The sequence below is a fragment of the Mustela putorius genome, unplaced genomic scaffold (genome assembly GCF_011764305.1).
Source record: "Mustela putorius furo isolate JIRA1106 unplaced genomic scaffold, ASM1176430v1.1 tig00000447_pilon_pilon_pilon, whole genome shotgun sequence".
Lineage (NCBI taxonomy): Eukaryota > Metazoa > Chordata > Mammalia > Carnivora > Mustelidae > Mustela > Mustela putorius.
The window spans coordinates 1-116,846 of record NW_025421384.1 but is presented as its reverse complement, the minus strand read 5'-3'; the positions used below and the strand labels follow the sequence as shown (position 1 = coordinate 116,846).

At 39.7% G+C, this 116,846-nt stretch overlaps 2 protein-coding genes across 8 annotated transcripts; one reads left to right on the top strand and one right to left on the bottom strand.

Annotated features, from left to right (window-relative positions):
- Positions 1-38,458: 38,458 nt before the first annotated feature.
- On the bottom strand, positions 38,459-40,428 carry LOC123386985 (MANSC domain-containing protein 4-like; the record flags this gene model as incomplete). Its single annotated transcript, XM_045079947.1, has 1 exon — positions 38,459-40,428. A coding segment is annotated over one exon (675 nt), but the record flags the coding sequence as incomplete, so codon positions are not given.
- Positions 40,429-42,258: 1,830 nt separating this feature from the next.
- Positions 42,259-110,062, top strand: LOC123392096 (liprin-beta-1-like). 7 transcript variants are annotated; one of them, XM_045079949.1, is made up of 13 exons: positions 42,259-43,025; positions 71,556-71,653; positions 75,391-75,599; positions 83,928-84,013; positions 84,961-85,075; positions 86,000-86,131; positions 90,683-90,775; positions 91,098-91,190; positions 92,767-92,881; positions 94,705-94,737; positions 96,081-96,142; positions 99,289-99,364; positions 109,740-110,062. In XM_045079949.1, the coding sequence occupies exons 1-13, from the start codon at positions 42,265-42,267 to the stop codon at positions 110,045-110,047; spliced, it is 2,181 nt and encodes a 726-aa protein (XP_044935884.1). In that variant the 5' UTR covers positions 42,259-42,264; the 3' UTR covers positions 110,048-110,062. The 7 variants fall into 7 exon arrangements, with proteins under 7 accessions (XP_044935884.1, XP_044935883.1, XP_044935888.1 ...); XM_045079948.1 differs by having other exon boundaries at positions 99,289-99,373; XM_045079953.1 differs by lacking the exon at positions 109,740-110,062 and adding an exon at positions 99,069-99,103 and having other exon boundaries at positions 99,289-99,365.
- Positions 110,063-116,846: the final 6,784 nt, after the last annotated feature.

Sequence of the window (116,846 nt, the reverse complement as noted above, 5' to 3'; positions counted from 1 at the left end):
GTAAGTGATTGTTTCAGTATATGAACTTAACAATAACTTTGAACATAAAAATTTCATTTCTAATGATAAAGGGTCAGTTCATCAAGAGAAGATATAACATTTGTTTATGCACCTAAATTCATATCTTAGTTTATGCACCTAAAGATAGGAATACCTAAGTATATAAAGCAATAGTAACACAAACTGAAGGGAGAAACAGATGGGCATATAAGCAATAGGAGACGTCAATATACCATTACCAAACAATAAATGGATCAGTTCAGAAAATCAGTAAGGAAACCACTGAATATAAACTAATAGTTATGGTTCCTCAGACCATGGATGGGTTGAATACAACATGTCATGATCCTGGAACAGAATCAATGTAATACTCAAAAAGAAGGCAGATCATTCAGATCTTCTCAAGATAGCATAGGAAACATGGCTCGCAGAACAGATCATGAATGTTAGAGCCAAAAGACCAATTCTCACAAATTTTAAAATACTGAAAGTCATATATCACTATTCAGAAGTCACGGGCTTCTACATCAAAACCTTGATGCACCAAAAGCGTATACTTTGGCCCCCGTAAACGGAGAGAACAGCATATTGACAAGAAAAAAACGCCAGAAACGTCTTCCAAACCAAACATATTAGCTTAATTTCATATCAAGTGGCAGTACATTAAAAGGATCATTGTGAGATCAAAGTGGTATTTAGTTTCAGGAATCAAGTATGGTCAACATATCAAAATCAGTCAGAATGATATATCCACATTAACAAACACAAAATTAGAAGAAAATAACATAGGCAGTTAAGCCTTTGACGGAGTCAGTTTTGGCAATGATTTTTGGATTCGTTTGGATACCAATAGCAAAGGCAACAAAAGCAAAAAAAAACAGGTGGGACTATACCAAAACTATAAACGCTATAGCACAGCAAAGAAAAACCATGACAAAAGGAAAGGGCAGTCTACAGAATGGAGAGAAATATTGCAAACTTCGGGTCGTAGGTTGGTTTAATATCAAAAATATATATAAAGAATTCATACAACTCAATAATAAAAAAAATCCCAGACAACTTCATTTAAAAAATCAATAGAGGATGTTGGAAGAATTAATATTGTTAAATGTGTTCATACTACCCAAACAAGAACAAAGTATGCAGATTGAAAATAATCCCCTATAAAATATCAAACAGCATTTTTCACAGAACTAGAAAGAAGCATCCAAAAAATTTGTATGGACCCACAAAAGTCCCTGAATTAACCAAGAGTCTTGAGCAAGACCAAAGGTGAAGATATCACAGTCTGTCAGATTTCAGGATATACAATAAGCTACAGTAATCAAAACAGTATGATATCAGGACAAAAGTAGACCTATAGATCATGGACAAATGGAACGGGATAGAGAGTCCAGAAATAAGCACATGCTTCTATGGGTAAAACTTCAGCTGGTGACAAAGGAGGCAAGAATATGCAATGGGGAAAAGACAGTCTCTAATAAATGATGCTGGGGAAAATGGGACAGCTGTATGCAAAAGAATGAAACTGGACCAGTGGTTACTTAAGTCACACACAAAAATAACTCAGAAATGGATTTAAAGTCATAAATGTGGACCTGAAATCATAAAACTGCTTAAGGAAAACATGGGCATTTCTTCGACATTGATCTTAGCACTATTTTTCTTGATATGTCTCTTTGGAAAGGGAAATAAAAGCAGAAATAAACTTTTGAGACCACCAAAATAAAAAGCTTTTTGCGCAATGAAGAAACCATCAACAAAATGAAAAGGCAACCTACTGAATGGGAGAAGGTATTTGCAAGTGATATATCTAATAAGGGTTATATAAAATATATAAAAAACTTACACAACTCAACACCAAAATATCCCAAATAATTTGATTAAAAAATGGGCAGAGAACCTGAATAGATGTCTTTCCAAGGAAGACATACAAATCATCAGTGGAGAAGTGAAAAGATGCTCAGTATAACTAATTGTGGAAAGATTAGTGCAAATCGAAGCCACAAGGAGCTGTTGCCTCTCACCTGCTAGAAATAGTTACCACCCAGAAGGCAAGGGATACCAAATGTTGGTGAAGGTGTGGAAAAAAGGGAAACCCTATTGTACTAATGGCTAGGGATGTAAATTGATATAGCCAGTATGGAATATAGTATGTAGGTTCCTTAAAAAATTAGAACTCCCATGTGATCCAGCAATCACACTTCTGGATATATATATGTATGTGTGTGTGTATGTGTATATGTGTGTGTGTATATATATTTTTTTTTTCAAAAGAAAAGAAAACATGGTATTGAGATATCTGTACTCTTCTGTTCACTGCAGCATTATTTACCACAACCAAAAAATGGAAACAACCTAAGTGGGGAGTGCCTGGGTAGCTCAGTCATTAAGCGTCTGCCTTCAGCTCAGGTTATGGTCTTAGGGTCTTGGGACTGAGCACTGCATTGGGCTCCTTGCTCAGTGGGAAGCCTGCTTCTCCCTCCCCCACTTCCTCTGCTTGTGTTCCCTCTCTCAGTCTCTCTTTCTGTCAAATAAATAAATTAAAACCTTAAAAAAAAAAAGTGGGGTGTGTGTTTTTGATATTATTTAGTTATGAGAAGGAAGGACCATCCTGCCATCTGTCACAACATAGATGGCCTTGAGGGCATTGTACTAAATGAAATAAGACAGAGAAAAAACAATTGGATTATTATTTCACTTACATGTGAAATTTGAGAAGGCTGAACTCAGAAGAGTAGGGGGCTACGTGGGGGAGGGAGATGTTGGTCAAAGAATACAAACTTCCAGTTTTATGATAAGTTCTGGGAATCTAACATACAGAATAGTGATTATAGTTATTAATACTGTGTTCTCTACCTGGAATTTGCTGAGAGCAGATCATAAATATTCTTAACACAAGAAGAAATGGTAATTACGTGACACTGTGTTAGTGTTGTGAATGTAATCATGTTGCAATATATATTAAGTGCATCTAGTCAATATACCGTGTACCTTAAACTTACACAATGTTTTATGTCAACTATATCTCAATAAAAACGGAAGAACGAAACCTCATTTTTATTGTATTAAATTGTCTTATATTCATTGCTAGTTTCTCCTTTTTTTTTTAGAAAAATTTTCAAGTTTTCAGTGAATTGTTAAGATGTCAAATCAGCAAGTTCCTTTTTTTTTTTTTTTTTTTTTTTTGCAGACTACTCTGCAAGTAGCTATGAATAATAAATAGAACCGGAAATTGTAGTCCTTGTTCAGGTAGACTAGGGACTTAATTGTTGCATTATAGATAGCACATACATAAAGTGATGGAAGAAAATATTGCAGAGTGTTGCCTATAGATAGAAGTCAGTATAATCCAAACTGAAGATAATGTAGAAAGATGCCAAGTCAATAGTTAGTAGAGTCAGTAATGGGATACTTTGCAGAGAGTTATCTTGAAAAAATTGTTTAAAATAAGAACTTCATAGTGATACATAGATGTGGTAACATCAAGTAGCAGAAAAACTGATGATGAAAAGCAGTAGTCTTTTATTTCTCCTTTCCCCTCAGCCCCTCATTTTAGAAGTGTTCTCTTTTAGTCATTGTTTAGGTCTGATAATTACTTGCTGAGACTATATTTGCTTATTTTTTCCACATAGTCTCATATTTATGTGTGTATGTATGTATGTATGTATTTGACAGAGAGATCATAGGCAGAGAGGCAGGCAAAGAGAGAGGAGAAAGCAGGCTCCCCGCTGAGCAGAGAGCCGATAGGGGGCTCGATCCCAGGACCCTGAGATCGTGACCCCAGCTGAAGGCAGAGGCTTAACCCACTGAGCCACCCAGGTGCCCCATATAGTCTCTTTCTATACAGTATTTATTATATATTCTTTCTCTGTATATTTTATATAAGTATAGTTATGTTAGTATATATTTTTCATTATACATACGTAAAATGGAAGTAATCACCAGACCATGATTATATTGCCAGTTCTAAATTTATTGAATTTGAACAATATTTATTGATTCCTAGATATTGGCAGAGAGAGCATGCAGAGGGGAGGGAGAGAGGAAGAGGGAAAGAGAATCTGAAGCAGAGGGTCACCTGGGTGGCTCAGTAGGTTAAAGCCTCTGCCTTTGGCTCAGGTCATGATCCCAGGGTCCTGGGATTGAGCCCCACATCGGGCTCTCTGCTCAGCAGGGAGCCTGCTTCCTCCTCTCTGCCTGCTTCTCTGCCTACTTGTGATCTCTGTCTGTCAAATAAATAAATAAATAAATAAATAATCTTAAAAAAAAAAAAAGAATGTGAAGCAGACTCCTTGCTGAGTACAGAGCCTCACAGGGGACTCAGTCTCATGATTTTGAGATCGTGACCTGAACCAAACCAAGAGTCGGCTTAACTGACTGCACCACCCCGATAGCCCTCACTCACTTATTCTTTTTCCTTCCCACATGCACGGAGGTAAAGGCAAAGAATTTTTTTTTCATAGTTTTATGCATGTTTTCATATATACATAGACTCAATTTCTCATCTCATTTGCATTGGACTACATACAGAAGGACATTGGAATTGATTTAGGTTCACAGTTGTTAGTGATTGGTTGTGTAGTTTAATTCAAGAGTTAGTACCTTTGAATGAATTCTTCATGCTAATTAAAAAGGAGATATATAAATGCTCAGTACACTTGTTAAGGCTGTTCAGAAAAGAAATGAAATGTAAAAGGAGATATATAAATGCTCAGTACACTTGTTAAGGCTTTTCAGAAAAGAAATGAAATGTAAAAGCTCTTCACAGGCTGGAAGGAGAAATAGTATAGTGATCATGATTATGATAAAATTTGAGCTTTTGGAAGGGCCTTTTATTTTATTTATTTTTTTTTTTAAGATTTTTATTTATTTATTTGACAGAGAGAAATCACAAGTACACTGAGAGGCAGGCAGAGAGAGAGAGAAGGAAGCAGGCTCCCTGCTGAGTAGAGAGCCCGATGTGGGACTTGATCCCAGGACCCTGAGATCATGACCTGAGCCGAAGGCAGCGGCTTAACCCACTGAGCCACCCAGGCGCCCTGGAAGGGCCTTTTATTGAGAAATGTAAGGAAGAAATAAAGAAGTCAAAAAGTAGGAAGAATGACTTTACTCTTACATGAAGGAAGAACAGTTTCTCCTATCTTCTTTCATGTATGTGGTCTTTTTGGGATAGTAGAATGCATTTCTATCGTTTTAGTATGTTTCTGTTTATATTGGTGCCTAGTGATAGACTGTCACTGATCATTATTCCAGATTTGTTCCTTGTTTGGCACAAACCATGTAGCACTTTTTGATCCTTTGTGAAGCCAGTTAAGGAATGTTCTGCACTGTGATAAATCTCATTTTTTTCCTTTTTAAACATTATTTTGGAATGTGCATTTATAATCTAGAAATGGGTTTTTAAATGAGGTACTTCTAAAATACTTCATAATTCTTAAATGAATGGTTTTCATATAGCACATTCAGAAAAGTTGCATTATATTTTAAGTGTTTAATCTTTCTTTGATTTTGTCTTTACACTTTTGCCAGCTTCTAGATTTAGCTTGTATCTTCCAAATAACTCAAAAGCTTTTAAAATATTTCTTCTCAATTTTCTTTTAAAGTAGGTCAGTTCAGATTTTATATCTAACTTGCAAGTGGAAACTCTGAAGCACAGGAAAGTTAGGTAATTTACCCAAACTTTAATAATCAGTGGTAGAAGTTAAGTAAAAACCAAGGTCTTTCGAAGTCTAGTCTATTGCTCTACCTATCAGATGAATAGGGGTCTATTATGTACTTTCCAGTTGGCTGTATTTTTTAGACATATAATCCGGTAATTTAAAAGTTGTAATTATCATCTGGTTATTGAAATGACTTATTCAAAGTTATAAAAATAAAAGAGTCAGTACAAACCCAAGAACTCATAAAATTCTCCAAACTAGTCTCTTATAAAGTGCTTGGCAGTGTGGCATCTTAGAGTGCAGGATATTGGAATTGTTCCATGATGGGAATAAAATTTAACTTCAGTAATCATGCTCTTTCCATTTTATTTAAATGTCAGAATTGTGAGCTTTCCCCTCAAGTGTGTGAGTATTGCTCTCTTAAGCAGGGTGTTCAGGGAATGGTGTGAGCTATACTTAATTTGTTACCATATATTTAGTTATAAATCTTGGAGAGTCTTTGTGGCATTTTGCTGACTGGTATTAAAGCCTATAAAGGGAGCTAGATATAGTACCTACTATAAGAAAATTGTTAACTGCCTTCGGCTCAGATCATGATCCACGGTTCTGGGATCGAGCCCCACGTGGGGCTCTCTGCTCAGCAGGGAGCCTGCTTCCTCCTCTCTCTCTGCTTACTTGTGATCTCTGTCTGTCAAGTGGATAAATAAAATCTTTAAAAAAAAAAAAAAAGAATGTACTTGGCGAAACTATACTTGAGATTATTTTTCTTAATTCTCAGATTTCTGCACTGAGTGGCCAGCTGCTCTGGACAGTGATGAAAAATGTGAGAAGCATTTTCCCATTGAAGTGGACACAACTGATTATGTTTCAGCAGGACCATCTATCCGAAACCCCCAAAGCACGAGTAGTAACCTTAAGGGTAAGGAATATTTTTCTAAAAATAAGAATTATTATAATACATTAATTCAAAATAACATTTTGTATATAGAAAACTGATACTGTAGAAAATTTGGAAAACAGTGAAAATTTTAAAGTATTAAATAGAATTGCCTCTAATTCTACTACTTATAAATAACCTTGACTACTGGAATTCATTTTAGTATATATATAGTCAACCTTTGTGTATGTTAATAGGATGATACTATATTTGATTAGTTATTTGCTCTTTTTTATTTAACAATGTGAATTAAAATTTTTCCAAGGTTATTAAACATTCTTTAATTTTTTTTATTGAAGTATAGTTGACATACATTATTATATTAATACCAGGTGTACAAGCTAGTGATGATTATATACATTACAAAAATACTCACTATGATAAGTGCAGTTACCATCTGTTAGCATACAAAGTTATCACTCTTTAATATTATTTTTAAGTTATCTCCATACCCAAGGTGGGGCTTGAACTCAAAACCCCAAGATCAAGAGTCACATCCTCTACTGACTGAGCCAGCCAAATGCCCCTCTTTAATATATTATTCATGGCTACATAGAATAACGTAAATCAGGGTCTTTTCTATGCTAAGAGAGTGTTTGAGGCTGAACACTGATACATAATAAGAGACCAAAATCTGAATATTTGGGCTTTTTGTTTACTCTTTCAGAGATTTCTTAGGAAATAGTGATAAATAAGAGTGGTTTTAATTCTCCCTTTTTAAATATCTATGCCTTGTTTTTATCTTTTCTTTTTGTCTTTTTCATTAGGTGAAACTTCTAAAATAATGTTTATGTAGTCCTTTATGCTGTTCTATACAATGGATGTGCCTCTGGCTTTTAGCTTCTAAGTATACACTGGTAGTCAGTTTGAGATAATAGCCTCTATTATGTTAACGATGTGTCCTAGTCCTATAGCATTTTTGAAATGGTCTCCTTTGAATTAATGTAGTAATGAATTATATTGTTGTATTTACACTTACTGAAGTGTTCTGAACCCTGATTATTTCATAGTACATCATTCTTTTGCCTTACTGTGGATCTGCTCTGTTAGCATTTTATTTAGGATCGTTTGTTGCTTGGAGAAACATTAAATCCCTGCTCCTACCCATCAGAGCATGTCACATACTATTGCAGTTCCAAGTGTCTTGCTGTAGTAACTTCCAAGTTAGTATTTGAAACCACTGTTTTCTCTGGTAAGAGTCTTGATCCACATGGCATAGCTTTCTCACACAGCAGTCACAGAGCAGTTACCTGATGGGTTTTGGTTTTTGTTTTTTTTTGGGTTTTTTTTTTTTTTTTTTGTTTTTTTGTTTTGTTTTGTTTTAAAGATTTTATTTATTTATTTGTCAGAGACAGAGTGAGCGAGAGCGAGCATAGGCAGACAGAATGGCAGGCAGAGTCAGAGGGAGAAGCAGGCTCCCTGCGGAGGGCAAGGAGCCCGATGTGGGACTCGATCCCAGGACCCTGGGATCATGACCTGAGCCGAAGGCAGCTGCTTAACCAACTGAGCCACCCAGGCGTCCCTGTTTTTTTTGTTTTTAACTAAAAAAAATTTAGATTTATGGAAAACTTTCAAGGATAGTTCACAGAATCCTCCTATATTTCACACCAAATTTCTTATGTTGTTAACACTTTTACTATTGTGGTACATTTATTACAACGAGCCAATATTGATACATTATTAATTAAAGTTCATACTTTATTCAGATTTTCTTTTTAAAGATTTTATTTCTTTATTTGAGAAATAGCACTCATGAGACAGAACATGAGTTGGAGGGCATGGGAGAGGGAGAGGCAGGCTTGCCGCTGAGCAGGAAGCCCTGTTGACACCAGGCTCTGTCTCAGGACCCTGGGATCATGCTCTGAGCCAAAGGCAGATGCTTAACAGACTGAGCCACCCAGGTGCCCCTATTCAGATTTTCTTTAGGTACCTCTTGACTGTGGTGGTTTCTCAGAATTTACTTGTTTTTAGTGACCTTGACAGTTTTGAGAAGTACTAGTTATGTATTTTGTGGAATGTACTTCATTTTAGATTTGTTTGATTTTCTTCTCATGCTTAGACTGGTATGTATTTTGGGGAGGAAAACCTCACCAGTAAAGTGCCATTTCATCATATCATAGCAAAGGTAGAGACTCCTTTTTTTTTTTTCTTTACACTCAAAAAATTAGATTTTGTACTCCATGTAGTTTTTTATTTTAAATCAGAACAGTCCATGTTTGGGGTGCCTAAGGTGGCTCAGACAGTTAAGCGGCTACCTTTGGCCAGGGTCATGATCACAGGGTTCTGGGATCAAGACCTACTTTGGGCTCCTTGCTCAGCTGGGAGCCTGCTTCTCCCTCTACCCCTCCCCCTGCTCATGTGTGCTCTCTCTCTCCCTCCCTCCCCTTCTCTCTTTGTCTCTTTGTCAAATAAATAAAATCTTTTTAAAAAATGAAAAAGAAAGGGCTCCTGGGTGGCTCAGTGGGTTAAAGCCTCTGCCTTTGGCTCAGGTCATGATGCCAGGGTCCTGGGTTCGAGCCCCATATCGGGCTCTGCTCAGCGGGGAGCCTGCTTCCCCCTCTCTCTCTGCCTGCTTCTCTGCCTACTTGTGATCTCTATCTGTCAAATAAAGTCTTAAAAAAAAAAATGAAAAAGAACATTCCATGTGGACTGCAAAGATATGTTGACAGTCTCGCAACCATTTTTACACTATAAGGTAACAAGTAGATAAACTTTAATTTCTAGAAATATTATTAGAGGTACATCCATGTTTGATTTGTAATTTTCTTTCTTTGAAAGGTTTTGGTATCAGGATTGTGCCTTCTTTATGAAATAAATTTACAAAGCTCGTCAGCCTTTTTTTCCCCCCCTAGAATAGTTAAAATATCATAGCATTATATTTATATGTTTGGAGAAATTGAAAATATTAAAATCACAAAAGAAAATACATGTTTACTGTATAAATTTTAGAAAATCTAGATAAAGGGGGGGAAACCTTAAAATTATGCTTGGCCAACATTCCACAGGTTAATATAAATTACCTAGGGAGTAAGGCGCCTGGCTGGTTCAGTCAGAGGAGCATGTGACTCTGGATCTCAGGGATGTGAGTTTGAGAGCCCCATGTTGGGTATAGAGATTACCTAAAAATGTTTTTAAAAATTTTTTTAAAAAGTACCTAGGGGTAATTAATACCTGATATATTTTTAATAATTTAGTAAATGTTGCCTCTTTTTAATAATAATGATGATAATAACAACCAGCTGTTGTCAAGCTCCATGTTAAGTGATTTAAAAAATCTCTGAACTCAGAATCAGGAAATCTAGAATTTTGCCTTACTTTTTGTGGGCCTTAATCTTCAGTACCAGAATAGACATCCGGTTCCCTACTTGTTCTGTTTGTTTATTTTATTTTACATAAAAATAATCCGACTGCATTATTTGAAGTATTCCACAAGATACCACTTACCTATCAGGCCGCCATCCACTTTTGTCTCCTTTTTTAAAAAATTTTTTTTTGAAGATTTTATTTATTTATTTTTATTTGACAGAGAGATAGAGAGAGAGATCACAAGTAGGCAGAGAGGCAGGCAGAGAGAAAAGGGGAAGCAGGCTCCCCGCTGAGTGGAGAGCCCAAAGTGGGGCTTGATCCCAGGACCCTGAGATCATGACCTGAGCCAAAAGCAGAGGCCCAAACCCACTGAGCCACCCAGGGGCCTCCTGTCTCCTTTTTGTCTTATACCACCATGTGAAACCTTCATCACTTCTTTGTGTTCTTTTCCTAACTCACATCTGCCCTTCTCGGACTCTTTTCACTCTACCCACTGACAGTTGAAGCTCAGTGGTGGTGTCCTGAATGGTATCATGTAGTTCAAGGGTAAAAGTAGGTAAAACAGTGGGACTAAAGCATGTGCATTCCTGTGTGACTTATTTTTTTTATTTTATTTATTTTTTTTGGGGGGAGAACATGAGAGAGAACCTGAGTTCTCTTCGGGGGTATAGGGAGGGAGGGAGAGAGAATCCCATGCAGTCTTCTTGCCCAGTGCAGAGCCCAGTGTGGGGCTTGATCTCACAACCCCAAGATCATGACCAAAATCAAGAGTCAGATATTTAACCAGGTGTCGCCTGGCATGATTTAAAGTAATATTGTCAAGCCAGTCAAATAGTATAAAGAACTATATTAAGAGATACTCGGGGCCACTGGGTGGCTCAGTGGTTAAAGCCTTTGCCTTCGGCTTAGGTCATGATCTCAGGGTCCTGGGATCGGGTCCCGCATCGGGCTCTCTGCTCAGTGGGGAGCTTGCTTCCCCCTCTCCCTCTGCCTGCTTCTCTGCCTACTTGTGATCGCTCTCACTGTGTCAAATAAATAAATAAAATCTTTAAAAAAAAAAAGATACTCAAATTTTTAAATTCAGAGAAAGAAAGATGGTATCATATTTTTCTTGACAGTCATAAAGGTAGTGCTGAATTAAAAACAATATTTGTGTAGGACTTTTCTTTATAAATGGCTTTCTTCTATGTATTCTCATTTATTCCTGACAAAAATCCTGTGAGTACTTTGTTTTGTAAATGAGGAAACAGTAAGATCAAGTGATTTAAGGTCACTTAGCAAATAAAGTTGCAAATCTAGAAATCAAACCCAGGTCTTGTCTTTTGTATATAACTATAGTTCTTTAACTGACGTACTGTGCTTCTAAATAGAGAAGGTACTTCACACAATTAGGTTTATTTCTCAATTTATGTAACTCCTAAATATGGGCATTTGAAAGTATATACATAAAACCATGATCTCCTATGATTTGAAATGTCAGTGTTGTTTTGGGGGATAATGTTAATACAGTATTGATGCTTTAAAATGTAGCAAAAGAAAAGTCCAAGCATTCTTTGGAATTTTGGAAAAAGAATGGTAATTATTGCTGCTCAAATTCAGAGTCAGACTGTTCATCTAGTTTAATGACTACAATTTTGCAGTGCCTTTGAGTGTTAGCAGGTGGCGTGAGTGTACCACATGGCTCTAAAATATTTTGAGTTTCTGGTATAAACGCTGTATAATTTTTAAACATTCAAAGTGTTAATGTGAATGTTAGTTTTAAAGCAGTTACAATAATCAGCATTGGTGCCATTTTTTTTTTTTTACTACTTCTTACATAAAAAGCTAGAACACTTAAATTTTTTAAATTGTAAATTTTTTAATTTATTGTTGAAAATGATTACATTGAAGGGAGTTTTAAAAGGAAAAAAATCATTCCATTCTCTTATTCTAACGTAAAAACTATTCTTTTGTACTGTATGTGCAGGCATAAGTACAAGTATGTTAATAATTAGGGGTACATTCATTTCACTATTTCCTTTTAAGTAATTCTTATCGTTAATAATCAGAATTATATTTCTTATACCTCAAGCTGATAACCTGGTTGTTGATACGTATTCTTTCCAGGGAACTGTGGTAATTTGCACTGCCTGCTCATAGGACCATTCTGTTAGGTTGATATTTAATAGTCAATGTTTTTCCTGCATTTATTCTTTAAAAGTATATTTTTATTTATTTATTTCCTATATATTAGTTCAAATAAAAAATTCACAGTGCTTAAAAAAAAACATGTATCCTTTCTTTTTTTCATTTATGTGTTCATTCAACAAATACATGTCATATGTTCTTTAAGTGCTAGGCCATCACCAAAAATGGGACTGATACCGTTCTTACCCTGGAGAGTTTGCAGGCTAGTGGGAAAAATGGAAAAATAAATAAGCTCTCCTGCTATAATGTCTTGAGGGAAGTGCAGGGTTATAGAAGCTAACGAGAAGTAGATGTGATTGTAAAATCTTATTGAGCCTTTTTTTTCTCTTCATATAGTTATGGATTTTTCTTATTCTTAATGCCGTCCATGGAAAAACAGTGTGTGGCTTACCTTACTTAACTGTATTCTAGTATCTAACCTATTTTTCTATTTCAAGTCTAGTTTTCTTTTAGATACCTTCAATCCATGCCATAATTCTCTCCAAATTAAAAAAAACTGTTCATGTAGTCCAGTGTTTCCCAAAATATGTTTTAAGGAAGACTAATTCCATGAACTGTCCCTTGAAAAATAGAATATGAGGTCAGATAAATCTGGAAATTGTTACATAAGAACCCTGCGTCTTGAAATTTCAGAATGCTCATTAGCATATTACCACTTCTAAGAAGTCCTTCTATAAAGAACCCAGTTTAACTCTGTATTATCTGAATATATTCAACAAAAATAGCCGTTTTAGAGAAATAATTCTTTTTTTTTTAATATTTTATTTATTTATTTAACAGCCAGAGAACACAAGTAGGCAGAGAGGCAGGCAGAGAGAGAGGAGGAAGCAGGCTCCCTGCTGAGCAGAGAGCCCGATGTGGGGCTCGAGCCCAGGACCCTGGGATCATGACCTGAGCGGAAGGCAGAGGCTTTAACCCACTGAGCCACCCAGGCGCCCCGAGAAATAATTCTACTTAACAGCCTCTGGGACTAGTATTAACATTTTGAGAAATGTTGAGCTGAATTTCAAATGTCTTGATCCTTCATGAATGCTCTATACCATCTTCCATGAGATACCTGGACCTTTTAAAATAAATACCCCTAAGCAAGTTGCAATGATAAAAGTCTCATAATTGCATGGTGGAAATATCTTAAAGCATTTTTGTTTTATCCCAGTATTCTTATATTCCAGCTTTACTAAGACTAATTGAGTTTAATTCTTAGTGCTACTCATAAGCTGTAATATCATTTATTTAAGAGACTTATTGGTTTTAACAGGAAAGGTGCTAATGCCCAGAACTTTCAACTCAAAACAGTTTCCTCCTCCTCCTTTTTTTTTTCCCCATGAGTAAGATCAGGCTTCATAATGCATGCCGTTTGCTAACTCTACATAGACAACGGTACAGGTTGCAAAAGTTTCTTTTTGGTTAGTTTAACATTAAATGATATTGTTACTGGGTTTGGGGGTTTTTTTTCACACTAAACAAAGTATCTGAAATAATTCTTTTCAAATAACTTTTTCTTGTATTTTTAAGGTTAAACTTTCCAGTTTGAATTTAGATGATCATGCAAAGAAGAAACTCATTAAACTTGTGGGAGAGCGATACTGCAAGACTACAGATGTACTTACCATCAAAACAGACAGGTAAAGAAAAGTTCAGCCAATTGGTCATTGTGTTGTTTTTATTGGTCATTGTGTTGTTTTATTATCTTCCAGTCTTCTGGCAGTCCTTTCCTTAAGAAATGACATTGAAAATTGGGGTATACATAAACAATGAATTCTGGTACACTGAAAAGAAATTAAAACAATAAAAAAAATCGGGGTAGCCTTATACATCAACATAAACTAACGTATTAGGTCAGTGAAGCTGTCCCATTCATGTGTTTATTTATTTTATTTTTTTCTTAAAGATTTTATTTATTTGACAGAGAGAGACACAGTGAGAGAGGGAACACAAGCAGGGGGAGTGGAAGAAGGAGAAGCAGGCTTCCCACCAAGTAGGGAGCCCGATGCAGGGCTCCATCCTAGGACCCTGGGATCATCACTTGAGCCAAAGGCAAACATTTAACAACTGAGCCACCCAGCCACCTACATTTCATGTGTTTAATATCTTCACACTAGTCTACTGTTGCTGTCCTCTTTATGGACATGGAGAGGCTTGCCTAACTGCCTAGTTAAATTATTATTGTTATTTTTCAGTCTGGATTCTAATATATCCATGTGAATAAGACTCAGGGAAGATGTTAGAAGAGAACAAAAGTGTGATTTGCTAGTGATTAAGGTTTAAACTGATTTTTACAAAGTCAAAGATCTTTCAGTTCAAAATGTAAATGATGATAGTCTTATTGCTAGTCAAAAATACATCTAGCTTTATACTAAATTGGTTCTGGAAAGCCACATAACAAACTTCTGAGTCAGGTAATTTCAGACTCAGAGTTCATTTTTTTTTTTTTTAAGATTTTATTTATTTATTTGACAGAGAAAGATCACAAACAGGCAGAGAGACAAGCAGAGAGAGAGAGGAGGAAGCAGGCTTCCCACTGAGCAGAGAGCCCAATGTGGGGCTCGACCCCAGGACCCTGGGATCATGACCTGAGCCGAAGGCAGAGGCTTTAACCCACTGAGCCACCCAGGTGCCCCTCAGAGTTCATTTTTGAAGAGTTCATTTTTGAAGTAAAGAGTTCATGTTAAAGTAAGAAGTTCAGGGGCAGTGGGGTGGCTCAGTTGGTTAAGCATCTCTTTTCAGCTCAGGTCATGATCCCAGGGTCCTGGGATTGAGCCCCATGTTAGGCTCCCTGCTCTGTGGGGATCCTGCTTCTCCCTTTCACTCTATCTCAAATAATAAAATCTTTAAAAAAAAAGTTCATTTTTAAAGCAGACCTTATCGCAGATATATCTGATAATGAAGAGTCCTTTTGCAGCTCCATCATCACCATTTAATGTTTGGTCTGTGAGTTCCTTATGATGTGTGGAATACATGGAATGCACATATATTTCCAGGTGATAGTAAAGAACTCTTGAATGATGTTTGTAATGTTGTGTACTCTTTCCTGCATTCAGCAGTAATTTTGTCTTGTGTACCAAGTACAGTGCTAGGTATTGCTCAGACTATGAAAGTGAAAGAGCTCTGCCTTTAGGTACCTTTATTTCTGGAGAGAACCAGGAAGTTATAACGTAGTCTGTTTCACTCAGTAATGGAGGTAGGAACACGGTGCTGTGAGAGCCACCGATGAGTATTAATTCTCCCTGGAAGCTTCACAAGAACTGGTGACTGGTTCTGGAAGATAAATAGGAAGATGCAGTAGAGCAGTGGGTGAAGGACTCTGGCCTTGTGGATGTAGAGAGCTGGCGGAAGTTGGGTGTGGCCGGGGTGTAAGGCTGATAGGGCAGAGGTAAGGAGTTGAGACCAGGAAAACAAGTCAGAGCCAGGTTGTGAACAGGTTGTATGGCTTATTTACAGAGTGTAAAATTGTATCCAGAGGGCAAAATTGAGCCGAGGTAGCATTTTACTAGTTGTTTAAGAAGGTACCCCTTTCACTTTTTTAATGTTTATGAAATAGTAAACCATCCGTATAGCAAATGTCAGGTGTGCTTTCATTAAAATGAACTGTTTATTGATTGATGGGGTAAAAGTTTACTGGTTGCCTATTACTTGCTTGGTGTTGTTGCATATGGGGTTTAATATATAAGGAGGAAGACTTTGTCTTTTCCATTGAGGAACACTAGTAGAAACAAGGTTTTGTAGTAAATATTACAAAAGTGTTGTTGTATAGTTTACAATGTTGTATAGTTTACTATTTAATTTTTAATTTTTTCTACTTATTGTATATCCTTCAACACTTCAGTTGATACCTGCTTTGAGCCTATTTTTTATGATATAATTGATGTATAATATTATATTTGTTTCAGGTGGTAAAGTGTAATGCTTCCATAACATATGTTATGAAATGATCACATTATGTCTAGTTAACATTCATCCACTCATCACTGCATATAGTTACAAATGTTTTTTTCTTGTGATGAGAACTTTTGAAATTTACTCTTAGTAACTTTCAAATATGCAGTACAGTATTATTAACTGTAGTCACCATAGTGTACATGACATCCCCATGATTTGCTTTCTAACTGGAAGTTTGTACCTATTAACCATCTTCACTCACTTTGCTCAACCCTAGCCTCTAGCAGCCACCAATTTGTTCTGTTGCTATACGTTGAGGTTTTTTAGATTCCACACATAAATGAGATCATATGTTATATATCTTTCTCTGACTTTTTTTCACTTAGCTTAATGCCTTCAAGAGCCATTCATGTTGTCACAGATGGTAGGAGTTCCTTTTTTTGGCTGAATAATAGTCCATAGTGTATATGTACGTATGCTTGCATACATACACACTTAACTCTTTATCGGTTTATCCATCATTGTACACAGAGATTGTTTCCATGTCTTGGCTATTGTAAATAATGTTGCAGTGAACGTGAGGGTGCAGGTATTTTTTCAAGTTAATGTTCCTTTTCTTTGGATGTATACCCAGAAGTGGAGTTGCTTGATCTTGTGATAGTTATATTTTTAATTTCTTGAGGAACTTCTGTACTGTTTTCCACAGTGGCTGTACCAATTTACATTCCCACCAGCAGTGCACAGAGTTCTGTTTTCTCTGTATCCTTATCAATACTTGTTATTTCTTGTCTTTTTGAGAATAACCATTGTAACAGGTGTGAAGTGTTCTTTCATTGTCTTTCATTGTCCTTTTGATTTGCATTTCACTGGTGACTGATGTGGAACATCTTTTCATGTGTCTTTTAGGCCATCTGTATGTCTTTGGAAAAGTGGGTATTTAGATCTTCTCATTCTCAAATTGTTTTTCTGCTTGAGTTGTTATGAGTTCTTCATATATTTTGGATATTAATTCAACAGATGAATTTGAGCCTTTTATTCTTTGCGTAACTCCTATCTCACATAAATAGCAAGTTATACTGTCTCATCTATATTGGTTAATAGGGCCCTTGACCACAGGCAGTTGTGCCATGTATGACTGGAAACAGTTGACTGTTTCCCATGTGTGTTTTTTGTTATTCCATATATGTTTTGTCTTTCTGACTGATCATAAGGTCCTCATTAGCATATATCCAACCTTACTGTATTTTGTTCTTCATAGTATCTAGGTCAGTGCTATATAAGAACACCGAATGTTTAATAATAGTTGTCCATTCTTTTAGATTTCCATAGACCTTTTTTTTTTTTTTTTAAGATTTTATTTATTTATTTGACAGGCAGAGATCACAAGTAGGCAGAGAGGCAGGCAGAGAGAGAGAGGAGGAAGCAGGCTCCCTGCGGAGCAGAGAACCCAATGCAGGGCTTGATCCCAGGACCCTGGGATCATGACCTGAGCCGAAGGCAGAGGCTTTAACCCCACTGAGCCATCCAGGTGTCCGATTTCCATAGCCTTTTGAAGTAGAAGTCTTCAAAAGTAAGGTGACAAAGTATCAAACTCCCTTTTTAGTAAAAACGTAGCATACTTGTTAGATGTTAGCAATGATTAGCTTACTGTTCTAGCTTAATGATCTATTGATAAAATTGTTAATAATCAGCAATCATAATTGTGCCCAGTTTATAAAAAATATCTTTGCAACAGTTTGAGATACTTAATTTTCATGGATGTATGATTTATGTGTAGATTAGGTTTGCTTTTCATTTGATTATGTTTTCTCAAATATTTACAAAGTATTCTTAATTCCTTATTGTTTTGGAAGTTTCCCACAAACATTTGCTTCTATGAGTTTATTTCCTGATGCTAATTTATATTTGACTATGTTAGTATCCTCTGTATTATAGAAAAATAATGGCTGCTGTAACAGGGTACATCTTTTCAATGTGAAATGTATTTATGCATAAACTTCTGAGTAATCTAATTATGCATAAACTAATATTACAGTGTTTATTAAAGAAAAAAATAACTAAATACATTAATTGGATTCCCATGATGAGTCTGAGCATTTGTAGTAGAGCAGTAACAATAAAGAGTGCTTACTTGCTACCTTTTCCTTGATTCCAGGCAAATAGCACATCTGGCCTTTATTTAATTTATTTTTATTTTTATTATTGTTATTGTTATTTTTAGAGAGGGAGCAGAGAGGAGAGAAAGAATCTTTTTTTTTTCTTTTTCTTTTTTATAAACATAGAATGTATTTTTATCCCCAGGGGTACAGGTCTGTGAATCGCCAGGTTTACACACTTCACAGCACTCACCATAGCACATACCCTCCCCAATGTCCATAACCCCACCCCCTTTTCCGAAACCCCCTCCCCCCAGCAACCTTCAGTTTGTTTTGCGAGATTAAGAGTCACTTATGGTTTGTCTCCCTCCCAATCCCATCTTGTTTCATTCATTCTAGGAAAGAAAGAATCTTAAGCAGGCTCCAAATCTAGCACCCAGCCAGATGTGGGGCTTGGTATCACAGTCCTGAGATCATGACCTGAGCCAAAATCAAGAGTTCGACACTTAACTGACTGAGCCACCTAGGCTCCCCTTGGCTTTCGTTTTAAAAGAAATTTTTAGTCTTGCTCCAGGAGTCACCTGTGTCTCTTTCTTTTTTACCTTTGCTTTCCAAATGATCACCCTGGATAAAAATAAAAAGGAAACCAAAAAGGGGATGAGGAGTGAGAGAGGAGCTCCATTTTTTTTTTTTTTTTAAGATTTTATTTATTTATTTGACAGAGAGAAATAGTGAGAGATGAGCATGAAGAGCAGGGGATACAGGGAGAAGCAGTTTCCCGCTGAGCAGGGAGCCGCATGCCGGTCTCCATACGAGGATCCTGGGATCTTGACTTGAGCTGAAGGCAGACGCTTATCTGATTGAGCTGCCCAGGTGCTCTGAGGAACTCCATTTTTAAAAAGTGCTTTAAAATGGTGTCTTTTTTCTGAACACAATAGTGTTTAGTGTGTCCATCCATTTTAAATTAGTACTGACTTTGAAGATCGGGAATCAGATTTATCTGTTACAACCTCTTCATGATATAAATTGAGAAATCAAGATTTAGAGAGATACATAGTTTTTCTCAAGTTTACAGAGTTTGTTGGCTGAGGGACTCGAGACTTGAACTGCAGCTTCAAAGTTCATATTCTTCCCATGGTATCATATTTAGTGTTATTCAACTTTGACTTCCATTAAAACAGATTATTAAATAAGAGATGAAATCAAATCTGCACTTTAGCTGCTAGCTTACTATGTTCTCAAACTGAACAATTGACAGTTGAAAATTTATTTCCAGGGCACCTGGGTGGCTCAGTTGGTTAAGCTTCTGGCTTCAGCTCAGGTCATGATCCCAGTGTCCTGGGATGGAAAGCCCTCTATTAGACGCCCTGCTCAGGGGGGAGCCTACTTTTCCCTCTTCCTTGGCCTCTCCCCCTGCTTGTGCTCTTTCTCTCAAATAAATAAAATCTTTTTAAAAAAAAGAAAAAAGAAAGAAAATTTATCCCCCTAACCTGTTTTCAGGTACGGGTTGCATTACACTCACCTGGGAAGCTTTTTTTTTAATTACGGATCCATGAACTCTACATAATTAACATCTCTAGTGGTGAAACTCAGGAAGGTTTCATTTTAAAGTCTCCACAGAGGAGTCTGATATAAGTTCTGATTGTGAATAATTTCCCCAATCTTTGAGTCTTCTTAATAAAGAAACTACACAGAAGGCTGGTATATCTCTTTTAAGATGGTTTTTGTATATGTGTCTAGTATCAGTTAGTTGAGTGACTGCCTTCAGCTCAGGTCATGATCCTGGAGTCCCAGCTCCACAGGGAGTCCGCTTCTCCCTCTGACCATCTACCCTACCATCTACCCTCTCATGCTCTCTCTTACTTGCTCTCTCTCTCAAATAAATAAATAAGATCATTAAAAAAAAAAAAGAAGAAGGGCAAAAAAATTTGTCCATGATACAGACTTTTTTGACTTGATGTGTTAGGCAATAGGCAGCTGTTCTGTATTCTTGGATGATGGCACAATTAAGGTGACACTTCTCTTTGCTGTCAGGGAAAACATCATATTACATCCTTTAAAAATATTTTCTCTTCCTGTTGCCTACTGCTACCACCCTGAGTCTTCATCATCTTTTAATTATAATAGCCTTATTGATTTTCCCATCCCGTCTATCTTCTGGATTTCTGTTAAAGTAATTGTTTCTAAAAAGCAAATCTATTGTGTCATATTGCTTTATAAAGTCCTTCCGTGAGTGGTTCCCTATTACCCAGGATAAAATCTAACCTACATAGCCTGTCTGTTCACAACAGTTTGCCACCTCATTACCAGTTCTCAGGAAATATAAGCTATGTATTCTGTATCTCAGCCGTAATGAACATAATGTGTTCTTTTATAACTTTACATATGCTGTTCTTTCTGCTTATGATCCCTTTTTCAAATTGATCAGCCTTGCCGATTCATATGAACCTTTTAATACACTTCAGATGTAGCCCGTCCTAGAAGTTATCAGTGTATCCTTTCCTCCTCCTCCTGTTAGCATTCTTCTTATTGCTTCTATGGTAATTGTCTGACTGACCCTGTTAGACTGTGAGATTACTGAGGAGAAGGACGTATCTTTCATTTATTGCTGCATTCCCAACCCCGAGTACAATGTCTGACAAAATAGCATTCAGTAAATTTTTAAAAAACCAATCTGGGGGCACCTGGGTGGCTCAGTGGATTAAGCCGCTGCCTTCAGCTCAGGTCATGATCTCAGGGTCCTGGGATCGAGTCCCGCATCGGGCTCTCTGCTCAGCAGGGAGCCTGCTTCCCTCTCTCTCTCTCTCTGCCTGCCTCTCCAACTACTTGTGATTTCTCTCTGTCAAATAAATAAATAAAATCTTTAAAAAAAAAAAAAACAATCTGAATTAAATTGAGTTCCTTGACATACTCAGTTAAACATTTGGCCATGGTAACTGAAAGAATTGGCAGTAGTCTTTCTTTTTTTAAAAAATCCACTATGGATATTTACCTCTTCTTATTTTTTATGATTTTCAAATAACTTGAATTTTCTTCTAATGCTTAAACTGTTTTTTCCTCATGTAGAACAATGCCTTACTTATAATCATGAGAAGTGGAATATTACTGTGATTCATGTTCTAGGCAAAGGGAGCTGTAAATAAGATGGTAAAAGGTGACAACTTTGTGTGTTCAGTGGAACAGCTATTTCTTTGCCTTCTGTTACATCAGAATACACTGACCAATGCATGGAATGCAGTGTTTTTCTTTGTATTGAATTTATGCTTACAAGAGGACAAAAAGGTGATAGATGCAATTAAATTATTCTTTTGTTCTTTATATTCTTTTTTACAGTGTATCTGTGTTCCTTGGAATATGTTGTTCTGCCACTAAAAAGCAGTATGATTTAGCAAATTATTTAATGGGTCTGGGCTTCAGTGTTTTGGTCTATAAAGCAGATAGTAATAGTACTACCTCATAGGGTTGTTGTGGAAGTTAAGTGAATTATTGTATGTATGGTGCTGACATACGTAGTAAGTATTCTAAAGTAGTATTCTAATAGCTTTATTCATCCCATGCTGCTTTCCTCACCTTGGCCTCCATTCAGTTCCGTGATTATACTGAGGTCTTTGCTATCTCCAGGTCTTTCTGGATGCTCTTTTCTCTGCTGGGATTGCAGTCTTCCATTTGATTGGCTCCTACTCAACTCCAGGTTTCCTACTAGACTGGCAATTGCAGGACAGCACAGTGTGTGCCTGGCAGGGTAGTTGTGCAATAAAGATTTATTGAGCAAATGAATAATTGAGGCTTTGTAGAAAGGAGAACAGATCGTGTAGAATGAAAGGTTGCTTCCTCTAGGGTTGTAGTCAGAGCCGGTTCTCTCGTTGTAGGCAGGGAAGAAAAAAGAGAGCCCAGATATGTGTATATGTATTATATACACACTCATACAAATTAAATGCTAAAATTATAAATGTTTAGTGGTTGAAGTATTAAAATAGGAGTCTATAGGTTAATCAAACTCTGCCTAAATGGTGAACAATTTAAGCTTAGTGATATTTTTAATTGCCACCCAGTAATTTGAAGATGATATTATTTATATTTTAAAATTAATATATTGCAGCTACACTTCAAAAGAAGAAACTCTTGGGGGCGCCTGGGTGGCTCAGTGGGTTAAGCCGCTGCCTTCGGCTCAGGTCATGATCTCAGGGTCCTGGGATCGAGTCCCGCATCGGGCTCTCTGCTCAGCAGGGAGTCTGCTTCCTCCTCTTCTCTCTCTCTGCCTGCCTCTCTGCCTACTTGTGATCTCTCTCTGTCAAATAAATAAATAAAATCTTTAAAAAAAAAAAGAAAAGAAAAGAAAAAGAAACTCTTGGGGTGCCTGGGTGGCTCAGTTGGTTAAGCATCTCCCTTCAGCTCAGGTCATGATCCCGGAGTCCTGGGATCAAGCCCTGCATTGGGTTCCCTGCTCAGCCAGGAGTCTGCTTCTCTCCCTGCCCCTTACCCCACTCATGCTCTCTATCTCTTTTGCTCTTTCTCTTGCTGTCTTTCAAATAAATAAACAAAATCTTTGGGGGTGCGGTGGAGAGAGACTGGTTGATGAGTACGTGAGAGTTTATATAGTGCTATCTCTTTTGTATGTGTTTGAAATTTTCTGTAATAGACTCCTTTAAATCACAAAAACAAAATGTATTTAGCCTCATAGAAAATGATTAACTTAGAGGTGCCTGGGTGGTTCAGTCAATTGAGTGTTGGACTCTTGATTTTTGGCTCAGGTCATGATTTCAGGGTCATAGGATCAAGCCCCCAGTTGGGCTCCGTGCACAGCACTAAGTTGGCTTGTCCCTCTTCCTCTGCTCCTCCCCCTGCTAGCATGTGCCCTTTCTCTCTAAAAAAAGAAAGAAAGAATTAGGAAAAAAAGAAAAGAAAAGAATTAGCTTATAAATTGGATTTTGGGGGCGCCTGGCTGGCTCAGTGGGTTAAAACCTCTGCCTTCGGCTTAGGTCATGATCTCAGGGTCCTGGGATCAAGCCCTGCAACAGGCTCCTTGCTCGGCGGGGACCTGCTTCTCTCTCTGCCTGCCTCTGCCTACCTGTGATCTCTGTCTGTCAAATAAATAAATAAAATCTTTTTTAAAAAATTGGATTTTGTTCCACTACATTATTATTGTATTTGAATAATGAGGATTTTTTTTTTCTGTTTTTTATTTCATCAGCAGATGCCTAATACGAACAAGCATAGGTACCCTTTTTCTAAAATACTTGGATATGAAAACATTCATTTTTAGCCAGGGTACCTAGAGACATCCTGCTTCTCCCCGTACTGCCTAGCACATGGTGGGTTCTCAGGAAATGTTTTGTGAAAGAGTATGCAGGAGCAGTCACAGACCGAAAGGGAGTTTTGTCTGTTGAGCTCTTTCCTTGCAATTTATTTGTTGAAGAAATCTTGGGCTCTTGTTTGCTGTGGGCTTTCCCATCATTTGAATTCTGCTGATTGTATCACCATACTATAATTTTTTAAGTTGATAGTTATATCTAGAGCTTCATCAGATTCTATTTTGACTTTTTAAAAACTACTGTGTAATTAGTATTGTGCTCTTCCATCAGGAAGTCTATGGTATCGGATTATTTTTGTGAAATTTAACACTATTAGTTCTTTAAGTTTGAAGTTATGGAAAAATTATGTTTTAGATGGTGAAAATTATAGGCTTTTAAATAAACTTATTTGGGGCACCTGGGTGGCTCAGTGGGTTTAAAGCCTCTGCCTTCGGCTCAGGTCATGATCCCAGAGTCCTGGGATTGAGCCCCGCATCGGGCTCTCTGCCTAGCGGGGAGCCTGCTTCCTCCTCTCTCTCTGTCTGCCTCTCTGCCTGCTTGTGATCTGTCAAATAAATAAATAAAATCTTTTAAAAAATAATAAATAAATAAATAAACTTATTTAAGAAAATTGATCCAGACTAAATTTCCCAAAATTTGTTATTGCAAACTTAAAAAATAAGTTTTGATTTTTATTTGTAGAAGACATTGTCTTATTCCATTTAGGTTGCTATAACACAGTACCACAGACTGGTCTGTTTATAAACAAAAGAAATTTGTTTCTTGTTTTTTTGAAGTTTGAGATATCTAAGATCAAAGCATTGGCAGGTCGGGTGTCTAGTGAGGGCTCACTTCCTGTTTCATAAACAGCTGTCGTTTTGCTGTCTGCTCACATGGCAGAAGGGGCAAGGGTTTTCTCTGGAAGCTCTTTCACAAGGGTGTTAATCTCATTCATGAGGGCTCCACCTCATGACCTATGCATCTCCCAAAGACTCCACCTCCAATGCCACCATTTGGGAGTTCCATTCCAACAAGAATTGAGGGTGGGCATGGGGGGGCGGAGACCCAAGCATTCAGTCTATAAGAAATATGTTAAGAGTTATCCTCCAAAGATTTGTTGGAACTTGTTAAGTAGAATCATTGGGAATCTTGGAGTTATATCATAAAATATAAAAAGATTTCAGAATCTCATAGTTATAATACCATAGTACAGATCTGATATGTATAGCAATGTAGTTTTGTGTTGGTCTGTTTTGGCATTCATTAATTCTGACTTCTGCTCTATCTAGACTGTTATTAATCCCATCCAGCTCTTCCTTAGGCATAGCCATCAAGGCTTTTGATTGGGAACTTGGTTAATCAACTTCTATATCTGCTGTAGAGTCATTTGTACTTTTCAGAAGTTTTGAGCTTAGCTTGGTAACCTCTGACCTTGAAACAGAATCTGGTAGATGTTTTAAAAGGGTGATTGGGGTAGGGGGTGCCTGGGTGGCTCAGAGGGTTAAGCCTCTGCCTTCAGCTCAGGTCATGATCTCAGGGTCCTGTGATCAAGTCCCACATCGGGCTGTCTGCTTGGCAGGGAGTCTGTTTCCCCTTCTCTCTCTCTGCCTGCCTCTCTGCCTACTTGTGATCTCTGTCAAATAAATAAATAAAATCTTAAAAAAAAAAGGGGGGGTGATTGGTTGTGCATTTAAAACACACTTCTTTCTTCTAGTGCGACTTTGTCTCCTAAACATTCTGAGATTATGGGGGATTTTACTTTGCTTTTTAGAGGTGTGATTATGATTTCCTAACTTCTCCATAAGTAACCCCAGAACTAAAACCAGTCATGTTTGGGATTCTTCAGTTCCAGTCTGTTTTATAGAGCCCTGTGTAACAGCTCAAATTTCACGTATTCCTCTATACCCAAGAAGAATCCTGCATTTGCCAAGTGCCAGTCTTGTACAGAATTGGAAAATGCCCTCAGGAAAGAAAAATGTTTAAGGATTTTCAGAAGGATCCTTCTCACATCCTTGCAGCCTGGAGTTCACATTCGTCTAGTCATCACTGATTCTGTAACTCTGATATCTTTTTTTTTTTTTTTAAGATTTTAAAATTTATTTTAGAGAAAGAGTGAGAGTGGGGGAGGGGCAGAAAGAGAGGGATTCCCAAGTAGACTCCCTGCTGAGGAGGAAGCCCTACTGGGGGCTCCATCTCAGGACCCTAAGATCATCACCTGAGTTGAAATCAAGAGTTGGGTGTTTAACTGACTGAGTCACCCAGGTGCCCCAAGGATTTTATATTTATACCTCTTAGAAATGAAAAATATTCTAACGTGACAAGTAGTATGGACAGTATTACTGCCTTTATATCATTGACAAAGATTAAGATGTTTTAGAATAGCTTCCTAATATATCATTTATAGAACAGCATCTCTTTTAGTTAGTTCTGTTCTCTCTTCACTGACAAGCTCTATTTGGTTGTTACTCGTCTGTGAAAGCTTATACATTAATGAGTAGTAAAGATTTCCCTCAAAAAGTAAATATATTGATAATAATTAGCTTTTACTTTTCCTGCTTGAAAAACAGAGACATTCTAAAGATGCTGTAAAGATATTTTCTTCCATTTAACTCAGGACTTCAAAAAAGTAAATTTCTTTTTCTTGACAAGAATGCTATTTTGTGTGCGTGTGTGTGTGTCTGTGTTTTCTAATCTACATCTGATTAGACATAAAATGCCTATATCCAAAGGAGACTGCAGGAAAACTGGAGATAACTTAGTAAGAATAGGCAATTAATTGGGAAAATTTAATCAGTGATAGCATTTATCAAGAAGACATGAAGTTACAAGAATCACGAAAAACATTACCTTTATATCAGGGATAAGAAATAAAGACCTCTTGTTTCTTTAACTATTTTATCTAAACATTATAAAAATAATGATACAATTTTGTGAGTGGGAATAATTGCAGAACATTCGAACAATTTGGTTTGTGTTTATATTTACACTGAAAGTTTCTATTTATTGTTTGATGGGGGGGTAATGATGCCCTTGACATAGAAACACATTTTGTAGGTAGGCTAACAAGGATTTGAATCCCACTCTCTTTCATTCATCTTCATAAGCTATGTTTTATTCGTAGCAAGCATTTATTTAGTGTTTACTCTGAGCTGGTTGCTCTAAGTGCATGGATATTCCTTACCTATTTTATTTTATTTTTATTCCTTACCTCTTTTAATTCACAGAACAGCCCTTGGAATCACTTCTTCTGTAACACAAGTCTGTCACAGTAGTAAGTGATGAAGCTAGGATGTAAACTGAGTTCCGTAAAACACCAAAGCCCATATTAAATATTGTGTCATACCACCTCCCTGTGCGATCCTGAGCAAATCACACACACACACACCCTAACTCTGTAACCCCCAAAGCTTTGGAAATTGCTAGTTTTTTCATAACTTATTTGGTGGCAAAATGAGACTTGAATGGATGAAAAACATTTATAGCCTTTGTTTAGTGTGACTGCATACACGTTGCTGCAAAAATGGTGATGTATTTGATTTAGGGTGTCCTGTGGTTGATCTTCTCTGGAAATGTTAACAAAATATATGGTTTATGCACTGTATTAATTTTCTAAAATGTAAAAAATTCTGAAATCAGAAACATTCCCAGGTGGCTATGGCCCCTATTTAACTTCCATATTACTTTATTTTCTTTCTGTAGAGATGTTAACATCAAACCCAGTAGGTTTTAATAAGAATTAGATGAAATAATGTATGTATGTAAGCATTTAAGGTCCGTGGCATATAAGTATTTAATTTATTGGTATTGTTACTATCATTATCTTGGAATTTATATTCAACTGTGCAGAGTTTGGATCCTAAAGTTATTAGAATTGTTGAAAACATGAGTTTTGTTTAGCTTGCAGCTGAAGCCCAACACTGCTTTGTGTCTGTGTAGGATTAGTAGGAAACTACTACTTACCACTGGCTATTTAACACAGTATGATTTTCTCCTGTAAGTGTTTGTTATCCCTTAGTGCAGTATTTCCTAACCTTTTTTGTGTCGCTGCACACAGAGAAAAAGTCTTTCCTGAGATCAGTGAAGGAAGAGGGTGCTTGTGCACCGCTGCTCCAGGGTCTCCTGGCCACCTGAGGGCCGAGGGAATCAATAGCATGGCACACTGTAACACTTTGACAAAGCAGCCTAGAATTGTGTACACCAAACATAAGCGGAAGATAAATGAAATGATGAAGATTACAGTGAATTTACTTTTGTTACCTCTTTAAGTATCTATTTCAGAATAGGTGAAAAAATCCACATAAAACTAGGTGAAAGTTATAATTTTTTAAGTTGTTCATCTCTTAATTGTCTTCTAGCAGTCAAGAATGAAGTAGATTAGAATTTTTTTTAAAAAGTAAGAGGTAGATTGACTGTTTTACATAGTGCTTTATATAATGTATTTGTTGAAATCTTAAGGATACTCATTTGTAAGTTAGAATTATGAAGAAACTATGACACTGTTTCATCATTTAAAGCACTTCTAAGAGTAGATAGGACCAAAGAAACATTTAATTTAGGGCATTTGTTGTTTTTTTTTTTTTTTAAGATTTTATTTATTTATTTGACAGAGAGAAATCACAAGTAGACAGAGAGGCAGGCAGAGAGAGAGAGGAGGAAGCAGGCTCCCTGCTGAGCAGAGAGCCTGATGCGGGACTTGATCCCAGGACCCTGAGATCATGACCTGAGCCGAAGGCAGCGGCTTAACCCACTGAGCCACCCAGGTGCCCCGAGGGCATTTGTTTTTTTTAAGGGTCTGACATTTTTTTTTTCCCCAAATATTACAGTAAAACGTAGGTAGGGTAGGATGATTTTGTCAGTTTTCTTTTTAATGTAAAATTCAGAGTTTGGCTGTTAGAAGTTATTTGCAACAGGCTTGTATGCACAGGATACAAGAAGTTGTTTCACATTATTCACCCACCCCGCCCCTTTGCCAAGCCTATGGGGTGAATCACAGCCAGATTAAAAAAGGAGTGTAGAGTTAATTCTCAACCAGATAATATGTTTCTAGAATGTTAGTTGAGATGTTTTCCTCAGCTATAAATTCAGGATAGGGAGGTGGGGCAAACAGTATATAGGGAGTTGTGAGTATAGCCCCTTTGGCTAAGGAATTTGAGGGTCAGGGAGACACTCCACATCCTATTGGTTTATCTTGAAGGAAAGGAAAGGTATTTAGTTTGAAGGATATAAACAGGATTTCTTTTTCTTGTGGTTCTTTGTGGAGGAGACTCTTTCCTTGCCTTCAGTTAACCCAAATGGGGTTAGCTGAGTCCATGGCATATCCAGGGGCCTATTTGCAGTTGGTGGGGCTCCTCTTTACCTTTTGAGGGATGCATTTCCTGTGCTTTTTCTCTTTTCCTTTTTTGTTTCTTAAGATTTTTTAAAACTTTTATTTATTTGATAGACAGAGATCACAAGTAGGCAGAGAGGCAAACAGAGAGAGAGGAGGAAGCAGGCTCCCTGCTGAGCAGAGAGCCTAATGCCCCAGGACCCTGGGATCATGACCTGAGCGGAAGGCAGAGGCTTTAACCCACTGAGCCACCCAGGCACCCCTCTTGTGCTTTTTCTTTTTTCATGGACTCGAATAGTGAGGTTGGGGACAGGAGGGAGGCAGAAGTGGAAACCGACTCCTTGGTACTCACTTAATTCTGAACAGACTTGGAGCTCTGTCTGCTCAAGTTGGGGTCTTTTTCAAGAGGAGTTTTCAGAGATAAAATAATTTTGACAGCCTTACAAATCTTTCTTTTAATACTTCAGAAATGTTCTAATTTGCGGGGTTTACCACCTTCAAAAGCTTTAAGAATATTGGATGATTCTATAATAGTATATAGCTCAGAATATGTTATTTTGGAAATAAATATTGTTAATATGTTATATTATGTTAGAATATGTTAGTTTGAAAAGAATACTACTGTGTAGTATTGGCTGGCATTCAGCACTTCATTGAACCAGGGCTTATTATTTATCAGCTGCGTTCCTTGATTTTTCACAGAATGTTACATCTTCATCTAAATCACGAATCTGAATTATATTACTATAAAACCTAACAGTGTTCCCTAAGATAGCATAGTAGTAACTTTTGTAAGAAAAAACATGTTAGTGGGGAGCCTGGGTGGTTCAGTTGTTAAGCCTCTGCCTTCAGCTCAGGTCATGATCCCAGAGTCCTGGGATTGAACCCTGTATCGGGCTCCCTGCTCCAAGGGAAGCCTGCTTTTCCCTCACCCGCTCCCCCCTGCTTCCCCTCTCTCACTGTGTCTCTCTCTGTCAAATAAATAAATAAAATCTTTAAAAAAAAAAAAAAAGAAAGAAAGAGAGAAAACAAGTAGTAACAAAAATTGTTTCCCTTAGAGGAATAGAAAATAAAGATAATAACAAAATAAAATTCCAGAATATATGAAGTCATTAGGACTAAAAATCATGTATTACACATGTATTTTATATTTTTTATTTTATTGTAATGATTGGTATTCCTTGTCATCCCCACAGGCATGTTACAAAGATAAATACAGTCTTTTCTCAACTCTTTATTATTAACCTCAGAAATGTGAAGTGTTGATGTGTTAAGAGTTTAGGGATTAGAAAGCTGCAAAAAATGAGTTTTCTGTCTCTTTTGGGAAATAGTGTTGCTTTGTGAGTGGAATTTGCAAGCCCGATAAATTCTGTAGTTAGTGAGTGGTAATGTAGTAGTCACATCATAGAGTGTGGGGTCCTGAAACAGTTGGCGCAGGTGGATAGCAGTGCTGTAAGGGAGGGAAGTCAAAGTTCACATACAAAGTATCCATAGGGACTCCACATTTTGCAGATTCTCTTTCCCTAAAACAAAAACAAAACTTTGTTTTTGGATCGTATTTCTCAGATTTCAGAACTCATTTTTTTCCTTTCAGAAAACTGAAGAATGGGAGAAAGATAAGACTGAAGCAGACATGGAAGAGTATGTATGGAACAATAGCTCCTCTGAAAAAAATATTCTGGAAACACTTCTCCAAATCAAAGCTGCTGAGAAAAATCTGGATGTAAATAAAGAAGAGCTCCTTGCTACGAAAGAAGTTGAAGAGTACAAAAAGTCTGTTGTTAGTCTTAAGAATGAAGGGGACAATGAAAATACCCTTTCTCAGTACAAAGAATCAGTGAAGAAACTATTAAATCTAATGTGATTTATTTAGAAAAATCTCCTTGATTTAATTTTTATTTTATGATTTTTAAAAATCTCCTTGATTTAAAATCTCCATGATATAATTTTATAATTATCTCACTTTATATAAATTTGAAAATGCTAAAAAAAAAAACCCGTTTTTACACATTTCAGATTTTTTTTATTAGTTTCAGAGGCTTAGTGATTATTATTAGTTTAGTGATTCATCAGTTGCATATAACATACCCAGTGCTCATTCCATCAGTTTCCCTTTTTAATACCCATCCCCCAGTTACCTCATCACCCCACCCACCTCCCCTACAGCAACCCTCAGTGTGTTTCCTAGAGTTCAATGTCTCTTACATTTTGCCTTCCTGTCAATTTTCATCTTATTTTATTTTTCCTTACCTTCTCCTGTGTTCATCTCTTTTATTTCTTAAATTCCACATATGAATGAAATCATAAGGTATTTGTCTTTCTCTGACTTACTTATTTTGCTTAGCATAATACTCTAATTCTATCCACATTGTTGAAAATGATAAGATTTAATTCTTTCTGAATAAAAATACTACTGTGTATATATACCTCATCTTTATCCATTCATCTGTCAGTGGACATCTGGACGCTTTCCATATTTTGGCTGTGGTGGACGTTGCTACTCTAAACATTGGGGTGAGATGCCCCTTTGGATCACTGCATTTGTATCTTTGGGGTAAATACCCAGTAATGCAGTTGCTGGTTCATAGGGTAGCTCTGTTTTCAACTTTCTGAGGAACCTCCAAACTGTTTTCCAGAGTGGCTCACCAGTTTGCATTCCTACTAACAGTGTAAGAGGGTTCCCCTTTCTCCACATCTTCACCAACATCTGTTGTTCCTGACTTGTTAATTTTAGCCATTTTGACTGGTGTGAGATGGTATCTCATTATGGTTTTGATTTGTATTTCCCTCATGCTGTGTCTGCAAGCCATTTGTATGTTTTCTTTGGGGTAAAGTCTGTTGGCGTCTTCTGCCCATTTCTTGACTGGATTTTTTGATTTTTGGGTGTTGACTTTAATAAGTTTCTTTATAGATTTTGGATACTGGCCCTTTTTTTTTTTTTAATTTTATTTACTTGACAGACAGAGATCACAAGTAGGCAGAGAGGCAGGCAGAGAGAAAGGGGAAAGCAGGCTCCCCGCTGAGCAGAGAGCCCGATGCAGGGCTCGATCCCAGGACCCTGAGATCATGACCTGAGCCGAAGGCAGAGGCTTTAACCCACCGAGCCACCCAGGCGCCCCGGATACTGGCCCTTTATCTGATAAGCCATTTGCAAATATATTCTCCCATTCCATAGGTTGCCTTTTAATTTTGTCAGCTATTTGCTGTGCAAAAGCTTTTTATCTTGATGAAGTCTCAATAGTATATTTTTGCTTTTGTTTCCCTTGTCTTTGGATACATATCTAGCAAGAAGTTGCAGCTGAGGTAAGGTTGCTGCCTATATTTTCTTCTAGGATTTTGACAGATTCCTATCTCACGTTTAGGTCTTTCATCCATTTTGAGTCTGTTTTTGTGATGGTGTAAGGAAATGGTCCGGTTTCATTCTTCTGCATGTGCCTGTCTAATTTTTTCAGCACCATTTGTTGAAGACACTGTCTTCTTTCCATTGGACATTCTTTCCTGCTTTGTTGAAGATTAGTTGACCATAGAGTTGAGGGTCCATATCTGCTCTCTGTTCTGTTCCATTGATCTATGTGTCTGTTTTTGTGCCAGTACCATTCTGTGTTGCTGATTACAGCTTTGTAGTAGATTTTGCCTTTATTTGCTGCTCTTTTCCCAGCTCCTTTAGGTCTAAGGTTAGGTTGTGTATTTGGGACTTCTCTTGTTTCTTTCTTTCTTTCTTTCTTTCTTTCTTTCTTTTTTTTTTTTTTAAAGATTTTATTTATTTATTTGACAGAGAGAGAGAGAGAGATCACAAGAAGGCAGAGAGGCAGGCAGAGAGAGGGGGAAGCGGACTCCCCACTGAGCAGAGAACCTGATGTGGGGCTCGATCCCAGGACCCTGTAATCATGACCCAAGCCGAAGACAGAGGGTTTAACCCACTGAGCCACCCAGGCACCCTACTTCTCTTCTTTCTTGAGAAAGGCTTATGTTACTATATACTTCCCTCTTAGGACCACCTTTGCTGTATCCCAAAGGTTCAGAACTATCCTGTTTTCACATTTGTTTCCGTGTATATTTTGAGTTCTTCTCTAATTTCCTGATTGATTCTTTAATAAGGTGCTCTTTAACCAACATGTATTTGTGTTCCTTCCAATTTTTCTCTTGTGATTGAGTTCAGGTTTTAAAGCATGGTGGTCTAAAAATTTGCATGGTATGATCTCAGTCTTTCTGTACCAGTTGAGGCCTGATTTTTGATGCAGTATGTGATCTGTTCAGGGGAATGTTCCATGTACACTCAAGAAGAATGTGTATTCTGTTGCTTTAAGATGAAGTGCTCTAATTATATCTCTTAAGTCCATCTGGTCTGGTGTGTCATTCAAAGCCCTTGTTTCCTTTTTCATCTGCTTAGATGATCTGTCCATTGCAGTGAGTGGGGTGTTGAAGTCTCCATCTATGATTGTATTATTATCAGTGTGTTTCTTTAATTTTATTAATTGGTTTGTATAATTGGCTGCTCCCAAGTTAGGGGCATAAATATTTACAGTTTTTAGATCTTCTTGTTGGGTAGACCCTTTTATTATGATACTGTGGCCTTTTTCATCTCCTATTATAGTCTTTGGTTTAAAAAGTCTAGTTTGATGTAAGGATGGCTACTCCAGCTTTCTTTTGATATTCATTAACATGATAAATGGTTCTCCACCCCCTCATGCTCAATTTGGAGGTATCTTTGGGTCTAAAATGAGTCTCTTATAGACAGCATATCAATGGGTCTTGTTTTTTATCCACTCTGATATCATGTGTCTTTTGATTGGAACATTTAGTCCATTTACATTCAAAGTAATTACGTACGAAGTTATACCGTTGTATTTTCAGTAAAGTCACTGTTTCTGTAGATTGTCACTGTTCCTTTCTGCTGTTTGTTACTTTTGGGTTCTCTTCCCTCAAAGGATCCCCTTTAATATTTCTTACAGGGCTAGTGTAGTGGTCAAAAATTCCTTTAGTTTTTGTCTAACCTGGAAACTCTTTATCTCTCCTTCTATTCTGAATGACAACCTTGCTGGATAAAAGTATTCTTGGTTGCATATTTTTCTCATTTGGTACCCTGAATATATCATGCCAGTCCTTACTGGCCTTCCAGGTCTCTGGGCAAGTCCGCTGTCAGTTTTATGTTTCTACCATTGTAGGTTATGGACCTCTTGTCCTAAGCTGCTTTCAGGTTTTTCTCTTTATCTGAAATTTGCAAGCTTCTTTATTGTATGTCCAAACACAACTCCAAACTGAGAGTAAGGGGTTAGAGAACCATTTATCATTACCTCAATCTTTTTATTGATTTTGAGGGGATGTCTCTGTCCCTCCTGGATTAAATGCCTATTTCCTTCCCTAGATTAGGGAAGTTCCCAGCTGTAATTTGTTCAAATAAACATTCTGCCCTCCCTCCTTCCCCTTCATCTTCTGGGACCCCTATTATCTGGATATTATTTTGCTTTATGGAATCACCGATTTCTGGAAGCTTTCCTTCGTGATTAAGTAGTTGTGTCTCTTCGGCTTACTTATTTTCCATTATTTTGTCTTCTATATTACTGACTCTCCTGTGCCTTATTTATTGTCACTTTCAGAGCCTCCATTTTTTACCGCATCTCAGTAATAGCATTTTTAATTTTGGCATGACTGTATTTTAGTTCTTTTATTTCTACAGTAAGGGATTGTTTAGTATCTTGAATGCTTTTTTCAAGCCCAACTTGTATCTTTATAATCATTGTTTTAAGTTCTGGTTCAGACATCTTACTTATATCCATATTAACTCCTGTTCTTCTTTCTTTTGTTATTAAGTTTCTCCATCTTGTTATTATGTCCAGAAAAGAAAAGAAGAAAGAGAGAGTAAAGACGACAATATTTCTAAGAAGTGGCCACTTTTCTCTTTGTAGCATTGCAGCATTTCTTTTATCAGATCTCTGGTTGAAAATGCAAGTGTTCAGAATGATTTGATAACTATCTAGCTGAATTCCAGGGATAAGACTAACATAGGATCCTTACTACTCCACCATGTTAACTCTAGAAGCCACATCACATTTAAAATATTTTCTCATACTAATGCATCATGGCAATGATTATTCAGCAGTTTTCTTATTTGTATGGTGTGGCAGTAGAACTGATTAGACGACCTGTGTGATTCCTTCTGGTTTGAAAGTATTTTAATTTTATTTCTGCCATCACTTTAATATTCATGTATATACATATGTTGTTATTTTATCTCCTATTTCTTTTTATACAAATTAGCACCTATTGGTTGCTGGTTGTTTAAAGATTTTTATTTATTTATTTGACAGACAGAAATCACAAGTAGGCAGAGAAGCAGGCAGAGAGAGAGAAGGGGAAACAGGCTCCTGCTGAGCAGAGAGCCCTATGTGGGGCTCGATCCCAGGATCCTGAGACCATGACCTGAGCCGAAGGCAGAGACTTAATCCACTGAGCCACCCAGGCACCCCTATTGGTTGCTTTTAAATCCAGATCTTCCTCAACTTAGGATGGGGTTATTTCCCAATAAATCCATCTTAAGATGAAAATATCATAAGTTGAAAATATATTTAATACACCTAACCTACTAAACATCATAGCTTAGTTCAACCTACCTTAAACGTGCTCAGAACACTTAACATTAGCTTACAGTTGGCCAGAATCATCTATCACAGAGCCTATTTTATAATTAAGTGTTAAATATCTCATGAAGTTTATTGAATACTGTACTGAAAGTTAAAGAATGGTTTTATGGGTACAAAGTGGTTGTCATTATACAGGTTGTTTACCCTTAGGATCACATGGCTGGATAGGAGCTTTGGCTGCTGCTGCCCAGTATCATGAAAATGTATCATCATATATCACTAGTCTGGGAAAAGATCAAAATCCAAAATCTGAAGTATGGTTTCCTCAGTATGTTACTGCTTTCACACCATTATAAATTCAAAAAATCGTGAGTCAAAATAAGTCAGGACCAGCTGTAATGACTTTGGTTATTTAGGAGGCTAAGTCCAGAATCTACTTCCCTGTATATAGTTCAGTGCTTTTTTTTTTACATAACTACTGTCCACCCAATGCCTTTTCTACAGATGCCAATTCTGATTAGAAATAGGTTCTTGGAAGTATTTTTCTAATCTGAAAAGTTGCTCCATTCCTCTCTTTTGGGCTCACTTTATGTTAATTCAACTCTGCTTAGCATCCTTCTTTCTGTTTTCTGGGGCTCACTTCTCCAAGCCAATGCTTGCAAAAAAGTGGAAATGGAGGTTAACTGGTATTCATCTCTTTAGATTCCCCAGTTAGAGTTTCTGCAGCTCAGAAAAGAGATGAGGTGTAAGACCTTGAAATTAATTGGAGTAAATGACAAAGTAAGACTTGTCCTATGAAACATTCCATTCAATTTAACTGTCAATTCAGTATTTTTATCTATTATGTCTACCACTTCCAAAGTTGTAAGTGATTAAGTTAATTAAAATAGAATTTTATTTTCTATTGAGTTTAATTACTTGGAATTAATGAGTTTGTTACTTGTCCAAAACTTACTTTGCCTAACAGAATTAGAGAACATAAATGAAAGCCAAAAAAGAATTTGAAAAACAGTTACCCAAAGGATTTATATGAAATGAAGGTATGATTTAGTATTAGCAAGTTCAAGAATCTGTATGTTATTAAGTATGATAAGATGACCTTGACTGCAAAAAGAGAGATACATTGTAACCCACTGCATAGAAATAGTAAATTAGGGTGCTTGGGTGGCTCAGTGGGTTAAGCCGCTGCCTTTGGCTCAGGTCATGATCTCAGGGTCCTGGGATTGAGTCCTGAATTGGGCTCTCCGCTTGGCAGGGAGCCTGCTCCCCCAACCCCCGACCCCCCCGCCTGTATCTCTGCCTGCCTGTGATCTCTCTCTGTCAAATAAATAAATAAAACCTTTTTAAAAAAAATAAAAATAAATAAATAATAAAAGTAAAAATTTTTTTATTAAAAAAATAAAAATTAAAAAAATAAATTAAAATTAAAATTAAAAATTAAAAGCATACTTTAAGTGTATTGAAATGTTATATTTCTTAGAGATTCATGGAGTTTAAGGAATTTCAGATGCAGAAACAGTATTGAAGAAGGGAACATTTTGAAAATAGAGGTTGAGGAGAAATCCTTTGGGAACATGTAAAGAGATGGTAGGTTAGGGTCATCCATCTTTTGAAATAATACTATAATAATCGATAAAACAGAGGAGGTAATGCTGTGTAATAAAAAATCTGACCTGGCCCAAAGAGAGGTCTGGCCTTAGCTTGCAGCTTCTAGGAGGTAATCTATATCATACCTCATAGCAATATCTTTGTTTAGGGTGAGAGCCAGTCACAATGGATTTTAGGGTGGGGCTGGCCACACCTGACAGTCTTAGCCATGCCGGCAAAACCACATGATTTAGAGGAAGGGGCATTAAATCACCTGGGATCAGTCCACTTGGCAGCTGAGATCAACCACCCAGGTCATCACTAGGTCATACCCATGCAATAGAGCCTCTATAAAATCTTTGAACTGCTAAAGTTTGGGCAGGTTTCCCTGGCTGGCAGTACTCTGGGCATATTACCATACACTGGTGCAGGAAAAGTAACATATCTTGCCTCTAGGGGCAGACACCAGAAACTATAACTTTGGAACCCTCTGTGACTTCATTCTATGTGCTTCTTTCCTTGGCTGACTTTAATCCATATCCTTTCTCTGTGATAAACCATAACCATGAGTATAACAGCTTTCCTTGAGTTCTGTGCATTATTCTAGTGAATTACCAAACCTGAGGGTGGTTTTTCAGACAGACCTCCCCGCTCCAAATTTATACTTGGTGTCTCACAGAGCACTGTACCCTCTAGCCTTTGCAGTTTGGGTATCTCCAGGCAACTGATCTGAAGATAGGCTGTAGCACTGACACCTAATGGCAAAATCTTAGAGCTGTGAGATTAATACAGAACTGCCTCAGATAGAAAGCAGTTACGATCATTATAATTTTAGCAATAATTAAACTACTGTTTTTCATTAATCGGATCTTTACCCATCCTTTAAGATATTAATTGAGCCAATATATACAAGGAACATCATATTTATCCTTTAACCAAGTCTAAGGGATATTTGCTACATTGATAACACATTGACTGCTGACATCAAACTTAAAATTATATAACTCAGAAGTTGCTTAAACACATAGGCAACTAAGAAGTAGGATAATCTTGGCCTTGGTTGTTGACTGGTTGTTGGCCTTGAGAATCTTTTATTGTTTCTTAAGAAAGTTTTAAATTCTATTCAGAAGTTCTCTTTTGGTCCTTGTGGCTTCCAGGAAGGACATGGTTTCTAGGCTCGGCGATTTTTGCTTCCTGGCTGACACTGGCCTGGTTGCATCTGCAGTCTAATAAATGTCTTCAGTTTATCTGATGGTCACAGATAGTGGCTGAAGAAGAGGAGTATGAGTTTGGTTTCTTACAAATGTAAATATGTTTTCTCAAATTATGGTCATTTTTATAAAACTACCAATTTTAGGAAATGAGCAAATTCTAAGAAACCCCAAGGAAGAAAAATGTTTTTCTAGCACCCCTGGTTTTTTGGAAACCTTTAAAAGCTTGTATATAAAAAATAAAATAAGGTAAATTAAAAACTTGCATATATTTTAAAGAAAAATAATCTTTTAAAAGATTGTATCAATAATTTTTAAAGACTGCTTCCTGAGTTATTTATTGAAATATAATTTTAGGGTAATTTAAGTCTTTATATCCTCCCTATGTAATATGAATAATTTTTTTCCTAATGAATTGGTAAAGAAATTGATAAAATTTAATATTTAATATCATGACTAGTAAATAAGGGTAAGTTGATGACATTTTTAAAATCAGATTTTTATTTGTAGCTAATATTCCACTGATAGAGATTTTTTATATTTCTTCCTTATATTAAAAAAAGAAACAGGCATTTTTCCCCCACATAGTATCAACACTAGGGAAAGAAACAGAAACACCTCTTAAGCCACTGGACAGTTTGTTTTAACATAAGAGAGAACAATACTTTTTATTAATCCTGTAATAGGGCTTTCTTTTATCTATTCTTGCTTATTGGCTGTCTTTTAGTATCTCTCCTCACATTTAAAAAGAGTTTCAAGGGTTAGATTAAGGGTCTAAAGCTTAAAATCATTGGAGACTTGATTGAATTAAAGTGTCTGCACTTCAGGGTGGGGGTGGGGGTAGATCTGGTGTAAGATTTGGACAGAGCTCAAATACCTACAGCTAATGTTTGCACCTGGGAAAACACTACATACACGTGAGGGCTGTAAACTAAAACTCCCAAACTTTATTCCACAGAGATCAACACAATTCCAGTACCAGAGTTAAAGGCATGTCAACTTTAAAAAATGAAGATGGTTTAGGATTAAGAAGAATTAATCAATCGAACATCAAAACTAAATTTTTTTAAAAGGCAGCATTTGCACATGTGTTAGTAACTGTAATAATAGCACTTTTCTATCCAATCCACTAAAAGATTTTATTAACATACATGACAATTATTTGACCTTGACAGGAAACATGATATTATGGTGTTTTCCTCTCTGTATTTTTTTTTCCATGTTTTTGGAGGCTTTTAATCTAACAGTGATTTCCAGCATGAACTTTTGAACCAGATATCTATTAAATCCTGCCCTCCCTAATATTAAGCTATGTGACTTTAGGGAAGATAGCCTCTCTCTTCTCATTTTCCTCATCTGTAAAATGTGATAATAATACTATAGTCATTTTAAAAAGTATATCTAATTCATAAAATTATATCCATGGGGGAATACATGTATCGCACTTAGAAGCATATCTCTCACACTGTGCTAAACAAGTGCAGGGGTCAGAATTTTGGAACTTTGGCAAAGGGTAGACTATTCACAAAATAGAAATGATCAAAGCAGTTAAGTTTATGAAGATTATGGCCTTGCAATCCTGTGCAATATTTATTTTTTTTAAACAAACAGCCCTTGTCTTACAAAAAACTAAAAACGATACCCTTGAAAGCTTATAATCTTGTAACTTTTACTATTAAGAGTTCTTCTTTAGAGTGTTAACTTTTTGACATGCCTGGATCCTGCCTTTCTCTGCCCTGGCTTATACTGGCCCTGCTGCTTTCTCCAGCATCCAGATGCTAAGATGATCATACAACAGCAAAGAAAGATGACAGAGGTACAGAGGGCCACTGGAGCCAGCCACATCTTTGAAGTCACAGATGCCCCATCAGGTGTCATGTCTTCATTCTCAGCTGTGTGGTTTCTGCTGTTGGACCCCTTGGTTTTATTTAGTAATTGCTTGCTACTCTTGAGTCGGGATGGAATAGGCCTATGAAAAGCTTTTGTGTCTATGGGAACAAAGAAAGGAGAAATAGTCTTGTTATCTGGATAATTGATGAAATCAGTGCTGTGTGACACCATATTTACCTCTGTGGTAATGGAGTTATTCAGGGAAATGAGTTTTGCCCAAGAATCTGTGGTTAACTCCTTGGAATACCTAGTACTGTTTGTGTTGACAACCAAATCTTGATGTGTGGTTGATGACAGCATCTCTGTTGATGGTAGCATTTGGTTTATCACTGTGGTTTGTTGTTCATCTAAATGCGTAGCTTTTAAAATCCTTAGTCTGTCCCGTGTGTTAGATGAGGAACGAGTATTTAGATATGTGGGACGTGATTGTTCAAAAACCAGCAAATCTGGATCTATACCTGAAAGATAAATAAGGCATCATTCATTTTATTTTTTATTTCAAGGAGAGAATATCAAAGCACAGCTTGGAGAAGTCTTGGGTTTGCCACCAAGTTAGTGAACTGAGCTTCAGTTCAAGTTCTACTATTGCATATTTCTGGAAGGCTTAGAAACGTACTGGCCACATTTGAATTTATCTTAACTTTCAAGAACACTTTCTGTTACAAACAGCTGGCTCCATCATGGAGGATTCTTTGTGTCTGCCAGGGCTTCTGGGTAACAATAGCCAATGTTAGTGCAAGAATTGCAAAAAAAAAAAAAAACAGTAACCATTTGAGATATGTAGCATCTTAAAGTTTTAAAAAAATAAATAATACAGAAGTATAACTGTATTCAAAATCATGAGCAAAGCCCTCTGTCTCCTCCCTTCCCAGTTCCTGAAGGTAATGACTTTGTCTTCAGTATTTTCTCTCTTGTAAAGGAACTCCTTTCCCTCTGAGCTTTTTACTCATCTCTTTGCAACGTCCAGTGAGAGAAGACCGGGAAGTTGCCCCTCCTTCATAGTCCTCATGGGCTGGGGAACATAGGGTGGCAAGAAAAGCCACTCGGTAGGCCAGTATGACTAAAGGCGGCCAGATCTTCTGCTCAGACCATCTGTCATGGCTAGCCCAACCAAATTGAAATAGGAAAAGCAATAACTTTTCGACGAGGTTTTAAAAGAAGTCACGTGTCCTCACTTAAATTGTCTTTCTTTTAATAGTATAAAAAGACTTAACGGGCCCCAGCAGCAAATACAAGCTCCTCTGCTTCCCGACCCGTTTCATCTGCTGTACTGTGCACCCCAGCGAGCCCTGCAGAACCTGCTGCCATCTGCCTGGACCTTCTTTCTGCAAGATGGCTCCTACACGATGACCCTGGCGAAGAATCAGCTCTAGGTGTCACCTGCGTGTGTAGGGACGGCCTATGTGCCTCAGGCCCCGGGACACTATGCCGGATTGGGCTAGATGGGCGATCCCAGATGTGATGTCATTTTGACTCCCAGGACCCCCGACTCCCATCATCCCGGTCCCCCCACGCCTGTTTCTTCTTCTCTTCTCTGTCTCCCCGCTCGTAAAGCAGCGCGGAAGAAACAGCGGACTGGCTTCACCTCGCCTCCAGTCCCCCTCCCAACCCGCGCGTCGCTGCGGAGCCCGCAGGCCGCAGAGCCGCTGCGCCGGGCGTGCGGGGGAGGCTGCGGGGACGGGGCCGCAGCCGGAGCGCCGGGGGCCGCAGCCGCAGCGCCGGGGCCCGCAGCCCTCCCCGAAAGCCGGATCGGCTCGCAGGTCTGGCGGGCGGCAGGGGTCCTGCGGGCGGAAGTGAGAAGCGAGGCGTGGCAGGAGGCTGCAGGCTGGGGGCTGGGATCCCCTCGGCGGCGGACGCGGCCCGGACAACCCGGACGAGGACGGCGGCCGCCTCCCGACGCCCGGCGCGCGGCCACCCGGCCTTTTCTGGCGTTGAGGCAGAGCAGACCGGCAGGGCGGCCGCTCCGGGGGAGCGAGGCTGAGCCGCCGCCCCCGGGACCAGGAGGAGGGGCTGCCTCGGGGGCGCCGCCGCGACCCAGAGAGGCCGGGCGGACGCGGGAGCGGGCGGCGGCCCGTCGCCTCCCTCCTCCTCCGCGGCGCCATCCCTCGGCGCGCCCAACCCGGAACCCGGCGAGCGCGTGGGGGCGGGGAGGCGAGCGCGCAGAGCTGGCGGGCACCCCCGCGGCCCCCGGCCCCCCAGCCGTGTCGGCCGAGGAGATGGTGCAGATCCGCCTGGAGGAGCGCTGCTACCCGGTGAGCAAGAGGAAGCTTATCGAGCAGAGCGACTATTTCCGCGCCCTCTACCGCCGGCATGCGCGAGGCCCTGAGCCAGGAGGCCGGCGGCCCCGAGGTGCAGCAGCTGCGCGGCCTCAGCGCCCCGGGCCTGCGCCTGGTGCTGGACTTCATCAACGCCGGCGGGGCCCGCGAAGGCTGGCTCCTGGGCCCGCAGGCGGAGAAGGGCGGCGGGGTGGAGGAGGAAGAGGAGATGGACGAGGTGAGCCTGCTGGCGGAGCTGGTGGAAGCGGCCTCCTTCCTTCAGGTCACGTCTCTGCTGCAGCTGCTGCTGTCCCAGGTGCGGCTCACCAACTGCCTGGAGCTGTACCGCCTGGCGCAGGTGTACGGGCTGCCCGACCTGCAGGAGGCCTGCCTGCGCTTCATGGTCGTCCACTTCCACGAGGTGCTGTGCAAGCCCCAGTTCCACCTCCTGGGGGCTCCTCCTCAGGCCCCCGGGGATGTCAGCCTGAAGCAGAGGCTGAGAGAGGCCCGGCTGACCGGGACTCCGGTTCTTGTAGCCCTGGGGGATTTCCTGGGGGGCCCCCTGGCCCCACACCCCTACCAAGGGGAGCCCCCGTCCATGCTCAGGTATGAGGAGATGACCGAACGTTGGTTCCCGCTGGCCAACAACCTTCCTCCCGACCTGGTGAACGTCAGGGGTTACGGGTCTGCCATCCTGGACAACTACCTCTTCATAGTGGGCGGGTATAGGATCACTAGCCAGGAAATCTCGGCTGCGCACTCCTACAACCCCAGCACCAATGAGTGGCTCCAGGTGGCCTCCATGAACCAGAAGAGGTAAGCGCCCAGCGGGGCTGCTTCTGCTTCTTTTCCCGTTCCATTCATTCACTTGCTCACGAGTTCGTTCATTCCCTTGATGTTTGCTGGGCAATCGCAGGAGATTTTGCTGAAGTGGGAATGACATCTTCAGGAGTGTCGCTGGCCTCGACTCTGGCAGAGTTCCCAAGGAACTGAGAACTTGCGAGGAAGAAGTGGCCCCCGCCAGGTCAACTAACCGAGTACTTTCCTTGCAGGTCTCGCTCTTTCAGGCAAACTGCCTTTTTGCCTCTTTCCCAGTTGGGGGGCGTGGGGGTGGGGGATGTCTGTGGTTTCCCGGAAGGATACTGTAAAGGAAAACTTTTTTTAAGTTTGCTTTCATTTTTATCTTTTTTTTTTTTTTTAATTTTTTAGGCTCTAATCCTGATTACAGTGACAGACCGGGCAGTGACCTGTAATGCGGTCTTGGGAGGATTTTTGTTGTTGTTATTGACTTTGAAGCTTTCCACACTGGGGCCCCAATCTGTAATCAGATTACCATTAGAATTGTACCTTGGATTGTCTTTTTTATTTTGTATCCTCTCTTTTGCATCTCCCTTCCTTCCCAGACAGTTTCGTCTTTGTTCTAAAATTTGAGCCTGGCAGTGGTCACCTACAAAATCAGAATGTTTCAGTGCACCCATCCTTCCCCCTCCCATCCTCAAATCCCTCCCAACATGCCCTTGGGTGACATGAAGACAGGTAAAGGAGGAGGGGAGGCGAGGGAGAGTAGGGAATCGAGGTGGGAAAGGAGAAGGAAGAAGAAGGAAAAAAAAAAGAGCAGAGCAGATACAGGAAGAGATGGTAGGAAAGAAAGATGGAAGGACTCAAGATGGCCCAGAGCCATTCACACTTAAGTGGGGAGAAGAATCAGTATGATCCACGAAAGGACAGGAATACCCTTTTTTCTGCTACACTTGTATCCATCTCAACCCCCACATGGGCCCTACCCTGAAGTGTGGAACACGTAGTTGGGGGACTCACCACCCGGCAAAGAAAGTTGTAACTGGAATGGGAAGACCATTATACATACATACTTGACTTAAGGGTACCCCAGCCTAGGGGGGTGGGGGGAACAGTGGCTTTATTTCTACTCTAACATGAAATTCCTTTTGGAAAGTGTTCTTTTTTTTCTGGTGATAAAAATAATACATACTTATTTTAGAAAAGTGGAAAATGGAAAAGAATCAAGAAACAGAAAGACTATCACTCCTGCTCCCTCCCTCACAGAGGCAATACTGTGTAGAGATTGGCATGTTTTCTTCCAAGCCCTTTTAATGTATTATTTATACCACTGAGATGATACTGTATTTAAGGTTTGGTATCAGAAGTGTTATTTTTAGGCAAATTCTACAAGCTTTAATTGAGGTAACAAAGGGACATTCAGTGGTTACGAATGGTGCTCAGATTTGGGGTGGAAGGCCCAGCCGGTTGTCTGTCACCTCTACACACGTGTGTCCAGCTGTATCAACTGCTGCTCAACAGAACCCCTCCACCGCCAATCCAGCTTGAGCTCTAACATAACACCTCACAGAATTCTTATTTTTTTAGAGAAGCGGGGAAGGCCACAGGGGGAGAGAGAATCCTAAGCAGGCTCCGTGTCCAGCACAGAGTCTGACGTAGGGTTTGATCTCATGATGCTGTCATCATGACCTGAGCCAAAATCAAGTCAGATCCTTAACTGAGTCACTCCAGTGCCCCCTTTTCTATCTTTACAAATCCTTGATAGTCGTTTTTCTTTTTTCTTTTTCTTTTTAGGAATATTCTTTATGTCCTCCAGGGGAAAAAAAAAAGGTATTCAAGTAATTCGTAAATACATGCTTAGAAAAATTACAGATGACACGAGAAACCACAGAGTGGAAGATATGTGTATCTACTGATATATATTTATATATTATACATTTGTAAATATATGTTATAAATGTACATTTATATAAACATAAGTATGGTAATAATTGTTAGGGGAAAATGTTTGTATGTGTGTACATGTAGGGGTGTGTGTTCATCTTATATATATTTTTACCATAGGTTGATTAGGCTGTGCTGATTATTATGACAATTCCACTTGGAGAGTTTCTGTACCAACAAATATCAATATACATAGAGCTGTCTCACTCATTAAGAGCTGTATTCTAGCCTTTGGCTGTATGGTAATGTAATCAGCCCATCCCAGTGAGCATTTAAGTTGCTTGTATTTGCCATTATAAACAATGCTATAATGGGATGCCTGGGTGGCTCAGTCGGTTAAGCATCTGCCTTTGGCTCAGGTCATGATCCCAGGGCCCTGGAATGGGTCCCATGTTAGGCTCCCTGCTCCTCAGGGAGTCTGCTTCTCCCTCTCCCTCTGCCCCTCCCCACACTTGTGCTCTCTCACTCGCTCACTCTCTCTTTCGAATACATAAGATCTTTTTAAAAAATGCTATGTTGAACATCTTGGCATAGATGTGCCTCTCTTAGCAGGCATTTTTCAGTAGTCCTAAATAACAAATTCCTGGAATCCCTGGATAGGTGGGCCAAAGTATATATAAGTTTTAAATTTTGGTAGCCCCTGCCAAATTGCCCATCAGAACATTGTTCAGATCTCCTCTCCTATCAACAGTGTCTGAGCTTGCCAGTTCCTGTACTCCTGCCAAGACAGGATATTATCATCATTTTATATTTTTACCAATCCAGTTGGCAAACACTGATGTGAATCTTTCTGCTTGGGAGAGAAATTTTTCCTCTCAGATGTTTATTGGCACTTTGTATATATTTTATAAGTGGCCTTTGCCAATGAAAAATAAAATTGGTTTATCTTTTTCCTATTCAGTTTAGAAATTCTGTTTACATACGTAGAATCAATCTCTTGTCTCTTAGGTAATGTTGGACTGTTTTCCCCCTGCCTTTATTTTACTGGAAGGCCTCAAAAATAAAAATCCACAAAGTGACTAGGCTGGTGAAGTCAATGAGTAGAGGGGTGGGTTGGAGTGATGATGAATCGGAGAGCTGTCACCCCACCGCAAGAGGGCCCCACCCCTGTCACCCACAGCTTGTTGCTATCTCCAAGTATAGGAAGCATTGCCAGATAGCCAGATGCCCTGATTTTTAAAGACTGGCAACTTACTGCATTGAAAAAACCAACATCAACAATAGCAGAAACCTTGCAGACCAAACAAACTGTAGGACAACACTGGCATTGTGAGCCTCCAATTTTGGACATCAGGTTTATCATGTATTCTTTTTTTTTTTTTTAATTTTAAATCTTTAATATGTAATACCTAATCTTCATTATAATCTTAAAAAGATCTCTTTATACAAATGTATCACGTATTCTTACATGAGGAAATTTAAATTTTGGGGGAGTCAAATTTGTCCTATATACTATTAGCTTTTAATCTTGCACAGGAAAGGTGTCTACAAGTTAAGAATATACAAATATTCATCTGTCTTATAATCTATTTTATGGTTTTGCCTTTTTACATTTATATTTGAATGTGTTTGGGATTTATTTATTTATTTATTTATTTATTTTAATTTTTTATTTTTTATAAACATATATTTTTATCCCCAGGGGTACAGGTCTGTGAATCACCAGGTTTACACACTTCACAGCACTCACCAAATCACATACCCTCCCCAATGTCCATAATCCCACCCCCTTCTCCCAAACCCCCTCCCCCCGGCAACCCTCAGTTTGTTTTGTGAGATTAAGAGTCACTTATAGGGATTTATTTTTATGTAAAGTATAATGTAAGGTTATAGCATGTTTCCTAAATGTCTCAGTGGCCTCAGTCCTCACTGTGATTTGCACAACCAGTTATCAGATGATAATTTTCCTGTTTCCATATTGACATATTGGCTTTTCCTTTACCAATAGCATACTTTTATTTATATTTATTTATTTATTTATTTATTTTTTCCAATAGCATACTTTTAAATTATTGCAGCTTGGTAAACTATTCTGTTGTCTCGTGGAATAGAGACCCATTTTTTTCTGTTTTTTTTTTTTTTTTCTAAGATTTTATTTATTTATTTGACAGAGAGAGAGACACACATCACAAGTAGGCAGATCAGCAGGCAGAGAGGGGGGGAAGCAGGCTCCCTGCTGAGCAGAGAGCCCAATGCTGGACTCGATCCCAGGACCCTGAGATCATGACCTGAGCCAAAGGCAGAGGATTAACCCACTGAGCCACCCAGGCACCCCTTTTTGGTTTTATTTTTATTCTCTTAGCTATTCTTTGTACATTTTCCCCTTCAGAGAAACTTTAGAATCCAATTGTCAAGTTCTGTTGGAGTTTTGATTGATATTTATCAGTTAAGTTGGAGGAGGATTAATAGTTTCATAATACTTTGCAGATAGAAAAATTGTTTTTCCATGTATTTAGGTCTTTTGGTCTTTCAGGAAAGGTTTATGATCTTTGTATAGTCTGTATATTTTTTGCAGTTATTCTCAGGAATTTTCTAGTTTTTTTTTTTTAAACTTTTGTTTATTTATTTCTTTTTTAAGTAAGTTCTGGGCGAAGGTGGGGCTTGAACTCAAAACCCTGAGATTAAGAGTTGCGTGCTCCACTGACTGAGCGAGCCAGGCAACCCCGAGCTACTGTTTTTTTTCTACACAGATACTTTTTTCTTTTCTTTTCTTTTTTTTTTTTTTTTTAGATTTTATTTATTTATTTGACAGACAGAGATCACAAGTAGGCAGAGAGGCAGACAGAAAGAGAGATGGGGGAAGCAGACTCACCGCTGAGCAGAGAGCCCGATGTGGGGCTCGATCCCAGAACCTGGGCATCATGACCTGAGCCGAAGGCAGAGGCTTTAACCCACTGAGCCACCCAGGTGCCCCGACACAGATACTTTTTTCCACCAAATTTTAAAATTGGGTGCCATGTTGGAATTTGTAACCTTCTTTATCTCTCTCATACTTTGACTCAGATTTGAGGGTCAGCTCAATTGGATGTCCCTTTCTGAACTCTGAGTTAGGCTAAATATTCAAATTCTTTGTTTCTCTAGAATACTTTCCACCTCGAATTGAAGTTTTCTGCTTATGTTTGCTTCTCTCCCTTCCAGTCAGGTCCAGTTCATTGCTTCTGTGTGCCCCTACTGCTAATGTGGTATCCAATAATTCATAGATGCTCAAAATGCACCATTGTTTTTGAATTATGAACTATATCATATATTATTGTAATAAAAGTGACTATATTATTTTATTTTTTTAAATGTAATATTGTGAATATTTTTATCTTGTAACAGTCACTATCGTTATTTAGAATAGCGGAAAAATAATATTAGGTAACATTTAACTGAACATTTACTCTGTGCTAGGTACTGTTCTTACTGCTTTGCATGTATTATCTCACTTATTCTTCACAAAGACTGTATCAGGCAGGTTCCCATTTTACAGAGTCAGAAACCAAGGCATAGAAAGTCAAGTAATTTGCTAAGGTGTGTAGTAAGTAGAGTAACCAAAATGTAAATATCCATTGAATAGATATAACCATTTAGAGTATTTACAGTTTGGCTTATAGACTGGCAGTGACCATCTTCATGTGCATTTTTTAATTTTCTTAAAAATTATTTTCTTCAGATGGGCGCCTGGGTGGCTCAGTGGGTTAAGCCGCTGCCTTCGGCTCAGGTCATGATCTCAGAGTCCTTGGATAGAGTCCCGCATCGGGCTCTCTGCTCAGCAGGGAGCCTGCTTCCCTCTCTCTCTCTCTGCCTGCCTCTCCATCTACTTGTGATTTCTGTCTGTCAAATAAATAAATAAAATCTTAAAAAAAAAATTATTTTCTTCAGAGAAGTGGAGCACAGATGCTTTGTGCTGCTTTTAAAAATTTCATTACATGTGTTTGAGCTTCACCACAGCCTTCATTCATTTCTAGCATCTTTCTAGTCACTATTGGGCAAACAACAAAGACAACATGGTTCCTGTCCTCAAGGGATTTAGATGATGAAACAAGTAAAAATGAAACTTAGAATGGGATTGTTTCTGGATAATGTATCTAATACAGTTTCTGGAAACACCAGAGGAAACTTAGAACCTTGAGGAAAAGCAGATTTCAGCCCCTGTGATTACACAGCATTTCACATCTGGCTTGATTCACTGCCTCTGTGATGTACCTTTACATCACAGTACCTTTACTGTTTTACTTTGACAAAGTGGTCAAATGCAAAGCAGCCCACGTTCCTCAGCAACTGAATAGGGTGGTGATCTCAGAATCTTACATAGTATGGCACAGGCAGGAACCCTAGCTTGAGAGATTCTGTAAAGCCCTTTGCACCCTGGATAAAATGGTGCATGTGACCAGTAGTGTTCCCCATCCCCACCCCCCCGCCCAAAAAGGAAGAAAGAGATGTTAGTGTTGTGCCGGCACACTTGAAAATGGCAGTGTGAGTACACAGCAGAGCAGAGAGGCTGCTTTGAAGTCCAGGGATGCCCCACTGCCCAGTGGTCGGCATGTGGGTTTGATCTCAGGAGTTGTCAGGACATCTGTGCGAAAGTCTGTGTACCCACAACATTGCTTGCCCTCCCTCCTTGCTTCCATTGGTGATAACTTGCAGGAACTGGCCACTGTTGCAGCAATCCTGGTCGTTCATTTCTCCGTCTCTACCGTCTCTAGTCTCTCTGATTGCCCTGTACTTTTGCTCTGCAGTTGTTCTGTGTGTGAATACAAAGCCGGGAGAGAGTTAAACAAGTTTCCTGGCTGAGACGGAATTACTGTCATCAGCCTTAGCTATTCCCTTTTTCTCTGGGCCAAAGTTTAGTATTTGAGGGCATTTCTGGTCTCCTTTCTGGTTAAGGTTGCAGCCCGAGAATAGTGGGAAGGAAAGAAAACTATGTGTCTGTTCATCCCCCACTCATTGTGATTTTGTCCAGTAGTTGCTTCGTGTGCTCCAGTCTCTCAGACACCTAGTAGGTAGCGACCTGCTGGTCCCCAGGGGAGGTTAATCCATAGGGAAGTGGCAGAAGGTAGGCAAGAGGAGGAGGAGGAGGGGGCACAAGGACCTGAGTGCTCCACAAACTATATGTCTTTTCTGTGTGGTTGAGAAAAGATCTTGCCATTTCTCTCTGATGTTTACTCCAATGGCAACAAACTTTTCTATGGAGCAAACCTTGACAATGGTTCCTATTTCTTGAGCTCTTAACTCTGGGCTACATGTTGTAGACACTGTTTTAGATGTCACTTCCTATTTCACACTCACAGCATCTCTTTGGAGTAGTCTCTTTTTAGATCTTTTTAATCTCTTTTTAGTAGTATTGGCTCCGTCTTCCCAAGGGGAAATTGAGGATGAGTTTCAAAAGTTTGCATGGTTACAGGGCCAGCACTCGAAGCCGCTCCCACCTCTGTGTCACCGGCCGCCCTACAGCTGTATACAGCTACTGTTGATCTGTGTAGCAGGGTTCAGCATGTTTCATGTCACTTAGTTTTTAAGGATTTGCTGAGCTCTTTATTTCCTTGAGGTGAAGTAGTAATTAAATCAGCATTTTTTCCCCTTTATTTCTATTTCTAAGTCAGTCAAGGATGTAGCTACAACACATCATTATTTGGTTTAAAAATTATTCTTTTTACCCCCTGAAGGTAGTATGTCAGGGATCAATATTAAGAAAACACTAGAGATGAATTTTTTTTTTTTAAAGCCGTAGCTTGGATTCATACTTTCACCCTTCCAGTAGGTGAAGAGTGAAAGAGTTACTTTCAAAGAGTAGGAAATGAGGTGCTTCATGGTGAGAATTTATGGATGAGAGAGCACTTTGTATGTAATTCCAGAATACATTCCAGCCGGTGACTGTTGCAGTTAACAAATGACAAAGAGATCCTCTCGGAATTAAGAAATTTAGTCTTATGACACCCAGAAAAAGCATTCCCTCTTGTGACCCCTTTCTGCAGGTGTTCCCCTTTTCAACTCTCCCTGTGTGATATATGTTCCTTTCTCCACTTCACAGGTGGGGAAACTGAGGATGAGATGAACTGAAATTTAGTGACTTATCTAAGGTCACACAGCCATTGAGTGGTGGAGCTAAGATGTCCCCGTGTGAGCCTGGGCTCACAATCCTCAGCAGGACGCGTGTTCACTAAGTGGTCCGCGTTGGGGTGGCAGTTTCATCTTCAACTCAATATTGAAAAGCGTCTTCTCTTCAAGTGAATTTGAGCATGCTGGGTCTGGAGAGATGGAATTGTTTACTTTTAACTGCTTACTCATTCAGCCCTTACATGTTTACGTAGGACAAATGCTTATGCTGGATGAATATTAAAAACCGTTTTGATCTTAGAAAATTTACTATCTGTGTACCTTTGGGGAGCAAAAACAAAAATGCAGACTGGTAAAATTTAGTCCTTATTTGCAAGCTTTATTTCCTTTGGTTCCCCAAATTTGCACACACAGAGAGGGCATCATGGTCAGATTTTAAGGACCATTGGCAGCAGGAAAAGTAAGCAACATGAAGTAGAGACCCCCCCGGTGGCTGCCACCCCAGTGAAGTCGGTTGGCATAAAATGTGACTGGCTGGCTAGGTGTAATGGACAATGTGGGGTTCTTGCTGAAGAGTACTCTGTTCACTTTGTCATTTGAAAAACAAAACAAAGACTCATTTAAACGGACACGTTGCAGGCACCTTTGAAAACATCTTACTGTTTTAGTAGGTGTAGGTGGCTATTACCCACAGGTCCTATGTCATGGTACATCAGTGTTGATTAGACTCCTGCTAGGAGATCACACGTGGGCAACTTGTTCCCTGTTTCTTCCTCATCTACCCTCTTACCTGCATTTTTCAAATGTGGGTCTCCCCATTCTTTCTTAGGATATTGTTAATTTTGAAGACATTGTTGTATTAGTGGTAGATGTGGTCTCTAAATTTACATGGTCTACTTTATTGCAAACACTAGAAAACTAAGAAATTATAATGGTAGTATCTTATCTCAGTGTGGTACTTCCTGAGAGACTGTTGCCTGTACTGTCTTGACCATCCTGTGATGAGTATTATCCCCATACCAGCCATAGTGAATTGGCGTGTTTGGACTAGGGTCAGAGAGCTGCTTCAGGTCTCTCTGTTGCATTGTGCTCTGCTCACACTCCTGTAAACTTGAGACCAAGCACCAATCTGGGAGACTGACCCAAATGTGTATCCCATCTGGCCTTCCAGGAGTCATTAATTTCCGTGCGCTACACTGGAACAAATTAGTTTTTTCTTTTCAATTCAGAAGTTAAAAGGTACAAGACTTTTATGTAGCATCTGAAGCTGATGAGCAGTATTTGATTGTATTACTGAATATGGGGCTTAAAACCGGTGTCTTCTCCTTTTAAAAATATTTTTTTTTATTTGAGAGAGACAGAGATAGTGAGAGAGAGCATGAGCAGGAAGGAAGGAGAGGGAGAAGCAGACTCCCAGAACCCTGGAATCATGACCTGAGCCAAAGGCTGACGCTCAACCAGCTGAGCCACCCGGGTGCCCCTAAAATTATTCTCTATTATGATAAATGAGCATTTGTTGATTTAAGTATTTGTTAACATACGGAAGCCCCCCGTAAGGGTGCTGTATCAAAATATGTTTAGTTTGGTGCTTATGTAGCCCTTTGTATTGTGTTGTGAAACAGTATATAAGATGCCCTCGGATGGAGCGGTGGGATGGGGGGGCGAGAGATCTGCCAGGAGCACTTGTGGTAAAGGGGTCTTTGAACCACCCTCTAGCACCCACCCTTAGCATATGCACCATAGAAGGTGCTAGTGTGTACCTAACATGGAGCCTCCTCAATGGGGAGGAAGAATTGGAAACATGCTGAGTAGAGAGACAAGGGAGGTTATGCGTTCCTCCCTTAACACTTGCTCCCGCTGTTGAAGGAAATATTAAAATATTAAATATTAATATAAATTATTATTTAATGTTAATATTAATAAATTAATATTAATATTAAAATATCTTTGGTTCTTGGCACAAGGCTAAGCAAGACTACTCTTGGTTATATTGAGTTGCTTATCTCTCATTGCTAAGATTTGAAAAATGCTTCATTCTTGTGAATTCTGAGATAGGAGTGAAATTTGAGGTGTCATTTGGCCATTCCTCTGTCCCCAGGCAGAATGGCACCCAGCTTGGGGAGCTAATTTTCTTTAGATCTCCAGCACATTCCTCAGTCTGCTTTAGCAGTTCATGCCATTGCCTTCTTAATGGTTAAGAAAACTGACTCTCTGGGCCTTTGTATCTCTCTTTCAGGTCTAACTTCAAACTTGTGGCTGTTAATTCAAAACTCTATGCCATTGGTGGGCAGGCCGTTTCTAATGTTGAGTGTTACAATCCCGAGCAGGATGCCTGGAATTTTGTGGCACCCTTACCAAACCCTCTGGCCGAGTTCTCTGCGTGTGAGTGTAAGGGGAAAATTTATGTCATTGGAGGATACACGACCGGAGGTAAGTGAAGGGGCCAAGTAAGTGATCCTCTTCCACGTGAGCTTGGGCAGCCTGGGGAAATGCTCTGATGTACATATTGTAATTTCATACATTATATACTGGACATTTGTATATCTGGGAGGAAGAGAGTTGAGTATTACAAGGGTACTTTGGACAGAAGGGACCTTTGATCCCTTTGTGTGAGCATGAAAATTGAATGGGGTAGAGGATGTGATGAAGAGAATACGTATTTTCTTTCTGCTCTGGAAGCCCAGCCTTGTGAGCAGCTGTCTTGTGACTGGACTGGGTAAGTGCCATCCTTCTTCCAAACACATTTAACACTATGGAATTTAGGGCCAGAACATCCTTGTGGATCTGTGTTTTCACTTTCTTCGTTCTTGAGCACAAACCTATCAGACAGTTTCCAGAAGCTCAGCTCAAGGCTGTTGTTCACATAGTGTAAGAGGATTACAAAAGACAACAATATAAGAGAACTTTTTCCTGACCAGAGGTGGGAGGTGGTTGTGCTTTTTATTAAGCTGTACTGTTTTTGGTGGGCATTTGGCATTGATAATTTGGAAATAAGTTTTCCCAATAGGTTTTTTACTGCTGTTCTTGGTAGATAGCATCTCACATGATAATGACAAACTTGGTTGTGTTAGGAGGCGGTGGGGGCCCACCAGATAGAAGTGTGTCTTGCCTTTTATCTCTCTCCCCCACTTGTGTCCGAGTTACCTCTTGGCCAAATAAATTTATTTATTTTTTATTTTTTAAAAAAGATTTGATTTATTTATTTGACAGGAATAGAAAGCGCATATCTTTTAGGGAGCCACTGTTGAACTCAGTACAGGTGCTGTGTTTATGCATCTAAGGAGAGAGAGGCAGTGACCAAGAGAAATGCATGGGACGCAGTGAACTTTTTTGTTTTTTAATGCCCTCAATTTTTATCCCCGTGGAGCTAGTCCCAGTGCCTCTCCCTCATGACTTTCCAGTAAAGATAAGATAATTGCCAGCTTTTTGGGGTAATAAATAATTGAAAAAAAGAGAGAGAGACCTAGCAACCATTTCTTTTACCTTCTACATTGGTGGTTGGGTACGGTGGTCAACTTCATGTGTTTAATGAAACCAAATGTTCTTACAAAGAACATTTGTTGTAAAGGCCTGTAAAATACATTGTTTGAATTTTAGAGATAAACCTCATACCTGTCAAGCAGGTTTATATAACACTGAAAAGTAAGCACAAATATGTAAGCAAGTCTGAAGAAAATGATTTTGTTTTGCTGGTACGGCACACATACTTTTTTCTCTCATTGGGATCCTACTGAGTAAAAAATTGACATGGGGTGGGCAATAAAATTTACGTTAATCTCTCCAATTCTGTGTGTGGAGAAAGCTGAATGCTCTCTATGTATGCTTGGTAAGTTTTCACCACAGTCTGGCCCATTATGACATCTTTGATTGTAGAATATGAGTATCTAAGGTAACAGTTGTCTAGTGCCACTAGCTGAACTTTGTGGGTTTCAAGGTTGAGCGGTTCACTTGAAGGAGTTGTTTTAGTTTTGGATATTATGATAATGGGAATCCCAAAATGTTTTGGTTATTTCGGTTAGCGTGTGTCTGGCAAGTGCGGTCATTCGAAGCTTAAGATCACAGCAAAGGTAGGACCTTCCAGGGACCACTTCCATTTTGCTCTCAGTCCTTTTGATGTATAATGGGCCTCCTCTAACCCCAGCCCGATGTGTGTGACAAAAAGTGGAGAACCTGGTCGTAGTTTAACATGTAGCTAATAGCGTCATAGCATATTTGACACCATAATGAAGAGGAGATAATGAAATATTTCCTGTTTTTAAGCACTTTGACTTGCTTTCTGAGATGTAGCATGATAACCCCAATGAATATTTCAAATTCTGTTTCTTACAAAGAACATTTGTTGTAATGGCCTGTAAAATACATTGTTTGAATTTTAGAGATAAACCTCATACCTGTCAAGCAGGTTTATATAACACTGAAAAGAAAGCACAAATATGTAAGCAAGTCTGAAGAAAATGATTTTGTTTTGCTGGTACGGCACACATACTTTTTTCTCTCATTGGGATCCTACTGAGTGAAAAATTGACATGGGGTGGGCAATAAAATTTACGTTAATCTCTCCAATTCTGTGTGTGGAGAAAGCTGAATGCTCTCTATGTATGCTTGGTAAGTTTTCACCACAGTCTGGCCCATTATGACATTATTGATTGTAGAATATGAGTATCTAAGGTAACAGTTGTCTAGTGCCACTAGCTGAACTTTGTGGGTTTCAAGGTTGAGCGGTTCACTTGAAGGAGTTGTTTTAGTTTTGGATATTATGATAATGGGAATCCCAAAATGTTTTGGTTATTTCGGTTAGCGTGTGTCTGGCAAGTGCGGTCATTCGAAGCTTAAGATCACAGCAAAGGTAGGACCTTCCAGGGACCACTTCCATTTTGCTCTCAGTCCTTTTGATGTATAATGGGCCTCCTCTAACCCCAGCCCCATGTGTGTGACAAAAAGTGGAGAACCTGGTCGTAGTTTAACATGTAGCTAATAGCGTCATAGCATATTTGACACCATAATGAAGAGGAGATAATGAAATATTTCCTGTTTTTAAGCACTTTGACTTGCTTTCTGAGATGTAGCATGATAACCCCAATGAATATTTCAAATTCTGTTTCTTACAAAGAACATTTGTTGTAAAGGCCTGTAAAATACATTGTTTGAATTTTAGAGATAAACCTCATGCCTGTCAAGCAGGTTTATATAACACTGAAAAGTAAGCACTAATATGTAAGCAAGTCTGAAGAAAATGATTTTGTTTTGCTGGTACGGCACACATATTTTTTCTCTCATTGGGATCCTACTGAGTGAAAATTGACATGGGGTGGGCAATAAAATTTACGTTAATCTCTCCAATTCTGTGTGTGGAGAAAGCTGAATGCTCTCTATGTATGCTTGGTAAGTTTTCACCAGTCTGGCCCATTATGACATCTTTGATTGTAGAATATGAGTATCTAAGGTAACAGTTGTCTAGTGCCACTAGCTGAACTTTGTGGGTTTCAAGGTTGAGCGGTTCACTTGAAGGAGTTGTTTTAGTTTTTGGATATTATGATAATGGGAATCCCAAAATGTTTTGGTTATTTCGGTTAGCGTGTGTCTGGCAAGTGCGGTCATTCGAAGCTTAAGATCACAGCAAAGGTAGGACCTACCAGGGACCACTTCCATTTTGCTCTCAGTCCTTTTGATGTATAATGGGCCTCCTCTAACCCCAGCCCCATGTGTGTGACAAAAAGTGGAGAACCTGGTCGTAGTTTAACATGTAGCTAATAGCGTCATAGCATATTTGACACCATAATGAAGAGGAGATAATGAAATATTTCCTGTTTTTAAGCACTTTGACTTGCTTTCTGAGATGTAGCATGATAACCCCAATGAATATTTCAAATTCTGTTTCTTACAAAGAACATTTGTTGTAAAGGCCTGTAAAATACATTGTTTGAATTTTAGAGATAAACCTCATGCCTGTCAAGCAGGTTTATATAACACTGAAAAGTAAGCACAAATATGTAAGCAAGTCTGAAGAAAATGATTTTGTTTTGCTGGTACGGCACACATATTTTTTCTCTCATTGGGATCCTACTGAGTGAAAAATTGACATGGGGTGGGCAATAAAATTTACGTTAATCTGTCCAATTCTGTGTGTGGAGAAAGCTGAATGCTCTCTATGTATGCTTGGTAAGTTTTCACCACAGTCTGGCCCATTATGACATTATTGATTGTAGAATATGAGTATCTAAGGTAACAGTTGTCTAGTGCCACTAGCTGAACTTTGTGGGTTTCAAGGTTGAGCGGTTCACTTGAAGGAGTTGTTTTAGTTTTGGATATTATGATAATGGGAATCCCAAAATGTTTTGGTTATTTCGGTTAGCGTGTGTCTGGCAAGTGCGGTCATTCGAAGCTTAAGATCACAGCAAAGGTAGGACCTTCCAGGGACCACTTCCATTTTGCTCTCAGTCCTTTTGATGTATAATGGGCCTCCTCTAACCCCAGCCCCATGTGTGTGACAAAAAGTGGAGAACCTGGTCGTAGTTTAACATGTAGCTAATAGCGTCATAGCATATTTGACACCATAATGAAGAGGAGATAATGAAATATTTCCTGTTTTTAAGCACTTTGACTTGCTTTCTGAGATGTAGCATGATAACCCCAATGAATATTTCAAATTCTGTTTCTTACAAAGAACATTTGTTGTAAAGGCTTTTAAAATACATTGTTTGAATTTTAGAGATAAACCTCATACCTGTCAAGCACGTTTATATAACACTGAAAAGTAAGCACAAATATGTAAGCCATCTTGCTAATGAACAGGGCCTCTAATTCACCGGGAGCTGTCTTTCCAAGTAGCTCATTTCAGTTGATTTTTTCTTAGAGCTTGACTTAATTACTAGAGAAAGAGTTAAAATAACAGAGTTCTGGTTACTAGTGCCATGAAAGTAGGAGATGTCATCTTTTAGACAGATCATCCTTTTAGCCTAAAGCAATCAACACTAAGGCTTCTTGTATATTTGTTGAATGGGCATTCCAGATTAGTCCCTAACCTCCCCTGGGGTTTGGTTTCTCAGTCTGTGGGTCACCACCTCTCTTGACCTTCCATGGATTTCTTTTCACTTCCTGTCTGTTCCCTTTCCATCCCCATACCTGCTCTTAACTCTGTTCGCCCTAACTTTTAACATAAAGAATAGCAACTCTAAGCTGTTGTATTTCACTTAAAAAAAAAAAAACTATATAGGAAAAAGTTGAAAGAAATAAGATATATTCAAATCATTTAAAAAGTTTTATAGAGACAGACGGCTCTGTACCAGGCACTGTGTTAGGATCCTCCAATAAAAAGGAACTTAAAGTCAGTAGGTCAAGTAGTTATGTAAGGAGAGCTGAAAAGTACAAGTTACCGGGGGGGGCGGGGGTGGCAGGATGGGGGCCTGGGGGACGGCTTGGAAGGATGTGGTCAGCTTAAGCCAGAAGGATCATTCTGGGCCTCATAGTAACTCGAGAGTTTGGAGTCTTTAAGGACGAATTCCCCAGGCAGTGGGCGGACTGGAAAAGGCAGTGGGGGGGGATTCTTCAGGAATGGAGAAAGTAATTCCTGTGTTTTTGTGTGTTGGCCCTTAGGAAAAACACGAGTCTCCTTTGCGGAATGTGGTGAGTATGGATTGAAAGAAGATCTGGAAAGGGCAAGGCTTTGTGATTGCTGCTAGATGCGATGGCTATGGTACAGTTGGGGAAGGAGGGGCCTGGGCTGGATCTGGAAAGAAGGGACCAAAACTCTTGAACAGGTGCGGTAATGGGACTCAAAGTCCTTGCCAAGTCAGAGGTGAAGGTGGGGGAGGGTGTTGGAGGGAGCCAGTCAAAGGGAAATGCTCTTAGAGAGTTGGATAAAGTGAGGAGTCTGCCTGTGAAGAAGCTCAGGACGTGACCGTGAGTGTATTGCTAAGAAAGCCCTGTTGTTTGAGGTCTTCCCTCCCATCGTACTGTCTGTTATTCTTCGGGCAATATCATCCCCACTGTGTCTCACATGTAACCAGTCATGTAACCAGGACTGCACACACTCACATGTAACCAGGACTGCACACTTAATGCCACACCAGTTTATCCAGCAGCTTCAAGTCCTCCACCTTAAACTAACTCAAGCAACCTCAGACACGAAACTTTTAACAATTCACTTCCTCATGTTGAATTATTTTTTAGTAATCAGTATGTACCTCATACAAACTTATCACCTGTAACCTGTTCTGGTTGAATGTTTACATGGCTTTCTTTCTTGATCAATGAGCCACCTGAGCCCCAAGGATTGAGTGTCTGTTTTTTGTAATTTAGAAGAGTATCTGGCACTTCTTTGTGCTAAATATTTGTGGAAGGAAGGAAGAGAAGAAAGGAGAAAAAGGGAATTGAAGTTGAGGAAAGGGAGGAATTTGAGACCAAAGACTCCGATGCTTTAGGCACCTGAACTCTGCAGGTCAAAAGCTGAAGGAAGGCTCTTGGGTAAGCCTGTGGGTGGTTACGGAGGATGGTAGTGGTTGTGGGGAGGGGAGTTGATATCAGTAAGAGGAAGAGGTCAGGGCAAAAGGGTGAGAGGGGAGTACATTCTTCCTTAAAGAAGCTGAAATTTAGAGGGAAGTTTGCCATTTGTAAAGGAATTTCAGAAGACATGGTGGGGAACGGACTGGGAGAGGACTTGCTTGAGTCAAGATCTGCAGAAACCTGTAACTTTGGGTAAATATTGCTTCTGTGGGGGAAATACTTCAATGTGAATTACTCTTAAACTCTCCCTCTGGGATGTCCCTTGGATCTGGTTTTCTGGGGAGAATCCTCCCTAGAAGCCATAGCAGCAGCAACAATGAAATTATCATTATCTCGTTCATTCTCCAACAATCCTGTGAGGTTCGTATTATTATCTTCCCTATCTTCTGAACGAGGAGGGTTAAACTTGGAGTGGTTAAGTTGCATTCCTAATCCTCACATTCCTCCCGAGTGAGCCACTCATTCTAGCCACTGCAGCACTCACTAGAACCAGTCAAGTCTCCTGGGAACATCGGATCTACCGTCTGAACTCCTGAAACGCTGCCAACTGAAATCTGCTTCCTGAGTGACTCAGTATCTCGGCCACTTGGTCGAGCCATAGAAGTTCAACCAAAACCACACTACCATCTTGGGAATCTGTTGGTTTATACTACTGCCTTCTGACAATGGGCATTTGGGTTAATATTAAGATGTATTAAGATGTAATATTAAGATATATTAATATTAAGATGAATATTAAGATGAAAATGTATAAAAATAGAGTAAAATACAGTAAGAAGGGAGGAGGAGGAGGAGACCAAGAATGCCTTCAAATTAGGAACGCTAATACTGCTTAAAATTCGCAGAGAATATATTTCAGACTTCCAGACAACATACAAACTTTCAGCCCGAGTCAAGATGGTGGGTTGGAAGAGGAAGACATGACTAATATAAGAGTATGTGTTATATTTATTAGAAAACAATTAACTCATGGAGATTGTAGAATGGGGGCTGTCAAATGGTTAAAAAATCTGGCGATAGAGGGTGTCCTAATTCGAGGGAGTCTTGAGGTTGGATTCTCTTGCTTCTGTGAGAGAGTCTTTTCTTTCGTGCCAACTTATGAGGGCTCTCAGTGGCCTCCTTGCGGTGTGGTCTCCTGAGAAGTGAGGAGAGGACTTGCTGCCTTAGCCAGCGGAAGACCCACCTGAAGTTCACACAGGAGAGGGCCGATGTCCTGGAATGAGTGTCCTCCTTCTCCGGCTGACCTGATGAGACTGAGGAGGTCTCTACAGTGCTTGTCATTTGGTTGGCAGTTGACTGGTTTATCATCTGCCAAGAAAATGAAGGAGTTAAATATGCAAATCCTGGATAACAATCTGGCTAATATTTACCACTTATAGAGTTCAAATCCTTCTATCAAAAATAATCCAACTGTAGGGGTGCCTGGGTGGTTCAGTGGGTTAAGGCCTCTGTCTTCTGCTTAGGTTATGATCCCAGGGTCCTGGGATCAAGCCTTGCATCAGGCTCTCTGCTCAGCAGGGAGCCTGTGTCTTCCTCTCTCTCTGCCTCCTCTCTGCCTACTTGTGATCTCTGTCTGTCAAATAAATTAAAAATCTTTAAAAAAAAATCCAACTGGAAATGCAAAATTTTAATACTTCAACACACATGGGGCGGGCGCAGTATCATAACTTTTCTTAACTTCCCTATCCTCTCTTCTCCTTCAGTGCTCCTCAGGATTTTCCCTTCAGCTCGACCCTGACCCCTTTCCTTCCTTTTTCCCTCACTCTCCTGCCACGTCAGGCGCTGAGGGAGGCTGACCTTGGTTTAAAGCAGGGAATAATGCTCCATGCATCATTTCAAACTGCCCCTCCCCCACCAACCAGGTCTATCTCCTTTTTGCCTGTGAGGCATCTCTCTGCTCACCTCAGCAAGTTCATGTTCCCGAAGTCTTGGTGGAATCTGTGGAAACTGAATGATGCCTTCATGCTGGCAGGCGTAGGAGAAGTCCTGACAAGTATCATGTTCTTGATGACTGACCTGAGCTATGTCTAGAGGGGAGCTGCCAAACAACTGGGAATCTTCCTCCTGGGCAGATCCAGGGAATGCAGAGTCATCATCTTTGTCATCTTTCTGATTTTCTAGAAATGTCTCAAGCTTTTGTACAAGACTGTCTAGCTTACTGATAGTCAGTTTTCTGTTCTCTTCAGGGTACTTGTTGATCCACTGATTGCTTCCAGTTAGGTCCCAACTAGCTACGGACTAATTTATTTTAGAGAGAGAGAGTGAGCAAGTACGGTGGGGTGGAGTTGGGGCAGCAGAGGGAGAAGGAGAGGGAATCTTCAGCAGTGTCCCCACTGAGTGTGGAGCCTGACTTAAGGACATGGGGCTTGATCTCACGACCCTGAGATATGACCTGAGTCAAAATCAAGAGTCGGATGTTTAACCAGCTGAGCCACTCACGTGCCCTAAGGTGAAGTAGAAAATTACAAAAATTTTTCTAAATCCTAATACATATATTTCCCTGAGATAAGAGGTCAGTTCTCTCTCTTTTTTTTTCTATAGCCAAGGGTCCTTTTTTCCTTCCTGTGCTCCCACCAGAGTGAATAACTTCTGAACTGGGAGTTTCTCACAGGTGAAGGTCCTTGGTCAGCTTAGGGATCGCTGCTGTGTTTTTACAAGTCTCTTTGAGAAAGGCATCTCTTCAGGGAATTCTCATGTGGAATTGGAGCAAACATACATGTCTTTACTCCACCTGACCTCTTGGTGTTTTAAAAAAAAAAAAGATTTAAAAATGAGAGTCATTTTCTCTGCCATCCTCATGAGGGATGGATTTTTTGGCAGAAACCGTTTTTTTTTTTTTTTTTTTTACCTCTTGTCTTTTTGACTCTAGCTATTCTGACAGGTGTAAGGTGGTATCTCTTTGTGGTTTTGATTTGCATTTCCTTGATGATCAGGGATGTTGAGCTGCTTTTTACGTACCTGTTGGCCATCTGTATGTCTTCTCTGGAAAAAATTTTTGGCCATAAAATCCGATTTTTTTCTTTTTGCTATTCGGCTGTATGATTTTATGTATTTTGGATATTAACCTCTTATCAGATACATGATTTGCAAATATTTTCTCCTCTTCTCTACGTTACCTTTCCTGTGTGGGAGCTTTTTGGTTTGATGTAGTCCCACTGGTTTAATTTTGCTTTTATTGCCTGGGGGATTATTAAAAAAATTATGAGATGAGAAGACGGCAGCCAGACTGGAATGGGGAGAGGGTGAAGCATAGGTAGGGACCATTCATTTCAAGGATGTAATCATGAAGAGTCAGAGCTAGGTCTGTAACTTACGAAGAGCAGAGGGAAGGATTTGGGAATTTTTTACGTGTTGGTTTTGGTTAGGATTTTTAGGTCCGGAAGATTGTCAACATTTTATTGGCTGAGCACAAGGGAATAGGTGAATGAAGATAGAAAGGAAGGAGGCAGTAGTTGTTTAAAAGGCTGGGATAAGATCAATAAAGGTGTCAAGTTTTCTCTCTTTTTTTTTAAGGTTTTATTTATAGATTTGAGAGAGAGACAGAGTGAGCACGAGCAGGGGAAGGGGGAGAGGGTGAAGCAGACTCCCGTTGACCGTAGGTGGCAAGTTTTCTTATGACAGGAGGCAGGAACAGGCAAGTAAGGTAGAGGAGAGCTCCCTGGGATTCTCTGTACGTAGGGTATGAGGTAATCTACTGAGATGAAGTGTGGCAGCACTAGGAATAGATTAGGGGAGGATTTTGTAGGGATTCTTAGAGTTTGCCATTGTGAAGAATGTGATAGGGAACTAATGATGAAGACTGGGACAGCTGAGTAACACGAAGTGCCCATCAAGACAAGTAGCGGACAGTGGCAGCTGAACCAGCCCAGCTTTCTCTAGCAGTGCTTGCTACAGCCAAGTCCACACAACAGGGAGTTCCATAAGGGAAAAGGTGTCTTGGATACTATATTACTTTCCAACAGAAGGCAGGACTTGAGGCATCCTGAGATTCAGATAACTTAAAGACATTCAGTGTACATGGTATAAAGAGCAAAAATGTAAAAACCAAGTATATTGTTTCTTTGCCTTGTTTTTAAACTCAAGCAAGCACCGTATTCCCCCAGTCATTTAGAATATTCACGTTTGGGCATGCCAGTTGAAAATAAGACAGATGCTAGAGAAACAGGCTCTGTCTCTGGCAGGTGGGCTCACTTAACCAGGTCTGTGAGATGGGCTTTATTGTTCATGTGTGTTCATGTAAATGACGATGCCTCGGTGGCTGCGACAGTTCCTGGCACGTGGTGGGGATGTGATAAATATTCTTTCAATAAACATCTGTCTGTATGAATGAATGTCTGAGTTTATCCATCTGATTTTGAAGCAGTAGCTTTACCTGACATAGTAAAATATGAAAAATCCTGATTATATTGGTCATTTGGTAGCCCTGCCCTCATCCTTCAATGTATAGCTCTTTCTCTCTTGATGGGTATGCGTTGCCAGAACTTTTAATAAAGTGAAAAGAAAATCTGCGTTGATGATCTAGGATACAGAAGTGCCGAGCAAGTCTATTAATGTACCCTACTTTCCCAGTGCGGTTCCCTATAGCATGTGTGGTGGTGACTCTTGAATAATTTTGTGTTGATGGGTATAAATGGTTGTTCACTTATTTATCAAATCTTTACTTGAGCACTGTGTCCTGAGCTAAGTTTGGCAGAAAGGATTAAGAGTGGTAGCTTAGCTCTTGAAAAGCACAGTCGAGTAGTAATAACATTCCATGGCCTTAACTTAAGTGAGCCTGCCTGCCAAGTATAGCATCTAGTAAGATAACCCTGTGGTTCCATATGGTACCTGGTAGTAAAGGTTTAAAAAACAAAACAAAACAAAACAAAAACCAAAAAAGTGCTGTGGGAGTGTTTGATGCCATGATCGTGGATTTTGCTCAGTAATCCTCCATGACCTACAGCTTTCATGTACAAGATCCGGGTGATGACTCTCCGTGGGTGATGATTTTGTAGTTCTTGCTTCTTTCTCCTTTGGGTGGAGTAGTAGAACTACTTGTCATGTTCAGGGTTGGGAGTGAGCAGGTTAGACACCTCTAAATACACACTCCGTCCTTCTACAGAGTAGGCCACAGCGCTTGAGTCTTTTCTTTTTCCCGAACACCATTATTAAATTGTGGTAGTTTTCTAAAGATTTTATATATTTATTTGACAGAGAGATCACAAGTAGACAGAGAGGCAGGCAGAGAGAGAGAGGAGGAAGCAGGCTCCCTGCCAGGCAAAGAGCCCTGTGTGTGGACTCTGAGATCATGACCTGAGGCGAAGGCAGAGGCTTTAACCCACTGAGCCACTCAGGCGCCCCCAAGACTTGGGCATTTTATTCTGCGTAAATTCAACCCCCACTGCCCCCTCCATCCCTCTCAAATACAGACTAAATGAAGCTCTCCCTCCTCTTGGCCTTTGTACATTTCTACACCTTGTTTGTTTCTATGTGGAAGCTCTTCCCTGTACTGTACATTCATGTGACTTTTCCCCTCACCTTTTACCAGGCTTTGACCAGTATCACTTTTATCATCGGGGTCTTCCCTTATTATTACATTAAAATTGTGACTCCCTGCCATTTGTTTTCTGCACAAAGAGCCATCACAGTGCATGATTACGAGCATGGGCTTTGGAATCGGGCTCTCTGGCTCCAAATCCTTTTTCTAGCTCTATGACTGGGATGCCCTTTCTATGGCTCAGTTTTATCACTTATAAAATGGTAAGTATTGTGTCGATAGGGTTATTGAGAGGATTTGATAGATTAGTGCATGAAGAGCACTTACAACAGTGCCTGGTACATAGTAAGTTAATGTTAACTTAATTCTCTTTCCTTGCTTTGTTTTTCCCATATGTCATGTACTATACATTTAAACTGTGTGTGGTTTCTTGCCGTCAGAAGTACAACTTTTCTTCTACTCATTTTTCTTTTTCTTTACTACTATATCCTCATCACTTAATTATGCCTGATATATAATAGGTACTTAAATATTCAATCAGTGGGTGAATGAGCAAATGGGAGAGGGTTCTGTGGACTTCCAGGAGGCCATGGGATGGATTGGGCAGGGGTTGGCGCGCACTTTTTCTGCAAAGGGCCAGATGGGAGATACTTTAGGTTTTGTGAGTTACAACTACTCAGATCTGCTGCTGGACAAGAAAGCAGCACAGATGATACATAAACGAAAGAGCGTGACTCTAATGAGACTCTATTGGCAAAAACAGGCAGTGAGCCAGAGTTGGCTTATGGGCTGCCATTTCCCAGCTCTTGGGTTGGGAAATAATTCTTCATCTTGCTTTCCTGATTCTCTTTATACTTCCCCTAAGACATCTCCCACTGCAGCAATTAGTGCTGCACTGGGTCTTACAGAACTGATATAGAAGTAGTTTGCAAAGCACTGTATTACCCATTAATACTCAGCCTTCATTAACTGTACCAAATTTCCATAGGTCTTTTTAATATTTTCATAGTGCATAATGATGTTAAGAATATATTTTTTTGTACTTTCAATGGTGTCATTTCAGGTCTCTGGTTTTGATGTTCTTTTTCCTCCAGCAGCCGAGGACACATATCTGTACTGCTGATAATGGCCAGAAGCATATATGCTATTAGTGAACAAGGGGGCATTCCACTTACTGAACAGCCAGTGCTGTGACTAACTCCTCATCGAAACAGAAACCAACAGAAATTATCCACTAGATAGTTTAGTTTTTAAGAATTACGCTAGAGTCTTATTTTACCACAAAACTGTTGCCTGGCCCATAATTTTTACCACTCTTCCCAATCAATTTGGTATGCTGGTGGGATCCTTCCATTTTTAAGTACAGGACAATGTTGGCCATGTTGAATGAGTGACAGACTATGACATGTTAGCGTGAACCGCATAGACTTGATTGCTGTAATGAAAACACAGTGGATCGGAAATTATGTGTTCTGCTGCTGTGATGCATTGTAACTAGACGTTTAAGGTGAAATATAGGACTGCCATTGGTCGAAATTTTATGTAAGCAAAATGTTTCTTATTTCACTTCTTCTGACTTTAATCATATGTCATTGTCAGCGCTAACGGTTTTCCACTTGCTGTTTAACTATTTTCACCATGGGACATGTGTGCAGAGAGAACCTGAACCATACTCCCCAGGTGTTAGGGTTCTCCTGCCTCCTGTGTTGTCTCCTCTCTGTCTGTGACCCACTGCTGCAGCCTCCAGTCAAAGTACGGTGTTCACACTCCCAAGACAACTGCTCCCTGTGTCCTCCAGAGTGGTGTCCAGCCACCTCTGGTAAAGGACCAGGTTTTTTGTCCTGCCTTGTTTCCAGTTCATCATGGATTGATGCTTTCTGTAAAATCCAATTTTAAAAAATCGGGCAGGCCAGCAACATGATCATTAATTGGATATCATGATAAGACCAAGTTACTATCAAATTTTCTGAATAATTTCTATATTTCACTCATAGTAGACCAGTAATAGTGAACCAGTTCACAGACCATATTTTATTTATTTTGTTTTTTAAAATTGTTTTTATTTTTAAAGTTTTTGTTTATTTGAGAGAGACAGAGGGAGAGAAAGAGTGGTAGGGAGGGTCAGAGAGAGAGAGAGAAAGCTATAGAGAGAGATGCGACTCCCCACTGAACAGGAAGCCCGACCTGGGACTTGGGGCTCTATCCCAGGACCCAGAGACCACCACCTGAGCTGAAGGCAGATGCTCAGCTGACTGAGCCACCTAGGTACCCCCACAGACCACATTTTAAGCCACACTACTTTAGAGCAATGTTTCTCAAATGGATTGACCTAGTGTGGGAACACTTTCTTGGGGTGCCTGGGTGGCTCAGTTGGTTAAACGTCTGCCTTTGGCTCAGGTCATGATCCCAGGGTCCTGGGATCGACTCCCAGGTCAGGCTCCTTGCTCAGCATGGAGGTTGCTTCTCCCTCTGCCCCTCCCTAGCTTGTGCGCTCCCTCTCTCTTTCTCTCTCTCTCCCTCTCCCCTTTTCTCAGATAAATAAAAAATCTGTTAAAAAATATACTTTCTCACATCAAGATGCAATACATATGGATACCTCCCCCCCCACCTCCCCACCATATTGAAACCTCAGGAATGTCAGCTACCTAAGGGCAGAGATATTTTTCTTCTTTTTCCTTGTCTTTTTCACTGTTCTGTCTCCCATACCTGGCATGTGGTAGGCCTTCAGTCACTATTTATTGCATGCAGATGTGTGTGTATATCTAACTGAATTAAAAGTTTCACAAAACAGTTCTTAACCTTCTGGTCCACGAGACTCTCTGCTATTTTTGTTTTGTTCAAATACACATTGCCTTGCAGTCTGCTAAATTTATTTCACTGCCTTCTGATCTTGGGGTCATGACCCCCAGCTGATCAAATACTCCTTTAGAGAGTTTGTATAGAAGATGACTTGTCCTTTCCCTTCCTTTCCCCTTCCTTTTAGAGCTTTGAGTAGCGGGGACCCACCCTGCCCTCTGTAGGCCACAGTCTGGATCTTAAAGATTCCAGAACTGCTGACCTCTTACCAGCTCAAGCTAGGTTGGTAGACCTGGCAGGAAACTGGGAGACATGGGAGTTCCCAGGTTTCTAAGAGCTAAAAAGAAGAGATGGGTGGGGGTTAGGGTTAGAGTACATGGAAAAATCAGAAGTTAAAACCTGCTCAAGACCCCCTAATATTCCTCTATTGGGAACTAAGTTTGCAAACTCCTATAAATAACATCATCACAATGGATTTGGTTCACCTGCATTTTGAAGAGTGTGAAAATTTATATTGTAAGATTGTAGGTGAGAGCAACAGTCTCTTTCATCCCAAGTTATCTTAAAAATCAGGGTGAAGAGACCAGTTTTTGACATATGCAGCTGAGAAGAAGGTCATACTATTCTATATGAATATGTTTATATATTCTATATATAAAGAATATATATAGGAATCTGGGAGCTAGAATCCTTCTGACAAAGATGTGCCTGTTTGAGGAGCCCCTGAAACACAGCTGTGCCGCAAGCATTCTTTCTACCCCATGAGATACGGAGAATGCGGACGTCACAAGTCCCCATTGTCACGGAGCTCACAGCTTAGTCAAGGAGACACATACTACAAAATTAGGGCTCTCCTGGACTCAGGCCCAGGGCACTCTAAGAGAGGGGCAAGAAGGCTGGGCGGCAAGGATGCCTGAGCTGAGTCTTGAAAGTAAGTGTCCTGGCTGGGGGATGAGGTCACTGGGTGATGGGCATTAAGGAAGGCACTTGATGGAATGAGCTCTCGGTGTTATTTGCAACTGAATCGACACGTTCTACCTCTGAAACTAATAATATACTATATATACTGGTGTGTTATCGTATATGATAATATACTATATGTTAATTAAATTTAGATAAAATTATTGTTTTAAAAAAGGAAGTGTCCCAGGGCATCTGAGGGTGGTCCAGACAGAGAAGGAGCAGCTCTCATGACCACACAGAGGAAAGAGAGCAGGTGCATGCTCAGGGAAGGATCTGCTGTACGGCAAGACAGGCAGGGATGGGTCCCTTGAAGGTAGTAGTTAAGTTGGGTAGAAGCTCATGAGAAGGGTCAAGGTTGGTGGTGCCGGTCAGGGCTGACTGGCTGGCTGATAAATCCCTATTGAGAACAACATGGATTTGGGGCTCAGATCTTACTTCTTGAGTGACCTTGGACAAATTGGTAACTTTTTGCAGTCATAATAGCTAATAATAGTAGATAAGGAGAGATGGGAACCCTTCTATACTCTTGACCCCCTTTTCCTGCTCCATTTTTCCCCTTTAGCACCTACCTCATTTACAGTATTAAACACATTTTTTATTGACTGTTTAACTATTACATGCAGGCTGTTACATGATAAGTAGAGAGATTGAGATAAACATCCATAAACATTTATTGCAATTTATTTATTTTAATTTTTCTTTTTTAGAAAGATTTTACTTGTTTATTTACTTGAGAGAGAGAATGAGAGAGGGGCATGACCAGGGGGAGGGTCATTGAGAGAAGCAGACTCCTTGCAGAGCAGGGAGCCGGATGTGGGACTCGATCCTGGGACTCTAGGATCATGACCTGAGCTAAGGGCAGTTGCTTAACCAACTGAGCCACCCAGGCACCCCTACTTATTGCAATTTAATATTGTCACTTATTAAACAAGTGCTTGGAAATTTAAAAAAACAATGGTTCTTCACCACTCTGAAAACCATGGTCTAGGTTCTCATACCTCCGTGTCACCTCCGTGTCAGAGCATTTGAAAGGCTCGTTGAATGGAACAGAGAAGAAATACATAACTATCTGTTGTGTGTGAAAAGTGTTCATGCTGCACATAAGTACAGTTGCTAACAAAGATGAATATTTGTTTTTCTAATTCAGTGAGGTGGTGAGAGTTTTTCTAATATGAGCATTACTTTGTTTTATTAGCCATCGTTATAGCTGAGCCTGGCTTGAATTTCTTTGTGTTATTTTTATGTTTATCGTAGTATCTGGAGCTCTTGGAAGTGCTACTTTTAAAATGACAGGGAATGCAAGCCACTTAATTACATGAAATTCAGGGACTGCATGGTCTTCCGCTTAAACCTCTATGTTCTCAGTTGTCACTGAGTTTTGAGTTTTCATCCTGAACTGTGACTATTAAATTTGCTCCCCACCTCTCTGGACTGTGCAAGTAAATATTTGAGAACTAGCTAAGTTCAGAACCTTGCTTTGTTAACTCCTAATTGCTGGGTGATTGTAAACACCTGCCTTGAGTACTTGTGTGCTATAGTTTTTCTACATAAAATGGTAGTGATACTTTACAACTTATGAAGTTGAGTCAAGTTCTGAGAAATCTGCAACGAAATCTCTAAAAATTATGAAATCAAAGCAATGCTTCATGATGATAGGGCATTTTATCAGAATGAATGCAGAGTAGAAAATTGATCCAAGAAGCTGTTTATCAGAACTGTAAATGTGTTCATAAAAATAAAGTGGTGAGATCTGGCTGCTTGGAAACAGTGGGCAAAGTTTTCTTTTAAACAGCGTATCCTTTATTTCCCAGACATTTGCTATACCACAGTATCTGCAAAGTAGCTAGGGCCCTATTTAGTCCTTTTAGGAGAATTCACATGGATGCTTAGTCTGGTATTTGAAGCACATTAATTAATATTGGAAATCACATAGTCTTGACTTTTTCTTGCTCATAATTAAACTTTTTGCAAGAATAATTCCAATATATTTTTTAACAGGTGAAAGAATGAGTAGATTATGTCATAATTTCAGCATATGCCTATTTTTCAGTTAAGATAAACAGAAATTTAATATGTATCATAGTGGAAGTCAGACAGATCTAGGTTAAAACCTGTCTTTACTATATGTTTATTTGCTGTGTTTCTGTACAAAAATCAACAAACATCATTGATATCACCTATCTAATGGAGACAAATGTATCCATTTTATTGGGCTGTTGTCATGATTAGGGCTTATGAATAATTTGTGTCTATGTATAAGGACCACTATAGACACTTGTACATGGTAGTTGTTGTTGTATTACAAAATACCAGTGGTTTTGTGTGTGTGTGTTCAGTGTGTTTGCTAGTAAACCCTTTTGACAAGTCCTGTGGTAAATCCATCTACAGAAAACAAAACAAAACAGAAACAAAGGCAAACTGAAAGAACAGAAATTGGGTGGGGCTGGTGCAGGAAGAAAGAAATCTCCTCTACTGAGAGCATTCTTCATGGCCCTCAGGAAGTTTCCACAGCCATCCCTGGTGCCTTCCACCGAGGCCTCGAGTTCTGTAGAGGACATCATGGAAACCATTCTACTGGACTTTCAACACCTTGCGTGCAAGATCTGAAACTCATTTTATTAACTGGTGGAGTGTGTGGTCTTGCAGTTAGGTAGACAGTCGGCCACTGCGTGTTAAGTGACTGAGGTAATTCAGCTCTGCCAGTTCAGAAAATTTCTCTTCCCTAGCTGACGTCTAAGTGGGGTTGTAATTTGGCCTTGAGCTGTCACACCTGCTTGGAAGCATGTGGCATTTAAAAGGATATAATGATAACATCATTGTTTTTTCAGATCTAGGTTGGAATTTGCCCTTGACAAACACAAAATGATGAGTGACGGAAGTGATATGTTGGCTACGGCGTTGGAGCAGATGGATGGGCTTATAGCAGGTAATCTGCGTCCTCTGAAAGATGGAATCATGACATTTACTCTGCACTTTTGGCTTTTTCATTCCAACTCTTTTATTACCTTTTCCACTTTATTTTCATTTATTGGTTGCCTTTAGATTCCTCGGGGTTTCACGTTAGCCCCTCTTCTCCATTTTATACCAATATCATTCTCAAACTTTGTTTGAAAATGTCTAATTCCATTTCCATACTGTGGTTCTGACTCAAGGAGAAAGAAAGTACTTCTCGGGCAACGCTCTCAGGTTCCCTTCCTCCTCGGGAGCTTTGTACTATCTGTACTTTACTGTACTCCCAATAAACCTTGCTTTGCTGCCCACCCCCCCCCCCAAAAAAAAAGTAAGTAAGTACATCTCATGGGATTTCGGTGCAGGTAGTAGCTGTAGGTGACACTTTGAAAGATACTGCTCTACCTAGGATCCATGGATATTCTGATCTATTCCCTTGAATTCGACATTTATTTTGCCACCAGTAACTCTCACTACTATTTACTTTCTCAATTCTCTGCTAAGCTTTGGGTCTCTAACTGCCAATCAAATACCTCCTTTGAAATAGCCTATATGCATATCCATGTCATCACAGAAAGCTTTGAAGTCTTTTTCTTTTCTCAGAAGCCTTTCTAGTAGTCTTTATCTTATCTAGTTTCATAATCGTCCATCCACGCAGTTTTCTACCTAGAAATTTAAGTCACATTAGACCTTTGTCCCTCAGAGCCCCTGCTGAGTCAAGTTCTGTCACTTCTATCTCCCTTTAAAAATTCAGCTATTCCAGGCACCTGGGTGGCTCAGTGGGTTAAGCCTTTGCCTTCGGCTCAGGTCATGATCTCAGGGTCCTGGGATCGAGTCCCACATCAGGCTCTCTGCTCCGAGGGGAGCCTGCTTTCTCCTCTCTCTCTCTCTGCTTGCCTCTCTGCCTACTTGTGATCTCTGTCTGTCAAATAAGTAAAACTTTAAATTCAGCTATTCTTTTTTTTTTTTTTTTTTTTTTTGAGAGAAGGAACACAAGCAGGGGAGTGGGAGAGGGAGAAACAGGCTTTCCGCTCAGCAGGGAGCCCGATGTGGGGCTTGATCCCAGGACTCTGGGTCCATGACCTGAGCCAAAGGCAAACGCTTAATGACTGAGCCACCCACGTGCCCCTTAGCCATTCCTTTTTTTCCCCTCTGAAGTGTGTCCTGTCTGTGCTCTGTCGTGCTTTGTCCTGGCAACCCTCTCCCTTGATGTTCTTGGCACTCTTGCTTTCCCGCTGTAGTTCCTCATTCTCTAGACCACCAGAATTTTTCTTTCTGAAACACAGATCTGGTCGTATTCCTCCCTTATTATGAATCTTGAGTGATTCTCTGTTATGGAAGTAGAGCAAAAACAGTGTAGATCATGACCTGCTTGTTTTCTCTCATCATGACCAGAGGGACTGAACAGTAGGTAAACCCTTTGAGATGCTTGTGCTCTCCTAGGGGTAGTGGCTCCTTAAGGTCTCATGTCACATTCTGCGTTTTGTCACAGGAGAAGTACCTTTATGTATTTAGGAACCCATGGTCATGAAGAAAGGTTGAAGGGGCCAGTGGGTGGGGTTGTCATCCATCTGATGGTCTGATGGTCAGGGTCGAGATGTGGGTAGCATCTACTGCTCCTCCATTCTAGCTACCTAGCCCCTGTTGCTTATCTTTTCTGGTCATAAATTTGACCCTACTCTGTTTCAGTGGTTTGAAGAAACCACAGGTATTTTCATTGTCAGAGGTTCTTCCCTTGAATGCCATGGCAAGTCAAAGTTTGGCCTCCTTTGTTCTACTTGTATATCCCGAGACCAGATTTTAATTTGACCTCCTTTGTAGATTAGACCACATCTTGTGTACTGTGTTTAGTTCTTGGAATATCCGTTTCAAAGAGGTTATTGGTAAAACTTAAGAGGAGGTGACCGTGAAGGCGAAGAAACAACTTCATCTGGTAAGGAAGGAACTGGTTAAGTGTAACTGGGAAAGTTATATTCTTGCTCAGGGCATGATAGATACTTTCACACAGTTGAAGGACTATTACGTGGAAAAGAGATTGGACTTACTGTGTCACAGTTTCGGAAAATATAACCAGAGCCAGATCCTAGGCTGTTATCAGAGGTTATAACCTCAAATTCTTAGTGGAACTCCGTAGGCAAGACAAGTGATGTTTCTGGACAGTACTTGAGGACTGACGCTTTACATACTCTACTAGATGAGTATATTTGTTCCTTAGCCCTGGCAGGGCTTCAGGACCAACATGAGAGTTATTCGGAAAATCAAGACTTCCTGGGTCTCAGCTCACACTGACGCAGTCAGGAGCTTTTTGGGTAGGACCTGACTTTATTTTCTCAAATTACTATCAGTAGCTCTCCACCTAAGGTAGAGGGAGATGTGATTGCAAATATTTGAGGAGTTTTTCTAAATATGCATTTCTCCCCTATCCCTCACCTTGTTTTGTGATGGAGACTTAAAAGAGTAGAAGGTTATTGTGGGTACATCTATTGTGAATAGTATTATCAGGTGATTGTAGTGCTTTAAACTACTGGCATAGGACACGATAGCCTGTTTTTTGTTTTTTAAAATGCTCTACTGTTCCTCCCTTTCCCGGACATACTCTCCTCAATTTCTATTTTTCTGGATTTTCCTCTCAGCCTTATATGGTTCCTGAGGGGAAGATCATGGGAAGTATTTAACATTGGGCCTAGCATATCAGTGGTTACCATTATTACAGTTTGGCAGATTTGGGTCCTCATCATTTGGTCTAGTTCTTTGGAAGGTCAGTGGAATGGACTAACTGAAGGAAAATGCCTCTCCCTATGGTTGGAATTGATCAAGCTGTGTGGCAACTGGAGAGAGAATTTACACATTGGTTCACACTTTTCTTCCCTTTATAAGACCCTCAGATTAATGAGGTGGTAGTCAAAATATCATAATTTTTGACACTTAAAGTTAGTACTTCTAATTAATATGTATATTTGATAGACCAGAAAATAAAAATCAAAGAGATGAAGAGGTATATATGAGTGATTTCTGAGCAGGCAATGGGTTAGTTATGTACATTCAAGTCATAAAACGCTTTCCCTTATAAGTAATAGGGAAAGAAAGGCTGTAAAACTATTTTTTAAAGCTGATATTAGCAAGAGTTTTTGATGCTAGGCTGCAAACAAAATCATGGGATAAAATGTTAACACACACACACACTCCTGTACATACACAAATGTATACATATATTCATTGAAATTCTCCAAAGCTTAAATTCTGGTAAATTAACCGGAAGCCAGTCCTGTTACCCTTGACATTATGCTATGCGGTTTCCACCAAATTGTGCAACTTCTTTTACAGGGAATTTCTCAAAATCTTATGGTACCTAAATTTATATTTTGGGAAGTACTTGGCTCTATCCACACTGATCTCTACCTTCTTAGCCCTTATTTCCATGAGGTCAGCACATCTTTCACCAAAGTCCATTCATTATGTTCTTACCGTAATACACAGTTGACGTCCCTGTTAGGTATTTGGTGATTGATATTTACCATCAATTATATGGATTTTATTTTTGCACTGAATCACTATGACTTGGAGAGATTCGCACGACTCCTTTATTTTCTTTTCCTTTTTGCTTATTTTGATTATTCCTCACTGTGACTGGACTTGCTTGCCACCCTCAGCTTTAGGACATTATGTAATATAAACCCTGTTGTTCTCTCTGTGATTTTTTTTTTTTAAACTTAGGTTCTAAGGCCCTGGACTATTCCAATGGAATTTTTGATTGCCAGTCTCCCACCTCCCCGGGATTCATGGGAAGCCTGCGAGCTCTGCACCTTGTGGAAGACCTGCGTGGCTTGTTGGAGGTGATGGACACAGATGAGAAGGAAGGTTTGAGATGCCAGATCCCAGATTCAACAGCGGAAACACTCGTCAAATGGCTTCAGAGTCAAATGGTAGATAATGGCACATTACAGATCCTGCGCTCGGAATCTCTTGTGGCTTATTCCAAAATTTAGAACATAGAGTAGCTGATTAGAGCAACAACAACAAAAAAAAAGTAGGGCAGCAGGTTCACTGTGTGATTTTATCCCTTAATGCATCCCAGTTCCCTTTAAGGATAATGTTAGTGTACATTTCATGGGCTCCAGCCCACCACCTGATTTTGCCTCTGAAGGTGGACTCGCTTTCTTGGATGACCTGCTGTGGCCTAGAACAAATAGTCCTGTAAAGGAAAGAACCTTGCACGTAATAGATGCTTTCTCAGTACTATTGGAAAATTTACTGTAAAAGGACCAAGAGCAATTCAGATAGGAAGCAGAGTGAATAGAACCTCCAAAGGCAGCGAGGCAGAGGTCTGCAGTATCTGATAGGAAGTGCCATCTAGTGATCTGTGGGGTCATGTCAGTTCTAGGGTGTGAGGGAAGCTATAGAATTGGGCTTCCAATCGCGTTCTTCTTCCCAGAACAGTGAAGCCCCTTTCTAGGCATCCGTCTCAAAAACAGATGGCGTGGAGGATCTGCCCTTTCCCTGAACACATTGGTATATACCATGGTTTTAATACATTTGGAACAAATAAAATCTAAAGAATGCCACTAAAAATATTGAGAGAAGAAGATAGAAAAAGTGTTCTTTCTGTAATACGAGTAATGCCACTGAACTATATGCTTAAGAATGGTAAAAGTGACAAATTTTCTGGGTATATCTTACCACCACCCAAAATGAGAACATTAATACTGTGATAAAACTGATGGTTGGATTGTATCTTGGCATTTCCCAGTGCAGGTGCTGGAGACAACAGACCTGAATTTCAATTTGGGGGCTGATTCTTAGAAGCTTGCATGATTTGGTGGAGATTTTTTAAGGTGTTTGTCTCGTTTCCTCGTTTGTGAAACAGGGACAACAGCTTCTGCCGCACGGGAGTGTGAGTCCCGGGAGCGAACTTATGAGTGCTTGTCGGTGCGCCTGGTAGACGAGTCGAAAATACAACACTGAAGAGATTGTAGAGGATGGAGGGGAAACTACGGGGTCCATCTGCAAAGAGGGAAAGAAAGTGTTGGCTCCAGTTCCGTGTCACTCCTACATGGTTCACTTTTTACAAGACTACAGACATTTTTCAGACTATGGAGAAGCTTTTACAATATTTTAGAGACTTATTCTCAGTTACATAATTAAGATTTCATTTATGTTTAATGATAGCCACCTTGGGAGTCCATGTCCTTAAGACTGATACCGATCTTCTCATTAATGCCACTGGCCCTTTGCAGTTCTAATTACTTTGTCTGGGCCAGGAGACCCCCTGGTTTCCTGTCGGGTGTCGCGTCTTCCTTCCCTACTGATTTCTGCTGTATCATTCTTTCATATGATCAGAAGCTGGTTCAGAAGAAAGAAAATAGTCACATTAATAGTTTGTTACTTGTGAGGGGATATTAAATCACTAAGAATGAATTTGTTTGAATAAAGTAGCTATAGCTGTAACCTTCTAAACACTGACAAGTTTAAGACTCCGAAGTTCCTCTCCTGTGGTTAAAACAAAACAAAAACCCAAATCTGTTGAGTATGCCGTATTTGGTCAAGTACTGAGATAGAAGTATTTTCCTGTTAATAGAGATATTAATGGTGGAGAATTACATGCTTTATCAAGCTCTAAGTTCAAGAGGGCAAACAGAAAAATATGTCAAATTATTTGAGCCAAGCAAGCAGTTTCTGTTTGCTTTAGGTCTAACTCTATGAGTTGCCTAGAACATTCATACTAAGCTTTTCCCAATGGAAGACGTTGAGGATCATGACCTTGATCAGGGCATAAAATCCCACAAGTGACCAGTTACTTAGCAGCTTTAGTATGAGGCATTCGCAAAATCAGCAGAAATGACAAAAGTGCAGTTTTTGACAAAGTGAGTGGAACTGCGATGATAGAACTTCAAATCGGCATCGTGGCCGATAAGAGAAATTGAAGTGTGCCTCACTGGCTTCTGACCTGATAAGTCACAATACATTTCCATCGTATTCCTACATTTAAAAAATAGGTCCTATTAATTGCAAGTGTATCTTCTAAAAAAGTTTTTAGAACAAGTTTCATAAAAATAAAAATACTCGTGACTTCAGACGTGGGGCACATTCTCTCCAGTCCCTGACTCTCCGCCACATGACCCATTCTAGGCCCGCCGTCCCCAGAATCCCCCACTGCTCTCTGCCCAGCTTCCCTTTTTCATGTTGTCTCCAGGGAATGTTTGTTCCAGCTTTGGCAAACAAGGCCCATCTTAAGATTGGGTCACGGGGTCACAGATCATCTGAGTTCAGCAGTGTCTCACTGAGACATCCTAGCTCACGTGAAAGCTTCTCACCCCCAGAACACTTGTTTCTTGCTCCCGTTGGCTATTGAGTGAAGAAGAAGTGTTCTATTTCTGGAAAACACACACTGAGAAAAATTACAACCCAGAAATAAAAGCCATATTTCTGATTTTCACCACATCTGTTCTCTTGACTTGGAAAGTACAGGAGGTACTCAGGCTTATCCTGAGCTTCGGGCTTTGAAGCACTTTCTGGCGACTTTGAATAAACAGGCATCTTTTTCTAGGAGAGGGTCATGAGTGGGCTTTTTGGGTGTGACGCTGTATATGTGCGATGGATTTCTCCCTTTGGATTTCTTTTTGAGCAGACCTGATGAGATTTTGGAAGAAATAGACATCTTCCTGGAAACATTGTCCGTATTGCCCCGGGTTCGTATTTATTTTTTAGAGTCATAACAGAAATTTCAGAGGAGACAATAAATGGTGTGTTTCAAGATTGATGGAGGCAGACCTGCTAGTACATAGCGTCATCAGCCAATCAGTGGGGACACTCCAGTGGGGACGCTCCAGTAGCTCCCAGTGGCAGTGCTTTTGCCCTGAGATCATTATGCATAGCACAAGGTGAGAGCCTCACCGCCCTGATTCCATCACACTTGGAGAGAGGACAGGGGAGTGGAGTATTGTTGCCTGGTGGTTTGACTTCCAGTGCTCTTGCCATCACGTTCATTTATTCTTTGGACAACAGTGTATGAGATTCCTTCTTGTGCTGGTAGGCCCTGGTGAAATGTGACTGTGGTGTTCGTGGCCTTCCTGCCTTTCTCCGTTTCTCCTCCTACTCCAGTATCTGGTAGAGAGCAGGCAAACAAATGTCTGCACGCAGCGGTAGAGAGGTAATGCTGGTTAGGGTGCACGAGGCCCTGGTGTGAGAGGGTTCTTTGAGTGGCTGGAGATAAATTTAACCAAAGGAGATTTAGAGGGCTGCGCCTTCCTTTTTTTTCCTTGATACAGAATTTTGAAAAATGTCATCATGAAATAAAAAACTGGATGGCAGTTTTTAAAACTAATTTAAAAAATAAGTGTATTGAGGGGCGCCTGAGTGGCTCAGTGGGTTAAGCCTCTACCTTTGGCTCAGATCATGATCTTAGGGTCCTGGGATCGAGCCCCACATTGGGCTCTCTGCACAGTGGGGAGACTGCTTCCTCCTCTCTCTCTCTCTGCCTGCCTCTCTGCCTACTTGTGATCTCTCTCTCTGTGTCAAATAAATAAATAAAATCTTTAAAAAAAAATAAGTGTATTGACTTTGGTGGAGACTGTGTGTGTGTGTGTGTGTGTGTGTCTGTGTCTGTGTTATAGCAGCAGTCCAACTGTTTCTTAACATTTGTTGTCCTTATAAAATGGAACTGATTTTCTTTTCCATATTGTCATTTAGCTACTCAGCACTCTGATTTGGGAATGTTCTATTCAAACTGAGTTCTGTGTTACAACAGAAGTTAAGTGTAATTGTGGCAAATCACTGCTTGCTTGTTGGTTTGGGATTTAGACAGGACAGCAGAGCTCTGGAAAGAACAAAGCAAAACGAAGCTGGGGAGAGAGGGTAGTCAACTGGAGACCAGTGCAAACCAACAGAACTAAGAAAATTAAAGGAAAATATAGCACGATACTTTAAGTGAACATAGCAGGCAAAACATTCCTGCCTACCTTGAAGTAGTAACCGTTGATATTGTTGTGTGATGGGTACTTAAGGTCTCTACTTGCAGATACAAATGAAATTTTGTATAATAAAACAGTTTTTGAAAGGGAGGCATGGGAAGCAAGATGCTAACATTTATTACATCTTTATACTTGATCGTGGGTCTACTTGACCATTAAAAGGAAAATAATATAAATAGAAGAGCTTCTATCTAGATGACTGTGGGTGAGGTATATTGTGCCTTTAGCATTATATGGAGCATCTGCTCCATGAATTCAGACAACTCATATTCCCAGGGGTGGTTGCTGGCTAACTTTTGGATTCTATAATTCTGTAAGGAATAGAGCCATTTAGACATTTTACCCGTCGTGCCAGGAATATCCGGCAAACACCACAAGTTCCTTAATTAAAGTATCACTGTTGCATTCGAGCTGGATCCCTTGCCTTGCTTTTCCCTCCCAAGTGTCCCATACCCTCCTCCACACGCACTGTTAGTTGGCTACAATAGTATTGAAATCCCCAAGCTGATGCTGATTTTGACTTAAACTTTCAGTTGTATCGAATGTGGTCAGGATGGAGTTGCATCATGAGTGAAAGTAGGAAGAGTTATTTTGAAGGCATCTCTGGGATTTTGAGTAAAGTAATTTGAGCTGGTGTTCAGTGCTTTGGATGTCAAATAGACTCAACAAGAGTTGATACTCAATGTATTTTTAACTCTCTGCCCATGATTTTATAAGAATCTTGGGAGAATCAAAAGAAATGTAAGGTAGTTTTGCCTTGAGGGATCATTAAGGAGAATAAGTGACCAACTCTTGTAAGGTCATGAGGAAGCCATCCATGGCAGAATATGGTGAAAAGCTAAGTGGTGAAGGACAAGACAAGACAGAGAAGGGAAACCAGTGTAGGGGGCAGAAGAGAGTATGGCATAAGGTAAGAAGGAGGAGGTGAGAACTGGCTAAGAAAAATGGATTTGTAGAGGCCGAGAGGAATGATGAGTGAGTATAGTGGTGGACACACAGCCTTGGAGTAGATGTTGGAATGGCCAGTGGAAGAAAGTTCACTAGGAGGAAGAAACTGAGAATAGTATGGGTAGAGGTGGTAATTGTAAGTCTCAGGGAAGCAGGAAATTAAGGATCCAAAGGTTATGTGGAATAATGAGCTTTGAGCAGGAAGTAAGACTCAATTCCCCCAAGATGGCGGAAGAAAGGGAAGATGTCGGAGGCCATATATACTCTGCTTTGGAGAAGATAGTATGTAAGGGAGTTCATGCAAGATAGTCTCAAGTATAGTCCATTAAAAAGGCTCTGAAAACACCTCCTAAACATGGTAGCAAGAGGGAGTACAGGCTTCAGGTCAACCACGGAGTGAGAAGTGAGAGGGCCAACTTGCAACCAAGTGTTCGTTCATCCTGTATTCATCTGATGGTTATTGAACACCTATCATTCGTTATTCATTCCATAGTCATTTGGTTTGAACTCACTGTGTGCCAGGTGCAAAGGCAAACCTACTCACAAAGAAGGCAGTTTGTTGGAAGAGGGGAACATATATGTAGCCACGTCTAACCTCATCTGTTCAGTGTGTGTTGCCTGCCACGATGAGGATTCCACGATCTGGAATCTCTAACTGGCCTATGAGTGAACAGGTAACTCAAGGAACACTTCACAGGCCAAGCCCGGGTTGAGCTGGACTTTACAGAGCGAGGAAAGATGAGGAAAGGGTGGGAAATACGGCCCGCGCCAAAGGAATAGAATTCGAGAGTGCATGCCACGTGGGGAGGTTTTGAGTGGTCAGGTTGGTGAAGCTTGGGAGTTGGAGGAAAAACAGAGGTGGTAAGGTATTTGCCTAATGGAACTTACCTCCTGCAAGGATTCTCAAGTCAAAGGTAACAGAATTGGCAGAAATAGAAATAAATGTGTGAAGAGACTAGACTTTCACCTGCTTGACTAGGTCAGTGCACTCCTTTAAAAGTATTTAACTACTCCATTGGTGATTCTTAACTTTGGCTTTGTTTTGCTGTGGTGACCTGTGGTCTTTTAAAAAAAGAACTCCTTGAGCATTATGAACTCTTGTAAATATCACTAGTCTCGAGAAGTGTGAGTATGTATGCTCATAGTGAGTCAGTTTTTAGTATTTTGATTCTAAGATCGTTTTGTGATAGTGATTTTGGAACATCTGATTTCCATTTCAAATGCAGTAGCTTCGTGAAACCCTTCTAGAACTTGCTATAGCAGCATTTCTAATCTTTCCATCGGAATAAATAACTTTTACTTTTTATCCTCAGTGAACAGAAACCTTTTTTTTTTCTACCTCATGAAGTGTATCTGTTTATAAAAGCACGTGGGGTTTTAAAAGCACATGCCTGCTAACATTCATCATCAGAATGAGGAATTCAAAGCTGTAGAAGGCCAGTCTGAGTACTGCTTCAGATTGAGAACGTGTATCATACATCCTGGCTCTGTTCCAAAAAACTGTCCTTAAGAAATTATGTAAATTTCATTTTCATGGCAGTCCCTGGGGTTGGAAGTCTTTCAGGCCACAACTTGTAATGTATTTGGATACTTCGGTTTACAATATGACCAGAATTATGCAATGGTTATAGGGCAGGTATGTGGTCAAACTGATGTTAAAAAACTTTATCCACTCTAAATACATGTTGCAGCCTTCCTCAATTAGCTTCTGATTCTTTTGTGGCCTCATGGGCAATGTATCCAGTGCATCTAAGTTTTTAGAAGCAACATGCTGCAATTTCCTTTTTTGTTAGCATGTGCATGTACGTGTGTGTGTGCGTGCGCTCAACACATGCCTTTTATTACTTCCAGAATTTATATGGGAAACTGCATTATTTGGAAAGGTAGTATAAGAATACCAGTTAATTCTGGAAAATAATAGATGTCACATCTGCTGTGTTCTTGGACGATAAGGTTGAGTTTGTGTTTCTCTGGTTTAAACCTGAAGTTATTTGCTCTTTTTTTTTTTTTTTAAGATTTTATTTATTTCAGAGAGAGAAAAAATGAGAGAGCATGCACAGGGAGGAGAGGCAGAAGCCGACTCCCTGCTGAGCAGGGAGCCTGATGTAGGACTCCATCCCAGGACCCTGGGATCATGACCTGAGCTGAAGGCAGATGCTTAACCAACTGAGCCTGCCAGGCGCCCCTGAAGTTATTTGCTTTCTTCATTGACCTCTGGATGGCCCTATCTAACTAATTTGAGCTCCAGTGGCTTTTATTTCTGTTGTAGTTGAATGAGGAATCAGGAAATTCTATTGGGATTACCCGTCATATGATTATGAGCTACTTACATGAGATAACAAGGGACATATCAGATATACTGCTGTATTTCAAAATGATGTTTTTATATTGTGTGCTCTCCGTGAGTCTTTTTGTGTATCTCCTTAATGGCTTTTATATATGAGACAGCTGAGAAAAAGAAAAATGTGACTCGCTTTCCCAATCGGTGTTTCCTTCAGCATTTACACCATGCACAGACATGTCCGAATCTGATAAAAACGTGCGGGGCTGGAGGGAGGTGAAGAAAGTGAGCACGAATCTAAGCAGAGCCCCAGGCCAGTGCTGTGGTTGCAGGATGATACCTGTTTCCAGGCTCTGCAGGAGCTTGGCGTAACCTAATAGAGTTGAGCAAAGTCACAAAGAGTGAAGTCAGAATGGGAGCTAATAAAGTTCCTGGTAAGGTGTGGATGGGGACGGTTGGGGGAAGTAGTTGTGGACTGCTTCCTAAGCTTTCAGGGGAAGGAAGAAAGGCTTCAAAGACAAAGGGAAGGCTTGCCCTGAGATTTGGTCCTGAGTAACAGGGAGGAAGCTGATATGAGCTGCCCCCAAGGCCTCCTCTGTAAAGACAGGCATTTGCAGTTCTGGGTTTGCAACTTGGGAGGAGAGGGGAGGCACATAAGGGCAGCCCAGGACATTCCCAGTGCCCCCACCCAGAAATAGCACAGATCATTCAGGTGGCATAAGTAATTTCTGCCTGACCACACACTCGCGAAACTTCGTATGACCCAGCTATGCGTCCCTGCGAGCATGTTAGTAACCACTGTTCCTTTTAGGTCATGATTTTTCTGCTTGATGGGAACTTGTCTGGTTTGGTGATAACATGCCTACCATGCCCATTTTACCTATTTTGAGGCAAATGGACCAAGTTTTAGACTCGTGTTTTCTAGCAGTGGTGGCAGCAGCTGGCTGAATTCTACTCAGGTTCCTTGGATTAAGAATGTCTGCCATTTTATTTGCTCACAGTCGTTTCAGTTTTAAAGAGAGTCAAGCCTTACACATACTCCTTCATCTTTTCAGACAAATGGACACCTGCCCGGAAATGGAGAGGTGTATCAAGAAAGGCTAGCACGTTTAGAGAATGATAAAGAATCTCTCGTTCTTCAGGCAAGTGATTTTTAACAATGCTATTCTTCCTCCACAACATATTTACAAAAGACCATTTTAAATTGGGATGGCATATTCAGATGCTTGGGAGCCAGATTGCTGATAGAAATAAGTGCTGATAGAAATAAGTACGTACACACAATAGGGAGTGGTGAGGACTGTGGTAGCACCAAGGAGTGCCTCCCCGGTCTAGAGTGAGCAGCCTCGGCTCCTCTGATGACAGCCACAGTGTCATCTAAGCTGACTTTCTGATCTGATCTGTCATCTTAGTTGATCTGGTGTTTTTAATTTACAGCATAAATTGCAATTTTATACCACAGATTTTCATAAACCTGAATGTTTTTGAATCTGAATCTATTTAATTTTCAATTTTAAAAATGATCCTGTGAGCTGAACAGAACAGAAGTGAGTAGTGGACTCTGGTTTAGTGGCTAAATTTGAGTTTTCTTCTTCTTAATGTTTTAAATGCACGACAAACATTTTTATTTTGGTATTTTGAGTTAAGTAAATTGCAGTGTATTTATGGGATTGGTGATCGTGGGGAAAGACCCACGTGTAGTCCTTGACAGCTTCTCTTTCAAACATAACTCCATTTCCTCTCTTAATCTCTAATACTACCTCCCACTCCCATTCCAACCTCCCCAAAATGATGATCTATGCACATACCCTCTCGCATAAAATGGTTGAATTGAAGTTAACCTATAACTACAAGGTATTGCATATCCCCAATCAGCCCTAACCTCCTTAAAAATTGGGAGTCTGCAGGTCAAGAAGCATCACTTAGATAGGATTGTAAAGGACTGCTGTCTTATTGATAGTTTTTTTTTCCCCCTTACAACAAATGGGTAGTGACATCATTCCAGTTTTTGTTTTATTTAGAGAAATAAAGTTTGTAGTGGGACCCAAATCCTTCCTAATCTATTGCAGTATTTTGCTCTATATACAGGGTAAGTGTGTTAACAGACCAGGTGGATGCTCAGGGGGAGAAGATTCGAGATTTGGAATTTTGTCTTGAAGAGCACCGGGAGAAGCTGAATGCCACAGAGGAAATGCTGCAGCAGGTATGTTCAGAAGCCGTCACTGAGGTGGGGTTTTCTTGCTCGCCTGTTTGAAGTTCTGCACTTGGTTGTTGTGTCCCCTCGGACGCAGCATTGAAGTTCATGATTCACCGAGACTGGCATATTTTAAGCAAAAACTGAGGGTAACAGGGTCTCAAAACACATGCATAACATAGAAAGCGTTCATGTAATTAGAATCTGCAATAAAATACTGATAGGATTATAGGTAGTTTAAATGTTCTTCTTTAAATTTGCATATGGTTTCCTAACCCCCAGATATGAGCATATATTTTATGATTAAGAAAAAAGATATGTACCATATGTGACTTTTATGGGGAAAAGAAAACAAACCCAAACTTGTAACACACACACACACACACACACACACACACACACACACACACAGTGCTCGTAGACGAGAGGACCTATAATATAGCGGGTAGGGTACGTACTGGAGGGAGACTGGTTCAGTTTGAGTCCTTGCTCTGCCACATCCTGGCTGTATGACCTTTGGCAGGTTTTCAGCCTCTCTGTTCCTCACCTTCCGCATTTGTTGAACAAAGATAATTCCTGAGTTATCTTTAGTAGGAGTTTCTGCTTTAGAAAGTTGTTTTGAGGATCGAACCACATCAGAACAGTGCCTAACGCAGAGCGACCCTGTCAGCATCAGTGTTCTCATCAGGCTTTGAAGCCGTTAAGATTTCTGCGTATCTAGAGCATGTCCGTCTCCCCAGGAAGTAAGCGCACACTTAGTTCTGCTCCATGAAGATTCACAGAAGCAGATAATATTTTCAAATTTTATCTGTTTAGTGATTAATCTTTACCACATTCCCGACTTGATAGTTACTGCTTTGCAGGGTAAGACACAATCATATGTGGTGATTTGTAATAAAACAAGTTTTGAGTGTATCTCTTAAATTCCAATAGGAGCTTCTGAGTAGGACATCCCTAGAAACTCAGAAGTTGGATCTGATGGCTGAAATATCTAACTTGAAGCTTAAACTGACCGCTGTGGAGAAGGATAGATTGGATTATGAAGACAGGTTCAGAGACACGGAGGTAAGTGATACCCTCCCCCTTAACATACATATGCGTGTGCGTCTGTATATGTCATACACATATTTCCAGAGCAAGTTGAAATTCCTTGTAGGCGTGAGGGGGAGGTAGTTAATTGCTACGTGCTCTCGTTCATCCGTGCTCCTTTTTAGGAATAATCTTTAATTACATTGGCTTTTTTTACATTGACTTTTTAATCACTAAATGCTCATGGCAATATTTATTGTGAGACTTTTTGTTGTTCATACCTTTTTTTAAATTGTGAGACTTTTGATATGAAATTTTAATGCTTTCATTAGTATTTAGAAAGAACTTTTCACTTTGTGACATTTGGAGCTTCTCTCTGTTCGTCTGCCTGTCTGTCCTCCTGTCCGTCCTCCTGTCCATCTGTAGTAGTGGTTTTCTTCATTATGGAAATAATGGGTTTAAGTGTATCACTTTACTAATAGCCATTTTTTAAATTTTACTGATTATTTTCTATATAATAAGTAGGTTTGAAAATATGTACAGAGAACATGCTCTTCTTATATAATCATAAAAAATCAGATTTTTAGAGTTTATTTAGTTTGGCCTTCTACTTTTGGTCTCTTCCACACATAAATCATACCAATTAAATAAAGCTCACTATACTTTTGTGAAATTTGGGATAGATTCTACAACTTGAAGTACCCATTTTTGTGGCTAAACATGTTTTGTTCTTTGGACTGTTTTATTGTTAATCTGGGTCTTTTATTTGCTTATTATTTGTTGTTGGGAAAAGAGAGCCTATCCGTTTGAAATCTGTTTATTTGGAAAAAATTTGAAGATCTGCAGGACTCCCTTATCTCCCAGGGAATCTCTTCCTTTCTCTCTCTTTTGTTTCCTCGGTTGGAGTATGGAAAGTTGTCATACTGCATTAGAAACTGCGTCCCAAGAAGCAGAGAGGAGAACTCATTTAAGTATTCTTCCCCCTCTGTTTTCTTTACACACGTTTCTTTGAAGCCAACTCTGTACCATCATGATAACGGGGTCCCTTAGGTATGTTACTAGCTGTGGGCAAGTCCCGCATAGACTGGCTTTAGTGAGATTTACTCCATTGCTATTTTCCAAATTCAATTTTCAGCCAAAATGGAACTGTAATGGAAGGTCTTGGCGTATGTGTTACTTCCTCAACAGCAAAAGGAAATCCCCAATTTAGTTCACGTTCAACCTTCAAAAGTTCTTTGTCAGTCACCTATATGAGCATGTTCCTCACTTGATTGAGGCTAGGGCTCTTAGAACAGAGCTGAGAAAGTCATCCAGTTTCTCTAAAATTGTCCCTTTTGTGCTTTCTTGAAAAAATCCATTTGGATATTTTCCTCTATTTCCTCTCAGTCATTCCCTGACTCCACACTTGCTGCATAACATGACAGAGTTCAGTCAACAGATGGACTGCGTGCCATGGAGGTTACTCTGGTGCAGGGAAAGACGTCGCAGTGTTCTGGTCAAGAGTTGGCCCTTTCCCTTGTGTCCATAAAGCTGAGGGGGAGTCATCCTGCATGACTGGTTAATTTGGATCGGGGATGTTAACCAAGCATTGGGACTAAATAGAAGTGGATGTGTTAGGATTTTTTGGTAAGACTCCAGAGCAGTAGTCACATCTCTTGAGTTTGTCTGCGTTTTTTTAAAAAAGATTTTATTTAGTTGAGAGAAAAAGAGCATGTGAGCGGGGGGAGGGGCAGGGGGAGAAGGTGAGGGAGAATCTCAAGAGACTTTGTGCTGAGTGAGGAGCCTGTCGTGGGGCTCGATCCCAAAACCCTGAGCCGAAGATCAAGTCAGAGATGTAAGCGATTGAGCCACCCAGGTGCCGTGTCTGCATTTTTTTATTTTTTAATAAAACTTTTTTTTTTTCCTGGTGCTTCCTTCCTTTACTCATGCATTTTCAATCATAAACAAAGTGATCCTGTCATCAGACTTTCAGTAAACTCAATCCTTGATTTTTTTCTAAGATATTTAACACTATTGGTAAAATACCACATGCATATCTAGAGATTATAAACTATAATCTGATCAACCTCATTACATATAACAACAAATAAAATAGTCCTTAAAATTAAAACCGAATTGAATATGCTCTTTCCTATTTTTGTTCCCTTAATAAAATGTTTGGTGGGGGCGCCTGGCTGGCTCAGTCAGTAGAGTGTGCAACTCTTTTGATTTCAGGGTCATGAGTTCAAGCCCCATATTGGGTCTGGAGCCTCCTTTAAAAACAAACAAAAGTTTCCCTGGCTGTTTCATGAATCCAAAATTCCTTAACTTTGTCTTAGAATTTTAGATTATTTGGAGATTAATTTCTAAGAAAATATTGGAGTGGGGGAGAAATACAGGCACTTCTGAAAGATTAAGGGTAAAAGTCTTGAAATCCTGGAATTTTGAAGACTTGCCTGGAATGGCTGATAGGAGATGCTTAACACTATTCAACAGTGCCCCCTTCTGGTAAGAGTACAGATGCCAGAAATTACGTTTCTGCGCAGCCTGAAGTTTCTCGGAGAGGGAAAAGGGACTAGTAAAAGGGGTTTTCTTTTTATAAAGAACTGAATTGGAAATAATTTGAATTCCATTATTTTAAAGTCTTATATTGAGCTATTTCCAGATTTTCCAGCTTGAGTGACTGTGGAAAAACAGGACTTCTTTCAGGTTGGAGATTTACATTCATACTTAGTGTTGCCAGAAGGGAAATTTGGGTAGGGTTTGTTTGTTTGTTTGTTTGTTTGTTTGTTTTTTAACAGAAAAATTATCTCAATTTGTAATTGTGGTTTTTTTAGTTACTTCTTTTTGCAAGTTGTCACTGTTTCTAAAAGAAGAGTTAAAATAAGACAATACCAAATAGGAATTCAAAGCTGCTAGCCATGAAAAAGTGGCAAGATATATATTAAAAAGACCAGGAGATGAAGGAAGGTCACTAAGAATTCTAGTATGCAAGAATGATTAATAAATGGGGGATAAATAAATGGGAGAAACTGACTTTTTCCTTAGACTTGAATTCCGAACCTCTAGATAAGGAATCACAGCTAAAATGTTATTAAATGATGTCAAACAGTTCCCTTACTGAGGTACTGTACTAATAACAACTGTACTAGGGGCACCTAGGTGGCCCTGTCAGTTAAACCTCTGACTTGAATTTTGGCTCAGGTCAGAATCTCATTGAGCCTTGCCTAGGACTCCATGCTTAGCGGGAGTCTGCTTGAAACGTCTCTCCTTCTTCCCCCCTCTTTAGGAAAAAAAAAAAAGAAAAAATAATTATAATAATAACTAATGAGTAATTATTATATAGTACTGTTAAGTAATTTAGGAAAGGCATCCCTCTCCCCATGTGTGAATCATTACTCATAGAAGTTTAGTAAGAAAGTTTTGTTTCTTATGGTATTGCTTCTTTTTTATGGCATTTTTGTATAGTTCTGTCATCTGTTTATTTGTGGCTCATGAGTAGAGGACTTGTAAAATGAGGAATAAAAACATGTTAAGCATTGGTGGAGTCTTGGTGGTTTGTAATAAAAAAAGAAATCCTTTCCACAGTATTTGAAGTTGGTATTGTATGGCATTCTGATTCCCTTTTCCTACTCTCTGGGCTCTAGACAAAAATATGTTACTGTTTCTTAGAACACTTAGACAAGTTTTACAAGCAAATTAGTTTTTGTTTTGTTTTGTTTTTTTAATGTGAAAGAGAAAAGCTTCTGGCTGTATTTGTATTATGAAAACCTTAGGATTATTTTCTTTTTCCTGTTCCAAATGTAACATTCATGTTATGACAATGTATTTGTAAATTACAGGGCCCTCATCCACCCTCAAGCTGAGAATCCTTGGTTTAAAAGGTTTACATTTCAAAAAAAACAATAAAAGGATTTAAATTCCATTCCATTCTCCCAGACTGGGTTGATGAACAATCTATAGTTTTGTTAGACAAAGGAAGAAATTGTAAAAATATTTTTATAAATAATCCACAGATCACTGAAAAGGCCCTAAAAGTAATGGCTTTACTAAAGAAAATTTTTCTAGTTAATTTTTAAAGTTGGAATCTATATGGTGATTTTTAGTCCAGAAATAGCTGATGATTGATGTATGCGATTGGCTACCTTTGTTAATCAAAATTGAAAGTCACCTTTTAACTCTTAAGCATAGGAGACAAACTGAGGGTTGCTGGAGGGGTGGGGGTGGGGGATGGGGTAACGGGGATGGGCATTAAGGAGAGCAGTGATGTGAAGAGACTGGGTGTTATATAAGACTAATGAATGACTGACCTCTACCTCTTAAACTAATGATACATTATATGTTAATTATTTGAATTTAATTTTTAAAGAATTACCTTTGATTTACATAATCTCATGATTGTGGGCCAGATGCATGGAGAATTTAAAATAGTGTTTTAACTAGAAAGATGCTTTGGGCATCAGGGAGATACATTTATTTCCATTTGTCTGATCCAATTCATACAACCTGAACCCAGGGGCTTGTTGACTAGGTTTCCAAGCTGCTATTTTGGCCTACATAGGTGTGTTGTTGCTTTCCTGATATGTTTCACTGTTCCTCCTTTGACAGGGGCTAATGCAAGAGATCAATGATTTGAGGTTAAGAGTCAGTGAAATGGACAATGAAAGACTTCAGTATGAAAAAAAGCTGAAATCAACCAAGGTAAGCTTTCTCAATGGCAAAAATGTGTAAACAGCCTGACTCACTTACCTATGATCCATAATACAAGTTCTCAACTCAATAGATGATAAAGAAGTTATCTTACAAGTGAATGAAATTTCCCCCCAAGCTGGAGACTTTCTTGAATTTGAACACCACTATTCTGAATTTTTAAAAATTGGGGCTTTAACTAATCTAGTGAAACATAACCTGTTATTTCTGTTAGTTAACCTAACCTCCTTTATAAACCGATACTATTTTCTTGGATATTTAGGCTTGTCTTTTTCTATCTGTGGTTTCTTTCACACCTCTGTCTCTCTACCAGTCTTTAATGGCCAAACTTTCTAGCATGAAAATCAAGGTGGGTCAGATGCAGTGTGAAAAGCAGCGGATGGAACAAAAATGGGAGTCCCTGAAGGTGTAGTAGACTTTGGGGAATGGGGTCCTGGGCCTGTTTGCTTTCTGGCTTGCGCTGTTTTGCCGTGATAGTTTTTTTAGTAGCATGTGCATTCATCGTGTGTGTGTCCTCTGTTTTTTTATTTTATTTTTTTTTTTTATTTTTTTATTTTTTTAAAGATTTTATTTATTTATTTGAGAGAGAGACAGTGAGAGAGAACATGAGCGAGGAGAAGGTCAGAGAGAGAAGCAGACTCCCCGTGGAGCTGGGAGACCGATGCGGGACTCGATCCCGGGACTCCGGGATCATGACCTGAGCCGAAGGCAGTCGTCCAACCAACTGAGCCACCCAGGCATCCCTGTTTTTTTAAAAATACATTTAAAAAAGCTGATGGAAGGGCCAGTGCGATCCCTGATGTTGTTTTCAGAAACATATGAAATAATTAATGAAAAATAACAAATGGGCAAAATAAAAATATTCATTTAGAAATTTGATCTCATTCTCTTAGAGTACCTGAGATCCAAGCTTGGTAAAATAGTTGTAAAAATGCACCTGGAAAAAGATATCCATTTTGCCTCAGACTGCTTCTTCCTTTGGGACTTTCTTACAGGTTAACTGTATCATGACAGTGAGTTGAAATTACTGCTGTAAAGAAGCTTTTTGCCAGTGCTACTGAAAATTCCTTGTACTTGGGATCCATGCCTATCATAAGTAAAAAGTATAGGGCCAGCTTTCTTGCTTCTTTGGAGATCTCATAATACTAAACACAATACCTACCTTAAGAGACTGAAAATAAAATGTTTATCAGTTATAAAAATACACTTATTAGCACTGCAGAGCTTTATTTTCTGTGCTAAAATACAGCCAGCAAAATTTGTTTGCTAAAGCTAATTCTTCACCAAAATTAAACTGAAAATTTAACATTAGTAAATAGAATATTGGACTTGGAATCTTTAATAGCTACATAGTAGACAAGAAGGGGGGGATTTAAAATCTGTTAAATCTTTTTTCCATTGTTGTGGGAGACTCTGTCCTTTTATTTTGGTGATGAAGATGAATTAGTTAGTCCCATGATTTGGCTAACATTGTTCATCACTTGCTACCTTACCCATCAATTAAGCTCTGCCTTGTTCATGCTCAGGGAACATGAATGCCATCTTGAAATACTAAATAAATCTCAGTCAAGTCTTGATATATATTTTCCAATTTGCATTTTATTTTGCTTTTATGACACTCGGGGTCTAATTTGATTATCATCCTGGATTAACTGGGGGAGGGTTTTTTTTTTGTTTGTATAACATAAGCTTTAAAACTTAGGGCTACTCAGGTCCTAATTACACTTTAAAGCATTTTGTTTTAATTTGGTCACACAGAAACTGAAACACTTATTCCAGAATTATTAGACATCGACCTTCATTAATTGTCTTGCTTCCTGCTTCCTCTTGCCACTGTCTGGTTTCTGAAGTCTGCATCTAGATTCCTATCGTTTTTTGTTTCATTCCCAAAAACTCATTATTGACTTAAGAGTTAACATGCTCCCTGAATATTCTCCTTTAGTCATAATTCCCTGTTGTAAAAACGAGCTTATCATTTGTAGGACGAACTGGCATCTTTAAAAGAACAGCTGGAAGAGAAGGAATCTGAAGTAAAAAGGCTACAGGAAAAACTGGTGTGCAAGATGAAAGGGGAAGGAGTGGAAATTCTCGATCGAGGTGGGCACATACATTTGACATTTGTTCTCTTACTTTCTTAGAAACCTCCCTGTGCAGCCCTCCCTTCCTCCCCACACCTGCAAAAGAACCCCGTGTCAGTGGTGAGTCCTTTCAGAGAAAGGAGAAGGGTGGCGGAAACCAGCTGAGGCCAGGACAGCAGGGCCTCCTCCGAAACTCTTCCCTGTGCCTGGGGATCTAGTAGCTTCCTCTTCAGCAGCTGGAGGAGAGCAACTCTGTACTTCATGCGGTGTTTATGATGCATTACTAAGTTGTGAATTCTGTTGAGACAGTTCTTGTTCTGATGGCAGTACAAGGAAGGGATAGAAAGCATTAAAAGGGAACATTATCATGTCCCAGGTTTAATCTCCCTCTGAACTGAACTTGAAACAGCACGAACTAAGAGATTTAGAAACCGTTCCTACACTTTTGAGAGAAGAGAGGAAAGGACTTTGCATCTTTGGAAGATCAAGGAAAATTTCTTATGGTGGACTGAGCCCTCAACCTGCTAGAAAGCAAAAATAATCCTCTTTTTTGAAAACGTGTGTGAATTTATCAAAAATTTTTCTCATAACTGAGGAAGTTTGTCTTGAATATTGTATGGACTGTCATTTTTAATACACGTTATATGTGATAGAAAATAACTTGAATGAAATGTGTTTTTTATGTTATATTTGGAAATATAAATGCACAGAACACCTGACAACACTAGGTTTGATTTAACCTTTCTTTGCTATTATAAATCACTGTGGCATGCAAACTACAAAGCAACTTCTGACTCTTGAAACTAAAAATTCCATTGAGTGTAGCTTTAGTACATTTTTATGTGAGCATCGGTAACCTCACTGTCTGAATAATGAAGGGCTTCAGTTAGGTTACCTATAATGTCTTTCTTGGTTCTAGAATACCCTGGCTTTATATCCCTGTAGTTGTAATTCCCTATGGATCAGAAAGCTAACTCATCAACCATTGAAGGATTTTCCCCCCCTTGTGTATTTTGGCATATAATAGAATTCTGGCGTTGTGTTTTTTTGTTTTTTAAGGAAGCTCTACACTCAACATGGGGTTGGAACTCACCTCCCCGAGATCAAAAATCACATACTATATACTGACTGAACGAACCAACAAGGCATCCCTAGATTTGTGTAGTCTTTAAAGGACGTTCACAGATAGGTCATGCCTTTAGGGTTTTAAGAATAAAATGGAATCATATTGTGGGCTAGAGGACGTGTTGGAGTAGTGGTTCCCAAAGACGGACACTGGTCTATGAACTGCTTATCGCCAACACACAGCCCGATAAACACAAGAGTCGGGAGCAATGTTTAGAAACTTCATAGCAATCTGATGTTGGCATAAGATCTCACTGCGTGATCAGTGGACTCATCTCATTGAACGGGAGGTAGACCATGTCAGAGTCATTGAATTTGAGTGGTGAGGTTCATGTGTCCTAAGCCAAGTGCTGACCCGTAATGGAAATGTTACAACCAAACATCACTAATGGTGTTTTCACCCCGTAGAGTGTAAGGACTGCTTGTATTCCACAGACCTAACTTTAATATGCCAGGAAATCAGGGTTCACAGAGAAGAAGTGACAGAGGTAGGAACTCAAATCTAGGTCTTTGGATGAATTATATTCTCTTTCTAACCTTACACAGAGCATCATGCATTGCAGTACCATTCCTAAAGCCACAAAATAGTGTTTAATATTCAGTTTTTATAGGGTTAGCTTCTTTATCTTAGGCAAAAGACTAAATAATAGTACTTTTAAAATATTTATTGTTGTAATGTATATACTAACTTCCAATTCGATGGGTTTTCCTGCACAGATGAAAATTTTAAAAAGAAGCTCAAAGACAAAAGTAAGGTTTTTGGTGTCTTTCCATCAGCCTTTAAATTCACCAAAAGTACTACTGGGACTGTTCTTTGCATGTGTTTTAAAAACATTTATCTCACCAAAGATGTGAAGTTGCTTCATCGATAAGCTCTCCATTTCTTCAGAGTGCACAAAATAGAGCGTATATAAACAAACAGTAAAAACAAGGAGTTAAAGGTCATTTTGCTGATTTCCCCTCCCCCCCCGATTCAGCCCTTTTGCTCCACAGGGTATAGCAGAACACCCAGAGTAACAGAGGGGAGGAAGAATTTTTTTTGTTTGTTTGGGAGACAGAATATCAGAGGAGAAAATTACTTTTCAAGGTTTTGTAGCCCACTTCTTCCCTGAGATCTACATTAGGAACTAAACATACCCTGTTGGTGTTAGACAAGAGATTGTACCCAGGCTGATTAACAGAACCCAGATTATCTAATGCATCATCGAGATAAATCATTAATTAATAGACTCTTTCCTCCAGATGTTGAATTCTTACACCCAGAGAATTGGGCATCAAAAAAAAAAAAAAAGGCAATTTCTACAGAATATACCTTCATATTGAAAGTGTTGTATCAGTGATGAATGATGCATTTTAAAACTTACCTTAAGTAGTAGTTTGTTTGTGTTTGTTTTTTCAGAAGAAGCAGGTAACCTTAGCTCAATTTTTTTTTCTGTTTGAATTTTTTAAATTTGTGATTTCGTTTTAGGTTGACATTTCATCTTAAAATATTGGTTCTTTTATTATTAAAGTAATGTGCTTTTGTATTTGTCAAATTTTAAGGAAAATCACATTTACCTTTTAAAATAGTGTCAGAAATGATGTTTATAGATGAAGCAAAGTACTTATCCTTCTGTATGGAACCTACAACCAACTTCATAGCATGACTGCTATAGATGCCACATTCCATCAGGCTCTTGCCATTCATGCCTCCATCTTGGTTAAAACTGAGTATCCTGTCCTCTGCTTATGTCATTGTGTACACCGTCCATCGCTTTCGCCCACTGCTTTCTAGGTTTCTTGTTTCTTTTTTTTTTTTTAATTGAAAAGCTGTGTTTTCATGGTTGTAGCACTGAAATTTCACCTTCCGTGTTCTCGTGAGGATTTTGTTATTGCTTCGAGAGAGGGTAGTTAGCTCTGACCCATATTGTTTGCTTTCTGGAGTGATAACTATTCAGGCGACATGGAAGGTGTTCATTTTTCAGATTTTCCCCAAAAGAGGATATGGACGGTAAACATTTCATTAAAACACTTCAGTCTGAAGAGTCAGCCCCTTGTTATTGTCACACACCTTAACAAAACTGACTTCTGACATGTTCTTGTGATATTTTCAGATATTGAAGTGCAAAAAATGAAAAAGGCTATGGAATCTTTGATGGCAGCAAATGAAGAAAAGGTATCTAGATGAAATTAAAATATTTATGTGGGAGTGTACCACCATTTTGATCATTCCATGGGTTTTCTTGAGATATACCAGGTTGGAAGAACCCTACACACTACTAACGTTGAGGGACAGCCGTTCTGCCTTTCTACCTTCATGTGCCTGCTCTCGGTGATGGCAGTTGTCATTGTGACTGTGTGGGGTAGAGTGGTGACCGGCAGCACTGGGTCCACTGAGATCTCCCTCTCCCACCTCCCTGTGAATCTGGAAAAATGTTCAAGCCCTCAGATCATTTCTTTATATTCAGGTGGGAAATGAGAGAAAGGATACAGTCCATAGTGCATCCTTTCTGGGCTCGCATGAACTCTGAAAGGGGTGGTCCCTGACAACTGTTAGCTTCCCAATGAGGTTAATTTTCTTCTTCATATCATTTTCTTCACACTCCTGGATTCTTTCACATGAGGGATTGTCTCTGTTCTCCTGAGAGGTGAGATACGGGAACAGAGGCATCAGTACCATGAAATAAAATATGGCCCTAGGCTGTCTTTTAGCTTTGTTGGCCAAATGCCAGGGACTCCAGAGTCTTCTTTCCTGTTGCTTCACTGATTTCATTCTGATGAGAGCAGGGAAACAGTGTCCTCTAAAGCAAGGTGTTTTTTCATGGCCTACCTGATCAGCCATATACCCAGCGGACAGCAACAGTCCGGTTCAGCTCGCATCATCAGTACTCTTACACCTCATGTTACTCAATGAATAGAACGAGGAGGCATTTTCCCAAGAAAAGAGTCATTTCAAGGAAGTAAAAAAACAAGCAACTGCCAAAGAACTTTGCCTTGATCTTTTTGTCTCATCTTGTTTCTTTCTCTAATTCTTGTGTTCTCTGTTTTACTCTATATTTTTGCCGTTCATTCTCTTTATTTGCTCTTTATTAGGAAATAAACTCATTGCCCTCTCCACCCACCTATATTTAGGTTTCTTTTTGCTAGTCTTTACCACTGTGGAATAAAAAGGAAAGTCATTAGCAAGGGGCCCATGTAGTTTTTACTTTATTTTTTTTTTTTTAAGATTTTATTTATTTGAGAGAAAAACAGCGAACAGGGAGCTTGATATGGGGCTTGATCCCAGGACTCTGGGATCACTACCTGAGCCAAAGGTAGACGCATAACTGACTGAGTCCCCTTGGTGCCCCCATAGCTTTTACTTTTAAAAAAGTAATCACAAATTCATTTAGTCTTAATTTCTCTCTCTCAAAAAGCATCAATAACAAACAGATCCCCCAGTGTTGACTGAGGGCTTACTAGACATTCAAACTGCTTTAGGAGCACCAACGCTGACATAAGTTTTTAGTAGTTCCAGAAGGCTTCAAAGAGGTTGCATTTGAGCAAAATCTGAGGAAAGGCAAGAGTTGTTTATCAGGAAAACGAAAGCTGCTAAGGAGAGTATCTATGAACTAAACATGTCTCAAAAGCCCAGACTTGACACAGCCTAGTGCATGTTGGGAAAATTCAGAATGAGATAAGGTAGAGGGGTATATGAAGCTGACATTTACACAGGTTGACAGGGTTTTTGAAAACCTTATTTTGGATTTGAGGGCTCCTGGGTGGCTCAGTTGGTTAAGCCCCTACCTTCGGTCAGGTTAACGACCACAGGGTCCTGGGATTGAGCTCCACATCAGGTTCCCTGTGGGAGCCTGCTTCTCCCTCTCCCTCTGCCCCTTCCTCCTGCTGCTTCTTCTCTCACTCTCACCCTCTTTTTGTCTCGAGTAAGTAAAAGTCTTTGAAGTAATTTTTTTGGGGGGGATTTGAGAACAAGTTTCTAGTTTGAGTAATGAGGTGAATGATAGTGCCCTCAAAGAGTTAAGGGAATCTAAGCTCAAGTACCAGGGGCAAATAATGAGCTTAATTTTAGAAACATTCACTTCGATGTGTTCATGGGACTTTTAAAAGGAGATCTCTCATAGAAAGTTGGAAAATGAGTCTAAATTTGGGGGCTAATGTATAATTATAGATGGGGTAGGGAATGAACCCAGTCCATTTTAGGAAAAATACAGAATTATAGATTTTCGGAGACTAAGCTATAGTTGATATGTAAATTAGCTTTTGCTCCATGACAAATCACATTTATTATTTCTCATACTTCTGATGGTTGATTAGGGGGTTCTCCTGGTCTGGGCTGGCTTTGTTGATCTCTGCAGTTAGCTAGTGGGTGGGATGGGGCTGGATGGTCTAGGCTGGTGTGACTCACATGTCTAGTGATTAACATCCTTGCGTAGATTGGGCCCATCTGGGATGTCTCTTTTCCAAATGATATCTCGTCTTCCATTAGACTAGCCTGTGCTTCTTCACATAGTGAAGGTTCCCTGGAGCAGAGAGAGAGGGCAAACCCTAACCACATTTGTTGATATCTCTTTGACCAAAGCAAGTCACATGGCCAGGCCCAAAACCAGTGAGAGAAGAGCTAGGGAGCCCATTTTTTTAGGATCCACCAGAGTGGGGGTAAAGGACAAAATATTAAAGCACTAACATTTTATAGACTGGGCTGGGTAGATAGTGGAAGTAGAATATCTATCTGGTCAAGGAATTAAGAAATCAAAATAGAAGAAAAGAAAGAGTGGAAAGAAAAGTGAAGGAAAAAGGAGGAAAGAGTGGGGTCAGTCAAGTATCAGAGGTCAAATTAGAAAAAGGATGAAAAGTTCTCTTATTTTTAGTAAATATGAAGTCTCTGATGACTCTGATGACTAATTGGTACAACTTTGGCTGAGTGTTTTGAGCAGAGAAAGGCCAGATTATGATTGATGACAGCAGGTAAAGACAACAGGTGTAGTAGATCTTTCTTTCAAGACCTGCCCATAAGTTGGAGAGGAGAATAATTAAAGTTGATTTTTTTCTTGTTTTGTTTTTGTTTTGTATCTTATTACCTTGTTTTGTTTTTGTTTTTAAAGATGGCAGCTGAAGGATAGGATCTCTAAATTTAGAGGTACTTTTTCTCTATCTCTGATGTACGTAGGAAAACTGGTAAAATGTAGATATTACCGGTTTGACTAAAGTTTAGAAATATTCCTTGAATAATGTAAATAATTCATGTCTCCCTATTCTTTGTGTTGCAATTACTTTTACTGTTTAAAGTCATAGTTTAAAGATGACAATTTATTTTATGAATAGGATCGGAAAATAGAAGATCTTCGACAGTGCCTGAATAGGTACAAGAAGATGCAAGATACAGTGATACTGACCCAAGGTAAAAAAGGTACTGTAGCTCTATAGGTTTTTCTACTTTACTTGATTTTAAGTGGCTATGAACTTTAACATTTGTTTTCATTTTCCTGGAATATCCATTATTCCAAAATAGTTTGTTTATTCATTTATTCAACAATATCATTAGGAAACAATATCACACACTTTCTTGGTGAGTAGGCCAAAGAGAATACTGTGGACTGGTTGGTCAAGGAGAACCTCTGTGTGGAGTTCATCAGATAGCATTCTAGACAGAACAGTGTGTTCTAGAGCCTGTGGGGAGGGGCATCTGGGTGGCTCAGTGGGTTAAGCATCTGCCTTCAGCTCAGGTCATGATCCCAGGGTCCTGGGATCGAGTCCTGCATTGGCCTCCCAGATCAGCAAACAGTCTGCTTCTCCCTCTACCCTTCCCTCCTGCTTATGCTTTCTCTCTCTCTCTCAAAAATTAATAAGTAAATTTTATTCATTCATTCATTCATTCATTTATTAAAAGAGCCTATGGGGAAAATGGGCTCGGTGTATTTAAGTAGTAAAAAGACCGTTGTGACTGACTGGAAGGAAGTGATCAGGGGGAGAATGAGAGGAGATGAGCCGAGCGGATAGAAGTTAGCGTTGGCCAGGTCAGGCAATGTGAGGCATTCAGCTCTGTGAGCCCAGAGGGATCCACTGAAGGGTTTTTACAAGTTTGCGGCATTTTCGTAACAAATGGACCATATTGGGAGGAGGGAGCAGTATCAGAAGAAGAGAAGCCAGTCAAGAGGCTCTTGCAGGATTCCAAATGGAATGTTAATAATGGTACTGATTAGAAACACATTTTGGGAGGAGTCAAGATGGCGGAGAAGTAGCAAGCTGAGACTGCTTCAGCTAGCCGGAGATCAGCTAGATAGCTTATCTAAAGATTGCAAACACCTGAAAATCCATCGGCAGATCGAAGAGAAGAAGAACAGCAATTCTGGAAACAGAAAATCAACCACTTTCTGAAAGGTAGGACCGGCGGAGAAGTGAATCCAAAGCGACGGGAAGATAGACCCCGGGGGGAGGGGCCGGCTCCCGGCAAGCGGCGGAGCAACCGCGCACAAAATCGGGACTTTTAAAAGTCTGTTCCGCTGAGGGACATCGCTCCAGAGGCTAAACCGGGGCGAAGCCCACGCGGGGTCAGCGTGGCCTCAGGTCCCGCAGGGTCACAGAAGGATCGGGGGTGTCTGAGTGTCGCAGAGCTTGCGGGTATTGGAACGGGAAAGCCGGCTACAGAGACAGAGCCGACAGTAAGCTCGCAGCTCGGTGTTACCTTGAACCGGTCGCAGGCTCGGTGAGCTCGGAGCGCGGCCGGAGGTCAGGCAGACGGGAGTAACTGGGCACTGTTCTCTGAGGGCGCACTGAGGAGTGGGGCCCTGGGCTCTCGGCTCCTCCGGGCCGGAGACCAGGAGGCCGCCATTTGTATTCCCGTCCTCTGGAACTCTACGGAAAGCGCTCAGGGAACAAAAGCTCCTGAAAGCAAACCCGAGCGGATTACTCACCCCGGCCCCGGGTAAGGGCAGTGTAATTCCGCCTGGGGCAAAGACACTTGAGAATCACTACAACAGGCCCCTCCCCCAGAAGATCAACAAGAAATCCAGCCGAGACCAAGTTCACCTACCAAGGAGTGCGGTTTTAATACCAAGGAGAGCAGCAGAATTCCAGAGGAGGAGAAAGCCAAGCACGGAACTCATGGCTTTTTTCCTGTGATTTTTTTTAGTCTTGCAGTTAATTTAATTTTTTTTTTTCTTTTTCTTTTTTTTTTTTTTTTTTTTTTTTTTTTCTCGCCTTCGGGTAAAATTTTTTTTTTTTTTAACTGTTACCTTTTTCTTTTTTAACGATTTTTTACTAGTTTATCTAATATATATATATATATTTTTTTTTTTTTTTACATTTTTCTTAGGTGTTTTTTTTTTTTTAAAATTCTTTTCTTTTATTTTCTTTTTTTTTTTTTTTTTTTTTTTTTTTCTCTCTTCCTTTTTGAACCTCTTTTTATCCCCTTTCTCCCCACTCACGATTTTGGATCTCTTCTAATTTGGTTAAAGCATATTTTCCTGGGGTTGTTGCCACCCTTTTAGTATTTTACTTGCCCCTTCATTTACTCTTATCTGGACAAAATGACAAGACGTAAAAATTCAACACAAAAAAAAGAACAAGAGGCAGTACCGAAGGCTAGGGACCTAATCAATACAGACATCGGTAATATGTCAGATCTAGAGTTCAGAATGACAATTCTCAAGGTTCTAGCCGGGCTCGAAAAAGGCATGGAAGATATTAGAGAAACCCTCTCGAGAGATATAAAAGCCCTTTCTGGAGAAATAAAAGAACTAAAATCTAACCAAGTTGAAATCAAAAAAGCTATTAATGAGGTGCAATCAAAAATGGAGGCTCTCACTGCTAGGATAAATGAGGCAGAAGAAAGAATTAGTGATATAGAAGACCAAATGACAGAGAATAAAGAAGCTGATCAAAAGAGGGACAAACAGCTACTGGACCACGAGGGGAGAATTCGAGAGATAAGTGACACCATAAGACGAAACAACATTAGAATAATTGGGATTCCAGAAGAAGAAGAAAGTGAGAGGGGAGCAGAAGGTATACTGGAGAGAATTATTGGGGAGAATTTCCCCAATATGGCAAAGGGAACGAGCATCAAAATTCAGGAGGTTCAGAGAATGCCCCTCAAAATCAATAAGAATAGGCCCACACCCCGTCACCTAATAGTAAAATTTTACAAGTCTCAATGACAAAGAGAAAATCCTGAAAGCAGCCCGGGAAAAGAAGTCTGTAAACATACAATGGTAAAAATATTAGATTGGCAGCTGACTTATCCACAGAGACCTGGCAGGCCAGAAAGAGCTGGCATGATATTTTCAGAGCACTAAACGAGAAAAACATGCAGCCAAGAATACTATATCCAGCTAGGCTATCATTGAAAATAGAAGGAGAGATTAAAAGCTTCCAGGACAAACAACAACTGAAAGAATTTGCAAATACCAAACCAGCTCTACAGGAAATCTTGAAAGGGGTCCTCTAAGCAAAGAGAGAGCCTACAAGTGGTAGATCAGAAAGGAACAGAGACCATATACAGTAACAGTCACCTTACAGGCAATACAATGGCACTAAATTCATATCTCGCAATAGTTACCCTGAATGTGAATGGGCTAAATGCCCCTGTCAAAAGACACAGGGTATCAGAATGGATAAAAAAACAAAACCCATCTATATGTTGCCTCCAAGAAACACATTTTAAGCCCGAAGACACCTCCAGATTTAAAGTGAGGGGGTGGAAAAGAATTTACCATGCTAATGGACATCAGAAGAAAGCAGGAGTGGCAATCCTTATATCAGATCAATTAGATTTTAAGCCAAAGACTATAATAAGAGATGAGGAAGGACACTATATCATACTCAAAGGGTCTGTCCAACAAGAAGATTTAACAATTTTAAATATCTATGCCCCCAATGTGGGAGCAGCCAACTATATAAACCAATTAATAACAAAATCAAAGAAACACATCAACAATAATACAATGATAGTAGGGGACTTTAACACTCCCCTCACTGAAATGGACAGGTCATCCAAGCAAAAGATCAGCAAGGATATAAAGGCCTTAAATGACACACTGGACCAGATGGACATCACAGATATATTCAGAATATTTCATCCCAAAGCAACAGAATACACATTCTTCTCTAGTGCACATGGAACATTCTCCAGAATAGATCACATCCTCGGTCCTAAATCAGGACTCAACCGGTATCAAAAGATTGGGATCATTCCCTGCATATTTTCAGACCACAATGCTCTAAAGCTAGAACTCAACCACAAAAGGAAGTTTGGAAAGAACCCAAATACATGGAGACTAAACAGTATCCTTCTAAAGAATGAATGGGTCAACCGGGAAATTAAAGAAGAATTGAAAAAAATCATGGAAACTAATGATAATGAAAACACAACGGTTCAAAATCTGTGGGACACAACAAAGGCAGTCCTGAGAGGAAAATATATAGCGGTACAAGCCTTTCTCAAGAAACAAGAAAGGTCTCAGGTACACAACCTAACCCTACACCTAAAGGAGCTGGAGAAAGAACAAGAAAAAAACCCTAAGCCCAGCAGGAGAGAGAGAAATCATAAAGATCAGAGCAGAAATCAATGAAATAGAAACCAAAAAAACAATAGAACAAATCAACGAAACTAGGAGCTGGTTCTTTGAAAGAATTAATAAAATTGATAAACCCCTGGCCCGACTTATCAAAAAGAAAAGAGAAAGGACCCAAATAAATAAAATCATGAATGAAAGAGGAGAGATCACAACTAACACCAAAGAAATACAAACTATTATAAGAACATACTATGAGCAACTCTACGGCAATAAATTTGACAATCTGGAAGAAATGGATGCATTCCTAGAAACATATAAAAACTACCACAACTGAACCAGGAAGAAATAGAAAGCCTGAACAGACCCATAACCAGTAAGGAGATTGAAACAGTCATTAAAAATCTCCAAACAAACAAAAGCCCAGGGCCAGACGGCTTCCCGGGGGAATTCTACCAAACATTTAAAGAAGAACTAATTCCTATTCTCCTGAAACTGTTCCAAAAAATAGAAATGGAAGGAAAACTTCCAAACTCATTTTATGAGGCCAGCATCACCTTGATCCCAAAACCAGACAAGGATCCCACCAAAAAAGAGAGCTATAGACCGATATCCTTGATGAACACAGATGCGAAAATACTCAACAAAATACTAGCCAATAGGATTCAACAGTACATTAAAAAGATTATTCACCACGACCAAGTGGGATTTATTCCAGGGCTGCAAGGTTGGTTCAACATCCGCAAATCAGTCAATGTGATACAACACATCAATAAAAGTAAGAACAAGAACCATATGATACTCTCAATAGATGCTGAAAAAGCATTTGACAAAGTACAACATCCCTTCCTGATCAAAACTCTTCAAAGTGTAGGGATAGAGGGCACATACCTCAATATCATCAAAGCCATCTATGAAAAACCCACCGCAAATATCATTCTCAATGGAGAAAAACTGAAAGCTTTTCCGCTAAGGTCAGGAACACGGCAGGGATGTCCATTATCACCACTGCTATTCAACATCGTACTAGAGGTCCTAGCCTCAGCAATCAGACAACAAAAGGAAATTAAAGGCATCCAAATCGGCAAAGAAGAAGTCAAATTATCACTCTTCGCAGATGATATGATACTATATGTGGAAAACCCAAAAGACTGCACTCCAAAACTGCTAGAACTTATACAGGAATTCAGTAAAGTGTCAGGATATAAAATCAATGCACAGAAATCAGTTGCATTTCTCTACACCAACAGCAAGACAGAAGAAAGAGATATTAAGGAGTCAATCCCATTTACAATTGCATCCAAAACCATAAGATACCTAGATACCATAAGATGCCTAACCAAAGAGACACAGAATCTATACTCAGAAAAAACTATAAAGTACTCATGAAAGAAATTGAGGAAGACACAAAGAAATGGAAAAATGTTCCATGCTCCTGGATTGGAAGAATAAATATTGTGAAAATGTCTATGCTACCTAAAGCAATCTACACATTTAATGCAATTCCTATCAAAGTACCGTCCATCTTTTTCAAAGAAATGGAACAAATAATTCTAAAATTTATATGGAACCAGAAAAGACCTCGAATAGCCAAAGGGATATTGAAAAAGAAAGCCAACGTTGGTGGCATCACAATTCCGGACTTCAGGCTCTATTACAAAGCTGTCATCATCAAGACAGCATGGTACTGGCACAAAAACAGACACATAGATCAATGGAACAGAATAGAGAGCCCAGAAATAGACCCTCAAATCTATGGTCAACTAATCTTCGACAAAGCAGGAAAGAATGTCCAATGGAAAAAAGACAGCCTTTTCAATAAATGGTGCTGGGAAAATTGGACAGCCACATGCAGAAAAATGAAATTGGACCATTTCCTTACACCACACACAAAAATAGACTCAAAATGGATGAAGGACCTCAATGTACGAAAGGAATCCATCAAAATCCTTGAGGAGAACACGGGCAGCAACCTCTTCGACCTCTGCCGCAGCAACATCTTCCTAGGAACAACGCAAAAGGCAAGGGAAGCAAGGGCAAAAATGAACTATTGGGATTTCATCAAGATCAAAAGCTTTTGCACAGCAAAGGAAACAGTTAACAAAATCAAAAGACAACTGACAGAATGGGAGAAGATATTTGCAAACGACATATCAGATAAAGGACTAGTGTCCAGAATCTATAAAGAACTTAGCAAACTCAACACCCAAAGAACAAATAATCCAATCAAGAAATGGGCAGAAGACATGAACAGACATTTCTGCAAAGAAGACATCCAGATGGCCAACAGACACATGAAAAAGTGCTCCATATCACTCGGCATCAGGGAAATACAAATCAAAACCACAATGAGATATCACCTCACACCAGTCAGAATGGCTAAAATCAACAAGTCAGGAAATGACAGATGCTGGCGAGGATGCGGAGAAAGGGGAACCCTCCTACACTGTTGGTGGGAATGCAAGCTGGTGCAGCCACTCTGGAAAACAGCATGGAGGTTCCTCAAAATGTTGAAAATAGAACTGCCCTATGACCCAGCAATTGCACTATTGGGTATTTACCCTAAAGATACAAATGTAGTGATCCAAAGGGACACTTGCACCCGAATGTTTATAGCAGCAATGTCCACAATAGCCAAACTATGGAAAGAACCTAGATGTCCATCAACAGATGAATGGATCAAGAAGATGTGGTATATATACACAATGGAATACTATGCAGCCATCAAAAGAAATGAAATCTTGCCATTTGCAACAACATGGATGGAACTAGAGCGTATCATGCTTAGCGAAATAAGTCAAGCAGAGAAAGACAACTATCATATGATCTCCCTGATATGAGGAAGTGGTGATGCAACATGGAGGCTTAAGTGGGTAGAAGAATAAATGAAACAAGATGGGATTGGGAGGGAGACAAACCATAAGTGACTCTTAATCTCACAACAAACTGAGGGTTGCTGGGGGGAGGGGGTTTGGGAGAAGGGGGTGGGATTATGGACATTGGGGAGGGTATGTGATTTGGTGAGTGCTGTGAAGTGTGTAAACCTGGTGATTCACAGACCTGTACCCCTGGGGATAAAAATATATGTTTATAAAAAAAAAAAAATTAAAAAAAAAAAAAAAAAAAAAAAAAAAAAAAACACATTTTGGTGTTCGAACTAACACAGTGGTGTGACGAATTAGATGAGAGTGAAGAAGAGGAAAGAATCAAGAAAGACTGATGTTTTTGACTAAAGCGACCGGGGTGGGGGGGTGATGATGATTCCATTTACCAAGGTAGCGAAGCCTAGTGAGGGCACACTGAAATGATTAAGGGGGGTTGTGTTCAAATTGAATGTGTTAAGTTAAAACATAAAATAAAACCAAAACCATAAGACATCTAAGTAAAAATAGTCATGCTTTGATGGGGATTAAGGAGTGCACTTGTTGGGATGAGCACAGGGTGATGCTGGGAAGTTTTGTATTACTATATTGTATACCTGAGACTAGTATTACACTGTATGTTAATTAGAATTAAAAACTTAATAACAGGGACGCCTGGGTGGCTCAGTTGGTTAAGCAGCTGCCTTCGGCTCAGGTCATGATCCCAGCGTCCTGGGATCGAGTCCCATATCGGGCTCCTTGCTCCGCAGGGAACCTGCTTCTCCCTCTGACTCTGCCTTCCACTCTGTCTGCCTGTACTTGCTCTCACTCTCTCTCTCTCACAAATAAATAAATAAAATCTTTAAAAAAAAAAAAACTTAATAACATAGTTATACCTTTTGATGTGGTATTATTTTATAGGTGCATGGTTCAGTTGGCCATCCTCAAATGTGGAAAATCTCTGGGGGTCATTTAAAACAAAAGTGTTAAGAACTTTGGAAGTTTTCTCATTCATTAGCAATGCAAGGTGGGGTTATTTGCTCTAAAAGTAAACATGAGTAATAAATTTTTTCAGAGATACTTGTGAAATACTCAGATTTTGGAATTTCAATTTCGATGAGTTCAAAAAGAAAGAAAATCCTACTTCAGACGAGGATTTCTGAGAGGGGGAAAAAAATGGATCTTCATCTTATTTTCCATAGGACTTAGTGTATGTTAAAATTTTAAATACCCAAATGAGCAAGCAAATGAACCTCTGTCAGTGTTCTTACAGCGATTCTCATCACTCAGCATTTCCTCTGCCTTCAAGAGAGTGTCTCTTTTTAGACAGTATTGCAAATTAACAAGTGATTAATTTTTACGTAGTCATAACATTTATTTTTTTTTAAAGATTTTATTTATTTATTTGACAAAGAGAAAGATCACAAATAGGCAAAGAGGCAGGCTGAAAGAGAGGGGAAAGCAGGCTCCCTGCTGAGCAGAGGACCCTGAGATCATGACCTGAGCCGAAAGCAGAGGCTCAACCCACTGAGCCACCCAGGCGCTCCTGTAGTCATAACATTTAAAATAGTATTTGATTTTATAGAATCTCAATACTGTAGTTTTTATATTTAAAAATCAAAGGAAAACATTAATTTCTATAATTATGAAACATAAGAAAATCAAGAAAAGAGGTATTCTTCATAATTGCACTGACATGATCATTTTTGTCAGTTTTGTGGGGTTTTTTGTTGTTGTTGTTGTTTGTTTAATCTGGTTTTGTTTTAAAATAGACTCCATGACCAGCATGGAGCCCAACATAGGGCTTGAACTCACGACCTGGAGGTCAAGACCTGAGCAGAGATAGAGTCTGACGTTTGGAGCACCTGGGTGGTTCAGTTTGTTAAGCGTCCGACTCTTGGTTTCAGCTCAGCTCATGATCTTCTGGGTCGTGAGATCAGGCTTTACCTTGGCTCTGCACTCAGGTGGAGGCTACTTGAAGATTCTTTCCTTCTGTCCCTCCCCTGGCCTGTGCGTGCATGCAATGCTCTCTCTCTCTCAAATAAGTAAATAAAGCTTAAAAAAAAAAAGAGAGAGAGAGAGAGAGACACTTAACCGAGATACCCAGGCACCCCTCCTGTACTTTTTTTCATCTAATTTAATGCATATAAAATGTGTAGAAAAAGGAGGTTGTTTTTTGTTTTCTTTCCCAAAGTTAATTGTATTATTTTACATTGCCAACAGCAATGTATCACTTGCCAACACTTGGTATGGTATTTGAAACTTCACAACCCTGTACATTTGATATGATTTTGATTTAATTGGTTTAGTGTTTAAGTATTCTCATCACAAGTCCCTCATGATGAAAAGTATTGGACATCTTATCATGTACTTACTGACATTTGTATATTAAAAAGAGGGAGTTTTTAACCACCATTGAAAATTATGTCCTGTTCTAAAAATAGTTTATAAACAGTGATTTCTAACTAGTATTTGTATTTACTTAGTCCTTAGAGAATGCGAATAATACCTACATTTTAATGAAATTAGAATAAATGCCTAATAAAAATATAAGAAGGTAAGTCTAGTTAACAGCTTTAAATGAGTTTAGGATTTTGTACTATTCAGAGAATAGTGTTTTAAGCATCATTTTTTGGTTTTAAAAAAGAATATCTGACATAGTTGTTCAGCAGCTAATCCTTTTCATTGCTGAAGATGTAGAAGTAGTTCTCAAAGTTGGCCGCTTTCCTGGGTATGTGGTTGCATTTGTCCGTAAGGCTGTTCTTTCTTCTTTAAAATAAATGGCACAGAAGGATCATCTTAAGGAATCAGAAGATTGCCTATTGTTGTTTTTTCTTCTTTATATGTATGTGGTTTTTGTTTTGTTTTGTTTTGTTTTAAGAACACAGAAATGATGATGTGAGTGCTGTGAAATGTGTAAACCTGGCAATTCACAGACCTGTACCTCTGGAGATAAAAATACATTATTAGTTTATTAAAAATTAATAAAAAAATAACGACACAGAAATGATGAATGATGAATATTGAGTTTCTCATGGTGACTGTGCTGCTGTTCAGAATTAGTTTGTTGTACCACTGATATTCTCCAGCTTGGTTGTTTCTGAACTGAAATTTGTAAAGCCCCAAATTCTGAAACAAAAATTAGGGAAGGTTGTTGGACTAAATGAACTTCTGATTTCAAGGCTGTGAGTCTGTGGTAATAGCTATTAATACCACCCTCAGGCTCCAGGTGCTCATAGTTTAACATTTCTCCTAGAGGTCCTCTTGTTATTTTTCTAAGGATTTCAAAGGAAACTCACTTTTGATTTTTGAGGATGGGAAAAATTTTTATATTCAGTTGGTATTCTTCCTACAAAAATGAAATGTAAATGAAAAGCTGCCATTCTTCTCCTTTTCCTAGACCAAGATGGCGACTTTGACGGTCTGCTCACTTCTGGTTCCGTCTCCACTTTGCTGGATGCGCAGGGTTTTAGTGACCTGGAGAAAAGTGTATCATCTACACCAGTCACGGGATCTCCCAGTCGTGACCCATTTAACACAAGTGTTCCAGAAGAGGTATTTACAGACTCTCAACATTATCTTTGTAGCGAAGAGACTGTGTCATTGAAGGTTAAAATGCTGTTGACAGCAGGAAAGACCTGGGATCTTTTCTCAGTGTGGCTACTGACTGAGTCTTGGCAATTTTCATGTCAAAACTCAGTCTCCTAGGACTTTATTTGAAAGATTGGTTTTCCCCCCCTCTTTAATAAATAAATACCTTGGGCAATGTCAAAATTGCTTAAATAATTCAGGAAGAACGTGGGAGAAAGATGTCATCCTAAATAGATTACAATCTACGCAATAATAATCTTTATTAGTAAAGAACAAATAGGGAATAAATGAAGAGGGATAACGTGAGATTATATAAAGAAGTTGGTTTTAGTCACTTCCAATGTTGTCTCTGAAAAATTCTGGTCTAAAATCTTCCCTGACTTCTTTAGACTTGGAAAAAAGCAGCTGGACAGGAATATTTTGTCTTGAACTCATTTACTTTTCTTTCACACATCAGACTGGTGCCAAAATCTGTTTCCATTACCTATTGAAAACCACCCCAAAAATTTGTGGCTTGAATGACAGCACTTGTTTTGCTAACAAATGTGTGATGTGGGTAAGGCTCAGCAGGAGCATTTCTTCTTCGCTCCACTGGGCAATAGTTGGAATGGTGTGAAGGCTGGAGGCTTGAGTCATCCGAAGGCTACCCATTTTTATATCACATGGTTGGTTGGTACTACTGTTGGACAAGACCTCAGCTGAGGCCCTAGCTGGAAATACCTGTGACTCCCTGGCTTTCTTCTAGCAGAGCGTTTAGATCCTAAGGATGAGCATCCCAATAAGAGGACTGGGCATATTTATATCATCTTTTATGCTATGACTCGGAAACCCTGTGGCATCTCTTCTCCTGTAGTCACAGGCCCACACACATTCACAGAGAGGAAACAAAGACCCTACCTCTTGATGGACAAGTAATATCACATTTGAGAAGAACACATGGGATGGCATATACCCCTACGACCATATTTGACTAGTACAACTGCCCTCCACTCTCTGGCTACAATCATTTATATCCCTCCCCCATGCAAAATGTCCTCATCCCCTCGTCAAAGACCTCTTGGTCTTATTCCAGTCAGGCTTCCGCATCCCAAGACCTTGTCATCCAGACCCGGTCAAGATGTAGGTGCAGCTGCTCAGGTTTGGCTTCTCGAGTAGCACTCCATTCCATGTAAAGAACCAGGAAATTCAAGGTCAAGTCATTTGTCCCCTACACACCTGACATGCAGTGGTGGAATGGGCATAGTAACTACTGGGCATTCCCATTCAAGAAGAGGGAACATAGACATGGAAGACACCCACGTATCATTAGTCAGTAGCAGTTCCCAAATCCAGCCAGGCTCGTGTGGCCAGTTCCTTGACAGGGCCCAGACCTTTGGGCTCTTGGTTGTTCCTTGGGAGTCATCTTTCCATTTCCAGGAGAAAGAACCTGTAATTGCAGATGAATTGTTTTTCTGCAAAAGTATCTATACGGGACTAGGGCCTTCTGCCTTCTACTATCTCTGTCCCTCTTGGTTCTATTTGGTATAATATTTTATTCATTTGGCATTTCTTATGAATCAATTTATAATCCACTCCGTCAGGTAAAGGATATCCACAATTATCTTCACCATAAGACTTTATCTATCTTAAGTTTTCTGTATGGCTGCTATGGAATATCCCTCTGTTTTTAGAGTTGTCGAACTTTTTGAAGATTTCAATGAGACAGCTGTACCTTAAGTCTTCCTGAGGTCTTAACCTAGGCACACCCGTGGCTTCCTGACAGCACCTCCCTCTTTGCCCTAGAACTTTTAATTTTAGTGCAGTGTACTGTCTAGAGAAACTGGGAATGGGAAAAATTGTTTTTGTTATTGTTGTTTTTGTTTTTTAACTAAATAGTCTTGACTACCTTATGTTTTCCAATTCCCCTTTTGGTCGTCTTTCCTTTAACATATTACTGTATTCAGTGAGAAAAAAATCAAGTGGCATCTTTTCTTTTCCTATCTATTCCTGCTGATTACCTAATGAGAAAATGAAATTTGAATTGCATGAAAATGAATTCAAGGAGGAAACATTTCTCTCTTCACTATAGGAGAGGGCTAAAAGATGTCAGTCATAAGGATTACTGGGTAGGGGAAATTGGAAGGTGGTGATCAAAAGGTACGGACTTCCAGTTATAAGACAAGTGTGCTGGGGGTATAAGGTACAACGTGATGACTATAGTTAACACTGCTGTCTGTCTGGTATGCTGGAAGGTTGGTAAGACTGTAGATCCGAAAAGTTCTCATTGCAAGGAAAAAAATGTGGTTTTTTTTCCTTTCTTTTTCTTTTTTCTTTTTAATTTATACGGTACTGCATGTCAGTGATATCCCAATAAAATTGGAAAAAAGAGGCAAAGGATTAGTTAAGGAATAAAAAATATTTTAGAGGGGGAAATAAAAAATATGTTAGAGGGGGAAAAAAATCCCCTAATTGCTAATTATATTTCTACTACTGAAGGGAAAAAATAACATTTGACAGTCAATGAGTATGCTTGCTGCCTATTTACAGAATGGCAGATGTTACATGTAAGATTTTCCCAGATAGTCTCTTTAAAAAAAGTCTTTCCTATGTGAATTGTACTTTAATGAGATTTTTCGTTTGGAACCAGAATGATTTGATGAGGATTGAGTGTGTTCAGCCACATTGTTAAAGAAGAGCTAGGAGGGAGATTGGAGTTGGGAGTTAAAGTCCTAAGTTCAAAACGAAATCAAGGAAATGGATCAGTTTGTTAGTGGGCCATTTCCTTCCCCATGTTAGGAACCCGGGGAGCTACTGTGAACTTGACAACACAAGGAATGATGGCTCAATAATTCGCCCAGAACTAATCATAAAGATTCAAATTAAAAAACAAAAAAAGATAGTGAAGTAATCTCCTATTTTACAGCAATAGGACTTCTTAAAGAACAAAATTCAGGGGTGCCTGGGTGGCTCAGTAGGTTAAGCCTCTGCCTTCGGCTCAGTTTATGATCTCAGGGTCCTGGGATCAAGTCCCACGGTGGGCTCTCTGCTCAGCAGGGAGCCTGCTTCCCTCTCTCCTCTCTCTCTCTCTCTCTCTCTCTCTACCTACTTGTGATCTCTCTCTGTCAAATAAATAAATAAATAAAATCTTTAAAAAAAAAATTCAGCTGAGAAAATTTTTAACACAGGATGATGGCTCTGTAAATTGCCCAGTACTAATCATAAAGATTCCAAAAAAAAAAAAAAAAAAAAAAAAAAAAGCGAAGCAACAAGATCGGACTTGTTGTTAAAGAAACAAACTTCAACTGAGTAAATTTGCAAACATCTTACTGGCTTTTATTCAGCAATTTATGAATCAGGCAATGTCCGTTTTAGCAGATGGAAAGGAACTCTACGGATCTGTACAAAATGAAGGGCTTTTTTAGGCCGAAGGAAGCAGGAGCAGAGGATCAGGCTAGTCATTTGCTGGTTGGTTAAGTAGGGTTACTTTCCTTAATGTGCAGCAAAGAGAAGTCTCGGGGCAGGGGTGGGTCAGGGTAACTTACTAAGGGCAGGCAAGTGCCGATTGGTTGACCTAGGTCCTGCCTTTTCTGGGAGTGCCGAGCACGGAAACTTAGCTAAGCTTGGGTTTACTGACATGGAGCTTAACACGAACCACTCCATCTTGGGCCCAATCAGATTATTTCAACAGACTTCACATGTTATAACCTCTTAGTGTCAAGGAATGAGACCACCGCTCAGTAACTGGAACAAAAAACCACAGAGCTAAATGTATTGCTTATTTAGTTACCTCAGTGAAACTTTGTTGTTCAGGGACAGTCTCTTTGATCATATGTGGGGCATGTGGGGTTGCTTGGAGCTCAGGGATTGAGGGACTCTCAGAGGCTAGAGAGAGTTGACATCCGCTGTGGATGTGTGTGGTTACAGAGGTGAGACTGTCATTGATTGATTGGCATCTAGAAGTGTGTTCCAGGTTGTAAGTCCCTACCTTCCTGGCTGACTTCAGAAGGAGGGACGGTCACTGATTGGTTGGTTTGACTGGCAGACTGAATTCACTGAGGAAAGGAAATTTTATTTTTTTATCACAATATTTTTTAAGTGTGATCATGTATTGTAGTTTATGATGGGCTCTTACACCATACTGCTCTACAGTCATCGAAAATTATTTAACCCCAGAGTATAAAATTTCTTCCATAGATTCCATCCTTAGGGTACACAAAGCATTTGTTTAGGAAGGTGTTTTTAGGCATTTTTGTTGTTGCTGCTGTAGTATTATTAAGCCAAGTGTTTTAAGTGGTATCCACAAAGAACTGGTTTGGGGGGTGCCTAGGTGGCTCAGTCGTTAAGTGTCTGCCTTCTGCTCAGGTCGTGATCCCAGGGTTCTGGGATGGAGCCCCTCATCAGGCTCCCTGCTCAGGGAAGTGGGAAGCCTGCTTCTCCCTCTCCCACTCCTCCTCCTTGTGTTCCCTCTCACCATGTCTCTCTCTGTCAAATAAATAAAATCTTAAAAAAAAAAAATCTGGTTTGAACAACATTCTATATTAGACTAGTGATAGAAAATAAAGTGAAAACAGGTGTGTTTACAAAGCACTTTACCCAAATCTCATCTCAAATCATGACAACCCTGTCAGGTAGGCATTGCCATTCTCATGTTACAGAGGAGGAGAAACTGGTGCCCAGTTAAGTGACTTGCATAAGGTTAGAACCAAAGTTTTTACTAGGGCTTAAAGTTGTCAGGATCAACTATTGACTTACTTGATGGTATTTATTATGTTTTATTCAGAACCAAGTTCAAAAATGACCTTCCTTGGGGCACCTGGGTGGCTCAGTAGGTTAAGCCTCTGCCTTCGGCTCAGGTCATGATCTCAGGGTCTTGGAATCGAGCCCTACATCGGGATCTCTGCTAAGGAGGGACCTGCTTCCCCCCTCTCTCTGCCTGCCTCTCTGCCTACTTGTGATCACTCTCTCTCTGTCAAATAAATAAATAAAACCTTAAAAAAAAACATGACCTTCCTCCAGAATGTTTTCTCTGACTTTAACAGTCATTGATGTTTTATATCCAGAGACCATTTTATAAATAGAAGAATAGTGTTTTAAACATAGGTGTATGAAATTTTTTTGATGGACCATGTAATTGTCTCAGTTATTTTTATTTTATCTCTGTGACTTCTGTCTTATTTATTGGATTTTATACTTTTTCTAATTACATTACAGTTTCCACACCAGCATCTTGCAAGTTTCAATCCCTTCATTACTGCCAACATCTAAGGGCCTGGAAACGTCTGAAAGCGCAAAAATTGCCTCTTCAACCAGAGACTTTCATTCGAAGAAAGGTATGTCATTTATGACCCAACATTGCAATATAAAATGTTCAGCAGAGTAGATCAAGCAAACACAAGAGTGCATTGCAATTTATTTACAGACACAGGTTTTACTGTGAGAGGCAAGAAACTGTAAGGCATGTGCCCAGGGGACCAGTGTAAATCAATCACTACAGTCAGTTCTGGATTATTGAACTAAAGGGTGTGAAGCAAGAAGTCCTAGGGCAGGAGTCCAGGGAGTTGTGTGTGTTCAGGTTAGAGAGAGATTTTAGGGGACTCATTTTATGTCCTAAGTCATGGGGGGCGGCAAGTGGGTCCCCAAGCCCCATAGCAATGTCATGTGCCCCAGGCTGTTCGGAAGAAGGATTTGGGACAGGGATACAGTAGTTTCTCCATCCCTTACAAGTAGAAATTTTGAGGGGGAGCATGTTCTCAATTACTTAACCTTATAATGAGACCAAATAAAAGAAAATATAAATAGAATATTTTAGGGGCACCTGATGGGGAATCAGTGGTTTAAGGCCTCTGCCTTTGGCTCAGGTCATGATCCCAGGGTCCTGGGATCGAGCCCCAACATAGGGCTCTCTGCTTCGCAGGGAGCCTGCTTCCTCTTCTCTCTCTGCCTGCTTCTCTGCCTACTTGTTGATTTCTCTGTCAGATAAATAAGTAAAATATTTTTTTAACCAAAGAAAATATAGTAGAAATTTTAAAAGAGAGGGGCAGCTGGGAATCCTCAGTAAATTCAGCAGCAGCTGACTCGATCTCAGCTCAGTCTAATCTCAGGGTTGTGGGTTCAAAGCCCCATGCTGGGCATGGAAGCCTGTGTGTTTAAAAACAAAACAAAACACACATGACTGTTTTTAAAAGAGAAATTTTGCTTCCCCAGCACAAAATTTTTGTTTTTTTGGGGACAGTTCTGCTTACTTAGAATATATATGGTCTTTTACTTGTGAAGCACACACCATTCCATTTTTTTTCCTTTTCTTTTCTTTCTTCTTTTTAGTGATGGAAAAATAATCCTTGGTGCTTCTGTTGAAAACCCCAGCCGTGCGATAATCTTTTCGTAAGTCATGTTCTTGAATGTGGAATTGTCATTGATACCTGGAGAGAGGAAGCTTCTGTGAAGCTTCATGTGAAGTGCAGTGCTTTGAATTTCAGGTTTTGCACTGGCTTGCATTTGACCCCTAGCAGAAAAGAGTCGACAGAGAATGATGTAATGGCTGGAAATGCTGCAGTAGTTTTTGCTGCATTCTCCATGTAGTAAACCGGTCCATTATCTAGTTTTAATCCAAGTTCAAGTCTGAATTATGAAAATCTCTTACCCAGAGCAGTATTCAAATGATGAGATCTTCTCTTTTCTCACCACAATATCTTTTACTTTATTTGATTACTGGAACAAGTCTAGTAACCGGGTTATGTACACTGAGTACATGAGAATTTGTGCCTTTTAAAAAGTTTTGTGTATGTGTGTTACTCTGCTTCTTAGAGCTTTGTCTCTCTCTAAACGTGGTCAACCTGTTTCCTGACTTTCCAATTTTTTGAAAAGACAAGCCCTGTACAGGACTGGAAATGCTAGTTATGTGAAAGGGAAAAAAATCTCGGTGGATGTTTACAGTGTC

What these genes read in the sequence shown, in the direction of transcription:
- LOC123392096 (XM_045079948.1), top strand. Translation starts at nt 42,265, where the DNA reads ATGCGCGAGGCCCTGAGCCAGGAGGCCGGCGGCCCCGAGGTGCAGCAG. An exon ending in AAAGAATCTCTCGTTCTTCA is followed by an intron (nt 84,014 to 84,960) that starts GGCAAGTGATTT and finishes CTCTATATACAG; the next exon opens with GGTAAGTGTGTTAACAGACC. An exon ending in AAAGAAGCTCAAAGACAAAA is followed by an intron (nt 94,738 to 96,080) that starts GTAAGGTTTTTG and finishes TGATATTTTCAG; the next exon opens with ATATTGAAGTGCAAAAAATG.